General features: G+C 41.1%; 1 protein-coding gene across 1 annotated transcript; it reads right to left on the reverse strand.

The window, feature by feature from the left end:
• Window positions 1-4,858: 4,858 nt before the first annotated feature.
• Window positions 4,859-85,572, reverse strand: NID1 (nidogen 1). Its single transcript, XM_037895290.2, has 20 exons — window positions 85,029-85,572; window positions 73,710-74,009; window positions 70,231-70,460; window positions 68,507-68,946; window positions 66,957-67,106; window positions 62,308-62,559; window positions 58,650-58,850; window positions 56,479-56,724; window positions 55,126-55,269; window positions 50,730-50,858; window positions 44,716-44,859; window positions 43,720-43,842; window positions 26,603-26,830; window positions 25,465-25,637; window positions 21,935-22,061; window positions 15,268-15,439; window positions 12,592-12,749; window positions 10,198-10,321; window positions 8,809-8,921; window positions 4,859-6,783 (listed from the first exon to the last, which is right to left on the reverse strand). The coding sequence occupies exons 1-20, from the start codon at window positions 85,239-85,241 to the stop codon at window positions 6,662-6,664; spliced, it is 3,789 nt and encodes a 1,262-aa protein (XP_037751218.1). The 5' UTR covers window positions 85,242-85,572; the 3' UTR covers window positions 4,859-6,661.
• Window positions 85,573-109,607: the final 24,035 nt, after the last annotated feature.

The following is a 109,607-nucleotide window of genomic DNA, read 5'->3' on the forward strand; positions in this document are numbered from 1 at the left end:
AGAGTGGGGGCAGGGTTGGGAGCAGAGCCCCAGCTGGGCCCGTGCCCTGGAGCAGAGCTGCGATGAGGCTGGGGATGGGGCCAGGACCATAGCTGGGGGTGGGGCCAGAGCAGAGCTGTAGGGGGGACTGGGTGGCACTCCTTCCCCGCCCCCCGTGGGGGCTGGCCTGGGCCTGCCGTACCCCCACAAACATTCCTCCACACCCCCCAGGGGGTGCTCCCCACAGTTTGGGGCTCTCTGGTGTAGACGTATCATTGTCTATAAATAATTGATATTTGAGTTGTGCTGGTTACTTGTGATTAGTAAGGTTGTTCCCCTTCTCTAATTCCAACATCCTGCTACAATAAAATGTCAAAGCAGACCACAATTTACTGCTATTACCCCTATCCGGCTCAGAACAGAATAATTTTCACAATTATTTTGTAACAGTTGGATATTAGAAAAATACTTCAGTGCACCTCATAAGCAGCTGAACCACTCAGTGCTTAATTTAACTTTCTGAGGGTCCACTATCAGTACTTGTAATGAGTACATTTAGAGGGGACAACATAAGCATCTTTCTCCTATTTTCCTCACCTACAGACCCTCACACAAATGCCAGTAAAGCCAACAGCAGAATTCAAGTGGAGAAGAATCTGAACAACACAGATGATTTAAGCGGTTATTACGTAAACTCCTGCCAAATCCCTAGATACCTATCTTAGATTCTGAAGGCAACACTTAGTCCTTATAAACAGGACAATTGTGGGAGGCTTCTTAAAATTGTACCGTCTATTTCTTTAAATGTTTCACAACCTAATTTATGGCAACATCTTCATTTTCCATCAGATTTCTGTACTGTTGCCAAACTTTCTCCAGAGCAATATACTATGAAATGTTGCACTGAGAAACAGACCGTATTCAACCCAAGGTTAAATTGATGCAACATGACACTGCCATTGACGGTCCATTCATCCTCTTATCCTCTAATAAATCACCTATCATTCTTAATTATATTCATACGAGTTAAAATCTAACGTGTTGTGACAAAATTGTGTAATCAGATAAATGCAGGTCAAGCAGTCTGCCAAACTGGAACAGTAACCAAGAGAATGTTGGGCCTCTGCAAACTACCCTGGGCTACCAGCAGCACCATGAGAAGTGAATTCCATGGAGATGATAAGCAATGGGAATCAAAAGCAAATCTACAGCAACTGACATACCTTTCCTCCTGTTTCTCACACGCAGGCGTGAGGACCAGACCCCCAATTTAATTCAGGTTTAGATGTATCCTTCTCGGAAGGATAATTTCAAATGGTATAAAATTTGAGACATACTTCATAGCAACATACGGTATGGCAAGTTTTCAGCTTTATTTCTTTAAGTGACTGCTTCTTCCCTATTGTGTAGGGTAAAGTGCCCCTGCAAGTGGATTTTACAGTGAAAGATTTTAAAAGCCGTCTACAGGATTAAGACACTTATCTTCCATTGGAGGTTGATGTTTTCTGTCCTAACACTTATGCTTTATTTGCACTGCATCGTATGGGTCCCTCCTGACTAGCCTGATACTATGATGAACTCAGTGCTGAGTAACAAATTTTCCTTTCTTTCCAGATCTTCGCTGACACTATTTTAAAGCGCCACAGGGCCAAATTCTGCTCCTAAGTACTGTGGATTCACAACTGCAATGGAAAACAGAATTCACCTATTGTTGCTTAATACATTAGCATAGTGTAACAATACACATTCTGAAAATTTTACAAGTAGATCTGAATGAAAGCATTTCAAAAACTGTTTAACTGACATCTCTAATAAATGAGAACTATTTTACCCTTGACCTCCCCCATCCATTCTCTGCTTAAATTTCTTTTTTACTTTACCATTGAGTAAAGCCACTCTCCTACAGAGTTTTCACTCTCCTGCAAATGTTTTCTTTTGAAGTATTTTCCTCTTGTTTTCTTTTGAAAGGCAAGAAAATCTGAACTCTAAACTTTGACAAGCCTTTTTTTAATACTCCACAGCACCCAAGGAGAAAGAGGTAGTTGATCTCCAGTCCCAAACTCACCATTTTTAAAATAAATTTGTACAGCACCTTTCAACTCAAAGCACTTCACAGATAATGTATATACCAGCACCACTGAAATGCAGCTACCTGCGAGGTAGAGGATGAGAGCCAACTGGTGCATAGCACTTGACACTCGGGGATGAAGATGGATGGGGAAATTCCACCAGGAACAGCAGGGAAAGTCCTGAATTTTATGCCATGCAGTCTTTAATGGTCAGACAGAGGAAGCAAGATACTCAGATTTTAATACATACTCCCAAATGGTAAACTGTAGAATGATGAAAAGCTGAGTCAACCCTTTTAAGAAGACAAATTCAAAATTAATACCAGGAAATACTCTTTCCACACAAAGTATAATTAGACTGTGGAATTCAGTGACGCAGGATCTCATTGAGGCCAAAAATTTAGCAAGATTCAAATCTGATGTTTCAGGGTTTAAACCAATCTCTAACTCTTAAGGATTAGGACGAGTCCTACATAGGGGCTGGGGATTAGGTAGATTACCACATTTACCTTCACTGGTGTTTCTTGAACCTTCCTCTGACAGTGGTTAGCACCAGATTCTTCAGAGACAGGATACTGGACTAGATGGACCCTGGCTCTGATCCAGTCTGGCAATTCCTACATTCCTATGTTGCAGGGTCTTTAGGAATTCTTTACCTGATGCTTAGGCCACTAAGCAAACCCTCTATATGAAGTTTCCCCCAGTGGAAACTTCTAATATCCTCAGTACAAATCATTTACATTTTTCTTATTTAAAACATTACTTATGTCTGGTTAGGATTGTACTGCAAGTCAATAGCAACTACCCTTCACTGACTACTGGCTTTTTTCAGGTGTGTGGGGGTGTAATTCATCAAGGATTTTACTCTGAAAAAGTAAATCTATAAAAATGGCATCATGTTTGTTGTGTCTGATTCCATTTCAATTGTGCTTGGTTTATAACTTAAAATAGACTTTCTCTGTCAGCTCCGCAAACTCAGTGTAAGCTCCAAGACCCAAGTTGAGGCCTTCTCTATGACATCAGTAATAAAGATTCTGCAGGTCCGATTAGGTCTTCAATGACACCTGTATACTCTCATTGTTTTTAGTTGGTTTGCACAGAACTAGTGGTTTGGAATTAAGCAAAAAAGTCTGGTCATGATGCACAAGGAGGAACAAACCATGCTTCCACCCTCTGAGCTGCATTGACTCTATAGTGCTAACAGTAATAAAATCAGTGAAAACTTTGTTTTATTCAAGTCAGGCAGTACGACGCTGAATACACTAGGAGCAAATCTGTTGAGGAAGAAGGCGTTACTTTCATGTATTTATTTTTCAGAGCATTCCTAAAGGTTTTAAAATATGAAAAAAAAACCATACAACAGTTTATCCAGTAGTGCTGCTTGATGGTGCGTATCCCTAGGGCAGTAGTTCCCAAACTTGTTCCACCGCTTGTGCAGGGAAAGCCCCTGCCGGGCCGGTTTGTTTACCTGCCGCATCTGCAGGTTCAGCTGATCGCGGCTCCCACTGGCTGCGGTTCGCTGCTCCAGGCCAATGGGAGCTGCTGGAAGCAGTGGCCAGTACGTCCCTCGGCCCACGCCGCTTCCAGCAGCTCCCATTGGCCTGGAGCAGCGAACCGCAGCCACTCGGAGCCACGATCGGCCAAGCCTGCGGACACGGCAGGTAAACAAACTGGCCCGGCCCGCCAGGGGCTTTCCCTGCACAAGCGGCGAAACAAGTTTGGGAACCACTCCCCTAGGATATGTATTGTCCCTGGATACTAGGAGTAGCTGTAATGGTTTAGTACGATTAAGCTGCCACTGAAATAAATTGCAAAACTCTTACCGTGTTCATATTTTCAACGTAGCACTCTGTAAATCTGGTTTCACTTTGGGCATCCTGCTGCTGCCTATTCAGAATGTCTAGGCAAACTGTGAAGGTGATTTTTAGATCTTCTCCTGTTTTGTCTTACACACATACAAAACACCGAGGAAATGCCATACAAAACCTCCACTGTCTTATGAGAAAATTAAGATTGAAAAAAGTTAAGCACTCTAAAATCAGAAAATACCAAAGTTAAGACTGTGCAAACTTAATTCTGCCTCTCTGTGTCAAGGCATTATTTATATGACCACATACCGGCACCGCAGGACTTCTCCCACACATAACAGGGCAGAGTTAAGGTTCAACATACAGATTTAACTTTGGTATTTCCTAGTTTAGAGGGTTATTGTTTGGGGTTTTTTTAATACAGAATTATATGATATTTATGACACTCAGACTCAGTGTTATCTTGGAATGGGAGGTCCCAAAGGAGATAAGACACCATTCAGGACATGTGTGACAGCCAAAGCAGAACATAGAATAGGTGCCAATAAGTCTTACCAGACCAACCTCTTCATTCAAATCTTTCCTTAAAATATACTTTTTAGATAATCCACTAAAGACAGATGTGTATAATTAAAAAACCTGTATGGCTTTAAGATTGGCTCTTTATCCAGTGCCCTATGGGCCAGATCCAAAGCCACAGAAAAAACTCTCATTCACTACAATGGGCTTTGGATCTGGCCCTGAACTGCATGGTCTAATTTAGACCCTAGTCTTGCAGTTGATTCTGGATGATTTTCAGTGCAATTGACTTCAATGGAGGTACTTGCAGGCGCCCGGGTGCTCTCGCATGAAGTCAGTTGCAGGATTGGGGCTTTAGGATCAATCAAATCTTGGGAGCAAATCTTACTCTGGTCTACACAGTGACCAAGTTACGATGGTGCACTAAAATTCACCATAAGAAAATTTAAGAATACAAGACACCACTTGATAGTGCAGGCAAAAGACATTTTTATACAAAAAAATTCTTTATTGGCTGTACTACAAATAGCTGTACAGAGTGTAAACTTTAATGTATCACCTGATATTTGAATAATTCTGGAGGAACAGTTATTAAGCACCTTCATTTCAGCACATTATTGGTATTTACAGTTTTAAGACATATTAAAGTATATGAATACAATGAATTAAAAGTTATTAAAAGTTACACAAAAAATGTTAACATTCTATATGGCATTTGATATTTTTGAGATAAATACATAATTAAAAAGGAAATTGTCAGATAGTTCAAGCTCAAAATTGGCTCTGTTACAGCAATGATATAATCTGGAGGAGAACGGTCTCAGTTTTTTTAACTATAGCCTGGGGGGTTTTATTGTAATTTATCACTGTGACCAAGAGATTATAAAGACAGCTATTTAGATACATGACTCACAATCACATTTGGTTCTTCTACTGCAGATAAGCTACCCAGCCTGCAGCAGCAGGAGCAAAAGTTAAATCCTGTTCCCAGAAATGGTCTGCTGCAGCAGGGTTTATTAAAGTGTTTTATCATTACAATGTGTAATCTCTTATGAAGCCTGTGCTGGATTTTCCTAACTGCTCTGCACGCATTGCTGTCAGTGGAGACACGCTCCATCTTCACGATTTCCAGCACAGATGTTTTGCCCTTGCTGTAAATTGACACATGAACAGGGCTTTTTTTTTTTTTTTTAAAGCCCTGTGAGATTGTCAAAAGTGTTGCCTAACAAATACTCAACTGTCTTGGTTGTTCATGGTCTGTAAGAAAAGAAAATATCCAGGTTTGCCACAAAGAAAAAAAATTGGTATGGCAAAATGGAAGTGTCATTTTCAAGCTTATAAAATAGTATCACAAAAATAGGAAATTTAAGATTTTAAAAGATACTTGACAGTCTCCCTTTAAAAACACAACACCAATCAATCGCCATTCTTTGATGTGTTTTGGGAATTGGCATTTGTATCCCAAGTCTCAACTTTGGAGATATCCAAAAGCTATTCAATAAGTGTCCACTAGCAAGACAAAAAATAAACCTCTTTTGGGAAAATCCAGGGAAAATTTCACAATACCCACTAAAGTATTGCTGGTAGTAAGATGATTGCACACAGTATGAAGAGGCAACATGAACCAGTACAGGAGCTATCCCTGTGCTAAAGCATATTGGTTAATTTCCCGTAACATTATCAATAGCCAAAAAGCAAAGGTTTAAGAGAGTAGCTTTAACATATAAAGGCTTTGGCAGCTGAGGGGGATGTATTAAAGCACTGTGGAGTTCATGTTGCCAAGGGATGTTCTCACGCACCCACTGACCATCCTTTGGACGACAGGCTTACTGCCTAACAGGAAGCTGAATTTGTGACCCCGCTGCACCGCTGCTGGGCTACAGCATTCCAGTCTGTAGCTGAATCGTTGTGTGCTCCAATGCACAGCACAGTCAATGGTGCTCAAAATTCCCATCTCTCAGGCACATCAGGATTTGAGACACCCCATAAAACACAGTGTACGATAATTTTACTGGGAGGTTCAGAGCCCAGCACAGGAGCAAATGAGCCCCCAAGCTCCTCTTTAAAGGCAAGAAGGTGATGCTGCAGAGTGTGGGACCCTCCCTGGGCAGCACAGACTTACCTGAATGCCACCATGCTGTGCTATGGTGTATGTGTTGTGGCTTGCCCCCTGTAAGCAGCATGGAGCTTATCTTTGCTGTCTTCATTTTACGCTGATAGCTGTGAACTATTTACAGTACTTTTCCCAAGGGAGACTCTGTTCTAACACATTTCCTGGTTTAGCTCTCAGTTTCTCTCTATACAATCCACTCCAACTGTGTTGTCAGGGCAGCGGCAAGAGCGGCCTTCTGGGGTAGCCAGGCATAAATGAGTACAGCCTCCGTTATTCACTGTGCAATAGTTATGCCCTATAAGTGAAAAGGAGTTTACATATAAAAAAAGCCTTCTAGGGTAAACCAGTTCATATAGTAGAAAAACCAGGAACGTTACAGAAAATATAAACCACACTAGAGTTAGGGCTGCAAGTGCTTTACTTTTGATTTCTGATTGATCAGCTCCTGAGTATCATCCCCCCAGTACCCATCAGATACCAAGTACCAATCTGGATATCATGTAATGGAGCAAGTGGCAGGTGTCTGGAGTTGGGGATGATGTCACAATGGATGGGGAAAGGTCCACAGGGAGCAGCAGTGATTGCATAGGAAAGGAAAAAAGGGTTTCTGAGTTTGGTTACAGGCAACATGAAGGACTATACTTAAAAAGTGTATCCAGAACTTTAACTTTCGTAGTTAAATAGAATGCAGAGACAGTCAGTGAGCGAATGAGTGAACAGAAAGAAAGAAAAGGAGAGGACTCCGTCCAGAATCCTAAGAGATGTCATCCAAATAAAGGAGAAAGGGGAGGATGAGGAGCCATTAAAGGAGATGGTGAAGGAGTGTTCAAGCAAAGCAGAATAAGCAAAAAAGAAAGCAGTGTGCACTGGAAGCCAAGGGGAGGAAGTGGAAGAGACAGTATCAAAAGTAGTATATAGACCAAAGATGACGAGGTCACAGAGAAGAAGGTCATTAGTGACAATGTTTCACTTTAGTGGTGAGGGAGCAGCCAGATTTGAGGAGTCTAAGACAGAGAGAGTTAACTGTATATCTCCATGATTTGAGGGGCAGGGAGTCAGGATGGTATTTAGAGAGGCAAGTTACATCATGAGATTTTCTTTTTAAAACAGGGACACAAAAACATGTTTGGAGAGAGAGAGAGAGAGACACACACACACACACACACACACCCCCTATGAACAGAGAAAGCTGGAAATGAAAAAATGTAAACTCACATTTGCTTAGATGGTTAGCTCTGTGGGGCAAGGACTCTCTCTTTGTTATGTACGTACATTGCCTAACACAGTAGGGCCCCAAGGTGTTACCGTAATACATATAATAAAAAACATTTAACACATTTCTCAGTGAAGATATCTATATACTCATCCTTTTTTAATCATGCACTGTAGTAAGTAAGCACCTACATTAAACTACTCAAAATCAACAGCAAAATATCCTTTGAACACAAACTCTGTCACAAGCTTGGTCTCAGCTGAAAAGAAAAATCTTACAAATCTAGCATCATTGTAATCCTAAAACATGAACTTTCTGTTGACAGCCAGACTGAATTTGGCCAGAAATAACAAGACTAAACAGTGGCATTAATTCCCAGCGAAACAAAAATTATTATTTCAAGGATATTAATTTCCTCCTCTAAGCCTCTATTGCTCAAGCTAAGTATGAAAAAGAAGAGAAATAAAGAATGTTGTTTCTCTGAAAAGAATTACCATTGACCATTACCAATTCCCAAGAGGATTTTGGGACATGTGAATATTTATGGATATAACTCAAAAGCTTAACATTTACATAGGGCGAGAATGACTTTGCCTATTCTACCACCTACTGCTTCTTTAACTCTTCCTTTTTTAAAAACACAGGATTATTGATCCCAGCAGGAAGACTGAGACACTTCTATAGTTATGAATTTAAAATAAAATGAGGCCTAACTAGTGCCCTTGGGGACAGATAAAACATTCTGTTTAGCTGACTGACAATTGTGTGCGTTATTAAAATGGTGCTTGAACTGTTTGCATAACGTGGACCCCATCTTAAGAGAGACTGTCTTGTACACGCACTTGCCCCTCCCATTCATGATTGAACAGGCCACCAATTCCCCTCCCATTCATGATTCCGTAATGTTCCTATGGAGGTTATAGCAATTGCTTACATGGACAAAGCTGTATTTTTAGCATCCATTCATGTTAAGAGATGGAAACCATGTGACCAGTCTGCTTTCCACCAACCAACAGCAAGTACTCTGTGGGCCACAGCTTGGGAACTGCTGGATACCTACATTCACTTTCTATAGCTCCCCGAGAAACATAGGGATTTTGTGATTACCTTGTGGGCACTGAGCAAAAGCTGTAGTTATTCCATAAAGACGGGCGCGTTTGTGGGGCTGGAAGTTATCGTTCTCTTTTGAAATTGTGCGATCCACAGCTATAACAGCGTCCCTACAGTACACAAAAAGAAAAGTGTAAAGGTGAGCGAGGGCTTTCCTCTAAGATGACCTCAGAAGAAAAATATTGGAAGAGGAAGCACCAGATACCTTTTTACATTTTAACACCCTGCCAACTAGTAATGCTGAATCACACACAGGCAGACCAGAGAGTAGCCAGTATCCCCAAGCATGAAGAACCCCAGGGTCGGATTTGTTTGATACAGAATCCCACTTCTGTTAGGCAACCCAAATATGCCACAGCCCTGATTCTGGGGGGCAGAGGGATCTTCTAGTAGCAGGGCAACAGTCTTTTTTGGGAGGAAGGAAAGGTAAACATAGGCCACGCAGTCAGACCGCATCCCTCTAGGGAACGAGTTTATTCGTAATTTAGATACTCTTCTCCCCTACAATATTATTCCTGGCATGGCCACAATGGAACGATCCATTGTTATGGACAATGTTCCACTTCAAGAGAAATCTGACATTCAGAATTAGAAGGGTAGGAGTTCAGCCACTAAGGCGCAGTTGTTGCCTGCTGTCAACAAAAGGCGATGGGCTGGCAGAATGGTGACATTTTCCACTTCCCGTTTTTAAATGGCATTCTGAAGTAGATTTCACAGATATTGGGTTCAACCTTGGAAACTCTTAGTCATGTGAATAGCCCTTACTCCCAAGTAGCCCTGTTGAAATCAGCGGAACTATTTGTTCAAGAGTCTTGCAGATACAGTCTTGGTCACATGTTTATATGGATTAAAAACAAACTACTGGTATTTTAAAAACATTTAGTCTGGAATCTTATCTGCAAATTTTAGTAAAGTCAGCCTAGATCATAATGTGGCTTAAATCACCTGCCGACAGCAAACAAAAATAACTGTTGTCAACAGCTAAAATGTTTTCTTCTTCTTATTGACTGAACAGTTACATACTAATAAGGATAAGAAGAGCTTCAAATAATCAATTTCTGTCCTAAACCTCAAAATAAGTGCTGCCATAAGACGTATTAAATCACCCCCTCATATTAAACCTATCCCTCTCACATTCAGCATTAAAAGCATCATTAGAGAACAAATTATTAAACTGAGAAAACAGTTAACTAGAAACATTAATACATCCAACTCTAAATTTCCACTACGCCCTGCCTCAGCTGATTGCCCGGAGAGAAAAAAAATAAAATCTCTAAGGAAGAATACACTCGCTGCCAAGAGAACAGACGCAGTGAACCTCAGTTTCTACCAGGCAGAAGACCAGACTAAAATACAACTACATAATTTCTTAAACAGATAACCTACCTCCTCCAGTCTGTGTAATATAAATTCTTCCCATAGCTTGTAATACTAAAAGGATACTGGACTCCTTCAAGGATCTTTCGTCGACCAAGCTGACTGGGGTTCATACATTCCACCCTCTTGGTGCCTGTACACAATAAAACAATTTAGTCTTTGTATATGACAAACAGTTCTTTTTGGGGGGGAGGGGAGAAAGGGAAGCACAAGGACATAATCAAAAGAGCATGTATAGAGTATAATTTCCACAAAGTCCTCCTCCCCCATACCCAGCCAATTACTTGTCCAGATCACATCTCCTTATATGCCAAGCACCAAACCTTTTATAAAATGTATCATTTATTCCTATGTGCCCACTTTGGTAGATCAGTGTTATGCCTGTGGGACTCCATTAGAACGACAGATGAAAGCCCATTCAGGTCCTTGTCTGGATATTCAGTTGGACTGAAAGATTACAGTAGCAGCTGCTGAAGATTGCCAGGGAAAATTTGTGCATATACGACAAATTTTGCTCACGAAGAGTGCGGGCCTGGCTGTCCTGAAGATTAAAGGATGATTTATCCACAGAAGATTTACAGCCTGGGGAGCAGCAGTGAAAGTTTCTCCACAGTGCCTCACCAGTATACCGTGACTCTGAGCTGGGGAAAGAGCAATTCTTTGACTCAGAAGACAGATGAACCTCAATGCCCATTTAATTCTGTGCCTCTCTGCTGGGGCGACTGGAAGAGTGCTCTGGTGCCAATATTGCAAAAGGGCAAGCTGGATGATCTGGCTGACTATAGTCTGGTTAGCCCGACATCAATCCTGGGCAAAGATAATGGAAAAGCTGATAATTATTAAAGAATTAAGAAATAAGAATGGGATGAATGTCAGTCAAAACGGTTTAATGGAAAATAGTTCTTGTCAAAGAAATCCAATTTAATTCTTTCATGAAATTACAAGTTTGGTTGATAAAGATAACTGCAAAGATGTAATATGCTTAAGACTTTTGTAAGGCACATGACATTCTCATTAAATATACAATATCAATAGAACACACATTAAATAGATTAAGACAGCTAGCTGACAAATCTAAAAAATAGTTGTCAATGGGGAATTGTCATCAAATGGGGGTGTTTCTCGAAGAGTTCCACAGGGTTTGATTCTAGATCTGATGCTATTCAACTTCATCAGAAATCTGGAAGTTAATATAAAATCACTGCTGACAAAATTTGTGGATGACTCAAAGATTGGCCATATGGTAAATAATAGTAAGGACAGGGCAGTCAAACAGAGCAATATGGTATGATGTGCCCATTCAAACAAAAAGTGTGTTAATTCAGCCAAATGCAAAAGTATATGTCTAGGAACACAGAATTCAGACCATACCTATGGAAAGGGGGCTATATCCTGGGAAGCAGTGACCCTGAAAAGGACTTAGGGGTCATAGTGGACAAGCAACTGATCGTGAGCTCCTGGTGCAATGCTGTGACAAAACAGCCTAATGCAATCCTTGGATGTATAAACAGGGGAGCAGTGAGGAGGAGCAGAGAGGCGATTTTGCCTCGGTACATGGCATTGGTGAGATCGACACTAGAATATTGCATACAATTCTGGTGTCCACATTTTTAAAAAGATGTTGAAAAATTGGAGTGGGTGCAGAGAAGAGCCACACACACCAAAAAAAAAAAAAAGATTCAAGGGCTGGAGAAAAATGTCTTCTACTGAGAGACTTAAAGAGATCAATCTGTTCAGATTATCAAAAAGATGGAGAGGTAACTTTATTTCAGTGTATTTTCACAGAGGAGAAAATACTGGATATTAAAGGAGTCTTTAGTGGAGAAAGACATAACAAGTATCAGTGGCTGGAAGCTAAAATCAGACAAATTCAAATGAGAAATCAGGCACACGTTTTTAATTGTATAGATGATTAATCACTGGAACAAGCTACCAAGAGAAGTTGTAGATTCTCTATAACTTGTTCCTTCAACTGAAGGCTGGATACCTTTCTGGAAGACATGTTTAAGGTCAAACACAAGTTACTGGGCTCATTCAAGGGGTAACTGGATGAAGTTCTATGGCCTTAGACTCGATGAATACCCAATTCCCCATATCAAGGGCTAAATACAGATTAAAGATATACTTGCTTGCAGCAAACTCAAAATAAGTCTACAGCAGACCTAGTGCTTTCTCCTTTCAGAACTAAAATCCTTCAGCTTGTAAACCTACATTTGGTGAATCAGCAAGAGTTAATAAATAAAACAGTGGATACTCTGGGGTATGTCTCTCAAGCCTGAGAAAAAATGAAGTCTAAACAACTCAAAGCATTTGCTCATAAGTCATGCTGTGCATCATTGCACTGGTTACCATGTTTAGCCTGTTATGCATTGCGAATATGAACATTTCAGCACCTCTCTTTACCTGCATCAACCCAACACAGCATTGAGGAGTAGGTGTCAAATGTCAGACCATTTGGTAATCCCAGATCATCTTTAACAAGAATCCTTCTGTTTGTGCCATCCATGTATGAAGTTTCAATTTTAGGAGCATCTCTGTTCCAGTCAGTCCAGTAAAGATTTCTGAATAGGAAGAAAAGGAAAAAAGTTAAAATAACCGATCAATCTGAAGTGATTTTTCTTTTTTTTACATAAAGGAAAACTTTTAAGGAAACAAAGAGGAAACAGGGAACATTTAGACAGAATGGCAAAAAGCAGCATATTTGACCTTGATAGAAGATACTGAAGTATAGTGAAGCAGCATCACTTTAAAAAAAATTCATTTTCTAGCATTGGGTAGAAGCTCATTTACCAGGTGCCAAACAGAAAAATCCATTTCAACAATACAGTCAGTCCAGGTAAAAACAAACCACCTGCCCTGAGGCTGATTAGTGGGAGAATTCAGCACATATGTATGTATTTACTTTAATTCAACATTTTTTTCAGTATAACTTGGAAGAATATTTACCAACAGATCCGAATCAGAGGCAACTTCTCATCAACTAGAGTCTGTTGTCTGAAAAACCTCACGAGACTCAGAGCATTAACTGCCGCTAGTTCAACCTTTCGCCCACCATTTTATTAATACTTTGGCTACATTCCCTGAAGCTGCCAACTAATACGCCAACCCTGCTGAAGTCAATGAGGTTCCACCCAGGTACTTGGGTCCACCCATGCAAATCTGTTTGCATGACTGGGAGAGCCTTTAATTATACAACTTACTGGATATACCACATTTTCCATGAAGAGGAAAATTAGTGGCACTACTCCTTTATTTAGTCTTAAATATCTGCATTTTGAGCTGTCACATACATGCTCCTTTCACCAAAAATCTTGTTCAGTTAACATCTGGAAGGAGGATGACCCTTCCAAAGACTCTCCTTGAGAAATCTAGTCAGGATTCCATGATATATTCCCTAGTTCTCCCTTATGAACATTTCAAATTTTTGTTGCATTGCCTGAGTAGTCCTTGTTTATTACAGAAAGCTGCACTAATTTTGTTTAGCACAACTTCCTAGAAGTTCATGTGACTGGAAAAAAAAAACACAACAAAACAAAAACCTTTCATTCAGTTGTATTGGAAATTAAGTATTTTGAGTGAAATGACTCTTCTTGTTGGCAAACATGTTCCTGGAAAATGGCATTTCGGACAACAGCAGTTTAAGACCCCACATATAAGAGTATGGAAATCAGTTTGTGCCCAACTTGCATTATCAATAGTTTACGAGTATTTAAATTAAACATAAAACAATTTTGCATTAAACAGAGGGGCAGAGGGGTCAAGCCTGAGTGGTGCTGCAACCCCGTGCATCAGATCACAATGACTTTAGGAGGGAGCTGTGCCCAGCCCTGTGGGACAGGAGCTGCCGGGGCAAGGTGTGTGTGTGGTGGGTGGGCTCACACTCCAAACCCCCTACCTCTCTTTACTAGGCCTGGATTAGGGCTGTGGTCCCAGGGTGCTGCTACAAGTGGTCGGTGCCCTCTTAGCAAAGTGAGAAGGAGGTGGCAGCAGTGGAGAAGGATAAGAAGGATGCTGGCCTATTGCCCCTTCCTTTCTCATAAATTTGGACCCTGGGAGGGTTCCAAAAAAAGGCTTACTTACTACATTGTAATGGGCATTCGTTTTATATCTCTCCTCAAGTCGTATATTGTTTGTTAATGCTGCACACCAGTAATGTGCTGTGAAGGTAATTTGTTATGGAGGTTACTTTATGGATGCAATTTTTATTTTTGTATGCTGCTGAGGATTGAGATAGGAATTTTAAACAATGAAAGAAAGAAAGAGAGTCCTAAGACAATGCTAGGGAAAAATGTGCTAAACCACGAACAAGATGCTACCATAAAATTCATTGGAACGAGTTGGTGTAATAGAACAAACAGGGACCACTATATAGTGCTCATCCCCTAACACTTGCGACTTGCCTTAGTATTTGTAGTATTCTAGACAGACAACATAATGTGCATAGGACAGTTTAAGAAATACCCCAAATAGTAAGAATGAATCTATTTACTTAAGATAAAACTGGCGGGCGTTTAAAGGTAAACACTGTAGCTGAAATGTTTCATGGCACAGATGGATTTTCAAACTTTCGGTAGAGTCTTGGTGTATGTTAATTAGGAGGCCGTCCCAAGCATAACAGTGTCAGAGAAAACACATCATTGGGTGTAGGTGAAGGAGACAGAGAGAATAAATAGGAAAGGTACTTGGATGATGGTCAGGAGTAGATAAAGGCAGAGATGTAGATAGAGAAGGAGCTAATGCAGTTTTTTGAAAGTCAGCAGAGTACTGGAAATATGGCTGTCATTAAGGAAAAAACAATAAGAAAATGCTTATTCTAATCCAATACTTCATTTGCTAATAAAAATGCATTATTATTGTGCCTAGGAAGAAATGCTTCTAATAAGCATTCTGAAAGAAGTTTTTGTTTCCAATAAAACACCTAGTAATATATTATTTTATAGGAGGATATTTGGGACTGAGAAAAGGATACTCAAGCTTTATATCAACAGTTGAAGACAGTGTAAAAATGTAGAGGGACTTTCAGGATATATACATAAAATGTTCATTAAAAATAAATGTGTCTATAAAATATATATATACCCTCTCACAGAATCTGTTACTATGGCTCTGGGGTTCACCAGACCAGTGTTAAACAGCACTCGGCGCTGGCTACCATCCAGCCTGGCCACTTCTATTCTATCGAGGTAAGAGTCAGTCCAGAAAACGTTGCGACCGAGATGATCTATTGCTATTCCTTCAGGACTTCCTAAGTCTGGAAAAGAACAAAGAAAATAAAACACCAAACAATAAGTTTGTTTCCTAATATAGTTATACTAAACACTTAACAGTTATTCCAGCTTGAGCAGCAATGTTTTCATTAAGTAATTTTCCTAATGCCTGTCCAATCACAATTAAGGCCAACAAACCATTTTATACAGAGTATGTTACACGAGGAATACAAGTTGTACCTTACAAAATATAAAAATAGTAACTTATTGTTAAGGCATGCGCTTCTACAAAAGAGATCTTTAATTGGCACCTGAAAGAGAGAAAATCTAATTGCTAGAGAGAACAACAAAAGTGACTAGTTTATTTCACTATTGATCTAGAGAAAATTAAAGGACGTGCAGGTAGTTTAGGCTTGATGTCAATGGGGCTCTTCATAGGCTCAGGGATCAATCCAAACGGCACATCTCACAGGAACTGGGGCCCAGATCAGTGGCAGTCAAGAACAACATACAGGTTTCCTGTGCTAATCACTAGACACTGCTGCCTCCCATAGAACACAAGCTGAAGTCACGGTTTAAACCTACTATAAATGTTTTGTTAACAATTCAATAGGGTTACACAACTTCTAAGTTGATACTTCCATTGATTTTTTCTGTTAATTTTAAAATACACCAAAAGTCCACGAATCAGCGGAAGGACTCCAATTGATTTTAATGGGCTTTAGACCAGCCCTATGGGCTACTAGAGGAGAATTCCATGTCAGGGATACAATTCTCAATTAAATTCTGAAGGCTGCTTAGAATAATTTCTATAGAACCCAATAAACTTCTGGTGGTTTCATCCTTACTGAATTTTATAGGACTTTTTCAAAAATGGCTGTAACAAAAACCTACTCAAATTTAGAATTACAAGAATATGCCAAATAATTAGAGCAAAGGGAGGTACATACTGTATTTGAAATTTAGGAAACAAAAAATAAAAATCAAGAAAAAACCCACCACAATTCTTTGTCCCACAACATCCAGCTTTATATTGTGTTGTCAGGACTTGCTCCCTCCAATATGCCAATAACAGAGCTCCATTAGTCTGGAGCATGAAGCTGGCTTAGAAGGGTCAGGTGACTGTGTCCTTTCTGAAGGATGCACAATTCTATCATACTGACTATTTCAAATCTGAGATGCCAATGGACCTACTTAATTTTTTTTTTTAATTTATAGTTAGGAGTCACTTCTCACCCTGATAATTGCACAAGGTTCTAACCCAAGGGCTTGTCTACCTACAAAAGTAACTATATCAGTGCACCTAAATTGGTATAGTCCCCTAGTGTGGACACAGTTTTACCAGTATAGTTTATTCCCATACTGGAAGTAAACTATACTAGTTTATGGCACTTTTATTATCTGTATATCTGCCCCAAGTGGTTCAACTGGGATAATTATTTTTTGTTAAAAAAAAACAAACAACCAAACAAAAGAACCGAAAACATCACAACTTTATCGGAAGTAGTAATGCTAATACAAAAATAGGTGTGTAGTGCTGACTTAAGAAGAAGAATGGCTGGCAGGGAAACAAACACTATTGCTCATCAGTATTGAAATTATATTATCCTCTTGGAAAACAAAATGGTCTTTGCAAAGACCTGGGGCGGGCTTACAAATCTTTAAAGTATGTCAGTACAAAAGGAGAAGAAACAACGCATCATTCTGAAAGCTATAGTCTTGTACTGATTACAATTTAAATACATCATAATATTTAAAAATGTATTCAAGTTTAACAATCAATCTCCAAAGTGCTAATAGAATTAACCCTAGATGGAATTTAGATTCAAGTCTGTGTTTTGCAGAGGGATTTTGTTTGGAACATGTTTTAGTACTGTATGTGCATAGTTTTTCTTGGACAGTTATCTGTTCCAAAAGCAACAGGAAATAGCAGACAATGACCTATTACTCTGGTCCCAGTGATTTCTCACTCAAAATCATAGAAGCAGAAACAAATACTTTAAAAATATAAATAAAAAGGCATATTAAAGTTTCTTGTACTCAGCCAGCACAAAAAATTGCTCTACAGTTTTTAGGACACATAGGTCCACAGAGAAGAATGGGCTGCACACAAACTGAAACTAAATGTAAATACAATCCCACTTCAGACTAATTCCAGAGGTATAAACTCTGAATGAACCAGTAAGGAAAGATTGCATGGGGTTGTTTCAAAAGTGTCATAGTGTCCCTTCATAAAAAGAAAAGGAGTACTTGTGGCACCTTAGAGACAAACAAATTTATTTGAGCATAAGCTTTCGTGGGCTACAGCCCATGTCATCAAATGCATCGAATGGAACATATCGTAAGAAGATAGATATATACATACAGAGAACATGAAAAAGTGGAGTAAGAGGCTAATTAATTTAGATGAGCTATTATCAGCAAGTGTCTAAATGGGCCATCTTGATTATCACTACAAAAGTTTTTTTCTCCTGCTGATAATAGCTCATCTTAATTAATTAGTCTCTTACTCCACTTTTTCATGATCTCTGTATGTATATATATATCTTCTTACTATATGTTCCATTCTATGCATCTGATGAAGCTGTAGCCCTCAAAAGCTTATGCTCAAATAAATTTGTTAGTCTGTAAGGTGCCACAAGTACTCCTGTTCTTTTTGCGGATACAGACTAACACGGCTGCTACTCTGAAACCTGTCCCTTCATGAAAACCATCTGTCAGGAAAGCTTTCAAATGTAGAACTACACTCCCCATTTCTGAATTTCAAAGAAAGATTAAATGAAATGAATTGAGTTTGTCTATTCATTTTCACATTTATTCATTATTCAGCCATTAAACAAGTCTTGTATTTCTCAGCCCAAACTGGATTCCTGGGGAGAAACACTTGGGCAAATCACTAGGTGGGAATTTAAAAAAAACGGACACTGTGATTATCCTAATAAGAGTTATATTGGACCATAATCAGCAGAAGCTACATTGCCTTATCTAGGTATGTAACTTATTTGGGTCACAAATCGTGTGCCTGTGTGTGCGTGTGCGCGTGTGCGCATGAGCAAGCACATGTGTGTGCATGTTGGACGAGTGGGAATGACCACCCACTCCAAGGCTGAAATCTGCGAAGAACTGATCAAGGTGTACCAAGCAAATGTCAATTAGATTCCTCTCCCACCCCCAAATCATGCTTCTATATCCTTTCATCTCTTGCTGAGGTCAGCAGGCAGTGGGAGCTGCCTCCTGTGGGGTGGAGATTCTCTCTCCCATCCCCAGGCACTGAACAGGAGGACTGCCGATTCCGATGGTCTATTAGTCAATTGGTCCGAATAGGAGAGGGTAGAGGGTTACAGATCTGCTACCAGTGGTTTCCAGGAGTCCTTCCTCCCTGGCACAATTCTATTTTGAGCTGTCAGCCAGGAGATTTAAAGAGGCTGTGTGTGGCCTGAAGTAAATGTCTTTCCTGGCTGGCTAGCCAGAGGGAAACTTGGCCCCTGCTAGCATGTCTAAGGGAATATATTAAGCAGGTTCTGTGCATCTCCTCCCCCACCTCACCAGTCACTCCTAGTGCCATGATTTCAGTACACCAGTACTGGAGTCAGGCTGGACACAGTCCCAGGCTCTGCACACATGTATGGCTTATATGATTTAATATGATTTAAACAACTGCAGCAGAGGGGAAGTTCCCTGTGCGGAGCAGCCCTGCAGCTGCGGAGCTCAGGAAACTTGTAGCCTCGGGAGGCTATGCAGCTGCAGAAGCAGATGAGAGCTGGATGGAGCCCCATACCAAAACATGCCCCTGCAAAGCAAACAAATTCCAATCACAAAAACATGAACAAAGAAATAAATGTTCAATACAAAAACAAACTGCAAACCGAACAAGGGAGCTGCAGCACATGGAAAGGAGATAAAAACAGGAAAACCTCAGTGTCTTCTGAAAGATTGGGAATAGTGCCTCTGCAATTTTGAATTTGAATTTTGGCTAGCAACACACACCATGTAAATGCCCAATTAAACACTTGAGCAAGTAGTCAACACCTTAGTGTTCTGTTTTGATTCCATGATATAATGCATCTGATGGTTTGTACAGAAAATTAAGAACACCACTGCTTTAGCACAATGGTTCTCAAACTTTTGTACTGGTGACCCCTTTCACATAGCAAGACGCTGAGTGTGACCCCCCCCATTATAAATTAAAAACACCTTTTTATATATTTAACACCATTATAAATGCTGGAGGCAAAGTGAGGTTTGGGGTGGAGGCTGACAGCTTGCGACCCCCCATGTAATAACCTTTCGACCCCCTGAGGGGTCCTGACCCCCAGTTTGAGAACCCCTGTTTTAGCATCACTTCACAAGTACTTGATCTATCACAATCTGCACCAGCAACAAGGGCAACAGAAGGCCTGAATGAGTCTTTAGACACTTTTTGCTTCCATAGCAGACAAAAGACATGGAAGATTACCTGCTAACGCAACATTGTTATGACAAACCACCTATGGGCTTGGAGTACTGATCACATATGCTTTCACCCCTTCATGATATAGTATTAAATGGCTCTACAACATACAACACACTGGAAGGCGGAGGGAAGATGTGAAACAAATACAATTCTCATTAAATGAAGTCACAGGTTTTCTGAAAAGTCACTACAATATATACATAATCCATGATCAATACGAATGATATGGGTCAACATTTCTATTTTATGCTTCCCTCCCCTGCTAACTCATTCACAGACAAGCAAAAACGGCTTTGTTCTGAGGGATCCTTAGAGATAAACAGAATGGAAAGTAGTAGTCCTTCCACCAACCCCTTTGTAGCTGGATGGGCACCGACTCACTATAAGTGTCTAGCATATGTCTTTGAGGTTAGTTCTATCAGAATTGAAAGGGAGTCTTGTGAGCATTTCAGACATTAGGCCCTTAGGAGGCCCAAGGCATGGTTCTACTGTTAGAGGATAGTCACAGGGAACCTATTCCCTTCCCCTAACAGTACCCACTCAGCAGGCAACACAACATGATTGCGTCCACTTCCTGAGCACAAAGCAGGGGAAGACCCATTCCGCTCTGCTTGTGTGAGAACCCTGGAATCAAGTATAATTATAGAAATGGTTTTACATTGTAAAATTATGCATTTAGTAATAATTTTGAATGTTTTAATATTTATTGCTGTATAGGTTCTGTTTGTATTTTTGTTAATATTTGCATCAGTTATGGAAGTAGAGAAATGGGAGCTGCCTCCTTAAAAACAGGGTAAGGTACATGTACGTGATGGAGTGTGTCCTTGCAAAGACTTGTGAGCAGATTGCTGAGATCTGCATGCAGCTCAAGAGTAGGGAAGACCCAGCCCACAGGAAGCTCCCTAAACAAAGGATCAGGCAGGGCAAGGCATTATATCCTTTAGGAAACTACAGCCTCATCACTGAAAGTGTGACACTGAAGGTGTGCCCTTGCAGCCCCTACATACCAGCTAGATAGACAATTCTGGGCAGAATGCCCCATGTTCGCATCTTTTGCACAGTTGTATCAGTTGTGCTTGCTGAGCAGTCTAGCACTTGCACCCAGGGAGTACAACCCTTTCCTCTGCCTTATGCAGAGATAATGCCCCCTAAAACCACCACTGTTGTGGGGGTGCAAGCTGCCCATCCCTCCACTGCCTCAAGAGTCTTAATTTAGCCCAAACTGGCATTGATCTCTAACAAGTGAATGAAGTACCCTTCAATTCCAATAGAAATAAACCTCAGATGGAGATACTTATTAAAAAACAGGACAAATGAAAGCAGATACACAGAAAATAAAATTTTAAATGACTACTGTTTTGCTAAATTGACTCCCCTCCCCAAATCTGTTTATAATGACTTAATAGGCATGAGGTTTGTTTTGCTACGTACTGCAGATGAGCACAGTTTAGCACTGTGACTGCTGAACAATCCATTATACTTCATGACGAAAGTTTGTGGAAAGGTAGTTTATGGTGATATCCAATAGCCCATACCTACTACTACAAACTGCTGGGGACCTGTCCTAGCTCTTGTGATGGCAGGCCCATTAGAAATGCTTACTTCATCCTTCAAATCCCTCCTGCTGAGAGGCCTACAAAAAGCTCAACAATAGTTAAGTAGGTGGTGTGAGGGGAGTGCTGTTCATTACCCAGATCATAATCATCTCCCTGTTACCTTGTGCTCCCCTCAACATGTTCGATGTATTCACCTGTTGTCACTTGCCTTATACATAGATTGTAAGTTCTTTGGGGCAGGGGCTGTGTTTTTGTTCGGTTTGTACAGTGCCTAGCACAATGGTGCTGGGGCCACTAGGTGCTTCTGCAATACATGTAAGAATAAAATAGACAGGTTTTTTAAATATAAAGATTTTTAAAACCTAAGATTATCCAATTACTTTGATTTCTGCCAATTTGATCTCCCTTTAAACAATCTAGCCTTGCAGCAATCAGAGTAAGCCATTAGCTGGTCAGTGCAGATTGGTGTATGCAAGTCTTTACACTCCCTGCTGGAAATGAATCTATGAAGCAGAAACTGATATTGCTACCTGCTTTGATGATGGTTGTTGGCTCTCCACCATGCAAACTGGCTCTACTGATGGAAGGGCCACTGATCTCCGTCCAGTAAACCATCTTGTCCATGCAGTCATACGCAACTCCAATAACAACGCTGTCCTGTAAGTCAACAAGTGAATAATTACAGCCTCATACTAAATAACAGTTCTAAAGCTAGAAAGAATGGCTTAGGGGGTCTAAGCATCAGGCTCTATGCAGGGCCAGAGTTAAGAATAAGGGCCCAGCAGGCAAACGAACAGAGGGGCCCTGATGGGGTCAGGTCATGGAGGAGAGCTATAGAGGCAGGTGGGAGGTGGGTGGCCAGGAGGAGCAGAGTTACAGCAGTTGGAGAAGTAGTTAGTGCAAGTGAGAAGCTGCTGCACCCCCACCCCCATTGCAGTCTGGCCAGAGGATACCCTCTCTACTCATCTGAAAAAGGAAATAATTGTGATCCCTCCATCTCATGACAGTCATCCTGACTCCACAAATCTAGGCTGGACTGGCAGGCACAGGCATTCTGGGAATTATCTTTGCAGTAGCCCACAAAACTTTTAATCAAAACTCCTTTAATTAATCAGGCCTTTAATTAATCATTTCCAGTTCTGTTACACACACAGAGACCTACTGAGAGTTAGTGCTGAATTTTGTGGATAGTTCCAATAGCCTCCTTTGCAATGACTGATGCAGTCTCTTTGCCTTTTACTTATTTTCTCCTTTTCCTCCTTCGCCATTTTATTTTTCTTTCAAGAATCCTCATATTTCCCTCCACACTTTTCAGTGTTTTTCCTTCAGATTAATTTTTCCTTATCTCCCTCTTTCCCACATTCTTTCATGAGTACCTCTTTCCTGTCACTCTTTGTTTTTCTCTCATCTTCCTCCTTACTCTTTCCTTAACTTCTCTTTTCTTTCTAACTGTCCCATCTTTCTTTCCTTCCATTACCTTAAATTTTCTCCCTTCTGTCATGTCCAGTATCTACTCACACCCATCACACACTCTGCCACTAGATTCTAGAACACCCAGCCACCAATATACTCATTCACCCAACCACATTTCATCCACCCATCATTCACACCTTCTCTCCCCAACATACCAATGCACCCACTTCTCCCTGGATGTAACCACCACCACCACCATCACCCCTGTCCATCATGCACCCACACTGTACTGTGGGTGCCTCCCACACTCCCATGCGCCAACTCCTCACCCTACTAGACACATACACACCATGAATCCATTCCTCACTCATTCAAGTGCTAGGGCCCTCTAGTGGTGTCCCCATAATCTACTCTTCCAATGCTGGGGCTCTCAGGCAGCCCTTATACAGAGTCTGTTCTCTTCCTCCTGTACCCTACATTCCTTTAATGTGTGGTATGCAACGTTTAGTTGCTGCCTGCCACTAACCCACATACCCTAGGTGGCTGCATTTCATTGGTGCTTGTGCATGTAGTTTGTGAACCGCTTTGTATGAATGGTACTATATTGAAATGTAATTTATTAAATTAAAACTGTTAAATTAAATTAAATTATTTTTTTAATACATGAACTATTCTTATTTAAAATAAACTACAACATTTCCTCTTCCTGAGAAAGTCAGTGGACAATCAGAAAAGATTTAAGACTCTTTAAGACTTGCAAAAGAAAGCAGAACCTAAAGAGCACACATTTAGATTTAAAAAATCCTTATCATAGCAATTGGATGGGACTTTTAGTTTGACATTCCTCATTTTGTATGGATTCCTGAGTCTATCTCTTGTGATGCCTTCGTAAGATAAGATTCTGGCAGAATGGAAGAGTACAGAGAGTCCAGCAACCCCTTAACAAGGCATTTCAAAAACATCCATTAAAATGAGATTTATTTATGCATGGTGTTCTTGACCATGTGTTCAGGCAATAGGTCGCAGGGTGATCAGAGTGTTTGAGTGTTGCAACATGCTGTTTCTGCTTGACATTTACACAAATCTCTCTATAATTTAGAAACTGGGATTAAAAAAAAACAACCCCAGCTATTGTCAGTATAAAGGAAAGAGGTCGGAAAAGTTTAATTAATGATTAAACTAAGAGTTAATCTTATCTATGAAGGTTTTCACTGGAGTTTCTCTTTTAAATTATTTTATTCAGACCAGACAGAAGGAGCCACCAGGAATTTCCAGTTCTGCTTATACATCAACCTGACTGCCCAAGTTTGTACTGGGGCTGATATACAACATCAATTTATTATTGTATAGAATCTTCATACAATAGACAATGGACCCAATTCTACTCTTACATCAGGGCAATCCTACTGACATTACTCACTGAGTTGCACCAGTGTAACTGAGATCAGTATTTGGCCTACGAAGAATGCCCAAGAAATACAAAAGTACAACAGTTACAACACCTGGTACTGGTAGCCACTCTATAACGGGGACTGGGACGAAAGGGGTAATGCCAAGTGTCAGGAAGAACAAATGAACATGCTGAAGTTGGGTAGCTCAAGGAATCAGATCATATCATTTAACAGAGTTAAGAGCAGTGGTGGGCAACCTGCGGCCCATGGGCTGCGTGCAGCCCATCAAGATAATAATTGACACGTCAGATGTCAAACTTGTCTGTCCCCTCTCCAGGTCTGGTCCCTGTGGGTGGTAAATCCTTTCCCCACATTCTTTCCCACTGTTTGGAAAAAGCCTCTTCTTATCATATGACTCCCTGATGCTTTTCAAATCCCATCCTCTTTTCCATGGCCTGTAACTCTTAACCAGTGGTGGGCAACCTGCGGCCCGTAGGCTGCACGCGGCCCGTCAGGGTAATCTGCTGTTGGGCCACCAGACAGTTTGTTTACATTTGCACGGCTGCCCACAGCTCCCAGTGGCCACAGTTCGCCGTTCCCAGCCAATGGGAGCTGCGGGAGTGGCGCAGGCCACAGTGACATGCTGGCCTCTGCTTCCTGCAGCTCCCATTGGCCAAGAACAGTGAATCACGGGCACTGGGAGCTGCGGGCGGCCATGCAAATGTAAACAAACTGTGATCCTGAAGTGATTAGGGAACTGACTGGAGAACTGGGTGAGATTCAGACAGATGACAGGAGGAGAAAAGACAGAAACTCAATGGAAGACCTTTAAGAATAATATGGAGTTTTATACTGGAGGCTGCAGTGGACAGGAAGCCAATGAAAGCCATGAGTCTGGGGGTGAGGTGTTCCCACATACGAGCCATAAGAGGTTTTTTGGACATAAAAGGGACAGAAGATTTATTCATGATGAAAAGCTAAAATGCTGTGTGAACCTTTCCTTTAGTGTAAATAACTCTTTCTGTAGCCTCAGGATTCTTTATTACTGATATAAATAATTTCAATAAGAGTGAGAGGATACCAAATTTGTGTGGAGCACAGGTAAATCTGGGACTAAAATGAGTAAGTCCTTCAATGTAAGGAAGATTTGAGAGGGTTTCCTCTGTACACAAGGTCCATAATCTGACTCTTCAGTGACCCAGAGGACATTTTCTCCCTAAGCACCAGTGGCTATAGGAGGTACAATAGATACTCACTGGAACATGCAGTAAAGCTTTTGCATCCATTTTCTTCATATTATTTTCCACCAGTGGGACGTGTTCAATCTTCCCACTTTGGGCAAAGAGTAAGTGTGTTCCTGGGGGCAGAGGAATTGAATCTGGTCGAACAGAGGGCCCAATAACAACAGGAGGAGCAGATGTGCTCAGACCTTGGTGACAGATGACGAAAAGCAGACGAAAAACTCAGTTCATGTAAATACAACAAAGCAAGCCATTATCTTCAATGCATAATTACAGACATCTTAGAAAGAAATAGCACTATAAATGGATAGTAACAAGAAAGGTAGTACAACAGATATTATACGGCTTCTGAACTTTTCTTGCACACGGTGCTGCGATCGAGTGCGTTATACCTAAGGCTGCGAGTGGGTCATGGAGATCATGGATTCTGTGACTTTCTGCGACTTCTGCAGTGGCTGGTGCGCCTGGCTCAGGGGCAGCTCAGGCAGCTCCTGCGCCAATTGTACTGGCAGCTGCTGGGGAAGTCTGGGGCAACCGCGCACCCACCCACCCACCCACCAGTAGCAGAGTTTCGGTGTGGGAGGGGGCAGAGGCATGGGATGTGGGGAGGTGGGCTCTGGGTGGCACTTACCTGGGGGGCTCGCTGGAAGCGGTGACATTCCCTTCGCTCAGCTGCTAGGTGGAGACATGGCCAGGCAGCTCTGTGCGCTGCCTCCACCCAGAGCGCTGGCTTCGTAGCTCCCATTGGCCAGGAATTGCAGCCAATGGGATCTGCAGGGGCAGTGCCTGCATGCTGTTGCCCTCCTCAATCCTCCCCACCAGCACCTGGGCTGCCCTCCCTGCACCAAGTTTTAGTCAGGAGTATTTTTAGTAAAAGTCACAGACAGGTGACTGGCTGTGAATTTTTGTTTACTGCCTGTGACCTGTCCATGACTTTTACTAAAAATACCCTAACTAAACCTTTACTAAAACATAGCCTTAATTATAGCGCCTCAAGGGGTTTAGCAACGGGCATGGTCCCACTGAGATAGCACAACTCTGCAATACTCCAGTGCAGCGCTGCACCTACACGGTATACCAGAATCCATTAAAAATAGAAGCTGCAACAATTTAAGAGATACCCACAGAAGAGACAAATCCTTGAGTAACTTACATGGGGGTCGGATTCCTGGTCCAGTTCTGGTGCCATCAATCTCATTACCATCCCTATTCACACACCAACAATACCCAGTGTTAGAATGGCATTGAATTGGTTGGTAATTCCCGTGCTCATCACACTGAGGAACAAAGTGACCAATAGGTCTGGGCATTTGTGAGTAGGAAGAGTCCCTGCTAGCCAAAGCTTGTTCTTGTTCATGCTGACATTTAGTCTTCTCCAGTTCTGCAAAAAAATAAAGCAATGGATATTTTATTTTATACATCTGACCAGCTACAGGATCCTAGTGCAGCAGACTATGATGAAAGCATACCAGACTCCAGCCTTTAAAGAAAGTTTTTACTATTACAAGTCCTGATGTCATATCTGAAAAGATAATGTGTAGTTACTGCAATGATAACCTGACAAATGGAAGTGTAGCACATTTGTCTCAAAACACATTTCACAGTCAGCGTTAAAAGTGTAACTTCATATAGTCTGAGACCATGAGCAAATGCTAGATTTTAATACGTTATGTATTCAGATAACAACATCCACTAACAAGAATCATTCTGCCTGTCCATTGTGACCTAGAATGGAACTTCACTCCTCCAGGAGGAGGCAGCATAATGTGTAATCAATTTGCAACACCACCTCACCCCAAGAATTGTGGCTAACTAGCTATGCCATACTGTAGATGTAATTTTTTTTTGCAACTCTAAAGGCCTAGTCTCCATTCAGATCCACAAGAGCAAGTCCATGATAAGCAGCAGAAATTACAAGTTCTCTGCAAAAAGAAAAGGAGTACTTGTGGCACCTTAGAGACTAACCAATTTATTTGAGCACAAGCTTTCGCAAGCTACAGCTCACCTCATCGGATGCATACGATGAGGTGAGCTGTAGCTCGCGAAAGCTTGTGCTCAAATAAATTGGTTAGTCTCTCAAGTGCCACAAGTACTCCTTTTCTTTTTGCGAATACAGACTAACACGGCTGTTACTCTGAAAGTTCTCTGCAGAAGCCAGAAAGTGCAGTGCCTCCTTATGGCTTTATGTCACAAGCAGGGCGACATCCCTCTGGTATCTGCAAAGAGAAGTGTGGTCTGGTCCAAAAGGGGGGGAACACAAACAAAGTCGGGGGGGGGGGGAATCATAGGACTAGATTCTATTGTCTTGTAAATGTGTTGAAAAGAAGGGCATATCAAGCAGAACAGATACACCAGTCTAGAAACTGATGACATGCAGCAGCCCCACCACCTGTGGAGATCTGTTAATAAAGAGGTCACAAAGGAACCACTAGCATTCTATATGCTCAGGAGGGTTGGACACAGTCCTCTGAAGAACAGGTTTTCCTAAGACATCACAAAATCAGTCTATGAAAAATATACTGTAATCATATACCTCATGCAACAGGGAATAGTAGCATGAGCAGAACACTAACTTTTCCTTCGACTTGCCTTTCAGCATAAACAAACTCAAAAAGTACAGACAAATGACTTTTTATGTCTCCAGACACAACTCACTGGATTAGTTTTATCTTACTCTTGGGGGTCCCTGCAGCATTTGGGAGGGAAGAGATAGAGATCAGTTGTGACTGCACATCCCCTGCCTCCTTTCTCAGCCTGCAGAACCAGTTCTCCAGCCAGCCAGCAACAACCACTCTGAACTGTTTGATGACAAGGTTTAACATCACCACTTTCATTTATTTGTTTGTGTTTTACACCACACAACAGCCTGGTAGGGAACAATGACCAGTATCAGCAGTACACCCCTGCGAAGCCACTCAGAGTAGAGCAGGCTCTGCAGATGACACCGCTTATTCATATGGTTTTACAGTCACACAGATACAAACCTTAGATTTTTTTAAAATTTATTTAAACCAGTTATGCAAGGACAGGCTTGGGACATGTCTCAGACACCTGGACGCAATTAAAATTGGGAAATGCAAATGTCTTGAGAACAGTTCAGCGTCTCTAAACAAATGAAATATTTGGCCTCAGCTCTGACGTGGGTGGTGAAGTACATTGAGACAAGGGAGACCACACATTTTTAAGGAACACTACAGAGCTAATATTTTGTGTGTGTTTGAAATGATTATCTTCCCAGCAATGCACTCTAAAAAAGCAGGGAATGCAGTAATTGACTTGTTACGTTCTGTGCATAGCATTCTCCTGTGAAAGCTGAGGGTGTACAGCAGCGGGAGCCCAGCCACGTTTTTCTACTGTTCAAGGGTTTTAAAAGGAAACTATTATCCATCCAAATTATCTTTGTGAGAAGGCATCAGCCCCTCCCTCCTCCAAAAATGAATATGAATCCCAGAGGTTGGCCTTTGCTCCTCTCTGCCCCAAGAATTAATCATCAAATAGTGTAATAGCTTCAGTCACGACTGAATTTCTAACAACACTAAACCAGCAGTTATTTTATTAACAACTTAAATTTCTAAATCAAGGGAATGAATACATTTTTAAAAGGAGTTAGCTATTACGTATTATAGAAAGGAATGCATGCACTCCAATTGTAATCTGGTTGTTACATAAAACACGGTCTTACTACAGCTAAATAGAATGTCACAAGAATCTTGGAGTTCACATATGTATATGAACTTAGTTACATAGATACTTTCCACGCTGATTATAGGAATGCCAAAAACGAGATGGCAAAATCCACAGCAAAATAGTAAATTGCAAGTTACTCATGACTACCAATTTAGGTCTCAATCCTGCAAATATTTATACATGTGCTCAACTTTACTTAAGCAAGCACACACATAACTGTTTGCAGGATTAGGGTCTTAGGCCAATATTGCAATCAGAGCCATGTGGGCAGACTCTGAAACTCTATACAGTCACAAAGCTCTGCTCATGTGGATCCAATTGAAGGACTGAGGCCTTAATTTTGACAATTCCTTTCCAATAGCTAGTTAAGAATAATATAGATGTTAAGAATGAAAGTTTCCAAAACACATTCCCAGTGTTCTCCTGAACTGAAGCCATAGTCAACAGATAAGAGTTTATAAAAATATTTATAGGAAAAGAGAATCTCAAGCAAAATAATTTCACTATCACCGCATAGACAGGAAGCTATAGTAAAGATACCTCCTTTCATAACCATAGCAGTTCACCTTGCAGTTTTGTTAAGTCTCCCCAACACAAACACAAAAACACATGCTTTACTTGCTATTGCAATGCTACGGACCAATCTTGCAAACATTTATTTATGCAATTAGTCCCAATAAAGTCAGTGGGATTAATCACATAAGTAAGAGCTTGTTGGATCAGACATCTAGTTTCCAGACTCTGGAGCCCAGGGCCTTTTTAAACTTTGAAATTCTTAGCCTATATTTATAAAGATACAGAAGACAGCTAAACAACCAAATCCCACTGTTTTTCAATGAGAGTTGGGTGCTTAGCTGCCCTTTGTGCCTTTGAAAATCATCATCTTACTCATTTGTGCTAAATGCTTATATGTATGGATTTGTGGTAAGCTTTCAGTTCCATCCAACTGTCTGTAAGTTACCTTGAGATCTATTCTTTCATTCTTGTAAACAGCCTACTTTAGATAAATATTTGTATTTAAAATCTGTGAACAGAAATAAGATCATCATCAGCATATCTGCATTCTATACTGAGCACACACATTTATTTTGGATAGTCTTTCAGCATTTTTTTGGATAGTCTTTCACCCTTATTCTCATGCTTCAACTCATAATGCTTATTTTAGCTCATATTACAACATACACATAAAAATTCATCAGCACCATCACCGCCAACAAAAAAATGAAATCCTATCAACTATAACCACTCAGGTTTCAGAGTAGCAGCCGTGTTAGTCTGTATTCGCAAAAAGAAAAGGACCACTGGTGGCACCTTAGAGACTAACCAATTTATTTGAGCATAAGCTTTTGTGAGCTACAGCTCACTTCATCGGATGCATTCAGTGGAAAATACAGTGGGGAGATTTATATACACACAGAACATGAAAAAATGGGTGTTATCATACACACTGTAAGGAGAGTGATCACTTAAGATGAGCTATTAAGAGAGCGGGGGGGGGGGGGGGGGGGGGAACAGGACAAAAGGTTAACACCCATTTTTTCATGTTCTGTGTGTATATAAATCTCCTCACTGTATTTTCCACTGAATGCAGCCGATGAAGTGAGCTGTAGCTCACGAAAGCTTATGCTCAAATAAATTGGTTAGTCTCTAAGGTGCCACTAGTACTACACTGCATTTCTTTCCCCTCTTTTGTTAGTTTGAATTGTAAGTAGGGCTGTCTATTAATCGCAGTTAACTCACATGATTAACTCAAAAAAATTAATTGCAATTAAAAAATTAATCATGACTAATCGCAGTTTTAATTGCACTGTTAAACAACAGAATTCCAATTGAAATTTATTAAATATTTTTGGATTTTTTCTACGTTTTCAAATATATTGATTTCAATTACAATACAGTATAAAAGTAGACTTTATATTGTTAATTTATATTGTTTATTTTTGATTACACTTTATATTGTTATTTTTTATTACAACTATTTGCACTGTAAAAATAGCAAACAAAAGAAACAGTATTTTTCAGTTCACCTCATACAAGTACCATAGTGCAATCTCTTTATTGTGAAAGTGCAACTTACAAATGTAATTTTTTTGTTCCATAACTGCACTCAAAAACAAAACAATGTAAAACTTCAGCGTCTACAAGTCAACTCAGTCCTACTTCTTGTTCAGCCAATTGCTAAGACAAACAGGTTTGTTTACATGTATGGGCGATAATGCTGCCTGCTTCTTATTTACCATGTCACCTGAAAGTTAGAACAGGCATTTGCATGGCACTTTTGTAGCCGGCATTGCAAGGTATTTACGTGCCAGATATGCTAAACACTCGTATTCCCCTTCATGCTTTGACCACCATTCCAGAGGACATGCTTCCATGCTGATGATGCTCATTAAAAAATAATGCATTAATTAAATTTGTGACTGAACTCCTTGGGGGAGAATTGTATGTCTCCTACTCTGTTTTATCTGCATTCTGCCATATATTTCATGTTATAGCAGTCTTGGGTGATGACTGAGCCCGTATTGTTCATTTTAAGAACCTTTCACTGCAGATTTGATAAAAAGCAAAGAAGGTACCAATGTGAGACTTCTAAAGATAGCTACAGCACTCAACGTGAGGTTAAGAATCTGAAGTGCCTTTCAAAATCTGAGAGGTGTAAAGCATGCTTTGAGAAGTGTTAAAAGAGCAACACTCCAATGAGGAAACTACAGAACTCGAACCATCAAAAAAGAAAATCAACCTTCAGCTAGTGGCATCTGACTCAGATGATGAGAATTAAAACGCATTGGTCCGCACTGCTTTGGATGGTTATCGAGCAGAATCCGTCATCAGCATGGATGCATGTCCTCTGGAATGGTGATTGGAACATGAAGGGATATATGAATCTTTAGTGCCTCTGGCACATAAATATCTTGCAACGCCGGCTATAACAGTGCCATGCGAATGCCTGTTCTCACTTTCAGGTGATATTGTAAACAGGAAGCAGGAAGCATTTCTCCTGAAAATGTAAACAAACTTGTTTGTCTGAGTGATTGGCTGAACAAGAAGTAGTACTGAGTAGACTTGTAGGCTCTAAAGTTTTACATTGTTTTGTTTCTGAATGCAGGGTTTTCTTGTACATAATTCTACATTTGTAAGTTCAACTTTCATGATTAAGAGATTGCACTACAGTACTTGTAATGGGGGAATTGAAAAATACTATTACTTATGTTTTTTACAGCGCCAATATTGGTAATAAAAATAAATATAAAGTGAGCACTGTACACTTTATATTCTGTGTTGTAATTATAGTCAATATATTTGAAAATGTAGAAAATATCCAAAACTATTTAAATAAATGGTATTCTATTATTGTTTAACAGTATGATTAATCGTGCAATAATTTTTTTAATCGTGTGACAGTCCTAATTGTAAGCTCTTTGGGGCCTGGACCTGGTCTCCTTTCATATATGTAAGTAGACAGGCATGCCACTGGCACTACATAAGATGTAACATTTAAAATGTTCACCATTATTCTAAAGAATTACACTATTGGTTATTAAACATCTACACAGTGTCATACATTTACCCATTGCTTTAGACACAAGGCTTGATTTTGCAAGCCCTACCACATGTTAATCCTTATGTGAGGAGTCTCATTGCCTGCAAAGAAGCTTTTTGCTAGTAAGAGCTTGCAGGATCAGGCTCATACAATAGATAAGACACAGTTCCTCATTGTGACACAGAGGCCTATTTGTGCAGCAACACATCAGGACTGACATACTCACTACACCTCACACAGTGGTGTCATATTTAGGGCCCTACCAAATTCACAGCTATGAAAAAAGCATCACAGACCATGAAATCTGGTCTCCCACCGGTGAAATCTGTTTTTGTGTGTGCTTTTACCATATATTATACAGATTTCATGGGGGAGATCAAGGTTTCTCAAATTGGGGGTCCTGACCCAAAAGCGAGTTGCAGGGGGGTTGCAAAGTTATTTTGGGGGGGTCGTGCTATTGCCACTCTTACTTTTGTGCTGCCTTCAGAGCTGCCATCCTTACTTCTGCGCTGCTGAGGGTGGTGGCTCTGCCTTCAGACCTGGTCCCCCGGCTAACAACCACCGCTCTCCAGCTGCCCAGCTCTGAAGTCAGCGCCCCTGCCAGCAGCAGTGCAGAAGTAAGGGTAGCAGTCCTGCAACCCCCCCTACAGGAACCTTGCGATCCCCCACTGCTCCTTTTTGGGTCAGGGCCCCTACAATTACAACACCATGAAATTTCATATTTAAATAGCTGAAATCATTAAATTTACGATTTTTAAAATCTTCTGACCGTGAACTTGACCAAAATGGACGGTGATTTCGGTAGGGCCCTAGTCATGATATATACACAAGAGGTGTCAAGTAATATATCATTGGAAAACTAGTAACTCACTGATCACTAATATTCTTCCATGATGTATGTATCGGGTATATACCAAGAGTTATGGATATGTGCTAGAATTATGTTCTTAAAGCAATTCATAAACCCACCAGTCTGCCCTAGATAATGGAATGTGTATTTGCTTGGCTGATCAACCTGGTCTGTCAGAGACACTGAAGGCACATTTACTTATAAAATACATAAAGCTATCAAGCTAACAAGTTGGGGAGAAGACATCATGGTGTCTACATTCCAGCAGGAGAAAAAAAAGCTTTATCTGGGCTACAAAGTCAGGCAGTCTGAACCTCAAATGATAAGCAAATAAATCAACTGATTGTATGTATAACACATTCCTGTATTATAAAAGTGTATCAAGTAAGTTCTTTTATAAAAGCCTGTGACCTAAACTCTTGGGTGTAGCAAGTTCCAGAATAGCATGCTGCCTGATTTGGGACCTGTCTCCTGATGTGCTCCACTTATGTTTCATTCCATCTTTGTTTCTAACAGTCTCTATAAGGTTGAAAGTATGGACACTGTAGGATTGTAAATATGAACACAGGAAACCATTTTACTATACTACACTATATTTATTCTACACAAAAGAATAAATGGACACAAATCAGACATCAAGAATTATAACATTCAAAAACCAGTCGGGGAACACTTCTACCTCCCTGGACACTTAACAATAAACTTAAAAGTGGCAATTCTTCAACAAAAAAAACCTTCAAAAACAGACTCCAATGAGAAACTGCAGAACTGGAATTAATTTGCAAACTGGACACCATCAGATTAGGCCTGAATAAAGACTGGGAGTGAATGAGTCACTACAAGAACTAAAAACTAATTTCCCCCTACTGTTACTCACACCTTCTTGTTAACTGTTTGAAATGAGCCACCCTGATTACCACTACAAAAGTGATTTTTCGTCCTGTTGATAATAGCCCACGTCAATTGAATTTTCTCGACCTCCGACTTGGTAAGGCAACTCCCATCTTTTCATGTACTGTTATATATATCTTCCTACTGCATTTTCCACTCCATACATCTGATAAAGTGGGTTTTAGCCCACAAAAGCACATTTGTTAGTCTCTAAGGTGCCACTAGTACTCCTCGTTGTTTTTGGTTTTGCATTTTACTATACTTATTCTTATACTTATGTCTACAGTGACCAGCTGTCCCGATTTTATAGTGACAGTCCCTATATTTGGGGCTTTGTCTTATATAGGCGCCTATTACCCCCCACCCGTCCTGATTTTTCACATTTGCTGTCTGATAACCCTACTTATGTCACTGATTTTTCTAGAATTTCAATTATATTTGTATATGTTACCTAAAGTTCAAAAAAAATTTATTTCACTAATTTCCATCTCCGTAATTAACTCTAAGTAGCTGCCTAAATAAAGAATGTGTTATATATGACAAGTGCATGTTGCACTCCAATAAGTAATTTTATAATTGTAATAATCAATAAGAATTCAGGGTTAAAAAGATTTTTAATAATCTGTTTACAATGGAACTAACAAAGTTAACGGGAATTGCAATGATGAAACTACCAAAACAAATGGATGGGGATTGTTGGGAATTCAATACGTGACCTTTAGCACACAATGGTTAGAACTCCACATGCCATTTGAGTTCATATGTGGACGCAGAAGTTGAAAGACAAGGAAAAGCTAAACAAAGTCAAAACTTTTCGTCATGGAAACATTCGTTATGGATGGAACATGTCCAAATGTGGATTTAGATTTATTTTATAAATCTAAGGGTAAAAAGGAGATAATAGATATAAAAAAAATGAAGTGTACCCAGTATATAGATGAAAAGTGGAGTTGTTTTTTGTCAAATATACACAGATAGGTCCAAAAAAGAAAAAAAAAAAACAGACCAGGAAAAGTAGGGACAGCACATTGTACACCAAAGTTAGGAATTAGTACATCTAAAAGAATATCCGATTTTGTAGCTGTTGTGACGGCCAAACTAGCCAATAATGCTAGTGTGTTACACTGGATCTGGGATGGACGTTCAGCAGCAGGGATCATGTTTTTGGGTTCAATATCAGGCCTTGTGGCACTAATAAAAGGGATCTCCACATGTAGAAGTGATTTAATCCATGAAGTTATATTTCTAACAAAAGAGTTAGGATAGATAGGAATACATATAGCATTAGCCTGGATGCCAACACATATGAAGATAACAGGAAACAAAATGGCAGACAAAGTTGCTAAAAGCACTGTAAGAAATGGAAGGATTGACTGAGAAATACCCCTGAGTAAACAGGAACTGGCCTCACTGAACGCTCACAAATGCATAGTTGGAAACCAGCCTGCCTTACCTGTGGGTCAGTATAGTTAAAATAGATATTAGAGTTATAAGAATGTGTGTAGTGTTTAGAATTTATGGAATGCTTGTAGGGCGCTGCATATAATACTTACAATATGTCCCATGCTATAAAGGTAATACTTAAGTGTTTGCGCTATAACTGTAAAATATTTGTTCTGAAACTCTAACTCACCAAACAGGAAAAAACCACCATCTAATGCAAAATGCTAGATTCCTACAGAAGGTGTTACCTCCTGCCAATCAGGAAGGACTGCTGAATCCAAATGGGCCATTGTGGAACAAAGACTTTGTCGATTGCTCCCCCACATCCACCCACGAAGAGTTCTCCCATCAGCTTTGGCTCTAGGGAAATGGGGATAAAAATCTCTCACCAGAAGGAACTACGAAGAGTCTCTGTATGCTGTCTGGACTCTGATGGGCAGAGATATCTAAACATAAGCAAGAGATCCCAAAGCAGCTTGGCTTGGGTTAGCCCCAAAAGACATAAAAGCTTGCTTATTATAGAAGCTACTATAACATTTTGAACTTAAGACTGTATCTTTGTGCATGTATGCTTACCTGCTTTAACCTTGTAAAGAACTCATTTCTTCTCCCTAGTTAATAACCCTTTAGTTAGTTTTTTATAGGCATGGCAAGAAACATTGTCTTTTGTTTGAGACCTAAAGCGCAAAATGACCTGGGGTGAGTGACTGGTCCTTTGGGAGTAGGAGTAACCTGAATATTGCTGTGATTTTTGGTGTAAAGCGACCATTTATCACAGAGGCACGCTTGCCTGGGGTGACAAGATAGATTGGGGCGCCAAATGGGACTGTGTGTGACTCCATGTTAAGGCTGTCAGAGTGCTTTAGGAGTTCACATTTGTTAATTGGTTGGTAAAATCTAATTATAGAACACAAACAATTTGGAATTTGTGCCCGGTTCCTGGAAAGTCTGCCCCAAAGTTGGCACTCACGCTTGTGAGCCCCCTGCAGACAGCATGACACCTCATACAGAATGATTTAAAGAGAGAAGTGGCAAAAAATATGGATCAATGAAAGAAGAGGAAGATAATTTTTTGAATTGTGCTTTTGAGTAGAGGATAATGAAATACAGAGCCTGGATAGGAAAAATGAAGTGATTTTGTGTAGAGTACTAACTGGCCACTGTAGTTTAAACAAAAATCTTTTTTGAATAAACAAACACAAAGATGGACTATGTATGTGATGTAAGGTAGAAGAAACAGCTGATCACCTTTTATGGGTATATAAGGATTTTGATAAAGAAAGGGAAAAGTTTGAGGAATTTCAATGGCTTAAGCTAACAAAAGTTATTATATTTTGTAGTAAAAATATCAGGGAAAAGGGTAGTATTAGAAAGGCTTTGTTACAATGTACATTACCTGAAAGATACAGGGCAGAATGGGAGAACATAAACCATGAGGTATTTAGGAGCTGGTAGCGGCTATAACTATCCAATCAAGTTTGCTTCACCATGGAAAACAACCAGAAAAAGAATGAAGTGGGGACGCTCTGGAGATTGCAGAACGTGAACAGCTCTTGCAGGGAAGACCCTGAGACCAAGGGAGCTGTGATCTTAAGAGAAGCCCAGGGAAGAGGAGGCTGTGAGGAAACCTGGATGGGGTTTGGGCCTAGAGGCCATGTCAGAAGGCTGAGATCCAGCTAGGAAGAACGGTGAGAACAGACTGGGATGGAAGATGAGCTCCAGCTGTAAGAGAAACACCTAGACACGAGAGTTGAGTATGGACTGTTGTGTGATGATGGACTTTATTTTGGGACCCTGAGGACTGTTAGGACCTATTTCTGTTATTAAACTGACCCCAGGCAGGGGTGGTGTTAATACAGAAATGAATTGTTTTAGATATAAAACCCAGGCAGTGAGTGCTGTTATTCATGTGAAATCCTGGGCATAGTTCTTAAGGAGCCTGTAAGAGGGGGCTAAAAGGGGTAGGGTATCTGTAAAGAGAATCCAGTCCAGGAAGGGGAGCTCGGTAAATGGCCACCCTGTTACAGGGTCTGTATCCTGGAGCACAGTGACTCTGCAAAGGACTGAAAAATCACAGTAGACAAGTAACTGCACATGAGCTCCCAATGTGATGCTGCAGCTAGAAGGGTAAATAGGATCCTTTTATGTATAACTAGGGGAATGTCATGGAGTGTGGAGGTAATATTACCTTCGTACATGACACTAGTTAGACGGTACTGGAATACTCTGACCCATTTTAGTGTCCACACTTCAAAAGGGATGTTGAAAAATTGGAAAAAGGCTCAGAAAAGAGCTACAAGAATAATTTAAGGTTTGAAAAACATCTCTTACAGAGAGATACCTAAGATGTTCAATCTATTTAGTTTATCCAAGAGAAGCTTAAGAGGTGATTTAACCGTAGTCTACCAGAACCTACATGGGGAAAGAGATTTCTGTTGTTAGATGCCTCTTTAATCAAGCAAAAATAGCATAATGAGATCCAATGTTAGGGAGCTGAAGCTAGACAAATTCAGACTAGAACTAAAGCATGTATTCTTAACAGAGAGAGTACTTAACCAATGGAACATCTTACCCAGGGATGTGGTGGAGTCTCCATCACTTGAAGTCTTGTAAATCAAGACAGAATGTCTGTCGAAAAGATATGCTATAGATCAAACAGCAGTTATGGTCTTGATGCAAATACTACTGGGTGATGCAGAAATTATTGGGTGAGGTGGCTGGTATTATGAAGAAAGTCAGACCACATGGTCTTAGCGATGTCTTCTGGCCTTGAAGTCTACGAATGTATAAGGATGTCCTTCCTACAGCAACAGCGGTTTAATTTTTGTTCCATCACACTTTCAGCATCCCTGTCATTTTCAATTTATTTCAAGTTGTATGGGACATCTTCCTCCCCTTCACCACCCACCAAAACTGATTATGCACTGGTTTTGTAATCATGCCAAATTCAGATATTCAGTTTTATAAGCCATTAAAATATTTTCAACTTCTGATCTACCAACTCAATCACATTTTCATTCACAAATGGAAGCTACAGCAAATGTTTTCATACTGTGCCCAGAGTCATTATGTAATCTCATAGTTACTTTAAGTTTCTTGTTTGGACCATTCTGGGTACCACAAGAAACTACACTGGGATTTTCAATTGCTAGTCCTGAACAGTCTCAAAGAGCAGGTTAAAAATGTCAACATTAAAAACTCACCCTTATTTATCAGTTTACTTTTGCTTTTGTCATCCTGCTTTTGTAGTGATATACTACAAACAGTAAATAGACTTATGTTGTCAATGCATTTCTCATATGAAAGATTATACACACTAACAGTACTTGTGTGAGTAGTATTTAGTGGCCATAGGTCCCAACCCAAGAATCCTTTTTTTCCCTTCTGTTTAGTAAACATAGCCTCTGGGGTTTGCAGGGGTTGGAGGGCTCAGGCATTGGTTTCTTTTTGAACTGAAAAAATGAAGCGTGAGGAAATAATGAAGTTCAGACATTCTTAGTAGCTGCTGGAATGTCACTGCTCACATCAACTCTTTCATTAACGAGGTGGCTAAGTTTGGAATGAATGTGAAATTTCCAACAGCTACTTCTGAGAGAGGATTTACCATGTACTGGTTAAAAAAAAAAGAAAAAGAAAATGCATAAAACAGATTGTTACTCATTGTATGGAACCCAGTGTTTAAGATTAATTTTATATCAATGAGAATAAAGGCTGCATAAAGCAGCATTTTGTCTATTAGACTCAGCAGATGCTTATTTCTGACTCTACCATTCTTAAAACTGAAACCTTGAGGCTTATTAGTAAAGTTCAGCTTTAAGTCCAAACTCTGTGGCTTGGGCCCATCTGGGCTTGTCAGTCTAATTGTTTCAAGAGGCCCATTTCCGCAGTACCTAGACTCACTTTTTTGTGATAAAAAAAAATTATAAGCAGCCAGTTGTATAAGCTGCTGAAAAGACTATAGGTAGCAAGGACCGAGCAATTAGTTGAATGAAAATCTCCAAGCTGATAGCTACCTGGAGAGGTATTAGTGAATTAGTTTAGGTCAATGAGATCTCACCTTGGTATGGAAGAAGTAGGAGGGGAAAAGCCTGGATAGATTGTAAATTTGAATACAGTAGATCCTCACTAAAATACTGTGACTGGGAGATCCACTGTGGAGTACCACACATTAAAAGTCAGCCAATAAAGTGAACAAAGCACAGTTAAAAAAATAAATTAGAAAATGTACTTGAACTACTTTTGACAAGTATATTTTGGTTTTAATTACTGATAAAACTTCATAACTATTAAACATATCAAAGTATATTTGTAAAACTAATTAAGTTTTAGCAATATAGATTCATGGATTCATAGATACTAAGGTCAGAAGGGACCATTATGATCATCTAGTCTGACCTCCTGCACAACGCAGGCCACAGAATTTCACCCACCCACTCCTGCGAAAAACCTCTCGCCTATGTCTGAGCTACTGAAGTCCTCAAATCGTGGTTTAAAGACTTCAAGGAGCAGAGAATCCTCCAGCAAGTGACCCGTGCCCCATGCTACAGAGGAAGGCGAAAAACCTCCAGGGCCTCTTCCAATCTGCCCTGGAGAAAAATTCCTTCCCAACCCCAAATATGGCGATCAGCTAAACCCTGAGCATATGGGCAAGAGGCCTCTCTAAAGCATCTGCTATTACCCCTCTGTTGAAGAGTGGAGTAACCACAAGGTTTTTTGTGAGAATTACCAATGTTGCAGCTTAGTGAAGTGCGAAGTAATTGAGTTCTACTGTATTCCAATCAGACTTAATTCACTAGCAAAGGATAAGCTCCTTACCTACCAAGCAGTTTTTGTAATCAAACTTTATGCACTGAACTAATTTGATGCTGGTGGTTTAGATATGTTCCTAATTCACAGCAGAAATCATAAGGAAAAAAACCCCAGACACACAGAAAGTTTAATGAACCCTAGTAGATTCTTAGCCCTAAAAACACTGGATACCAAAAACCCTACCAGCTATTATATTACCACTAACGCTGTTTTAGGATAGATCCATATACAGCAAGATATTTTACCTTGAAAGTGGAAGGTCAAGTAAGGTACAGGACTCAGAAAAATCATGGTGACCAGCCAAACAAATAGGGTATTAAACTCAGCAGATTTAAGGTGCAGCTGGAGCACTAAGCCCTTGGGCCCAGATTTTTAAAAGCATCTAGCAAATTCCATAACGAAATACAGTAGAAGTCATCCTACATAGTTGTAAAAATATTATGAAGCTACTACTATACTCTAAAAGTCACTTTGTATTAACCATAGTAGATTTAAACTGAAAGGTTTAGTAGACATTTGTTTTATGCAGTAAATACTATGTTTTGAACAGTGAAAATACATGCCATTTTATACATTCAGAAGAAATTCAACATATTTTTAAAACTAGGCTTTCTGCATAACATTAATTTGTCAGCTTCAATATACTAAACCATTACTTCTGCTATAAAAAGGGGATGCAACAGATGTCAAAGCAATATTTCTACATCTCTGATTTATGGAAATATTTAGAATCTTAAAAATTCAGTTTGGTTTCAAATTACCTACAAGTTCCTTCTCTGGCAAAAACTCGCTTCTCATTTTCAGGTTAGTCTGAGAAATATTTAATGAGGCGAGAAACACTATATAACTTTCCATCAATATACATAGGTATTCATGCATGAAAACTAAGTTAAAAGAATAATGAAACATTGTCTTAAAAGGCGACAAAAGCTAGAGCTTCAGAATTAATGCTGCAAATCTGGCTTCAATCTTCTCCAGTGAGTCTAGTTAGTACAGAAAAGTCTACAAATATTGGATGATTTGACACACCACATGTGCTGTTAAGGAAGAGTTAGATAAATATGATCCGCAAACATAATACACCACCACCACATAACGGCTTTTTACTAGTGTGCTGCAAATGCCTCTTTTGCCTTAGTGATGAGACATTAAGCACTCAGTTCTAAAGGTTTGACTTTTAGGGCAACTAGGAAATATAGGGGGAAGACCCCCTAAAAATTAAGCTTCAGCCATAATATAGTATGTCTTTTAAGTATACATTTAGGCAAGCTTTGAAAAGTTGAGGGCTTTAAAAAAGCATATTCTGTCAACTGCATAAATATTTTGACACTTTGTTTTGTGCTGTACTACAGAAATGTATAACTAGAAACAACCATACTTCCAAAAAAGTTGCAGAAGAATTACTAATAAGAGGCAAGCTTCAAATGGCTTAGAGATTTGATTAACTACCCAAGTATGTTCATCTGAAACTACTGAGTCTGTCAAGGTGAACACTTTGGGCCAGATTGTCCAGTAGTATAAATTGGTGTAGCCTAAATGAAGCCAGTGGAGCTACATTGATTTACACAATCTCAAGTTCTAGACCCAAGAATAGGAAGAATGGTTCTCATAGTTATTTCAACACTTCGGTTTGGAATGTGAAGAAACAGGCAAGGGAAAAAAAGTTGTCTACCATTTCAAATCTTGAGAAAAGTTTGGCCAAATTTTGGGTTCATGTTTGGGTCAGTTCTTATTTTATCGGAACTGCCTTTTTCTAGTAACTGCTCTCCATATGCAGCATTTTTACTGTAAAATGTCTGGAAAGGTTTGTAATGTAATTTAAATGAAATGTGACAAATTATTCATAGAAGTAATGCGATAGCAGTTACAGTAACAAATCTGAAACCAATATGCCTGTTTCCTCTGCTTATGCAACCTAAGAATCACGCAGTAACAGTGAAACATGTTAATATACGTACTGGATAGCTTGTCCCATCCGAATAAAAGTTGTTAATACCCATAGGGCATTGGGCAAGAATAATTCTTTTTTCCTCATTAGCTGTATTAATTTTGACATATGTGAAAGAAAACAAGTATTGCAAATTACACATAAACTCCTCATAAGGGCAGGAATAATTCTAGTAGCTGAAACATCTGTAAAGAAAAATGGATTGGATAGAGAGCTATTACCCTAACCAAAAAATGAGTACGTTTGTTTTGTTCAGACAGACAGATCCCTTTTCAGAACAGGTTATACCCATCATTATGTCAAAACACTGACTTCCCTAAACAGGGACTAGAATCACTTACATCTTGCCCTGTTTACTGCAGAAGGAGTGAACATGTATTCCTCCTTCCCCTCCATCAACACACTGCATCAGTTGAAAGATATTACAGTGAATACCCCCACAGATATCTACTTTAAATCAAGTGAAAACAGGGATGAGAGACCAGACACCACGAGCCTTTAAGATCTATTTGAAAGGTCATAATTTTTAGTGTGCAATCAATGAGGGGGTGATGTGGGGGGGGGGGGACCCAGATAAATATGGAGGTGGACTCCTTTGAAAAAATGAAGACACTACTGAATCATATTAACAGTAGGGCTTGATTTTCAACATCTCAGGAGACAGAGATGGCACACGAAAGTGTGAATGCAATGGCATGCTGAATTTGAACCCCATTGCTAGGATTGTATGAGCAAATAGCCAGTTCAATGCCTAATTGGCCTTGTGTATACACAATTGTGGTATCCACCCACTACATACAGCCCGAGTTATTTGACCTTTAGAAAATCAGGCCCTAAATACACTTAGGAGTCTCAGAATGCTTGGACACTAGCCACTGATCTATTACATTAAAACGATAAGGCTACTAATATTTTTTTTGCACAAGACAGATTGATAGCTATATTTGCCAAGTTGGTGACGCTTAAAGGGGGGAAATGGTAATAAAGATGAAGACCCTAGAAACAGGAGAGTTTGTTCTAGCGACGAAATAGGTTAAATGTTTGTCCTCTGATTCCTGAGCTTTATTTCTGGTCCCAAATTGAAGAACTGTAAAACTTTACCTCCTAACACACACTGGAAACCATCCCCACGATAACCTGCTTTACACTGGCAACTGAAGGACCCAGGAGTGTTGTAGCAGAAAGCATCTGGATGACAGCGGTTCTGTTGACATTCATCTACATCTGTAAAACAGAAGATCAGGCAAGATAATTTCTCATGATATACAATAGTTTACAGATCACAGTTAAAATTGTTTGGTTTGGATTTTTTTAAGGTGCCAAAGTGGCTTAGGAGTAGAAGTCTCATTTTTAACAGTGGCTAACACCTAGGAGCCTACATTCCACTGATTTTCAATGGAACTTCAGCTCCTATGCCACTTTGTTGCTTTTGAAAGTTTTACCCCATATCTAGGTTAGGATTTGATTTCTAGAGGTAAAGCATGCAAAATTTATACAGAAAATTCTAAAAAAAGCATTGTTGACAGTTTACTAACACAGCTACCTACCCACATTATTAAAAATATTCTGGATTTCTGAAGCAACAGATTTATAGATTGGTGGGCCCTACAAAATGGTTAGGATTTGGCTGGCAAAGGTTCCAGTGCATACAATTATGGGAAGCCACCACTGCACTATAGTCCAAGCAATGCGAAAAAAAGCATGTTACTATTACAAATTCAGTGTGCCAGGCACGGTGGGACACATCCTCAACCGATATAAACGGACACTGCTCTACATTGATTTACACCAACTGAGGATCTGACCTGATTTGTTTAGGTGACCATAAACTAACAACTGTTTAAGATTATTGCAACTCTCCCTTCAGAGCCAGGCTACTTATCAACCACATCTGTAATGAGTCCTGGGTTACAAATGAGGGGGGAAATATAAGGGTTGAATTTTATGTCTGTCAGGAGACTTATCAACCAAGACACTTTCTATTTGAAAATTGGAAATAAGTGATTTAAAAATCAAACCAAGGCAGGTATCAACTGGCTCACTAGCATATATAATAATCAGCAAAACGGTACTAAATAAATAAATGGCGTTACGCACCCACACAGGAGCGTCCATCTCCAGAGAAGCCATCTAGACATGTGCAGATGTAAGAAGAGCCACCAACATACACACATTGGGCACGCTGACGAATATCACAATTGTGTGTGCCCATCACACAATGGTTTATAACATGTTCGACAGCTGTAAGTTTAGATAAACACAAAATTAAAAATGAGATTTTACACATTTAAATTTCCCTCTACTTAATCTGCAGCTAGAGATACATTTCAGAGAAAGAAAAGCAATTTTTCAAAGGTATAAATTACAAAGGAACCTTTGTTTTATTTATCTGTCTGTACTTACTTACACTATGTACCTTGCAGGACAAGGCCATTTTACAAATGAAGGGCTTCATCCGCCTCAGCACCTTGCAGGTTTGGGCCAAAAATGTACTGTACAGTGCAACAGAGAAGTCACCACACACACAAATCCTAGCATCCAAAAGATTTTTCCTTTTTATAATTAATCAAGGAGTGGATGACAAAATGTCAGGAAAATAACCTTGTACAGGCCTATCAACATGTTGGCTGAACTATCCGTCGAACGCACTGGGAATAATTCAGTATCCCACTAAACTAACCCAGGATTGTTGTCACTTGGCAACAGATGGGACCTGTGACTCAGTAGGAGCCAAATACATTTGTAGATTAATGAGGAGACGTTTTGGCTAATTGCAGCAGCTATCACACAATCTACTTACAGCTGTGTCTGCTATCACATTTCCTACAGTAACAACAGCTATTCCACGCCCAACACTACTTCTATCACTCTCCACAACTCCCCGTTTCCCACTTGTTGTGTCTAAGAGAAAGGGAAGAGGCAAAAAAGAATTAAAATAAATTTTGAAACCCCCTGTCCCCCGAAATATTTGAATCTGGAACACCTGCAGCCACAGCAGCTTTCTAACAGCTGGTGCATGAGGGCTCACCAGGAGCTAGCCCTTCATGGGCTCTTTTCTAGGAGGGACAGGGTGACTGGAGAGCAAGGTCTGGATTGCTTCTCTCTCGGCAGTACAGACATATAGATTACAATGCTACCAGTAAAAGCTGCTGCCACAGCAAGATCTATGATGAGAGTCACTTTCTCTTCTTTTCCACATGAAAAGCCCTGGTAGAAAAGCACTGACACAGTTGGGATCATTTAGATTCGTTTCTCTGTGAACGTAAGGTTTAAACATAGAGCCACAACCACCACCGGTTTTATACTCTGGACTGTTTATCCCCAAACCCTCCCGACCCTGCAGCCAATAATCGGAGCACAGCACCCATTTACAACCCTTTTCTCCACCGCTGAGGGAACCAACAGCTGCTGATCAACAGCCCTATGCCCAACCCCATATTACCGGCTGCATCGTCAATGGGACAACGTATTACGCAGCAACTAACCAAAATATTCAGTAAAAACGGAGACAACTCCAGTCACCTTGACATGTGCATAGGTCACAGGATTTTGGGAGTTTCATGCCACTTGCACTTAATACAAGCACTAGGAAAGAGCTAAAGGTGAGTAGGAGCACTGCCTTGAGAGAGCAAGTTGCAGAAGCACAAAAGAAGGCAACAGACACCCACTCTGGTGCTTAGATTTGCAGAGTGCTGACTCCCCATCCCTGGGGAAGGGGAAGGGAAGAAGAGAGCCACTGGATTTGTTTTCATCAGCGAAGTACTCTCCATTCTCCTTCCAGCCCTGTACACTGCAGAGTTTATCTTTGCAATGCCTCCGCCAGAAAGAAAGGGCCAAACTGGGGGTCAACGGGATTAGATCAGGGACGAATTTGGCCAGAGCTGGTCACCGGAAGTGCTACAAAGATAAACTTTATAGGTACATCCACATTACACACTCCTTACAGCGATGTGTAGCGTACACACCTAGGTAGCCCTCTTTGCACGGGCACAAACAGCAGCACAGGCAGCGAGGCACTGCTTCAAAGACACACCTGAAGCCTGTGTGTATGTCCCCAGGCATATATCCCTACATGGCCCTCGACAGCCCAAGCAGTGCCTACCCTGCCTACCCTGCTACTTTTAGCAGAGTCGTGTCCCGCTGTCGCCCAGCTGCAGGGTGACACATTTGCCCTTTAAAATCATTCAATATTCACAAGACTGTCCAAAAAGAGTGTCATGCGTTTTTAGACAAGTTGCATCTATATGATATTAAACAGGATGAAAATTCCACATGGGAAATTAATCTGTGCATAAAGAAATTCACTTTAAACATGCATTCTGTACAAGCACCTTCAGACTTAGTCAGCTACTATAAAAGTTGAACTTCTGTACATGGAAAAGCCTGAGAGCGAGTAAGGAAAAAAAAAACGTAGTGAGCGTGTACTTGCCCAGAGTAGGAAACACCTGACTATATATTCTTAAATTCAGGTTTCCACCAAGCAGATGTTGAAACAACAAATATGTAAGAAAGGAAATATTTAATAAAAAGTTACTTGGCAGAGCCAATAAAGTTACTTATTTAAAGCTTTCACAGGCCACCTGACATTACACAGCTAACAATAAAATTTCCTCAAAACCCTAGAGGCTTAGATTTCTTTTTAAGCAGGGATTTAGCATGGCTTTTCCCCTCCAATGCTCTCCCCTCCAATTCCTTTTTAGCAAGTTACAACAGGAACTTCAAGACTCCCAACCTACACACAGCACTGGTCCACAACAGCATTAGTAGGGACCAGTTCTAAACAGCACACTACATTATCCAAATGATAAATCTGAGAGTTACATAGATTGACACCAAGCTGAAGATAGACCCTTATCTGGACTAAAATATAAGAGAGCAAAAAGAGCTGAATTCTCCCTCTTTCTACCCGTAGATCCTTTTTTGGGAAGGAAAGGTGTGGAACAATTGTCTTTTCTAATCCCAAATCAGAAGGAATTTCCAGCAGTGTTGAAATCTAGTTTCATAAATGGCATAATACAAGGGTAGAAGGTGGGCCTTTTGAACATTGGTATTTGGGTCCTACTCAGAGAATGTGGACTCCCTATTCCATGCTCCCCACATGGACTGCAGCCCAGGAGCAGCATAAGGTCCATAAAAGACGGGGGGCCAATGGTGCCTGAACCATGGCCCCATCCCCCCGTGCTGCCCCTTCTCCTGGAGCCCCTACCCTCACGCCACCTCTTCCTGAGGCCTCACCACTGTTCCGCCCCTTCTCCCCAAGCCCTTCCCTTGCACTACCCCTTCCCTTGAGGCCCCACTCTGGCACTGTCTCTTCCCCCCTCGGCGTGCCCCCTGCTCACTCCTCTCCGCCCCTTCCCCCCCACCCGTCGCTTGCCCTTATGGCAGGTAAAAAGTGGGAGGGACCATGGCCCCCTGGCCCCTCCTGTTGCGGCAACCCTGCTGCAGCCAGCTCACTTCAGGACCCCAACAATGCAGTCCAGCTCTCAGAAACAGTAAACAGAAAGCTTGTTAGCACATGCTCAGAAGTAGGAGCAACACAAAGGGACAGTTTAAAACTGGAGTTAAGACTGACCTGCCTTAAATTTGAAGACATTGTGAAATAAGATGGCATGTTAGTAACTGTTCATTTTAATTTTTCCCCCTTTACAACTATGAACACCAATTATGTTTGGAATCCACAGCTGAAAGTAACAGGCAAGTATGAAACAGCTGAGATCTGAAGACAGCCAATTTTAAAATCACGTTTGTTTAGATTTATATTCAGCCTTCAGGACAACTTAGCTGAGAATTGTACTAGTAAAGTATCAGTCTTTCTAAGAGTCATAGATGATAATTTTCTAACATAAAAAGATACTGCATCCAACATGTGGTAGCTCTGTTTTGGACCTCATCATGATGGATAAAGATGAATTATTCACTGGACTAGTAGTTGGTGGTTGCTAGGGACCAGTGATCATCAACTGATTACATTCAACATGGACAAACAGAGGACACTCCCAACCAGGCACTCCTCCGTTCCTCACCTCCCCCTGCCCTACATTTTAGTTTTTTATAAATTTTATCCTGTTTTTAATTTTTTTAAATAAAACCTGACAAAACCTGGAAAATTTAAAAAATAGAAATTGAAAACAAAAAAGTCCTTAATCATATTCAGTCTGTGATCCACCACACCTTCCAGATCCTTTTCTATTGTACTACCTAAATAGCTATTGCCCATTTTCTGCATTTGATTTTTCCTTGGCAAGTGTAGTACTTTGGACTTTTCTTTACTGAATGTCATCTTGTTGATTTCAGACCAACTCTCCAATTTGTCAAGGTCGTTTTGATTTCTGAGCCTGTCCTCCAAAGCGCTTGCAACCCCTCCCAGCTTGGTGTCACCTGCAAATTTTATAAGCACTTTCTCTATTCCATTATCCAAATCATTAATGAAAATATTGACGAGTCCTGGATCCAGGACTGACCCCTGCAAGACCCCACTAGATATGTCCTCCTAGAGTGACAGTGAAACATTGACAACTACTCTGAATATAGTTGTGCCCTCATTTTATAATAATCTCATCTAGACCACATTTCCCTAATTTGCTTAGGAGAATGTCATTTGGGACATTAAAAGCTTTACTAAATCATGATAAATCATGTTGATGGCTTCCCCCACATCCACTACACCAGTAAACCTGTCAAAGAAGGTAACTAGGTTGGTTTGGCATGATTTGTTCCTGACAAATGTATTTATTTATCACCCTATTATCCTGTTGGTGCTTAAAAAATTAATTATTTAATGATTTGTTTCAGTATCTTTCCAAGTATCAAAAAGTTAAGTTAACTGGTCTATAACTCCCCAGGTCCTCTTTGTTCCCTTTTTTAAATGCAGGTTCTATTTTTGTCCTTCTCCAGTCCTCTGGGACCTCACCCATCCTCCATAAGTCTTTGATGATAAATCACTCATGGTTCTGAGATTGCTTCAGCTAGTTCCTTATGTACCCTAGGGAGAATTTCATCAGGTCCTGATAATTTGAACACATCTAGCTTAATTAATTCTTATTTCACCTGTTCTTTCCCTATGCTGGCTTGTGTTCCTTCCCATTTCTTAATATTAATCTTAAGTATCTGTTCTCAATTTTTTTTTAAACTCAAATTAAGCATTAAACACCTCAGCCTTCTTAATATAATTTGTTATGCACTCTCCTTTCCTGCTACATAGTGGACCTACATTTTCCTTCATCTTTCTATTGCTCCTGATATACAAGGCTCTATAAGCCTCTTTTTATGTCCCTTACGAGGTGTAATTAATTTAGTGCCTTAGGTTTTCAGATTTGATTTTGTGCCTACATGCCTGTGCTATTCTTTTGTACTCCTCTTTCATAATTTGTCCATGTTTCCATTTTTTTGGTAGGATTCTCTTTGACTTTCAGGTCATTCAAGAGATCCTAATGCATCCATAATAGCCTCTTACTATTCTTTTTTCTTTGCATTGGGATAGTATGCGGTTGTGCCTTTAATATTGTCTTCTTGAGAAACTGCCTGCTCTCCTGAATTCCTTTTTCTCTTAGATTTTCTTTCCATGGGACCTTACCTACTAGTTCAGAGTTGTTAAAGTCTGCTTTTTTGAAGTCTAATGCAATCCTTGGATGTATAAACAGGGGAATAGGAAGGTGACTTTATTTTTGTTTACAGCATTGGTGAGTCTGATACTGGAATACTGCGTACAATTCTGATGTCCATATTTTAAAGAGTACATTTAAAAATTGGAAAGGTTGTAGGAAAGAGACAAACATTATTCAAGGGCTAGAGAAAATGCCTTCTAGTGACTTAGAGAGCTCAATCTGTTTAGCTTATCAAAAAGATGTTTGAGAGGTGGCTTGATTACAGTGCATCTTCACAAGGAAAAAGCAGTGAGTACTAAAAGGCTCTTTAAACTGTGAAAACAGGACACACACCTAATGTTATAAAAATTCTTTGAAGGTCACCTTTAAGTGACTTGCCCAAAGTAACAGCAAGAATCAGAAACAGAACCCACGAAACCTGACTCCCACATCTGTGCTCTGTGTAATGGTCCACATTGCCCAAAACCTGCTAGTAAATGATTTAAGAAAATCTGGAACTAAACTCACCCACGCAAGTCCGTCCATCATCTGAAAACTGATAGCCATCAACACACTCACATCGGAAAGTTCCTGGCTGGTTATTACAGACTGCATTGCTGCCACACACTGTCGGTTGCTCTGAGCACTCATCAACATCTGGAGAGTGTAACAAAGATTCTAGTTGAGTGGACTAGGGGTGAACAATGTGGATCCTAGAAACAAGGGCATTACGCAACTACCAACAGATAAATAAATAGATAGATTAATAAAAGTAATCTAAGAAACCAATCCATACACCAGCTGTGTTGTTATTCTTTAACATTTCCAAAGAGACATTCAAGAACTTTCCACAGGCCAATAAAGGTTCCTTTCCTAAGATGACATGATTGCACAAAGCTATAGCAGTAAAGTGTAACATTATTGTACAATATGGATTCAACCAACAATTGCTGCTGTAATCTTAAGTTAGATTTTAAAATAAATGATATCTTTTGTTGTTCATATATGTGCTATGTACAGCATGAGCATCACTGATTATGCTGGAGGCTTGTTACTTGTGGAGAGCTACACTAATGCATAATAATTTATTGCATGTAATTGTCAGAGATCACACATTCAGAAAATAAAATGGACTAATATTTTATTAAATTGTGCCATATAGCAGCTACCAACTATAGTTTAACTAAATGTAACATGTGGAGGACCTGTACAGATGTGATATTGATTCATAACTTTCACTGTAAGTCATGCATTCCAAGCTTTATATGATCATGTTTTATAGCTCTCCAGCCAGGAGGACCCCTAGTGTAGGCATCTATGGAATTTCTAATGTGACCTGGGATACATAGGAGGGACTAAATTATGAGAGGTTTCAGAGTAGCAGCCGTGTTAGTCTGTATTTGCAAAAAGAAAAGGAGTACTTGTGGCACCTTAGAGACTAACAAATTTATTTGAGCATAAGCTTTCGTGAGCATCCAATGAAGTGAGCTGTAGCTCACGAAAGCTTATGCTCAAATAAATTTGTTAGTCTCTAAGGTGCCACAAGTACTCCTTTAAATTATGAGAGTCAGTCAAACAAAACAGCACATTATCACAGTTTAGCTTTGTCAGACTAATAACATATTTTACACTGAGAAGTTACCAAGTATAAAATAGCTATTACTCTGTAAGTCATACATTAAACTGCAGAGTCCTGTGAAATACTTAAGATGTGAGATTTTAAACAACAGGAATGCCACACAACTGAGAAGAACAGACTTCTTTTCAGAACTGCTTCTATTTAGAGTCCAGTCTTGAAAAGATGGTTCCAATGGCTTCTATTTTTCCCAAACATACTAAGATAGTGCAACTGGCTATTTGAAACGAGGCTTTAGATTCCAATTCTTTACCCATTCTACAAATTATTTAGAGTGCTCTAACAAAATACAGGTTCTATGATAGTAGGTAGCTCTAATGAAACAGCTATATTCAATTTTTAACTAAAAGGAGGAGAGGTACACTTTTAAAATTACATAATAATTATACATTTAATAGTCTCTGGAAGTGAAAATGTTATCAGAGCCAAAAAGCAAGGGTAACCCAAAGACCTTTGTGATAATTTTCCCTCTCCTAGATAATTTTCTTTATCTCTTGTTTACAGAGGTTGCCCTGGGCTTAAAAAAAAAAAAATCAAGACAGTTGCAAAGATTTTGGATAGTACGTTAAAAATAAATATTTATCTACACTTATCACAAGCAGTATTTGAGGTACCACAGCTATGTCCTTTTCTAAATAATGTACTACTAATTATATCCATTGCATAGCCCAAGACATCCATAAACTAGTGTTTTACATGTACAAAGAGTTCAGTGCTCCCATCCAGGATTCTTAGTAAGACTTTGTGGAGACACAGCTGGGGGCGTTAGGTTTTAAACAGGTTTCAGAGTAGCAGCCGTGTTAGTCTGTATCCGCAAAAAGAAAAGGAGGACTTGTGGCACCTTAGAGACTAACAAATTTATTTGAGCATAAGCTTTTGTGAGCTACAGCTCACTTCATTGGATGCATTCAGTGGAAAATACAGTGGGGAGATTTATATACACAGAGAACATGAAAAAATACACACTGTAACGAGAGTGATCAGGTAAGGTGAGCTATTACCAGCAGGAGAGCGGGGGGTGGGGGGGGAACCTTTTGTAGTGATTCATAGATTCATAGATATTTAGGTCAGAAGGGACCATTATGATCATCTAGTCTGACCTCCTGCACAACGCAGGCCACAGAATTTCACCCACCACTCCTGCAAAAAACCTCACACCTATATCTGTGCTACTGAAGTCCTCAAATCGTAGTTTAAAGACTTCAAGGAGCAGAGAATCCTCCAGCAAGTGACCTGTGCCCCATGCTACAGAGGAAGGCGAAAAAACTCCAGGGCCTCTTCCAATCTGCCCTGGAGGAAAATTCCTTCCCGACCCCAAATATGGCGATCAGCTAAACCCTGAGCATATGGGCAAGATTCATCAGCCAGATGCTAAAGAAAATTCTTTCCTGGGTAACTCGGATCCCACCCCATCTAATATCCCATCACAGGCCATTGGGCCTATTTACCATGAATATTTAATTACCAAAACCATGTTATCCCATCATACCATCTCCTCCATAAACTTATCGAGTTTAATCTTAAAGCCAGATAGATCTTTTGCCCCCACTGCTTCCCTTGGAAGGCTATTCCAAAACTTCACTCCTCTGATGGTTAGAAACCTTCGTCTAATTTCTAGTCTAAATTTCCTGGTGGCCAGTTTATATCCATTTGTTCTTGTGTCCACATTGGTACTGAGCTTAATCAAGGTGGGCCATTTCCAGCAGTTGACAAGGACATCTGAGGAACGGGGGGGGGGGGAGGGGGAGGGAATAAACATGGGGAAAGAGTTTTACTTTGTGTAATGACCCATCCACTCCCAGTCTTTATTCAAGCCTAAGTTAATTGTATCCAGTTTGCAAATTAATTCCAGTTCAGCAGTCTCTCGTTGGAGTCTGGATACAATGCATCCGATGAAGTGATGTACTCCTTTTCTTTTTGCGGATACAGACTAAGACGGCTGCTACTCTGAAACCTGTCAGACGATCTTGCCAACTGCTGGAAATGGCCCACCTTGATTAGCACTACAAAAGGTTTCCTCCTCCCCCCCCCCCCCGCCCTCCTGCGGTAATAGCTCACCTTACCTGATCACTTTCCTTACAGTGTGTATGGTAACACCCATTGTTTCATGTTCTCTGTGTATATTAATCTCCCCACTGTATTTTCCACTGAATGCATCCGATGAAGTGAGCTGTAGCTCACGAAAGCTTATGCTCAAATAAATTGGTTAGTCTCTAAGGTGCCACAAGTACTCCTTTTCTTTTTGAGGTTTTAAACAGTTCATTAAAACTGCTTCCTCTTTTATAAGCAGCTAAATTGAGGTTGCTTCACAATAAAATCTGAAAAAAGCAAAGCAACCCGTGGAGTATTAACATATATACAGAGCAGCACTTTTAATCTAGAAAAGCTCTTACAGCATTGGTTATTGGTCCAAGTTTTTCCAGTCAGCAACAGCTGAGATGGCATAAGGGGATCCAGTAAACCAAGAGGAATACCGATTCAGACTAGACAAGCAAAACAAATGAATTTAACAATGATTAATTACCTCAATTGTGGCCCAACCATATTATAAACAGAGTATGGCCAGACTCTGTGGACTGGGAAAACTGTGCTTTAAACTGTAAAATTTCACTTGGTCTTCACACAAATCTTCAAACTGGAATCCATTACTAACTGAGCCTGGTACAAAAAATAACCTAAAGATTGGATTTTATTGGGTCTTTTGAAGATAGTGGAAAGACTGCTATTGATTTCAATATTAACTGCTTTGATCAAGGCCATAGTAACATTTGTTATAGGTAGTCTGTGAGCAGAAAATAGCAATCCTTTCAGGAATATGCTGTGTATGTAGGTTTGGTAGCAGAGCAAAAAAAACCTTCGGGATTTTGAAAGGCAAAAATATTACAAAATTTCTGTCAGTCATTACGAAGTTCTAATATACACACAAGCTCACCAAGGAAAGAATGTGTGTAATTATTTTGAACTGTCTTCTTCCCCCACTATGAATTTATTCATAGTGGAAAAAAAGCAAAAACCTTATTTAAATATTTAATATTATTTGTTTATACTATGATAGCACTCAAGCTCCAGTTAACCTTAGGGTTCTTTGTGCTAGGCACTATACAAAACACATAGTGAAAGAATTTCTGCCTCAGAAAGCTTTAGAGAACCATATTCCAATAGCAAGATTTTCAAGACATGTGTTAATAGTCCAGGCCAAAAGGGTCGGTTCTGAGGGTTAATATATTCCATCGATGACAAGCAGAATCTACACAAGCCATTATTCTGATGCATAAATGTTTCTCATACCGTAACAAATATGTCCATCTCCACGGAAGCCTACAGAGCATTCACAGGAGAACTGATTTCCTGTTCCTGGACGACATACTGCATTGGTGTCACAACCATGGGTTCCAGTGTAGCAAGGATTTCGGCTGATATCAGCAGAACCATCTGTTCAAAGAGATTGTATTTAACCACTGAAGAAGCTAAAATGAGGCCAAGTTAAATGTGACTATCTGACAAACATTAGTCTCTTACAGCCCTTATTTAAAGGGAAGTTTAAAGTCTGAATCCATCCCTGCAGCAGCATGAGGACTGAGGCAGAGACTGAGGAGAGATTGCTTACACCTGCAGTATGTGTGGGGGCCAGTTTTGTGCCAGTTGGACTCATCAGGGAGAGGGGTTCCTACAGTTGAGATGCAGGTCAACTATCAGTCATGCCTTTTACCTCAAATATGACAGCACAAGGTCTTCCCAAGAACTTTTACAAAGGAACATGGGTAAATTATAAAAACAATACAGTTGACACTTTTAGACAGAAAAGCCCAAAGCAAATTATATTGGTTGGGGTGCTTTTTTTAAGTAGCTAGGGATGCCTTATTTCTACCTGTATCCTTGCTGTCAAAAACTAACATACTCCTTTCTGTACTCACTTGGTTTGTATTTTTAAATTGTTCCTTCATTCATACCTAATTTAATTCCTGCAAAAAAGAATTTCACTAACTTGTCATTAAGGTTGACCAGACTTATCAACCTTTGCACAAATATCCTTTAAAATAAGTGTCAGATTGAAACAAAACCAAAATTAATAAAAGAAAACCCAACACACACAAACAAGTTTATCATTTGACTCAAATAAAACATTTTGTATAATTGGCTATTGCACATCATCCAGAAATGAAATGCTATGACTGGCTGAAAGATGGCTCTTAGAAACTAGCTTCTGTTTAATGGCACATGATTCATTCTAGTACTGGGTTGTTTTTTGATGCAGTGGGTTTGTGCTCCCATACAGTATAAAAAGGGATTCATTGACGACAGAACTGTTATTTGTTTAAAAGATAAAAGTACATGAGGTAAATGAAAATTCTCCATGGATGTACTAGTAAGGAAAAGATTCATACTGGTATTTTTAAAGTAGCCTATGAGTTAGGCACTCAAATCCCACTTAAATTCAATAGAAGTTAGGTGCTCAATTGACAAGAAGTATTTCTGGACCTTTTTTAAGAAAGGTCCATAGGCATTTTTAATTCCAGGTAAGTAACGCAGCTATATAATCTATTTCATTAACATCCAGCTAATGCAAAGTCATATATAAAGGAGTTTATCTCCCACAATCCAAGCCCCAAAAGAGAAATTGAAGAATTATCATATACGTACCACTGACTGGGCCAATTGAGTTGCTCATAGCATATCGCAGAATTTGTTCGTCCCTATTATACAGGACAAAGACGCTGTCTACTGATAGTTGCTGTGTGGCAGAAATAGCGTGATGTGAGTCATCATGAATGCATTCGTCAAATGAGATGGTCTGTCGCCACTGGTAGGCTACAGTGTAGGAGGGAGAAATCCCATCTCGTTCTGGTTCTGTCACTGTGTACTCCCTGGTAGAAGACGATGTGATCACTGAAATACAATAAATACCACATGGATAAGAGAGGAAAGGGAGAGTACAAAGCCCATTTCCATCTGCAGACATGGATCAAAGCAAGGTAGTATTAAACAGAATTTTACAGACAAGCAGCTATAAAGCACTCAGGGCCGGCTCTAGGCACCAGTAAACCAAGCCTCCCCCCCGGCTTTTTTTTTTTTGGCTTCGGCAGCACTCCGGCCCTTTTTTTTTGGCTTCGGCTGCATTCCGCTTGGGGCGGCAAAAAACCTAGAGCCAGCCCTGAAAGCACTGCCATGTTTCTCTATTCAAAAGGAGGAAATTTCACTTGATTTGGCCTGTCTTTTGTTTTCATGTATCAGAGTTTCAAACAGTGTGCTAACTATTTATCTAAACAGAATTTAGCAAATTTGTATGGTTGGTAAGACATGGAGAAAAGGCAAATTCAGTTTAAGAAACTTGTTATGCAAGTTCACCAAAACAAGTCACTGAATGTTCAAAAAATCTAAAAAGAACAGCAGCCACTAATACCAAAAACACTTGCTCTTTGTTCATTTCAATGTGTTATCTCGATTTTCTGATAAAATCCTGAATAAAATATAAGAACTATTAAATCTGCAAGTTCCATAGCAGTTTTCTGTATGGTGAAAAAGAGACCAAGGCCGTGATCCTTCAAGAAGGTCTGCCTGGATTAATTGTAATGCCCAACCCCCTCTGAAGTCAGTTGAGCTCTAAATGGATACAGGGCACCACCTGCATGGATCTGCTCACAGGATTTAGGCCAAAAAGGTGAATACCTGCTATCTGGCAGCCCATTATTCAGACAAGTCCAGTATGCTATAAGCTTCTTCAAGGCGTGTCAAGCTAAGTAAATAGGCTGGCACTATCACTGGTGAAATAAGCAGCTGTTTATGATTATGTGAGGTCTAATTTAGCAGATACATATTTCTGCAGTTTCTTGAAGGAAGAGAGACGCGGAGATGGGGTGGCACAAGGAACTGGAAATGGGCTATACAGCCTCTTGCTTCCACGTTGCTCATTCATATCCTGCCCAAGTCACAGTGACAGATAGTTGTTACTACCAGATAACTGGTAATTGACCTATGTGAACTGATACGTACGTCTCAGTCCAGTTCCTAGTGGAGCATTGCAAAAAGCCTCACAGCAATACGTACAGTTAATGGTAGTCTTAGGGTATGTCTACACTACCTGCTGAATCGGCTGGCAGTGATCGATCTAGCAGTAGTCGATTTATCGCATCTAGTCTTGACGCGATAAATCGACCCCCGAGGGCTCTCCTGTCGACTCCTGTACTCTACCACCGCGAGAGGCGCAGGCGGAGTCGACGGGGGAGCGGCAGCAGTCGACTCACCATAGTGAAGATACCACGGTGAGTAGGTCTAAGTACGTTGACTTCAGCTACATTATTCACGTAGCTGAATTTGTGTAACTTAGACCGATCTCCCACCCCCCTTCCGCCCCCATTGTAGACCAGGGCTTAGAAAACAGACCAAGGACAGAATAGGATGAAAAACCAAATTACCCTCTCCTCTTGAGCTCTCTAGATCAGAACTGAAACAACAGTAAGCAATGCAGGAAATTTTCACTGCTGCTGTCTACACTGCATCAGTTTTGTAGATAAAAGAAAGGCCCCTTCAGTGTCTCTAGAGTTGTCAGTCCAGCATTTTTTGACACCACATAATTAAAAAAAAATTCAAAACCTCACATAAGAGACCAAGAACATGCAATTTTCAGAGATAAAGGTTATTAAAACATTCTCACTGAGTTGTTCCAAAGAGCCAAAGAACAAGTATATGGTAGTAAACTCTACACTGAAAAGAGGTATGAACCTATGTAACAGGCAATGTTTTTTCAGATTCTTATTTTCTCTTCTGATGAATATGGTTGATAATCACCTCCATTAATTCATGTTGCTTCTTACCAGAACTAGAAGAGTGATAGAGCTCATTGTACGGTTCTATGTGAACTGATGCACCAAATGGGATCTCGGGTACTTTGCCCTCCATTTCTGTACTGATTGTAAGATGACCATGTTCATCGATTCCACTGAACTTTTGCTTGATAACCAACTTCTCATTACTGCCAAGGAAGGTAACTTCAGCTTGCCGTGTAAACTCACCACCTAGAAATCAAGATTAGGCAAACCATGACTAAGTTTGAATCCATCTAGTCAAACTGTTGCCCACAACCCTTCAAAACAAAAAAATAAAAAAGAATAAACAAACCAAAAAAAGCAAATATTTTCTCCAAGCTATTATGCAAGATCTTCTAATAGTTCACGGTTTTTTTTCCATATAAGGGAAAAATTATTGTTCTAGAAATTGCCATTGACACACTATCACTGAGTATAGTAAAAGAACCCAGACTTTTATGTACTAAACATTTTGAACTGTAAATAAGGCAGAAGAGAAGGTTTCAGATCAAGAGAAGAGTTGAGGCAGAGCCAAAATATACAACAGTAAGTCTTATCATGTGTGGTATAGTTGAAAAGTGGTTTTATTCTTTAGAGAAAATATCTCTATTAAGAGAACACTGATTTAAAACAGACAGAACATTTCTGGTCCCAAATTTTAAAAAAATCGAAATGTACATTATAAATTCCTGAACTAGCTTCCAGGAAGTCAATAAATAAATACACAAAAAAACAAGAAAAAAATTCTATATTCAATTAACATACTGATGAGGCTGACAAAATTTGTACCACAGAACTGTAAAGCATCAAATTAAAAAAATGCATAAACTCTAAATCAAATTATATTCACAGATGGGTCTGAGAATTTGAATCAATCCAGAAATTCAGGCCCATCTCTAGTTATATGCAGAATTGAATTACAAAAATATTTCTGAAATGTATAGGAATTTTAACAAAAATCAGTGAATCTCTCACTTGCCTGCCAAAACTGCAGTTGAAGATTCTGCACTTCCCCTGCAGCATTTCCCCTAGTGATATCATTAGCACCTAAAGCCTAATATGTTTTAGGTATTCATAGGGCCAGATTTTCATTGCATTCTGGCCTCTTCTTTGCAGGTGCTAAAAAGGAGCCAAATCCATCTAGCTGAGAATACCCCCAGCATGGGGACCTTTTAGCTACCGGTGGCTGTATAGCCAGCCCAGCACAGAGGTCCAAGGAGGGGGCTTAGCCAGGACAGAGATAGCATATAGTTCATTTGGGACTATAAGCAACTGAAATATCTAACCTACATGGTGACTCAGCACAGCTATACCCTGATAATCAGGGTGCTGTAACTGGCTCCCCAATAACCCCACATCTTTTTTGTGTCAAGCAAAAGCTGAGCACAGCAGAGAATCTGGGTTGAAAGTCTTTTTGCTGTTGTAGGAGAAAATACAGATCCTTGCACTCCAGTCTTGGCAGGTAAAAAGTTCACCTTTCAGGCTCGAATTCTGCTTTCATCTCATTGTGTTGTATTTTTGTTTACAGGTGGGATTTTCAAAAATCCCAGACTCACTTAGAAGCACAATTCGTACTGAAATTCAGGGGGACTTGTATTCCTAAAAGACTTTGGGAGTTTTGAAAATCCCACCCTTTGTGTTATACACCTTGTTTGGTGCCTTACTTAAAAGATTTCTCTATACAAGGCAATAAATATGCCCCCAAATGATTTTACAGTAATCAGAGGGGAAAAAACAGGTTTGCCCATTTAGGGATAACTACCAAGAGACTTGAAGTGGTTAGCAAACATTTCAGTTGCAGGGAGTTGCAGGTGCTCAGCACCTCTCAGGAACGGGTGCTCTGGCTCTAATTCTCCTGTCATTAGAAGGATAGCCTCCCCATAGCACATTGATAAACTAGGATAATATTAAACATCAGCAAAAGTGTACAGTCTGAGAAAGCTCAGGACTCTTTTCATGTGGCATCATAAACAAAAATCTCACCACATTTTAGGCAATGTCAGCAGGCAGCAGCTGTTGCAAAGGAACAAATGTAAATACTGAATTTTTGAGGACACCAAAACATTTACACCGAACTTTCATTTGAGGGTGTTTCCTTTCTATCTTGTTGCTTGTTAGCTGCTTCTTTCAAGTGTCTCAAGGCCAGCTTTGTTGCCATACCAGGGTACAACAAGACCCATTGGCTTCATTAGCATTTTAAATTTTATAAATTTGTGTACAAGTATAATTTAAAAATGACTCTACAGATTTAAGTCTTTAGTATTTAGTGGGGAGGAGCATCTCTTTATGCTAGTTCTGTAATATAAAGGTTTCCCTATGCTGAAAGATTCTCCACTCTTTGCAACAGTTGTGATTTATTGAATTAAGAGCCATTTACATTTTTATGACTATTTACACAACTGCCAAATAGCCAGCTGTATTAAGAAGGAACAAATTAAAGATGCAAGTCGAGGGAAATTTATCTTTCAAGTGATGTGACTGTGGTGTTGTAGCCAGGATGTTGGTCCCAGGATATTAGAGAGACGGGGTGGGTGAGGCAATATCTTTTTAATCTGGAATTTCCAAACCTGTAGAAGAGCTCTGTGTAAGTTCGAAAGCTTGTCACTCTCACCAACAGAAGCTGGTTCAATAAAACAGAGGTTCTTAACCTTTTTCTTTCTTAGTCCCCCCCTCCCCGCCCCCGACTGCTATGAAAACTCCACGGCCCACCTGCACCACAACAACTGTTTTTCTGCATCTCCAGTAGATTAAAAGCCAGGGCTGGCATTAGGGGCTAGTAAGCAGAGCAATTTCCCGGGGCCCCACACCACAAGGGGCCCCCGCGAAGCTAAGTTGCTCAGGCTTCGGCTTCTGCCCTGAGGGGCAGGGCTCGGTCTTCAGCTTTTTGCCCTGGGCCCCAGTGAGTCTAACGTTGGCCCTGCTCTCTGGTTTGTTTTGGTGGATCCCTTGAAACCGGCTCACAGCCCCCACACCCATGGGGCCCCGGACCTCATCCACCTGGTCTTGCTAAGTGACATGATTTTCAGTTATCTAGGGATTTACATCTAGACATATTATGAGTTCTCAACTGAAAAGCTGCTGCATCTGTACAAGCTGGTGAATTCAGAGTAAGTTCTAGCCACCACGTGAGACACTGAGAAAACTCCAACAATGTGAAGTAAGAAAAAGAAAGGATCCTGGCTCACGCCTCTGTATCAAGTGCTGATTTCAAATTCCATCCATTTTTACCTCTAAAAAAAAAAAAAAAAAAAAAAAAAAAAGGGCAACAGAAAATTTTACTCTGTTAACACACACAGACCAATTTTCAGAGGTGCTGTATACCCAGGCCTCCCAAAATACTTGGTCACCTGCTTTCTGATAATATCAGTTCATTGAATGGGAACTGGCTAATCCACTTTGACTCAGTGCTCAGGGTTTCTGGGTGACTACTAGGCATTTGTGCCTAGTGCAAAGTAAAAATTCCAGATATCTGTACTATATCAGCAGAAGAAATGGTCAGAAGGTTTGATATAGCACCAACCAACCAATACTAGTCAGGAAACAGGGAGCTTCTGCATCTTTCTAATAATTTACTTCAAAGTATTCTAGTTTAACAGTTCTCTTGCCTCAAGCCACAAAAAAAGTATAAAGCAGCCTTTTAAACAAGTTCTAATAAAAAAAAAGTTACCTGTAATACTGAATCCATTTCTATATCCTTGCTGCTCCACAGCAAACATCCATCCTATGATACCTCCAACAGAAGCAAGAGGAAGCAGAGAATACCCCAGCACCTCTGGAATAGTGCTGATAGCAGTGTATGCTCGCCCATGGTTCATCACAACGTAAGAATGGAGGTCAGTGTTCTCAAATACAACTGGAACTGGGTTACTTCCTACAAAGATTTTCCCTTTCACTTTCCCATTCACTCGCTGAGGAGAACCTGGTAAATCAAAAACACCAATGTAAGGTAAAGAATTTCACAAAGTAAAAACAGAATTAACACATTGTTCAGAGCTACGTTTTCTAATCAGTGTATTAATTTTGTGCAAATCGGAAGTAGAAAATTAGTGTCAACATGCACGGCAAGAGACAGATGCTCACAGAGTTAGACATACAAGCCACCTACAAATGAGGTGTAAAGTTGCATAGGCAATTACAGTTTCATTGCTACGAAAAAGAGAGAGTGGGCAGAGTTACAATAATTAGATCTTGTCCTTTTTCATTTTTCCCAGGGATAGATAGTTGAATAAACAAGCTGTGTTGTGAAAGCACAGTGGTTCTCAAACTTCTGTACTGGTGACCCCATTTACATAGCAAGCCTCTGAGTGTGACCCCCTTATAAATTAAAATAACTTTTTAATATATTTAGCACCATTATAAATGCTGGAGGCAAAGCGGGGTTTGGATTGGAAGCTGACAGCTTGCGACCCCCCAGGTAATAACCTCATGACCCCCTGAGGGGTCCCTACCCCCAATTTGAGAACCCCTGGTGTAGCATCTGCAAATAGTGAATGCCATACAGTAAAATCTGAATGCCATACAGTAAACCCCCTAATTATATAAATTCCTGCCTTCAGAGTCTGCCCTAAAGCAGTGTTTTTCAAAGTTTGGGTCGCAACCAGGTATGGGGTCACGGCATGTAAGGCACTGGGTTGCCTTGCTCAGCACCCAGGGACCCTAGCGACTCTGGTCAGCACCACTGACCGGGACGTTAAAAGTCCCATCGGCGCTGCTGCCCAGCTAAGGCAGGCTAGTGCCTACCTGCTCCAACACTGCACTGCACCCAGAAGCAGCCAGCAACGGGTGAGGCTTCTAGGCAGGGGGGCCACGGGGCTCCTCAGACCGCCCCCACCCTGCGCACTGGCTCCGCACTCCCACTGGCTGGGGGGGGGAGGGGAGGCGGTGCCTGCGGGCAATAGCTGCGCGGAGCCGCTTCCGTGCCTCTGCCTAGGAGCCGGACCTGCTGCTGGCCGCGGTGCCAAGACAGGCAGTAAGCCTGCCTTTGCACCCCAGCTGCGCCACAGACCAGGAGCCGCTGGAGGTAAGTCCACGCCCCCAACCCCGCGCCCCAATCTCCTGCCCCAGCCCTGAGCCCCCTCCAAACCCTGAACCCCTTCCTGCACCCCAAACACCTCATCCCCGGCCCCATCCCAGAGCCTGCACCCCCAGCCCAGAGCCCTGACTCCCTCCCACACCCCAACCCCCTGCCCCAGTCCTGAGCCCCCCCAAACCCAGAACCCCTCCTGCATCCCAAACCCCTCATCCCCAGCCCCACCCCAGAGCCTGCAACCCAGAGCCCCCTCGCAAACCCTGAACCCCTCATTCCCCGCCCCTCCCCACAGCCCGCACCCCAACCCTTTGCCCCAGCCCTGAGCCCCTCCCACAGACCAAACCCCTCATCCCCAGCTCTGTTGGGTCGCGGGCACCAACAATTTTCTTCAACTGAGTCCCCAGAAAAAAAGTTTGAAAACCACTGTGCTAAAGTATCTTCAGAGCTACAGAGTACAAATTTGCTCCTCCTTTATTTGAAGTTTACTTCCATTAAGCAACCAAGATTTTTTTTATGGTCCCTATTGTGGTCACGGCAGGCTTTGCTGTATTTAAGGTGACACTGAGTACCATTATAGTCCCACATTTTTCATACCTCAACTTTCCTCAAAATTCTGTCATATACAATTCGTCACTAGTTTTGCACAGAGGTAGTATTCTGGATTAGTATTTAGGGTGCTGTGGTATTTTCTAATGTATAAAGTACGTGCATTAAGTTCAAGTTACATTAGTTTCAGATCTTTTATTTTCCTTGCTCTGGATTGGTTTAAATTTGTAACTAACACTGAGTTAAGTGCAATTTTTGCCTTTTGTAAAAACCAGAAAGCAAGGAAAGCTTTTAGTCAGTTACTTAACAGCCAAAATGCATGTACAGATTGAGTCACTAGAAGGATTACAAGTGTATACGTAAGAAATTCCTTTTTGGATCTCACACGAGCATGTTTAAATATAGAGCCAACAAAATCAAGCAGCTTAGATATTTGCTATAGGAGCTGAAAAAGTCAGAGAAACTGGAGTCATACTTTGACTCCAGTAGTAAAAGTCAGATTGTGCATCCCTTTTAAAGAAGTTTCTTTCTAGAGATGGGCCACCCCGTGAACTTTGCAGGTCTACCAAATTCAAAGAGTAACCAAGATCTAGTTTTCCTTTAGATGTTCAGCTGTCCTAACAAGCATAGCTGAAAAGCTTGTGCAATTTCTTATATTTACCTCCATTGCAAAATGGAGTAGTTTTAAACTATTCAGTGTATTATTCAAAGTGTCACCTTGGCTGCAATGGTAAAAAGTTACCCGCCAATGCCTTCAACCTATGCTTTGGGACTGAGGGTGCCCAAGCAGCCTTCAATTATTTTTCTCCACACAAAGCCCCATAAACTAAGAATTCAGATACTAACACTGGTCGGTAGTGGCTAAGGTGTCACATATAACAGGCTGTTCTAGCCTCTGTGCTCAACGTCTAACGTCTGGGGAGGCTGCTGAGTAGCGTGGAAGCTCTGTGTGAGGTGTGATGTGTCCGGCTCTCCGCTGCCACAGCCCATTTTAACAAATGAAGTGTTAAGGTGTCAACTCTAGAATAAAAGCTTTGATAACAAAGCTGTCCAGCATATAGTCATAAGAGCTCTACAAACAAACAAATCCCTGGTTTCCTAAATGCACAATACTTAAAGTCACTAAGTTTCCTGAAGAATATTCATTACATTTTAAGAAGTGGGCTGCCAAAGACTGCAGTATTCCCATTTGCTTATATGTGAAATTTACAGATATCCAACACTTCCCAGTTCGTCTGCTTCCTGTTTACATCGAAAGGGGGGAGAGAACTAGACTAGACACTGAGGGCATTAGGTTGTTAATTGTTTATTCCAGTAGACGTATGTTCCAGACAGCCGTTTACATATTTTCTTCACCCCATAACTATATGGAAAAATGTACTTTTCCAAGCAATAAATATTAGGTAGGGTAACAATAAATATTAGGAAGCGTAACTTCCATCCATTTTGGACCAGTCTTGCACTCAGTGTCAGCATTCACGTTAGTGGGGCGAATGCTTTTCAAAAAGGCTTCCACTATAGAGCAGTGCGCATTGCAATAACCCTATAAAAGAGGAATGCCTCATCATTACTGAGCGCCTACACTCGATAGCCAGCAGGATGAGAGAGAGAACCTCACCGCAGTACTGTTAGCCTCATCTGTGTTGGTCTAATAAAGTCTCAAGAATGTTCCCAAGGAACGCAGTGCGACTTCTTGTAGTAAGATACAACACTTTACTGTAGATTAGTGAAGCGAGACTTCTTGATGCCATGTATCTCCTCTCAACTAATGGTCTAAGGAAACAAATCATTCCGAAAATCTGAAGTGAGGCCAAAAATTGACAAGACAACTGCCCATTAATGTGCCCTATTTAGACAGAAGGCATATGGCCCAATGCATAAGCCCAGCAAGATTAAAATAATAAAAAAAAAGTCTCTCGCAAAGTCAGCTTTCTTACTCTTTCATTCTGAACCAGGATCTGTGTTTGCTGCCTTTCAATTGTTTTAAGGGGTTTTCCTTCCTTTTCCTCCTCCACCCCACCCACTGAATGTTCTTTGGAGGAGGAGGATGGAATTTGTTCTCGATGGGCCCCAGTGTAGTCTCCCCGGAGGAGCTCTGTGGCAGAGCTGTCAGGCAGAAAAAGGACTTAGGGTTGCACATACCCTTTGAAGATCCCTAGCTGTCCTTCCCTGACATAATTCTCTAAAGCATAGTTGCTAACTCTACTGCAGACAAAAATGGTAATTGTGTAAGCAAACGTCTGTTTTAAGAAGCTCCTTCCAAGCAGAGACTTGCCCTCTTAGAATCAGGGTCTGCAATTGTGCGGACAATTTGGTTTTCTTGTCAGTAGTAGACTATTATGCAAAACAAATAGGCAGTCAGTGCTATTGACAGTGGTATGAAAGCACTTCAACTGTGACCCTAGGTTCTAAAAAGCAATGCTTTCTCCATGTTAAGTTACATTTTCATCTTCATCATGGATACGTTCTTTATTATGTGTCCACTTAAACTTAATTTATGTATGGCTTTCAAATAAATACACAAGATTAAGATTTTTCAAGATCGTTTAAGGAGTTTTACTTAACTCATAATTTTCAACTAGTACTTACAAAAACATTTAAATGCAGCAACCTCATCCCATTCTATACTAAAGAGGATTTTAAAAAATCAATTGCCTATTTATCCGTATAACCGTATTACAACGTTAAATGTCTCATACAAAATGTTAGTACAACTATTTAGTTTTCAGAAATTAAATTACCTTCTGCTACACATTGCCTGCCATTTCCTTTGTAACCAGCAACACAACTGCAACAATACCCGTTTGGATAGTCTCTGCAAACAGCATGAACGGAACACTGATGACGGTTGTTAGCACAGGTCTGTTGGACATCCGTATGGTAACGGAACACTGCAGGAAGAAAGACCAACCAATTAGTATTCTGCATATTACATTACAACCACAACATCCATAAAGATTCACAATAGGGCCAACTAGAACACAACACAATTCTGAGTTAGCTTCAGAATTTCATTGTGCCCATTTGATCAGCTTTTGGGAAAGGCAAACGACTACAATAGATTTTTGCTTGCCTTGCAATATATAACTAATTTGCCCAAATATTCTAGTAAAAGGTACTGGGCCAGATCCTCAGCTGCAGTAAATCAGTCGAGCTCTACTGTCTTAAGTTATGTCAATGGAAGTACACCAATTAATGCCAGATGTCAATCTGGTCCTTAAGCTAAACATGGGGAAAGTTTCTCAAGGTTCTGGTTTCCAGCCCACACCAGAAGGGACAGCCCAGAAGGGACACTGTCAAAACCCACACCTGTGCTCTTCCAAGCTCACAGATATAACAATCCTCATGTCTGACGTCAGGGAACATTCTGAGTCCTGTCATTCAAATAATTATTCTGTGTCGCACTTGGCTTCACATTTGCTATATTCATTGCTTCAACAAGTGGCATTGCTAGTACAGAGCTTTTAAACACACAAAACCAGGGAATCCTAAATTGCACATAGCCTTTTGTAGTGGTGGCTCAGGGTTCTCTGACTTTATCAAGTCATCTGTGTTCTATAAAGAGTTTATAAAGTTATACTTCTGTGAAAACAGTCTGTATCATACATACACAATCCTTACTAAGTGCAGCAACATATTGCAACAGTTAAAATGCAGGTCATTACTTTAACAACCATAATAACCAAAACAACTTGGATAAAAAATGTTGTTAAGACAGAGATAACTTTGAGACTATATTGCCCTTCAGAAGTATTAACACACTTATTCCACAGAGACATTAGTCTCTCCACAGCATTCGATCCTTCAAGCTACTGAGAACAGACCCATTGAGGGACAAGTCTGTGGTAAGCACAACTGGCCATACATGTTTGTGGTCAAGTATTACAATTGGACTTGAAACTTTCCATACATCCCCCTAACATTGCCAAAACTAAACAGATCTGTCTGGAATTTCAGAGGTCTAAGGGCAAATCAAAAAGAAAGAGCCAATATGGGATGGAGGATGCAGTGGGAAGCCATCCTGGGGGGAAAATAGGCTATATCGAGCAGCTTAGAGAGCACTCCTTAAATAAATCTACTTTTCATGCAGCCCACACTGCCCATACAGATCTTTCATCGACATACTCCCATGATGGGGGAAGCGGAAAACAAGGGGATAAGGGGGATAGAGGAGGCTGGTCTCAGGACAAAATGGAAGCCACAGTGAGGTGCTGGGGTGGGAAAATAAGGTGGAAGCGGAAAACTCAGGTGCCAAACCTAATATAACCTAAAACAGTACAAATGACCTTACCAATCCCAGTATCCTCAATATCTTCAATATCTTCCACATCTATAACCTGAGGATACTGCTGAGGGACCTGGTGGACCTGAAACTGAGGCGGCGTCTTCCCAGTTGAGAGTTCTGCCTGTTGTTTGAAAGAGGACTCTCTTGGAGGTGTCTCTGTTGTTATAGCTTTGTGGTGTGGTTGTAAGTCATCTTCTGAAGCTGACTGAGGAATTCTATATGTAATATGTTGTTGATCCCCTCTTCTGCTGGGAACATCATATGGTACTTGTTGCCGGCTTATTTCAACTGAGTCATGGTGCAATACAGCTGGTTTTGAGGTCACCCCTTGATACTGTTCATCATCACCAAATTCTGGACTGTTGCTGATTTTGGCAGGCACAATACTACTAGATGAGCTACCAATCTCAAAAACCCAGATTCCTTTCCTTCCAGAATTGCTGCTCCTAGAAAGAGAGAACAACCACACTAAATAAGGGGTCAGGTAACTTAACAATAAATAGAAATTCTATGTGAAAAACACTACATATTTGATTCTAGACTCCAACACGCGTGTCTGGCTCCAACATGCTGCTCTGAGAGGCATGTTTAGGGTGCCTGGCCAGGGCCGAGGGGTTAGATATGGGGCAGAGGGTCTCAGGGAGTGGTCATTGAACAGGGGGAGTTGGATGGTTCGGAGGTTCTGGGGGCGGGGCAGTCAGGGGACAGAGAACGGGGGCGTTGGATAGGGTGTTGGAGTCCTGGAGGGCCTGTCAGGAGGCAGAGGTGTGGATAGGGGTCGGGGCACTCAGGGGACAGGGAGCAGGGGGGTTGGGTAGGGGGTGGGGTCCTGGGGATGATTAGGGATTGGGGGGTCTCTGGAGGGGGCGGTCAGGGGACAAGGAGCAGGGGAGCTTAGATAGGGGGTGGGGTCTTGGGAGGGGTGGTTACGGGCGTGGGGGTCTCTGGAGGGGGTAATCAGGGGACAAGGAGGGGCGGGGTTGGATGGGTCAGGGGTTCTGAGGGGTCAGTCAGGGGGCGGGAAGTGACTATTAATAACGGAAATGCTCGAGTCCAAAGCAAGTTCGATATAATGCGGTTTCACCTATAACGTGGTAAGATTTTTTTGGCTCCCGAGGACCACGTTATATCGGGGTAGAGGTGTATTGCCAACATGTTTAATCTACATTGAGAACTAACTTCTTTAGAACATATCTGGAGGTTAGAAAAGGTGGTGTAATTTGGCCCATATTCATCTTGATAGCAGCACTCTGAACTTTCTGAATTGCTCTCTTTCCTTTCTGCCCTTTTCCCCACAAAAACATAGGCACGGGTGCTGGAACAAATTGTACAGTGCGGGTGCTGAGAGCCATTGAACCAAACTGTAAACGCTGGATCTGATGAAAACCACTTCAAGCCCCGGGGAGCAGCAGCACCCCCCACAGGCAGTTCCAACACCTTTGAACAGAGGCCAAGACTTTTCAAAAAGGGATGCCTAAAGTTAGGCTTCTCAGAAAGTGCCCCAATTTTCAAAAGGGCTGGGAACCCAATAGCTCCCACTGAAGACAACATTAGCACCCACTTTTGAAAATCTTGGTCAAAAGCATCGATCAGATTTTATGATTTCTAAGACAATAGCTAATGAAAGCTTATTAGCTATGACATTTTCTCACATTGCAGACTGCATAAAAACATGTCAGGCAGTGGCAAGAACTGGGATTTGGATTTATTTATTTATTTAAAAAGCATACTCATGCAGGTTTTTGATGGACTCTTCATCATTAGCAACTGTATTGTAGGATCCTGGTTTTATCCACAAGTAGTAGTTTGTAGCGGCTTGACTAAAGCCAACTGTAGCAGGAATCTTTTCCTCAGCATTCTTGGAGTATGCACTGTAGAACTGCAAACCATCTTCTGGATAAAGGAAAACAGCATAGGAACTGGAATCAGAAGAGGCTAAAACAGCCTGGAATGTGTTTCTCTGTGGGGAAGATTTAAATTCCATTACTTGTGGGAAAATATTCAAGATTAGAAAAAAAGGAAGACACTTTACAAATCAAAGTCAAGATCTGGGTTCACACAATGGGTTGTACATTACACAATTATTAGAGACTGTTAAATTCCTTTGAGAAGTTTTTCAAAGAAACAGATTTAATTTTTTTTTCAAAAACACATTTGTGTTGACTATGCTTAAATGTCACAATCAAAGTCTTACTGCAGATATACTGAAGTCAATGTAAAATAGCCATTAGGATGCTTAAAAAAGCCCTAAGTTCAGTACTATGTTTAGCAAATTGAATAGTCCTTTTGACAGAAAAATTGAGTGGTTTGGCTGTTCCTGGAAGATCTTGTATCAAATTTAGATGCTAATTACAAATGTTTGCACAGAATAGCATATTGAATTCACAGCTTCCGAAAATAAGGCAAAAAAAAAAAATGTTCAGTTTTCAAGTGAGAAATGTCCTTACACAATGGCTGGGTGAGATCAAATACTCATACTGACTTTCCAAAACTACTACATTTTCATTTATCAGATGTCTTCTGCTTCAAGGACTTAAATCCCAGCTGAAGCTCAACATGGAGATTAAAGGAATATCCACAGAAAGAGAGCAGAGAAACTATCCTTTTAAATTTGATGAAACATAGTTCAATGAAACTCTCTAATTCAGTGCATTCTGGGGCATCTCAAGCCCCACATGGAGATGCAAAAGCCAAAGGTGTGCAATGAGGGGCAACACCCAATACAGGACCCTTCACAGTGCAAGCTTTACTGGATAACCAGCAGCAATGTTCAGGATACTTGTCAACCAAACAGACCATTCCTTTCATAAAGCCCAGTTTATACTAAGCCAATAAATAAATGACCAAATTAAAAAACAACAACCTCAAAGCTACCACAACAAACTGGCCTTTGAGACGTCAAGGAATCAGCTGGCCTAGTGGTACTGCACTGGACTGTACATGATGTGTGTTTAGATGCAGACAGCACATCCAATTTTGAATTCTGAGCTGCAATTTTATTTTTGGGGCTGTTGGGTGGGGGAGGATTTTGGAGGATTTTATTATTTGTTGGTAGAGAACATCCATGCCACTGCAATCATGGCCCTTGCTGAGACAGTGTTCCAGTGAGGGCCATTTATCTGACTTTAGCTGTTTACCACTGCCCCAAGCATAGGCCCCCTTCTGGGGAAGGTGGATGCTATGCCCATGGCCTAATCAGACACAAGAAACTAATATTTGGCAAAACAAGTCCCTGATCCTGGAAAGACAGAAGCACATGCTTAGCTTTACACACTGTGAGTAGTCCCATTGACAATGGAGCTAATCTCAGTACATAAAACGAAGCACGTGCTCACATCTTTGCAGAACGGGACCTAAAAGATTTAGAAGATGGGGTTGGGAGGGAGGGATAAATTGTGAGATTAAGCCCTAAGCATACGTGGATCATCATACATTTATCTTAAAGAAACTACTATGGAAGGCCTTATTTCAGATATGTGAATTTGTGGTGAATGAGATGTGATCAATCCATAAAGAAATCAAGGGCTAGATTCACAAGAGGACTTAAGTGCCTAACTGCCACTTTAGACACCTAAATCCCAGAATCAGGCCCCACTGGGATTCACAAAGCCTCTGCTCAGCTGCCCCCAAAACCTGTAGGCACCAAAACTCACTCAATGCCTCAACTGCAGTAAAAGTTCACAAGGTGTCTGTTTTTGCCTGAGCACATGCACTGCAGCCCCACACCAGCCATCCAGACACCTAAGCCCCGGAGCAATGCACGAACCAGGGAAAGACAGACAGACAGTCTTCTGCCTAACTCACCTGCAGGGCCTGGTCTGGAAAGCATGTTCAGAGATCAGCTACCAGATCAGGCCCTACAGAGAAGTTTACACAAAGACAGAAAAGTTTACACAAAGGAGCGTGCAGGGAAGAACAACCTTCCTCATAACCTTTCGCCCAGTGGTTAGGGTACTCACCGGGGATGTGGAAGACCCCCAAGTTAAGTACCACCCTCCAGCTGAGGCACAGGAAAGATTTGAAGTGGGTTCTGCCACCTCTCAGGCGCATACACTAGCCACTGGGGCATGTTATACTCTAGTGTGGAGTTCTCTGTCTCCCCTGTTGAAAAGTGGATAAATAAATTTTAAAAAGTAGGGGGTAGGGGGACTCAATCCTGGGTCTTCCACCTTTCAGGTGAGCGCACTAAACATCAGGCTACAGAGTCAGTCTCATATTTACCTGCTCTCTCTGGCCCAATCAGTGCAACAGCTTCAACAGGAGAGACAGAGAGACCCCTGTCAGAATATCCCATAGCCCAGTGGTTAGGGTGCTCACCAGAGAGGCACCAGAGCCCAATTCAAATCTTCTCTCGCCATCAGGGAGAGGAGGGACTTGAATTGGGGGTTTTCCACATCCAAGGTGAGTACCCTAACCACTGGACTAAACATTATGAGGGTGCTGCTGCGCCTCCTCCCTCCCTGATAGCTTCTTACTAAAACAACGTAGGCACCTCACACCAAGAGGGCATTTGCAGCTGAGAATCCCACATTGTAGGAGGCACTTCCCTGTGGCCCAGACTTAGGCGCCTATCTATGAGACGGGGGGGAAATGCTTCACACACCCGCCTTGGCTTAGCATCTTCCATCTTTGTTGTAGGCATCACCTAGTGTGCTGGCTTTTGTGAATCCTCTTCTGAGATGCCCATCTCTTCCATTCATTGTGTAGGGAGCCTAGGTGCCTAAATCCAGCCTTTGTGAATCCCAGTGATTTTCTAGGCACCTGAAAGTTAGATCTAATGATGTTGAGTGGCACCACATTAAGTTTCTTTGTTAATTTAGCCCCAAATTCCAGGCTTTAGTACCTCTAAGTTCCCTGATTATTCCAAGTATCTGGCATATTTTTGGGTGTCGCAAAAGTTAACATAACAGCCCAAGGATAGTTTGAAGTTGAATAAAAAGGTTAAAATATGTGAGCTTTGTCCTCATCTCCACCCACATGCTATAAGCCAAACTGCTTACATCTTTTAAATACGTCTGAGAAACTCCTCCCAAAAATTTCCTTCTCGTGAATGCTGTGATAAGCACAGAAAGTGAAGTGGTAAGGTATTTAAACTGAAATAATTTTGTTTTTGAAGTATGAAATATTACAATTGACACTTAAAACAATGGACCATGGAGGTACACTTCTGTTGCACTTGGTCTATCTTAGATCTCTGTCTAATATTCACCTTGCCTTCCAGAGTGGGGTCTTCTCCACGTACATGGTAAGGAGCCACAAACGTCCAGGTAACAATGACAACACTGCTTGGATCAAAAGTGGCCTCAGGGAAACCTCGTTGGATATAGTCTGCAGCAAGCTGTAAGACATCAGGGGATGAATCTTCTCTATAAAACACCTTCCCACGTCCATCTGTAGTGTCCAGATCAGCCAAAAATGGAGCAATAGCTCCAAAACTGAGTGGGAATTGACCAAGGTATTCTTCTTCTTTTGATGGTTCATTCACTGCAATGATCCCATTAGTGGCCACCTAATAGAAAGGGTAAAATCATTTAGACAGGGCAGTAAGTATTGTTCACATGGCTATTTCATAAGTCTACACACTTTTGTAGTATTTTCAAACCCACTGAAACATTTCTGGTTCTCAAATACCTAATATCAGTGAAGCTGAAGCTTGTATTTATGAGAGAAGTCAAGTTTAACAACCTGTAGGACAATCCCCAAAACAACTTTTTATATCTATTTGGAGGGATCTTGGGGTTTTAGCTTCTCATGGTTCAGCAACAAGGTACATTAAGAACTGAACATTCTTCTCTCTGAAGGATGAGATTTCAAACAGCTGTACTTCACAGGTTACCACATTCACCTCTGCTTATGGCAAATCAGTACAAAATAAGCACACCTCACAAACTCCAAAACTCTCAATCTTTATAGATCAAAACCCAGTGCAAGCAGTCTTTTGTATGGATTCTCTTAGATGACTAGATACTAGCCATTATGCTATTAAAAATGTTTACATAAGAGTGCTGCTAGATATGGAAGCAGGGCTGGCTTTAGGGAAAATGGCACCCTGGGCAAGCCTGTATTTTGGTGCCCCTGGCACCCACTGCCTCTCCCCACCCCCTACTCATCCTCCCAGACTCCTGCTGCTTTCCCATTAGTTCCGCCATCACCGCTGGCCCCCACTTCCTCCCCAGGTGCCTGATGCCTTCCCCACTCCCATTGCCCCAAGCTCCCTTCTGTGGCCTTGCACTCCAGGCCCAACCCACTCCTTGCCTCTTGACCACAGTACCCCCGACCATGGTGCCCTAGGCAGTCACCCATGTCGCCCACCGATAAGGCCAGCCCTGGATGAAAGTAATGAAGTAAATACTCAAACTTAGAATTTTAAAATGGATAAATAAATACTTAGGACAATTACTTTGTTGACTAACCAGTGAGCCAGATTCTCACCTAATGCAAACTAGTGTAGTTCCATTAATGTCAATGGAGCTATTCAGATTGACACCATCTTAGAATCTGGACCACACTACTTCTACACTGTAAGACCCAGGAGCAATGGTATGGATGACATTATACACTTGTAGGAGAGCTTGGGGCTGATGAAAGTGAGGGATCAGCAGCATCATCATGTGCCCCCCACAGAAGGAGCAGAGATGTTGTGCAACTTTCCCCAACAGATCAACCAATAGATCTTCCTCCCAACTTCCCTGCTTAGGGCTTTGTGCAAATGGCACAATCAAGCCATTCCTCACATTCCTTCCTTGCATTCAAGATTGCTGTAACTGTAGGTCCTGTCTACACTGGCAAGTTTCTGCACAGTAAAGCAGCTTTCTGTGCTGTAACTCCCAAGGTTTACACAGTGCCAAGCCACTCAGTGCGCAGAAACCGCACAGTTGCAGTGCTGTAAAAAACTCACCCAACACCTTTCTGCACTGGGGCTACAGCGCCGTGATGCCAGTGTAGACACTGTGGTAGATTACAGCGCTGCGACTGGGCTCCAGGAGGTGTCGCACAATGCCTGTTCTCGCCTCTCTGGTCATCGGTTTGAACTCTACTGCCCTGCCCTCAGGTGACCAACCATCATCCCCACCCCGTAAATTCCTTTGGAATTTTGAAAGTCCCCTTCCTGTTTGCTCGGTGATGCGAGCAATGGTCTCAGAGCATCTTTCCAGGAAGCCATGCCTGCTCCATGCACCAGGCGATCCCCCGCTTGGAGCAATGCCAAGCTGCTGGACCACATCGGAATTTGGGGAGAGGAGGCTGTCCAGTCCCAGCTGTGCTCCAGCAGTACGGATATACCACCTATGGACAGATTTCATGATGCATGACAGAAAGGGATCATGATCGGGACACACTGCAGTGCATGGTCAAAGTGAAGGAGCTGTGGAATTCCTACCACAAGGTGCGAGAGGCAAACCGCCGCTCTGGTGCTGCGCCCACGAGCTGCTAGTTCTACAAAGAGCTGGACGCAATACTCAGTGGCAATCCCAACTCCACTGCGAAGACCACTGTGGATATTTTGGTGGCTCATGTGTCAGTCAAGAGTGGACCGAGCCAAGAGGAAGAAATCCTGGAGGAGGAGGGGAGGGGGACCCAGAGGCAGAGGATGACTCAGAGGTCAGAGATGCATGTAGCCAGGAGCTCTTTTCTACCCCAGAGAAGGCTAGCCAGTCACAGCAGGCGGATGTTGGCGAAGCGCAAACAGGAGAGGAGGCCCCTGGTAAGTGGATTTGATTTTGGGAATCACTGAAGCGAGGTGTTGGGGGCAGGAGGGTTGCAGAAAGCAGGCTTGTCTCCCACCGCATGCCTAGTCTGAGCAGCGGAACAGGCTGTTGACTCCCTCACTTCGTGGAAATCTGCCTCAGAGATCTCCAGGAAACTCTCATGGAGATACTGGGCAATCTGCTGTCACAGGTTCTTTGGCAGAGCAGCTTTGTTTCTTGCCCCATTAACGGTAACTTTCCTGCACCACTGTGTCGTCACCGGGCGGGGAAGACACCACACACCATTGCTGCACACAGGCGAGCCGCATAGGGGCCAGGGCGGAAGCCACAGTCTTGGAGAAGACCCTCCCTTGATTCCCTGCTCGCCCTCAGCAGCGAGATATCTTCCATAATGATCACATCCTGTGGAAAGCGTGGGGACAGGAATGATTATCAGGGCCCCCCGTATAATGCTGGCTCTCCCCAAGAGCCACATGCCCAGTGTACAGCAGGGACCAGGAAGAGTGACTTACCCTGCCCCTGCAGCTACTCACCATTTTGTGGCTTATGTGTGCTTGCCTGGGGCCAGCCAGTTAGTGACAGGTGTGTGAGTACTGGCTGTGTTTTAAATCACTGAATCAGTGTTCTGTGTGTTGCAAACAATACTGTTTCTGTAAAATGTTGCATTTAAACTTCACAGAGATGACCTTGGGAGCCCAGCTTCCCTCTTTGTTATCGGCGGCTGAATGGCTGTGCAGAATTAGAAAGTGGCCAAGAAGAACTAGGGAGGACTTTCTGCATAATGTTATGATGTATTCCATGGCTGAGAAGCAGGAATTGAAGGAGTGGCGGGACAGCGAGAAGAGGGACTGAAAGGAGAATGTGGCGTGCCACAATGAAGCCATGGAGAGGTTCTTAAATGTTATGGCGCGCCAAGCAGACACACTCCAGGAGTACTTGTGGCATCTTAGAGACTAACCAATTTATTTGAGCATAAGCTTTCGTGAGCTACAGCTCACTTCATCGGATGCATACTGTGGAAAATACAGAAGACGTTTGTTTTTATACACACAAATCATGAAAAAATGGGTGTTTATCACTACAAAAAGTTTTCTCTCCCCCCACCCCACTCTCCTGCTGGTAATAGCTTATGTAAAGTGATCACTCTCCTTACAATGTGTATGATAATCAAGGTGGGCCATTTCCAGCACAAATCCAGGTTTTCTTCCCCCCCCGCCCCCCGCCCGCCACAAACCCATTCTCCTGTTGGTAATAGATAAGATATTACCAACAGGAGAGTGGGTTTGTCTGTGTGTGGGGGGGGGAGAAAACCTGGATTTGTGCTGGAAATGGCCCACCTTGATTATCATACACATTGTAAGGAGAGTGATCACTTTACATAAGCTATTACCAACAGGAGAGTGGGTTTGTTTGGGGGGGGTGCGTGTGGGGGGGGAGAAAACGTGGATTTGTGCTGGAAATGGCCCACCTTGATTATCATACACATTGTAAGGAGAGTGATCACTTTACATAAGCTATTACCAGCAGGAGAGTGGGGTGGGGGCAGAGAAAACCTTTTGTAGTGATAAACACCCATTTTTTCATGATTTGTGTGCATAAAAACAAACATCTTCTGTATTTTCCACTGTACGCATCCGATGAAATGAGCTGTAGCTCACAAAAGCTTATGCTCAAATAAATTGGTTAGTCTCTAAGGTGCCACAAGTACTCCTTTTCTTTTTGCGAATACAGACTAACACGGCTGTTACTCTGAAACCTAGCAGATACTAGACACTCGATACTAACATACTGAGCAGTTCTGTGCCTGCCGTCCCTGCAGCCACTGTCGCAAAACTCTTTCCCATGCTCCCCCCAGACGCTGCCAACACACTCTTATCAACCTCCTGCCTCCAGTCTATACCCACAGCATTCCACTCCTCCCCCTCACAGTCTAGCACTGTGGACTCCCACTACCCACTACACTCAACACCCATCCCTCTGCAGTTTGGCCCTGCTGAAGTACAGTACCCACTGCATTGTACTCCAAAGGAGAAGGCTGGATATGATCCCTGGACATACACAAATCTTTAGCTGTCCCGGGACGTCACCTCGTCCTGGGATGTTCCCTTCTCCCATCCCCCTCACCGATGTTTTTGTTGTTGTTGTTTGCCTCTCTCCTCCAGTTGTTTTTCAATAAAATAATTGTGTTGGTTTGAAAGCAATTTTTATTCTATTAATTGAAAGCAAACAGAGTCCTGCAAAGCAATAGACAATTATGTTAAGCCTTCATATTGCATCATCTGCACCAATCACCTCCTAGCATTACAAGCACTCCCGAGCATAGCAACAAATATTAGTGGCTTTCAGCTTCAAATTGCTGCCTCAAAGCATCCCTGATCCTTATGGCCTCACGCTGCACCCCTCTAAATATCCCTGGTCTCTGGCTGTTCAAACTCAGCCTCCAGGCACTGAGCCTCAGCGGTCCAGGCCTAAGTGAAGCTTTCACCCTTCCCTTCACAAATACTATGGAGCATAGGCTATAAGCATTGGAATATTGTTATTGGCTGGGTCCAGCTTCCCATAGAGGCTGTGCTAGCAGGCCTTTAAATGGCCAAAAGCACACTCAACAATCATTCTGCACTTGCTCAGCCTGTTGTTGAACTGCTCCTTGCTGCTGTCAAGTTGCCCCGTGTATGGCTTCATAAGCCAGGGCATTAAGGGGTAGGCGGGGGTCTCCCAGGATCACAATGGGCATTTCAACTTCCCTTACGGTCATCTTCTAGTCCAGGAAGAAAGTCCCTGCTTGCAGCTTCCTGCACAGGCCAGTGTTCCAAAAGATATGTGCATCATGCACCTTTCCGGACCAGCCTGCATTAATGTCCGTGAAATGCCCATGGTGATCCACAAGCACCTGGAGAACCATTCAGAAATACCCCTTGCGATTAATGTACTTGGTGCCATCTATCGCCGTCTGGTGCCAGAATTGGAATATGTGTGCCATCTATCGCCCCTCCACAGTAGGGAAGCCCATTTGTGCAAAGCCATCCACAATGGCACGCACATTGCCCAGAGTCACAGTCTTTCGGAGCAGGATGCGATTAATGGCCCTGCACACTTCCATCAACATGAGTCCAGTGGTTGACTTTCCCACTCCGAACTGGTTAGCAATCCATCGGTAGCAGTCTGGAGTAGCCAGCTTCCACAGAGCAATAGCCACACGCTCCTCTAACGGCAGGTCAGCTCTCATTTTCATGTCCTTGCACCGCAGGGCTGGGGTGAGCTCATCACACAGGCCCATGAATGTGGCTTTCCTCATCCAAAACTTCTGCAGCCACTGCTCGTCATCCCAGACGTGCATGACAATGTGATCCCACCACTCAGTGCTTGTTTCCCGAGCCCAAAAGCGGCGTTTCACTGTGGTCAGCACCTCCGTGAATGCCACAAGCAATCTTGTGTCGTAGCTACTACACATGGCGAGATCAATGTTGCATGCCTCTTGCTTTTGTAGTTTAAGGAATAACTCCACTGCCACTCGTGACGTTTTAGTGAGAGCGAGCAGCATATTGGTCAACAGTGCAGGATCCATTCCTGCAGCCCAAAGAGGCAGGGCCCGCAGTACATAAACGGTTGAAACATGGCGCCAAATGTGGATGGAAGCACAGGGATTGCTGAGATGTGAAGCAATGCATCACGGAGCATTGGGACAGGAATCAGGATGCCCTGCGACCCCCCCTGCCTTCCCACAGCTCTTAGCGGCAGAAGAGGAAGAGACGTTCTGTGGCAATAGCTCCCCAGAGTGGGTTGCTGTCAAGTAATTTTGTTGGTTTCTCAAAAAACAATTGAATATCTTCATGTTTTGTTTTTCAAAGGAGATGTTCTATTCAGATTTAAACATTACCCTGCATTATATGCAACCAAGCATTGTACTAAGAAAAGGAGTACTAGTGGCACCTTAGAGACTAACCAATTTATTTGAGCATAAGCTTTCGTGAGCTACAGCTCACTTCATAGCATTGTACTATTGTTCTACTGCAAAAGAACCAGACTATTGAAACACTGAAAAACAAATATTAGAAACCGAGCAGTCTGGATTCCTGGTGTAAAGTGAGTCAAGTGCACAGAATAAGCACCCATCATAAGTAGTGAAAAGTTGTTTTTTAAATTTCAAAATTTAAGAATTAATGCATTTTATTAACATACGTAAGGAAATTTGTTTTTTTAAAGTATTATTTAACTTTACGATGTCCCTTTAAACTCATATAAATACACATTTTTATTAATGTTGATACAACTAAGTGAAAGCCCAAAAATTGAGATATATATATTACAGTTTAATAAAGAAATATTTTTATTTAAAAAAAAAAGACAAAAAAGCTGAAGTTTTGTGTTGTCTAAAGACAGTAACAGCTGAACAGGTTTTGGGTTTTTTTTGGCCTTTTAGGGTATTACTCTATTTAAAATGACAGGAAGTGGTGGCAGATTTTTTTTAGCATTTTAAACTGCTGGATTACACATTGTCAAGTTACATTTCTGGTTTGTAGTAAAACATACCAGACACACTATATACAGCTCTATCTCGATTAGTCAAATGGGGCAGCAGTGAGCGGGGTAGGAAAATGACACTGAATACTTTTGTAAAATCAAATTTTCAAACCAGTACATGGTTTGTTTGTTTTTTGGAGTGTAATTACCAGACATTGTGGGGACATGACACTTTCTGGGTAAAAATTAGCTTTTGACAAATAAGGTTGTTTGTTTGCATAACTGAGTGTTGGTACAGTTAAAGCAACAAAACTTTCTAACATGAACAAGGCCAAAATTTAAAAGTATAAATTAAACAAGTTTACAAATGTAATAAAACAAATTAAATCAAGTTTAGTTAAAAGACTGCTTTCCAAAAGGAAATAACCTCAGACCTCTCTAAATCATTCCTCAGGTGATATCCACTAAACAAATACATAACTGTTACACTGTGTCCTGTCAAACTGATGGTCAGAGCAAAAAGGGGTGGAGCTAAGATTTAGTTCTAGATTAGAAGGTCCTTCACTGAAATGCCTATGGACTATTAGTTCAAGCACCTCTTTTCATCTCAACTGTTAGAATATATATACAGAATTACATTTAATGAAACCTACATTAATAAACATTAAGATTGCAAAAATAAAGCACCCAAAAGTTAAGAATAATATGGAAAGCGTTTCTTATCAAGTATAAAGAAATGCACATTTCATCACAACAACCTAAACTGACCCAAGAATTTTTAAAGTATTAAAAAAATTATTTCAGGGATTCTATAAATTAGTATATTATCAGTTAATATATTTATCAACTAGCAGTACTTTTTGTAAATTCTGTTTCTCAAGAGTAATATTGTATATGTAGTTTAATAGAAAAAGTATAAAACACTTTTGGTAAAATTCCTTCAAGTGGGCACTCTATTCCAGAATAATTTTTTTTATTCCAAATAATCATTCTGGCTGGTACGATGGACAAAATGCCAGATAATTAAACTAATTCAATTTATAATGGCTCTTGTGAGGGTCTGCCTCATTCAGTGTGCACCTGAAAAGATATTCATGTTCACTGGAAAGTTAAGTTACTAAGCATGCCTATGAAGCACTCAAAGTGTGATTTTAGAAGGTTCAGCTTTAACTGAACCAGGTTAACATTGTTAAAGGCAGTGTAGTATGTCTGGTCAACAATAGGCTTTTAAAACACATCAGATCTCTGACAAGATCTCAGGAAAAAAGACAGTCATTAAGCGATGGTCTAGGCCAGGTTCTGCTGCCATATTAACACATGGATATCAGTATCAGTCTTCACTTGGCATGCCAATAAAAGTGTGAAATAGTCACAGCAAGTTCAACATAGAAAAAAACTGAAAGATTGCACCCCGCAGATCTCATGAAAAGGAGCACAGGACTGATTGTTATCAGTCTATTGGTGATGCTGCAGTCCAAATAACCCCCACTCCACTTAGTGGCCTCACACTTTACACTGAACAAGTACCTCTGACCATAGGTTCTTCCTGGAAAACACTGACTTATAATGTTCCTATGGGCAGACAGTTAGAGAACACTGTGGATGCTACCAGAATACAAACAGCAAACAACAACTGAAGGTACAGACTAGAATTCACGTAAGAAAACCTTCAAGGCACCATTACTGCACCACTGTCTAATATGGTAACCAATATTGTCTCGTTGTTTCCTTGTACTGCCCTATCTATCTGTACCCATCAGCTGTCTTTTGTCTTAGACTTAGATTGCAAGCTCTTTGGAGAAGGGACTGCCTTTTTGTTCTGTGTTTGCCTAGCACAACAGGGTCCTGCTGCATAATAGGGCACTTAGGCACTACAATAATACAAATAAGTATTATTTATTAACAAGCTATCCCCTTGGTCCTGCCACAGAGAAAGGAAAAAAGCCATTCAAATACCACTTATCTGCAGAGTCTGCAGCCATGGAAATAATACCACATATAAAACTATAAAAATAAAGCAGGTGATAAAATCTAAGAGAATCAGTGTGGACACTTGCCTGGTCATTATTAAAAGGAGTTAAAACAAACAAACGCAGTGCTGAAATATCATACACTATAAAAATTTCATTTACATAAGGTCTGTGCAAGTCTTGAAGTTACTGATAAAAACGCATAATTGAATGTTTCAGATTATTTGAAACTTACTAGCTCTTAAATGGAAAAGGAGTACTTGTGGCACCTTAGAGAATAACAAATTTATTTGAGCATAAGCTTTTGTGCGCTACAGCATCGGATGCATTCAGTGGAAAATACAGTGGGGAGATTTATATACACAGAGAACATGAAACAATGGGTGTTACCATACACACTGTAAGGAGAGTGATCAGGAAAGGTGAGCTATTACCAGCAGGAAAGCAGGGGAAAAGTCTCTAAGGTGCCACAAGTACTCCTTTTCTTTTTGCGGATACAAACTAACAGGGCTGCTACTCTGAAACCTGTCATTATACACAGCTCTTAAATGGACTTTTTGGTCTCTGCCTTCATTGGATACCATGTGACACCACAATGCAACAGGAAACAAAACCTAAAGCATTCCATATATATAATTAAATATATACATTTCGTAGAAAACACTAAATAAAAAGTGTGTGAGTTCTCCTCTCCCTTTAAAGGAACTCAGAATTAGATATTTATGCCCAACTGAAATTCCAGCTCAGGTTCTAGTTTCTATGGCTATACATCACTTTTTCCAGCACTTTTAATACCTAGATAGTTCATTTTCAACAAAAATACTGATACATCCCATTTTCACTGTCATGTGTTAATAGCTGTCTGAATTAGCACGTGATTCAAGTCATACATAGATAGTAAGTTATTCTGGATAGTATGCACACACTTACCCCACCACACTAGCAGTTCTCTTAGCAACTAACATCATGCTGAGAGTTCCCAAGACAGTGATAAGGAGTGAAGTGGAGGGGGTCAGAACACAATTTAAGCACAGATATATCAGTCTTGAATTTGTCAGTTTTTGGTTAGATATTTTTTGCTCTAATTCTGCAGCTCACACAACACATATAGTATGAAAGTGATATTTCTTAGCTCCAGGAGAACAGCTAGTATTTCAAAATCTGTACACACTCTGGCTAAGCTGTTATGTGCCTTTTCCCCCTGCAGACCGCATATCCATGGCCTCCCAATACAGACTTGGTAATACAGACAGAGCTACAGTATTTAGCAGTGGGTTGATCAGAAACCTGATATAAAATAAAGCCTTATGACCCTGTAAATTAAGATTTTATGACAAAACATATTATAAATGTATGTCAATCTACAGCCAGGTGATATAGTTTTGAGTCAAGGTGCTAATGCAACTTAAGCAACACACCAGCAACAATCGCCATATAAAGCATCAACTCTTTCCTTTCACTAGCAAGACAGACAGCCATACAAGGCAATCCACCAAGGAATTCACACTGGTCACTTATTTGGGGCTATATTTTTAAAATCCCCTGGTATGTGAAGAAAAATTGATAGTCATCTTAGAATCCAGTGCAACAAAAACATCAACCTTGTCTCCCTTTTCAAACCACTACTCCTGGGGAGAAGATAGTCTGTTCTTGCCTAAGGGAACAAATTAACTCAAAAGTCCAACCCTAGGGGAGACAGTGGGCTAGATTTCAACCTGTGCCCGGAGTCTGTGTCTGTTTCAACCTGTGCCTAAGGGGTCGGCAAAAGGTTGCCTTTACCACAGAACAGTGGTTTTCACCCTGTGGTCCATGGACCCCTGGGGGTCAGCAGACTAAGGCTAAGATTTCCAAAGGGGTCTGCACCTCCATTTGAATTTTTTAGGGGCCCACAAATGAAAAAAAAAAGTTGAAAATCACTAGGCTAGATCCTCTCTGATGTACAGCAGCCCAGTTCCACCGAAGTAACTGCATTTACACCTGCTGAGGATCTGGCTCGGAGAGTTCCGATCTGCATTGGTAAGTTTTGCATTTAGCCTACGCCCTGTAGTGGAACAAACCCCCCGGAAATCCAGGCAACAAGAGCACTTTCAGGGAGGGAGCTACCCAGCCGAGAAAGGCGGGCTGGGAGAGGGGGGGGGGGCATCTGCTTTTCATTGGGTCTGTCGTTAGCCAAAGTCTTCCAGCTCGGAGACCTCCCCACGTCGCCTATTGTACAGCGCCTTACCCCGGGGCGCAGCAGCGCCCTTCCAGCAGCGCTCGGCTGGAGAGGAGGGAAACGGGGGGATCTTCTACGTGCTGAACCCGAGCGGCCCGGCAGCAACCCGGTTAATTATCTGCCTCGCCCCAGCCCAGTGACTCGCGGCAGCCCCCGCCCGCCAGCCCCGCACTCACGTAGAGGGAGCGGACTCTGGAGCCGTAGAAGCGCAGCGGGGTGCCGAGCTCCAGGGGCGGGGAGCTCACGTCGTCCCCGGGCTCCAGCTCCGCGTCACCCCGCTCCGCGCCGAAGGGGAAGAGCAGCCCCCCGCGGGGCCGGCAGCCCCCGGGCACGGCCAGCCCCAGCAGCGCCCACAGCAGCGCCCATCCCCAGCTCCGCCCGGGGAACATGCTCTCCTCGCCCGGCGCCTCCCTGCACAGCGCGCGGCAGCAGCTCCAGCGCGGGCGGCGGAACTCTGAAGCCCCCAAAGATTTAAACCCAGCCAGGGCTGGGGTGGGGAGGGGAGAGGGGGGCTCCTGCGGGGCTGAGGAGCCAACCAATGAACAAGGCAGCTCAGAGAAAACCAGCCAATCACAATTAGAGGGGAAGGGCTCCCCCACCCCTCACTGCATCCCAACCCCATCAGTCCGTCTCTTTCGTACCAGTAAATTAAATAAATTAAATCAAATCCGTCAGCCTGAGTTTTTCCCCTGCTAACCCCATCCCCGACCGCAGCAACTCAAAGTACCCCCCCACTCCCATCCCAGCCACACTGTGCCACACTCACCCGACCAATAACATCTCTTTTTCTTGCAGTTGAATTGGGGTTTTTTTTTTGTAAGTTTAGAGAATGAAGCAGAACTCCTTAATGCGTTCCCTCCTACTCTCATGTTGATGCCGTAATTCTCTTAAGAAAACCAAAGAAGTTCCCTGACTGTTTAAAATACAACAGATTCCAACAACGGGACATAGTGCTCATGTGCAGAGCAGCAGCAAACACAGAATAAAAGTAGATAGTACATTTCCCAAAAGAGAGAAGAAATTATAAAACATTCCTTTTCTCCCTATTTCCGTTCTTACGTGGAAAAAATATATATACAACAAATACATATGTACACACACACCTGTACATGTGGGAAAGGAGAGAGAGAACTCATTTTCTTGTACAGTTTTTCTTTCTTAACTTTGGAGTTTAGATCAGGCAGTTCAGTTTATATGAGACACTAGATCATCAAAAGATAAAGTGACCATGGTATATGTCTGGTTTCAGAGTAGCAGCCCTGTTAGTCTGTATTCGCAAAAAGAAAAGGAGGACTTGTGGCACCTTAGAGACTAACCAATTTATTTGAGCATAAGCTTTTGTGAGCTACAGCTCACTTCATGGGATGCATTCAGTGGAAAATACACTGGAGAGATTTATATACATAGAGAACATGAAACAATGGGTGTTACCATATGTCTATGTCACTATGTAGAATCCAATACAGTAGTTGCAGGGAAAAAAGGATACAGAATAGAATGAGGGGGCTGATCACTGGGAAGGATGGAACTGAGGCCTGTTGAGAAGGAAAATTGTTTTCAGAGGGGCAGGCCATGGGAACCTTAGAAGGTCACAGAGAAGGAGGGGGCTTGAAGGAAGATCTCAGACAGCCTCATAAAGCTGACATGTGAATGTTTGACTGTTTATTAAAGTTGAACCTCTGAACCTTTTGGGATTCACTCATCATAAATCTAAATATGTCTATGTCACAATGAAGAACACAAAAGCCAGTAGAGAGGGGGGGAAAGGATACAATATAGCAAAATTCTATATGGAGGGAGCAACTCACTTTTGCACCCTTGGCAAAGTCAGATGCCCAGGGGAACAGAGGCACACAAAGGGCAATGTTGTCCCTCACCCTACACACATGTGCAAGGGAGTAAAAGGTTATAAGTAGATCAGGGTGAAATTTTTCAGGAGAATAGTTTATTCATTGAAAAATGCAGTTTTGGTTGACCCAAAATTATTCACAAGTTTGACTGTGTGTGTTCCTCCTTATAGCCGTTAGTCCAATGCTTAGGGCACATACCTGGGATGCGGGAGACCCAGGTTTGAATCTCCATAGAACAAGGACTTGTAGTCAGATCTCCCTCCTCCTAGGTGAAGCATCCTTACCACTAGGCTAGAGGCTATTTTGGGGTGAGTTGCTCTCAATCCCTCTATTCCACTGTGTATAAATATTTAAATATTCATTGTGCCAAACAGAAAGCAAGTGAGACTGACTCTATAGCCTGGTGATTAAGGCACTCATGTGGGGGGTAGGAGACGTGGATTTAAACCTCTCTCTCTCTCCCAGATTCATGGGAGGGAATAAATGACTTGCAAGAGCTAACGTATGAAGTCAATATGGGGTTGAATCCAGATATATTTGCTAAAGAGAATCATGCAACTCCCAGAAAATTGATCTGGAGTTAGGTACATCTGGGCGGATGTCAGAATGCCATTTACTCTCACATAAGGTTTTTGATTGACGATAAAAGCTTCCATAAAGCACCTTTCATTCAGTATGTCTACACTACAGGGCATAGCCCCATAGTGTAGACACAGCCTACACCCGAGAGAAGGGGTTTTCCATTGGTGTAGGAATACCACTTCCCCAAGCAACAGTAGCCAGATAGATGGAAGCATTTTTCTGTTGACCTACCTACATATACACTGGGTATAAGAATGGCATAGGTGCCACACACAGTGATTTTTTAACATCATTGAGAGATGTAGTTATGTCAACCTAAATTTTAAGTGTACATGAGACCAGAGACACATAAGGTGCAGATCTGATGGCAGAATTTTGCCCATATTACAACAACCAATCATCATAGAACAAATTAATCATCCAGATCTCATTTTTTGTATAACAAGAACATTCAGATGCACATATTATGTCCCTGTTCCTGCAAAGATTTAGGCTTATGCTTAACATTAAGCACCGTAAATCCATTGACTTCAACAGGACTACTCAGTGCTTAAAGTTAAACACATGCTTAAGTCTTTGCAGGATCAGAGCCTAACTTTGAACTTTACATCTAATTTCTTGTACAGTCCTCAAAATCAAAAGATATATTAAGGGCTCAGAAAAAGAAATCATAATTTGAGTTACACAATTATTTCCCACAAAACCATGAACACTTTTCCTCATTTAAGCAAAACTAGGATATAATCTGGGGGAAAGGATATGGGAAACAGAACAGAAAGAACATTGTCACCAAGGACAAAGTATCTGGCTATATAAAGGTCAAGTATCACAAATATCCCAACTGTCATAAGGTCACATGAAAAATATTAAACTCCTTATCTAAAGTTTTAAATCGATCCTATCTCCCATTGTCTCCCAAGGGGAAGCCTACCTCAAGAAGAAGAATAGGCAGTTTTGGGAAGTAGGAGAGGGTTGGGATGGAGCAACAATCTATTTTAAAACGTCATATGCTTGGCAAAACAAAAAGGGCAGTATAACTATCTCAAGATTTACCACTTTGTCACTATATGCAAATTTAAACTTTATGCAACAAAAGGCACAAAAGAGAGGCACTATGTACAGACTCCAGAATAACAAAAAATGTGATTAGAGGAGACATAATGACAAAAGGTACAGTCAGTTTCTAACTGATTGCGGTGAACAGAGATGAAGAACTATTGTTCACAGAACAATGGGAATGGGATGTGAAAAGGCAAATTAGAGTGGAACAATGGAAATAGATATGTAAAAGTTGTACTTTATCTCCTATCTGCTGTGGAAAATTACTTCAAATTACTATGCTGTACCATTGGTGTCTTATCCTATCAGCCTTCAAAAGACAGTAAACAAAAGGAAAATGTTCTTGACATCTTGTGGTCTGGAAATGAGGAAAGGAGATTTTATACATCTCACATTAAATCATCACTCAATCTAAAATTTGCCACCAAATCCAAAGTATCAGTATGGGTCAGATCCTGCATTCTGTATTTACCCAAAACTTCCACTGCAGTAAACTGAGTGAGAGTTTTGGATGCACAAGGAATACTGCATCAAACTTTACATGTATTCTAGCAGCAGACCCAAGGTGCTATTTCTGGACCTTTCAAGAGATGATCCACAAGGCAACAAAGGTAAAGTACATGTATGGTATTAGTGGTGGCTAGAAATTCAACAGCAAATATTTGGAAAAAGAAGCATCCAATATGTGCTAAGCCTTGTCATTTTGATTTAAGGTTATTTAGAAAGTGCTAGTGAAGACTGAGATACTTGCTCATAATTTCCCACCCTACCACTCCTGGCAATCTATTGGACAATTACATCACTGTTTAGCTATGATTTGTAGAATTTGTTTGTATAGCACCTGGCACAATGGGGCTTGATCCTGACTGAATCTCCAGGTGCTAAGGTAATGCATGCAATAAAGAAATAAATTATCTAAAGAAAAAAGTTTTTCTCAGTCTAAACAACTGTGAATAAGGGCCCTTAGAACACTTACTGATTTTTCCCTTCCAACTAGCTGATCAAAGTTATTAGAGAAGGAAGGATATCTTGGGGAAATGGATTGTCTGAATATCCATTTTAGCTAGCCCTTCTGGAGAAGAAATGGAGTCCATTTTGGAAAAGTCTTCATGTATTTCTCCAAAGGTGATATTAGTAGCTGAGAAACACTAGGTAGAGTTGTAATGCCAATGGGGCACAAAGTAGCTTTTGCCCTCCAATGTTTATTTGTGCCTTGGAAGTGTCTAACTCTGTCTCACACCCTGTTTCAAAGGGTATGTCTACATGGCAAATGAAGGTATAATTGTAGTGTGGGTAGGCATATCCACACTATCTTTAATCTAGTTGGTGCAGGTAACAAGAGTAGTGAGGATGTGATCGTACGGACGGATTTCAGTGTGAGCTAGCAACCCAAGCATGTACCCAGGGTCCTTGGTGGGTTTGTACCTGGGTGGCTAGCCTGCACTGAAGCTCGTACCACCATGTTTTCACTACTGTTGCTACCTGCATTTGTTAGATTAAGGCAAGCTCAGGTATGCCTACCCGTGCTACAATTACATCTTAATTTGGGTGGAGACATACCCAAAGTTGTTTCCTTCTCTGTCCTGCTCTGTTAGAGTGCCATGGCTGGAGAGTACAGAGCAATCTGGGGCATATATTTTCTACAAGGTAAAATGCATCCATCCAGTGTCTTTGTACGTTGAATGAGGATCCCAGGGAAAGATAAAACTGATTGTTTTACCCGAATAAACAGGTTAAAATGGACTCTATATAGAAACGAATAAGCAACAAGCATCACTAACTCAGGCAGTTGCCAGTACAGCACAGAGCCTGTAGAGCTCCACAATGAGAGAGAATTGATTTCCAAACAGGGGAAACTGAGGCTTTTGGAAAATGCAACCTGGACCAACAATCTCCAGATATTGGGCTTTATGAAAAGATTTGATGAGGGAGGAGAGATGTACTACAATGGTTGCCAGCTGTTCTGGCTAATACTGAAGCCCCCAAAGTAGAACTTGGCCCGCCATTTAATTTAGTCAGTTTTCTGGAATCCACGTGGAGACTTTGAAGTATGCCAAATCAAAAGTCAGAAGCCCAGGCTTCTGAAGAATTCAACATTAGATATTAATATTTCCTATAATATGATAGCTTGTTTATGTTTTTTGTGTGACAGGGAATAGAGAGAGAGTCTTGGGGGCTGCTCTCCCCTTATCCCCCATTAAAAAAAAAGTCACTTTAAGGGCACGAGGATGCTTGTGTTCCTGATCTCTCTCTTGGCCAACTAACACACATTGTTCAAAGTTTGCTGTATTGAAAACTGTCCTTTTCAAGATTAGAGTAAAGCAGCTGTTTCATATCCAGTAAAACAGGAGATGGTGAATGCCTTTGGTATGACTGGGTGGTAATTATTGCTCTCTCTTTTCTATGTAGGTCGTGATTCAGCAAAGCGCTTATGTCCTTCCCCTTTTAGGATAAACTTCCACACAAAAAGTAGCTGGCTTTATACAGTTAGTTGTTTATAAAACACTGTGCACCCATAATGCTGACCAAACTGAATAAAGATGTTTTTCTTTCTTTCTTTTTTTAACATGTTTTTGTGCAAAGCCTGTGAATTTCCCCTGGCCCTGAAGCTGTCCAGATCCAGAAATGAGCAGTAATTCCATGAATTACAACTATTTATTCTTCCTGTCCCCAGGACTCCTTACTTATAATGCATTTCATTCCACTTAGTAACTGCAGACAAATATAAATAGTGACCCAAACATAGTTTCTTCCCAAACATAGTTTAACGTTTCATCTTAGCATATAACACTGTAGTTTTGTCACAGAAGAGCAATAAAAGATAAATATCTACATTAGGCCAATTCTGTGCAAGACATATTCACTTATCTAGTCCTGGGGAAAAAGGCATTATTTGCAAAAAATAGGGCTTGATACCGTAGCCGTGACACATGTGGGAGGTCCCTTGGGGGAAGGAGAAGAGAGCAAGAACTCTCTTTTTTCAGTATTTAATATAAATAGTGACAGATTGTGAGCCCCTTATTCACATGCGGTAGTACATTACTCCATGAGTAGTCACATTTGTTTCAAAGAGACTATTAGCAAAGTAAGATACTATTCATAGTGGATAAGGGCAGCACAATCCAGCCTTTAGTGATTTAAACAAAACTTCCAGGCTTCTAAGCTGTAAATTTTTAAAAGTTAAAAGTAAAAATTTACTTATATGAAATTAGCCATTTTCAGTGATACACTTTGTATCAGAAAATGACTATTCTCTTTTATTTAGAATAGCCCCATTCAAATATACATTCGATCTGGGCACAGATGTGCTGAAAACAGACTCAGAAGTCTAGGTTTAACAATGTATATTAGTAAATGTATTTTTTAAAGTGACCCAAAACCAAAATTTTAAGCATAGCCATACGCATCAAAGAATGGTGATGGGAGGCTTTGTGCTACAGTGGAGAGAGCACTGGGCTTAGTGACTCACTATTGGGTCCCACGCTTAGGACACATGTGAACCAAAATTCACATTTAAAATACTGCCCTGCCTTTGGATGAGCTGTTTTGTCAATATCTTCATTACTTCCTGAATGTTCACATGCTGCTGTTTTATTTTTTTGCATTAAGGAACGACGTCACAATGGCAGTGGTCTAGCACAGCTATTTTTGAGTTATTGATTCCATCCTCTCTTCAATTATTAGTGGGTGAGTTTCTCTCTACTATTTTTGCTGTTCTCTGATATGGTTTCAGCTCCTTTATTCCCCTTGAACGATAGCATTCTACTGCCTTTTCCTTTCCAAAAAAGGCTTTAATTCTGAACAGTATATTTTGCTTGTTTCCTTCCTGCCTGCCTTCTCCACTTCTAGTACAGGCTTAAATTAACTCTCAGATCTTTGAGCAGATACTTTTAAAACCACATTAGCCATTTCTTGTTCCTTGAATTCTTTTAAAGAGGAATCATGCCTGTTTCCTTAATAGTAAAGTCTTTCGGATTCTCTAACACTTCTTGCACTCTTACCATTTTAATACTTTTTCCTAGAGCACAGAGGTCACTGATATTTTTAGGGCCTGGTTTTTACGGCCACTCTTCATTATCCTGAGTACCACCTTCCTCTATGTATAGGACCACTGAAATCAAGAAACCTACTCATGAAGTAAGGTGCTATTCAGTATGAGTGAGGGAATCAGAATCTTACCCTTAATTCCCAACTATTTGCTTTCTTGAAATATAGTAACTCTTGTCCTGTTATGTCCTATGCAATTGTTAATATATTGATGACATATTCCCCACAATCCCATCCCACATCGTGGCTATAAAGTATGATATATAGCTGTCTGAACTGGAAATGATTACTGCCTTCCTTACTCACAATGTGTGTGTGTATTTGTTCAATGAAAACACATAAATATATGTTACAATGGAATTTAAAAAAATAGTTAAAAGCACATATTATATTAGATATCAGATTTAATAAAAAACTGGGTTTACTTTCAAGTTTTTGCTGATATTTTAAACCAGCCATTTGAGATGAGGACCTGAAGTCTTCAAAATTACTAGAACCTCGGGAGCGAAAAACGGCATTGTATTCATTCTGAGGACATCCAAACTTTTTTCTTCTGTGTAGTAAATTCAGTTCAGTACAAAACACAGACATCAGCCCTGTCCTAAATGTAAACATACTATGCAGGACTGGTAAGCAAAGCATAGATTTCTATGTAGCCGTAGTAATAATAATACCACCAGCAGCACGTTTCACTTCTGTAATGCCAACCCGTATAAAAAGAAAAGGAGTACTTGTGGCACCTTAGAGACTAACCAATTTATTTGAGCATAAGCTTTCGTGAGCTACAGCTCACTTCATCGGATGCATACTGTGGAAAATCCAGAAGACGTTTTTAAACACACAAACCATGAAAAAATGAGTGATTATCACTACAAAAGGTTTTCTCTCCCCCGCACCCCACTCTCCTGCTGGTAATAGCTTATGTAAAGTGATCACTCTCCTTACAATCTGTATGATAATCAAGGTGGGCCATTTCCAGCACAAATCCAGGTTTTCTCCCCCCTCACAGCCCCCCGCCCAAAAAAACCCCCACTCTCCTGTTGGTAATAGCTTATCTAAAGTGATCACTCTCCTTACAACGTGTATGATAATCAAGGTGGCCCATTTCCAGCACAAATCCAGGTTCCCCCCCCCCCACAAACCCACTCTCCTGTTGGTAATAGCTTATCTAAAGTGATCACTCTCCTTACAATAAGAAAAGGAGTACTTGTGGCACCTTAGAGACTAACCAATTTATTTGAGCATAAGTTTTCGTGAGCTACAGCTCACTTCAAGCTTATGCTCAAATAAATTGGTTAGTCTCTAAGGTGCCACAAGTCCTCCTTTTCTTTTTGCGAATACAGACTAACACGGCTGTTACTCTGAAACCTCTCCTTACAATGTGTATGATAATCAAGGTGGGCCATTTCCAGCACAAATCCAGGGTTTAACAAGAATGTCTGAGGAAAGGGGGGGGGGTAGGAAAAACAAGGGGAAATAGGTTACCTTGCATAATGACTTAGCCATTTATGCTCAAATAAATTGGTTAGTCTCTAGGTGCCACAAGTACTCCTTTTCTTTTTGCAAATACAGACTAACACGGCTGTTACTCTGAAACCCTTATAAACTACCTTGAAAGTAGGTAAATATTATTATTCCCACTTTACAGATGAAAAATGAAAGCACCAAGAGGTCATAAGTGACATGCTCACAAAACATGTCAGTCACACTGCAAATCAGGGACAGAGTTGGAAATGGAACTGAGACACCAAGAAGTGACTTTATGAAACACACTAGATCATGCTTTCTCCAAAACTGAACACTTGTTTTCAGTCAAAGGGTTTCTCAGTAAGTCTCCAAACTGAAGCTGTGTGTTCTCTAATGCTCAGCATTTTAAGCAAAAGGAGAACTCAAATAAAGCCACCCAGCTCATGATAGTCACGGGCATAACAACTGGCAGAAATACACAGAGAGGAGCACAAGAAAGATATATGGTCTTTGTTTTTAAGGTTAAGATGTAATGGTAGAAGAATTCTGTTGCTTTCTGATAAGGTTGGATTTACTGGCAGGCCTGCATTAATAAATGTGAGACAGTAAGTATCAATCCTGAGTCCCAGCATTTTTGCAACAATTATTTCCCTCCTGTGGATGCAGAGCCTTTGAAGAAGTGGTTCGAAAACTGAGGCCTGCTTCTAATTGTGCCGTAACTTTGAACACAGGAAATATGCCTGAGAGCAAAGTACAACAAACAGTCCCGTGTGACACAACAGCATCAGTCACCCACCAAATTAGCCCTGAGGGCATGATAATTAATTTTCAAATAACCCTCTACAGAAAAGAAGACCATGGCGCCCTCTGCTGGTCCCTGATATGACATTTGAAGATAACTTCAATTTGAACTATTGTTAAATATTTAATACTTAATATTAAATTCTTAATTTCTTATAGAATACCTGAAAAAGTAACACTGATTCTAATAATTTTGCCATTACAGCTTTCCGAAGCAGAGATAGTGAGTTCTACACTACTTAAAGCTCAAGCACACAGCAAGTGCTTAAAACCGGCATAATAACATTAAATAAAAATGTAAATAATAAATCATGAACGTTTCTAATAATAAGATAAATGTTCCATATAGTCAACAGTTACTTAGCACATTGCCTAAAATGTAATTGTTTTTTTCTTTCACACTTTTGAGCAATCAGAACAATGTGAAACTCAATCCTGATATCATAAAAGGACAACTCAAACTGGAATTAGCAAGGTTCTTTAAGCTCTATTTACTGTGTGTGGGTTCATGAGAGACTGCACGAATGTGAATTCCCTTGACCCAGAAGATGCATCTGTTATCAGGAGCATTTGGTACATCCTGATAAAGTTACTTTTACCTTGCAGGTCACCTTTAAATTATTCATCTCAGAAATCCATGTTCTAAGTAATTTTCAAAAAACCTTTATCTAGTTAATATAGCACCCATAACTGTGGTATCTGAGCGCCTCCTAAAATTATAGTCTGAACAGATAAAGATATATTTCTCTCTCTCCCACCAATCTCCAGTCAGCAGGGGGTAGACAGAGGGCTATACTGAAGTTAATGGCCTATTTGCATCAGCTGATGATCTTATTTAGCAATTTTTGTTTTCTATATATGTGCTTCCATAAACAGTAATGTAACTCATTATTCTTTGAATGGCTTATATACTGTACATCAAGGACAACATTAGTTTCAGGCATGGCATGAAAAGTAAATTTGGTTCACATTATTCTTGCTATTTACATGATTAAAAATACGTATACAGAAATTCCATGGTGCATTGGAAAAGGTCAGTTGCAAACACTGACAGTTCCAGCACTGTATAGGTTTAACGTAACTTTTCAGAATTTACAAGTTTTATACTGTCTGAATCTTTTAAATTTTGATGACCAGCTTGTATTTTGAATATATTCTACATAGAACTTTATGATCCCAGGGACACAGGGCTACAAAGTGGATATGGTGTTGAGTATATTGATTTTTCCCAGAGATCTATGGCCAAATTCTGCCACTTATATGTGCAGATCAGTCACTTTGAGGCAGCTCCTCAGATGGTGTATGTGTCATAGCCTCAATCAAGTCAATCTGCCCTATTGACTTTAACTGAAATAGCACTCTCATTTTCCGAGGTAGAATCTGACTCTGGTCCTGTGGGAAAAATCTATATCAGTCACATCTGCTCTGAAAGAACAGTAGTGGCACTGTTGACAATTATTGGTGTGAATCTTTTCTACACTAGCCGTCTTTTATACCACTCTGGCAGCATGACGTGGCCTCAGTGTAAATGAGAATCAAGTCCTGTATATTTCAGAAACTTAGCTTTTCTTACACTTCAAGGGTTTTTATTCCCAAAACTAACAAAAGAGAAGGAAATTACCTCATAAAAACTATGTTTATAAGTAAAAACAATATTAAAAGTTTGGTTGAAACTAATAAAAGCAGAAAGAATCATAGTTAAGGCTGAAACGCTCAATCACATTGTTATTGCTAAGTTTTGCTGTTGATAGGATCCACCCAAAATAGTGAGTGGGTGGGTAATTGATATATTATATTCATTGGCACAACAGAATCTAGCTCTAGTTCCAAGTTTCTTGGATTTTCACCATTTAAGCTAGAATGACAACCCTTTGCACATACAATATTATAGCACCTTTCTTATAAGGATCTCAAAGTGCTTTACAAATAAATGTTAAGCTTCACAATATTAATAAATGTATTTTGCAGTAGAGTAAACTAAGGCACAGACAGAGGCTGTGACTTGATCCAGTTGCAGAGTCAAGAATAGAAAATCCAGGAATAGACCTGGTTGATACTTTTTACATTTTTTAAAAATATGCCTTTTTTCTTAATATTACATTTGTAACAACAAATTTCTACATAATTGAAATTTTTCAGGTTTTCCAAAATCTTTCATTACGTTTTTTCAAATTGAAATGTTACTGAAGTGATTACTGAGATTTTTCGTTTACCAAACACTGGGTTTGCAATAAATGAAAAAAAATATTTATTGAAAACTGGATTTTGGCCAAATAAAAAATTTCAGCAAGAACTTTGATAATATTTTCAGTAATTCTTTTGCTAAAAGTTATTTCCAGTAAAATAATGCTGCATTAAAAATGAAAAATGGGTCGGATTTTACTATTTCTAAATGAAAACAACTTTGAACTTTTTAATTTTTTTGTGAAGCTGTTTTTGTTTTTTTACCAGCTCAGGAGTACTGACTCAAATTTTAACCATTAGATCACACTGTCTTCTTTATTGCAAACTTTATCTCATGTGGTCACTTTGTTTACTGTGAGGTCAGATTTACTGATAGACAAACGTAAGTAAACATAGTAAAGCAGGGAAACTAGAAACAGACAAAAAGAAAAGGAGTACTTGTGGCACCTACAAGTACTCCTTTTCTTTTTGCGAATACAGACTAACATGGCTGTTACTCTGAAACCTAGAAACAGACATAGATCCTAAATACCAGAATATTTACAAAAAGAAAAGGAGGACTTGTGGCATCTTTTTTTGCGGATACAGACTAACACGGCTGCTACTCTGAAACCTGTCAGAATATTTACGGTAATTGTCTCCATCCTCAGTGTGGGAGGCCTTTGAAGAGACAGCTTTGAAAATTATCTGTCCTGATGCTGATCTTTGTATATTATACCATAATCTTGACCACAGGAAAGATGCCTTTGGCAAACTGAATTTGTTAATTGACCTTCTGCTGGCAGGATTCTAAAAGTAATAGATTACAGCAGTAATTCTCAGCCTTTTCCCACTTGTGATCCAGAAGCCATTCACAGTTTCTTGCCATGATCCACCTAGATCCCATAGTCTTTTGATGAGTGAACCTTTGGGTCTAATGGCTTGATATGCAGTCAAGGCAATCAATCCAATCACCAATCTTCAACAATACCCTGCACCATAATAGCTATTGCTTAGCTAAAATGAGGGACTTCTGGAACCAGTCATTGACAAAGAAGGGCAAAATTGAGTGGGACGTTTGCTTTCCATTTTAAACTTGAAAATTTTATTTTTTAATTCATTGGATTAATTAAAACAATTATAAATAGGTATCCTGAGGCCAGTTTCATCTCTGGTGTAAATCCCCTACATATAAATTGCCAAATAAGGTATATCTCAGAATGTTTGTTACTAAAATAGACTCAGATTAAGTGACGTTTTCTTTCATTGATGCATTTCAAGCTTCTGTAAAATTTTCCATCCACAAATCTGAATAACTGCACTGTTCTTAGTCACTTCTATTCCTATGTTATCTGTGTGTTGCTCTCAGTTAGTAATACAAGATGTCACTGTCTAATTTCCCATCTTAACAAAGTCACAGTCAGTGACAAATGTATTTCTTCTAATCATTCTCAGTGGTTTGGTAAGCTGTGGATGTGAGTTGAACATCAGCTATAACCCATGGCAGACCTCTCAGTTTTCATGCCATTAGACTCATGGAATGATACGTACGCTCCTCCGAAAAATGACGTGAGATCTGCTGATGAAAAATGCAAGTTAAAAGGTAAATTTTATTACCAACATCATTAAAAGTCAACATTTGCTAAAGACACAAGTTACCATAATTATCTCCTATTCAAAATAGGAGAAAACTATGGTATGTCAGATACCACTGTATGGTTATGGTGGAAATGTGGACTAGTGTCCTTCTGCTGCCGCATTAGAACCTTAGGGACTGTGGCCTGGCTCCTCAAAGGTATTTATGCAATTACTCCTACTGATTTCAATGGGAATTAGGTGCCCAAGTGCCTTTGAGGGTCTGGATCTGTATCACGACAATGATACAATCGTCACGACAACGAATCCCACTTAAAGCAATGGCAAAACTCTTATCTGTTTCAATGGGAAGGAGCAAGACGAGTTCTAAGTAAACACAAGCCTCAGATCACTTTTCCAAAGGTGCAAGTTTTTTAAAACCAATTCAAAGGGGGAATTGATGGGATGTTGACCAGATCCACAGAACAAGTCATCACTCAGCAGGAGTAGTTGTGATTTTCGGTTCAGCTCCTCTTCCTGGCTCTTGGAATTTCTCCTGCTATAATTGGAAAATGCACACTCACAGTCACTAGACTGTTCTCAAATACTCCAGTTATTACTGATTTATGGGGCTGGAGAGGTGCTTTTATTTTTTAACCAAAAACTCTCAAAATATTTTGCCATAAAGATGTTTAACCTTGCACAAATGAGGGTAAGGAGATTGGTTTCCTCTTAATCTGGCCCTATAAAAAAAGAAATGTGAGAAGTAAGATAAAAGATAGCAGTTCATGATGGAATTTTCCCTACAATGACAGGATTAAAAGGAAGCAAATCTCATCACACTCATTTGGGCAAGAACCACATCTGATTAAATGTCTTAATAGCAAACGCTGTAGTGCGGTTGAAGGGTTTTACTGTATAGCCTCTGCTTGCTGTTCTGTTAACTGAGAGGATTGGAAATTTGCCTTTGTATAAGATTTATATTTGCTCCAAAACAAACTAGGGCTAGCATAGCTGAAGATGAAAGGGAGTACATCCCTGACAAATACCCCTTTCCTCCATCCCAGCTGTGAAATCATTCCAGGCCTCTCAAACCTGTCTTTTCCCAGCTTCCAAAGCTTCTCATTCCTGTTCATCTTCCAGCTGCCAGAGTCCTCCAAATACACCGCAGGACAAGCATCCTTCACATCCTGCAGCTACAAAGGCCTTTCCACACAGCCTAGGACAAACACTTGTTCCCCCAAAACCCCTCCTCCCACATGCAGTATCTCATCTCTTTGATGATAATCTGCGAAAGGTCCTGATTTTTCATTTGAATGATCTCATCACCCTAATATTGAGTGTTCACAGGATTTTATTATCAGAGGAGTGAGTAGTCTGCCTGTACTTCAGGGTGCCAGCCACTTTCCATTATAAGACCCTGTTTTCAGTTCCAAATACTGCAACAAAGGAGGCTGGGGTTCCTTACAATAGTGTCATTTACCACAGACACACCCCTAGTTCACTCCCAGAGCACTGTCCACACTGTCCATCCTGTGCACTGAATAAGGCAAGGTCCTGTGGAAAAAGTAGTATGTGATCATGTAATTAAGGACAGTATCATAATGCATATGGACTGGGAGGTGACTGAAGGTTGCACAGGCAACCTCTGTTTTGTCATTTCCTAACTTTTGAGTGCTTGACTTTGCAATCTTTATGTTCTTTAAATGTATCTTTTAACAGTGTAATATAATTTAAAATTAGATCCATTACATATAGACGCATATTCAAACAGAAATGGGAAATGATAGCCCAGGATTTTATCATTTGCTTGTGGATGCTTTTAATTTGTAACTTTTATTTTGAAGGCTTAATTTGGAAGTTTAAGAACATCCATTTAAGAATGTTCCTTTCTTCTCACACTTTTTCAATTCCCAGCTTTCCTCCATCCACTTTGCCTACATAGCCTGCTGTGTTCTTGATTGGGTAACCAGACAGCAAGTGTGAAAAATCGGGACAGGAGGCGGGGGGGTAATAGGAGCCTATACAAGAAAAAGACCCAAAAATTGGGACTGTCCCTATAAAATCAGGACATCTGGTCACCCTAGTTCTTGAGTTGTCTAAAAACATCTAATGGCCTCCAAAGCTCTTTTATGGGATAAGATAGCAAATGGAACAGCATAAGCAATCTGCAGAAATACATTGGTATTAAACGTCATCTTGTGGTTAGAGCCATATCCTGTGAGTCGGAACTCTTGCTCCTGTGAGTTGGGACTGTTGGGGTCTGTTCCCAGCTCTGGGAGGGGAGAGTGGTCTAGTGTCGGTTCTCGGACACTACAGAGCTGGATAGTACGTTTCTGGGGCCTGAAACGCTTGTTTTACTTTTTTATTTACAATGTTAAAAGTAAGGAAAAGCAAATGAATGCCTGGGATTTCTGTTTGGATTTGCTCATGCATCCATCCTACAGTGACTCCTCCTGATTACCAGGGGCTGCTGTGGTGCTAGAGAGTGATGTGGAGGAGGTGACAGCAGCAATAGGGACACAAGGAGAAATGGACTAAGAGCACAAGGGCTTCCCTTGAGCCATGGTCAGTCCTCCCCTCCCCCAATCTGTCCCAGCCTGTTCTCCCTTGAGCCCCTGTCAAAGGGGAAAGGAAACCTGCCTAGCTAGAACCAGCCTGACTCAATCGCTCCCATCAGAAAGACGACAGGTTACATCAGAACTGTTTCCTCCTGCCCCTGAGGAGGCGGCCCTCAGAGTCCCTCTATTCCTCCACCCCCATATTACTCATTACCTCTCTCTTCAGGGTCCCTTTTCACAGTCACCATGCATCTTACAGTGGAAGAGGGCTGGGAATTAGGGTTGCCAACCCTTCCGGTTTCACTGGGAGTCTCCCAGAATCAGGCCCTAACTCCCAGAGGCAACTGCTGCCAAACTGGGAGATTTTAGGCACTAACAGTCTGGGGGCGCAGCGGGGCTAAGCAGGCTCCCTGGCTTCTGAGGTGGGGGTCAGGAGCACCGATTCCACAGTTCCCATTGGCCAGGAACTGCAGCCAATGGGAGCTGCAGAGGCTGTGTCTGCGGGCAGGGGCAGCGCTTGGAGACCCCTTCCCCTCCCTCCACCACCTAGGAGCTGCTGCCAGAGGGATGTGCTGGTCGCTTTCAGGAGCTGCCCGAGGTAAGCGCTGCCCCTCTCACCCCCACTTGCACCCCAACCCCCTGCCCCAGCCCAGAGCCCGCACCCCTCACCCAAACTCCCAGAGCCCGCACCCTGCACCCCCTTCTGCAGCCAAACTCCCTCCCAGAGCCTGCACCCCACACCCCCTCCCGCAGCCAAACTCCCCCCCAGATCCTGCACCCCTTACCCCCTCCCAGACCCAAACTCCCTCCCAGAGCCCGCAAACTGCACCCCCTCCCACACCCCTTGCCCAGCCTAGTGAAAGTGAATGAGGGTGGGGGAGAGTGAGCGAGGGGCAGGGCCTCAGAGAAGGAGCGGGCAGGGGCGTGGCCTCAGGGAAGGGTCAGGGCAAGGGTGTTTGGGTTTGTTCAATTAGACAGTTGGCAACCCTAGCTGGGAACCTGACTTCCACAGAGAAGATTCATTGTAATCCACGATACCTGAGGGCCCAAACTCTCATTCTCTCCTCCAACGTGTTTTCCTTCCCGTAGACAGCTGAAGACAGTGGGTGTTGGTCTGCAGGTGGACTGGGGTCACCCAGAGGTCAAAGGCCTACCAGTCTGGATGGGAAAGCTGAGGTGAGGGGCTAAGGCATGAATATTCTTTCTCCTCACCAGGCTGTTTATGGAGGTGGCTTTGGCTGGTAGGAACTTTGGACAGGTGACTTCAGCCCTGAGAACACTGCAAAGGGTTGTCCTCTCATCATCTCCACTGAAGGGAAGCTGAGATCAAGGAGGAAGCAAAGACTGAGTGAAGTCTTGGAGGCCAATGAGATAATATAACTAACATTGTCATCTCAAGTGAGGTGTCATTTCTCTCCTACTCCGGCCAGGTTCCTGTACAGTAAAGGAATTACCTAGTTTCTTTACTCTCAGCTAAAGGTGGGTGGTTTGTAAAAGTCATCAGGTAGCAAAGAAAGTGATAGTCCAAAGATATATACATTTGGGTTCATTTTATTTGCAGAATCTGTTAAACAAAAAGATACTGAGCAAAAATAACCCTTCTCAATCCCTAGTGTAGAGTTTCCTGGTTTGTCATTTGTCTCTAACACCTAGGACACTGGTGTTACAGACCCTCCCATGGGGTTTAGTTGGAGCAGAATGAGGAGCCTTGTGATCTGTAATGTGGCAACATAAATCTCAGGTGGGCAGAACTCAGATCCTTCTGCTCCCAAAGCAAGGACTACAGTTGCTTGAACTAAAAGAGAACCAGGGCAAAAAGGTATGTTAATTTCGAACAAAATGGAGGCTCTTGAAGGACTATATTGACATTATGCAAAGTAGCAGATATTAAAGCAGCATTAAAAGCCAAGGAAAGAAAAAGAATTAAGTTAATCCCCTTTGCTGGATGCAGCTAAAATCAGCCCATTCTAAAAGGGCTTTTATTTCTGATTCATTAAGATTCTTATGGAGAGCAGAAGTCCCCAAGAACCACTGTTACAAGGATGCATTACAGAGATTCTGAGACCTAAGGAGATGGGGCTAAAGATCCACACAGATCCCTTTGCTCCACAGTTTGGAAGAACTATACCTTCCTGATCCCCAGTCTCCTCCCAGCTGATGGAAATAGGCAAGGAAATCCCTATTGAAGGGGAATACTTGGAAATTTCAGTTCCCCTCTTATGGTTCCCCATAAATAGTCTTATTTTCATTCAGATACTGGATGCCCAGGACAATGCAGGTTGCACAGAGCTGTTCAAATAGTGAAAGGCAACAAATCCATCTCAACACTTTTCAACCTTTGATTTGCAGGTTGCAAAATCCTGCTTTAAATCACACAGAATTATCCCATGAGGGATGAAGGAATCTCAGCAGCCTGGTCAGAAACATCAGGATTTAGAAGTCTTCTTACAAAAGGAATGTAGAGATGTCTTATTGGGTCTGAGCTTGCTCCCAAAGAAATCAATGGGAGTTTCACAGTTTGTTGTGCAATGGGAGATTTGTTAATGGACGATCAGTGGGAGCAGGATTGGGCCCTAGGGCTGAAAGAGATGGGAGGCTGTAGAACTGTCTGACACAATCTTAAGGCTACCAGACAAAGCTTTACACAAAAGTCCAAGGTGGCAAAGAAGACACCAAAGCTCTGATGCTGTTGGTTAATTAAATCTGTCCCATTCAATCACCCAGTCATTGACCTAGCATTTTGGGGGGCTCCCAGAAGGATTTTTTCCATGGAAACAGCACCTAAAAATATCAACCAGCAATTTCATGCTTTAAAGCTACTTGCATTTTGGTTTAATCTGATTATCCTGTGAGGGCTGGATCTTGCCCTCTATGCACAAGCTATACTTTCTTTGAAGTCAGTGGAAGCTTTGCCTGCATAAGGATTATAGGATAGATGCCTACATTTGTATTGTTGTTGACTACACAGTATGACCCAAATAAGGTCAGAAAAATATATCTGGTTTATCATGAGGGCTATGGAGAGATTTTTAGTGCATAAAAGGCACATGCCAGGGACAGCTAATGGAATCTAATGCTCATAGGGGAAGCCCATCTTCCAGGAGACGTTTTTCCTTTGAGGAAACTAGTTCTCAGCATATTCTTTAGTTTCCATCAGAACCTCCAAATATTTAATGGCACAGAGGAGCTGTATCCAAAAGACACTTTTATAGCCCATAACTCAGAGAAGAGCCCAAATTGAGCAGAGATCAGAAGTGTCCCGCCAGAAGCATATTCCAAGCTCATTCCACATGCTCACATGCTCAGCAGTTTGGAAGCAACCAAAAAGCTGTATTATAAATGGGTGCTGCTTCTGACTGATGGCTTCCAGTATGTGCTTCTTGAAAGTGAGTTTGCAAACCAGCAGAGTTGGTTTATTCCTTCTGTATTAATCCATCCTTGGTATTTAGAGGTCACTAATCTTGTAATATCTAGGTATCAGCTATGTGATAAAGTCAAATTCCTGATTCTGCTTAGAGGAAACATCCATATTTTCTCATAGCACAGCTGCTGATTTGCTTCCAGTTGACCTTTCAGTGCTACATCTGGCCAGGATAGCTGATATTTTAAAAGCTTTGATTGCATATATCTGTATTGTGGACTCGTGCTTGGCCCGCAGCAGCTGAAATTCAGGATGAACGATTGCTACACAGTTAAGTTTTTCCTTTCTCATACCTTCTTCTATTAAGCTCTTTAGGAATTTATCTTTTCAAAAATCTTTTGTCTAGGACAGTGGAGAATTTGAAGTTGCTGAGCTGCAGGGAGGTTATCTGATATCTCTGTTGTAGACAGAGTAAAGAATGAGGCATTTAAAACTTTATGGCAAACTCCAATTCAGGGGAATGAATAAAGAAACTACCATGAATTCTAGAGTATTTTTACCATTCTTCTAGTCCAGAGACTAGTCTGACTGGTCTTGATCTAACAGGAGGAATTCAGGCATGTGAGGAAGTCAGAGAAAAATATTGCCCAAGGATACTATAAATAAAGAAAAGACAGAGAGAGCTGAGAAACAAAAAAAACCCAGAAGTTACTTTGGTTCCTTATTATCCAGAGCAACAACAAAAACTATTTTCTCTGTTTATTGTGTCTGGTTTGGTTTATGTGGATGTGTCTCTACTTTTCCTACATAACAATTAATAATTGTCTATGTTTCCAGTCAAAGCAGCATTAAATTCTGCTATGTGCCATGTGACCACCACACGGCATAGATCACATGATCAGAGGTGGCTGGGATGAGGCCTGTGGAAGCGTAGCAAGAAGTCAGCCATGTTGCCATTGCTTGTAGATGCCAAGAACCACACTATGCAGTATACTTCCACTTGAGATCCATGGGATTAGGGGAGTTCATAGCTGTGGATCTCAGGCTGCTGCAGGAAGTGGTGGCAGCACAAAACTCCTAGTTTTTCTGTACAGCTCCTGTCGCCCACAAAGAGGAGACGATGCAGCAGAAGGAATAAAGTCCACTGATCTTTAGAGGTCAAGAGTTTCCTCAGCTTTACACCAGAAAGAGGGAGATATGGAGCCCATTACTATACCCTTCTAGGACAGCCTGACATTCATGAGCAGATTGGCCTCTCTCCTCTACTCCCTCACCTTCACCAACAACAAAACAAATAGCGAGCTCCTACCGCTACATTTGCTTCCTCAGCATGTTAGCTTCCAGCTCACTGACCTGGGATGCTTTCTGCAATGTCATGAGAAGATGCTGATACCGTTAAAATAAAACAGTAAAAATGTGAAAGCCCACTACTGACCTTATTAACAAGCTTCTCTTACATATTTACAGGCAAAACTCAGCGGGTTCTAACAAGCACATGGGTTGCACTGAAACCAAAACCCATGATGTGAGAAGCATTTGAAACATTCAGTGTCTCACTCAGATTATGTTTTACTGTTTAATTTCGTGACATAATTATACAGGGGGGAGGCTGTATATTCAGGAAGGCAAAACCTGATGAATTAATATCCTGATGAATTAATTAATTGAATTGTATTTCATTTTGAATTTGAATTGTATTAATTGAATTGTATTTAATTTCGTGACATAATTATACGGGGGGAGGCTGTATATTCAGGAAGGCAAAACCTGATGAATTAATTAATTGAATTGTATTCTCAACATTATTTTATTTTCTAATCTCAGAGTTGCACTGAATACTGTTTGATGGCCTTTCGGGCTTCAAGCGTTCCCTTAAAATCCTGTATCAACTAGAGTTTTAAGCCTCACTGGGATCTCCGGAAAATCTATAAGTTAAATATAATAAGTTAGGAGTCATATAACATCCCAATGGGAAATGTTCTAAACCAGCATGTATGATCAATCTTCTGCAAATGCCTGGTAGGTTCAAAGTAATCACATCTGGCTAATTTATGGCCAATGTAAACAAGACTCTTCTTTCTCATTCAGGTCCTTAAGAGAAGTATGAACTTTCCCATTCACCTCAGGGGTTGTTAACTCTGAAATCATAGTTGAAATATACAAAATAAATCAGTCACAGGTGCCCTTTCATTCCATTTCTCTCTCTTCTTGGTGTTTACACCCTTCAGAAATTTCTAGGTACCATATCCTCCAACTTAGTTGTCACTTATTTTGATCTTTCAATCTCTACTCCTTTACCCATCCCTTCAGCCTCCTGATCATTTTGTTGTTCTTCCCTGAATTCCCTCCAGTTTTTAAATATCTCCCTAGGATTGAGGCACTGGTAACTGAAAGTAGTATCCCTGGTGTTGTTACCCCAGCCCAGAGCTTTACAGAATGAGACTATTACCTCCCAACTCCATGGTGTAAGGTCTTAGCTTGAGCAGTCCCAAAACACTCTTAATACTTCCACCCTCCATCAGCCCCTTCAGTAGACTGATCTTCTCTGTCACCAGCAGATTTCGGGCCCACAGTTTGTTGAATAGAAATGACAGGGGTCAGGATGTTGATTTTAGTGATCACAGTCTTCACACAGAGGATTTGTGCAGAATAAAAGCAGAAGTGGAATAAGCACTTTAGTTTCCAAGGACGTATATAACTGCACAAGATGTGATGCAACCAGCTTCTCATTCTATTTTCTTATATTTGGGTAAGAAGCTTGTCTGCGAGCCAACCTGTGCTTTGGGGTCTCAGCTGATGGAGCATCCTCAGACAATTTCTTTCATTATACTCTCAAATTAAAACAGAAATTACAAGAGTCCTATAGAATTGCTACAGAAGCAGCCTCTAAAATGGGATAAGCTAATAAGACCTGATATAATTCTTGGGTTAGAGCTCAGGAGTTACTCTGAGAGGCTCAGGTATTCATAAGAAAAATGGGTAATCCAAATACACACAAGAACTTAGCTGGATGGACAACACAGTTATGTATCTGGAGAAAAATTGTCTGAACTGCCAGTGTATAAAGTCAAATGTGAAGATGGTTCAGGACCTATCAAAACTTTAAATCAAAATAACTTTTTGCCCACTGGCCAGGTCCTGCAAAGCCGATTTTAAAAAAAGACATTTTAAACTATAATTGGGGGGAGGACAGTCATCAACTGCAGAGTGTACTGTCCACACAAATTGATTCATTGACATTTCAGCCAGCAAACTCTAGTTTCCACTGACTCTAAAGATGAGTGTCTATCCAGAAAAGCAGCATTTCAGCTTGCAGGATCCAGATGCTCCTGAGTCTGTATTACCTGCTGTTGGAATTTTAGAGGCCCAGAACTGCGTGTCAGCTGAGCCAGACAGCAGTTTGACCCCTAAGGCTACCCTACCTTTTCTTCCTTTGGACTCTGACCTTTGGAGAGAGGACAGTAGTGCACCTGAATCTCCAGAATTTTAGAATGTCCCCAGAGATTCAGAGCCTGATGAAGGACAACCCATAGCTGAACCCCCCATGCTTTACAAGTTCTGCATAGGAACAGGAGGTTAGGCCTAATAAGAAATTCCCTGATGACGCCCCAGGGGCACTAAATGAAACCATAATTATTGCTGTACGGCAATGGGTTTTGGCTTCTACATTTTCACAGTAAGCTCTGGTTCAAGGGCAGCTCAAGTACAAGAGTTGGAAAATATTGGTGTTGAACTACTGGTATTCCAGAGACGCTTTTACACTCATTTATTGAGTTAAAGTTTGACAGCATAAGATGTGAACATTTGTTATAGGTCACTGATAAAATGTGACGAAGCATCATGTGTCACCTTTAGTTAATGTTAGCCACGAGCAACAGTTCTCGGAATATCTTTGCTGAGGACAGTGGAAGAGTTTGTAAGCCACTGTATACCATTGTCCTTGCATCCTGGCCTCTACGTGGCATTTATAAGTCGACCTGGGTGAATGATAGATTGTTTCTGTTCACTGGCAATTCTAAAATATCAAAAAAGGTGTCATTTTGGGACAAACTAAAAACGAAATTTTTCAAAATTTTCAGTGAATTGATAATAATGTCAAGCCAGATCAAAACAAAACATTTAATTTCAACATTTCCAAAACATTTTGATATTTCAGTTCAAAACTATTCATCAAATTTGCAAATTTGTGCAGAATAAAAGCAGAAGTGGAATAAGCACTTCAGTTTCCAAGGACGTATATAACTGCACAAGACGTGATGCAACTAGCTTCTCATTCTATTTTCTTATATTTGGTAAGAAGCTTGGTTTTAGTTCAATCAAAACTGCATTTTCCAGCAAATAAACTATTTGCTGAAAATTTTTTACTCAGCTTTATTTATATATATATCAGAGTAGTGGAGACTTTTGGGTATATCTACACAGCAGCTAGACAACCGCAGCTGCCCCATGCCAACCGACTTGGGCATGTGGGGCTAGGGCTGTATAGATTTCTGGGCTCGGTCTAGAGCACAAGCTCTAGGACCCTGCAAGATAGGAGGGTCCCAGAGCTTGGGCTCCAGCCCAAGACTAGAAGTTTACACAGCAATGAAATAGCCCTGCAACCAGAGACCCGCAAGCCCAAGTCAGCTAGCATGGGCCACCCACGGGTGTCTAGTTGCTTTGTAGACATACCCTTGGGGAGTGTGTCATGTCCCTCTCTTTACCACAGGCCCCCTAGTGGGGAAGAGATAATCTGAATGAAGGTGGGGGGATAAATCTGGCATCAATCTAGGGGAGAAGTTTCTGGACTGGGATACAGAGTTGGCTGAGAGGAACTGGAGAGAGAATCCACATGGTGCCAGTTCCAGTATGACTAAGCCTCTCTAGTGCTACTATGTCACACAGGTGCCAGAGACTCTGATCATATCAACTGCCCCGGACAGCATTGACCCTGCCTGACGTACAGAACCTCCAGCAGCAACTTGCATGCTAGAGTCACTGGATATTGCAGAGGAGATTTCCTGTGAGGTTGCCCAAGAAGGAAGCCGCATTTATGACTGTGACATCACTCAAAATTCATCTGCATTTTGCTTGGATGTAATTCAGAAACTTAAATCAGACAGTGTAAATTACCCTGCTCCAATCTTTTACTGTGTGTGTTGAGGACTCCATCTAGCTGAGCGCGGCTTAAATGCACTGAGTTGTAGTTTGTATTGAACTATTTTTGAGTATATCTATTTCAGTTGCTGTATATACAGGTGAGTTGCATCATACGTGCATTTAACTTATGCGAATTCAATTATATGCGTT

This window comes from Chelonia mydas, chromosome 3 (assembly GCF_015237465.2).
Source record: "Chelonia mydas isolate rCheMyd1 chromosome 3, rCheMyd1.pri.v2, whole genome shotgun sequence".
NCBI lineage: Eukaryota > Metazoa > Chordata > Testudines > Cheloniidae > Chelonia > Chelonia mydas.

Excerpts from the sequence above, each read along its gene's own strand:
- NID1 (XM_037895290.2), bottom strand. The coding sequence starts at position 85,241 with ATGTTCCCCGGGCGGAGCTGGGGATGGGCGCTGCTGTGGGCGCTGCTG. Across the intron at positions 56,725-58,649 it reads CTATCACTCTTCTAGTTCTG|TGATCACATCGTCTTCTACC; the intron begins GTAAGAAGCAAC and ends ATTGTATTTCAG. Across the intron at positions 50,859-55,125 it reads AGATGGACATATTTGTTACG|ATGTTGATGAGTGCTCAGAG; the intron begins GTATGAGAAACA and ends TACACTCTCCAG.